At 42.8% G+C, this 144,179-nt stretch overlaps 1 protein-coding gene, 1 long non-coding RNA gene and 1 other non-coding gene across 3 annotated transcripts; 1 reads left to right on the forward strand and 2 right to left on the reverse strand.

Annotated features, from left to right (window-relative positions):
• Positions 1-8,441: 8,441 nt before the first annotated feature.
• On the reverse strand, positions 8,442-16,460 carry LOC128780487 (uncharacterized). Its single transcript, XR_008426419.1, has 3 exons — positions 16,336-16,460; positions 10,466-10,613; positions 8,442-9,283 (listed from the first exon to the last, which is right to left on the reverse strand). It is a non-coding gene; the product is annotated as an uncharacterized lncRNA (long non-coding RNA).
• Positions 16,461-28,308: 11,848 nt separating this feature from the next.
• LOC139440760 (maestro heat-like repeat-containing protein family member 1) lies at positions 28,309-114,285 on the reverse strand. Its single transcript, XM_071220789.1, has 38 exons — positions 114,175-114,285; positions 113,731-113,853; positions 112,447-112,609; positions 111,291-111,383; positions 110,697-110,845; positions 110,176-110,331; positions 103,375-103,554; positions 101,534-101,632; positions 100,897-100,975; positions 100,218-100,328; positions 99,212-99,285; positions 93,433-93,549; positions 92,185-92,329; positions 91,436-91,479; positions 90,550-90,691; positions 90,016-90,068; positions 89,365-89,475; positions 86,386-86,502; positions 74,390-74,512; positions 73,879-74,031; positions 73,050-73,175; positions 72,610-72,689; positions 71,890-72,025; positions 70,487-70,576; positions 57,236-57,340; positions 56,159-56,294; positions 55,639-55,730; positions 54,921-55,070; positions 53,594-53,748; positions 53,205-53,337; positions 52,399-52,589; positions 51,410-51,544; positions 51,068-51,185; positions 50,504-50,644; positions 50,013-50,186; positions 36,041-36,199; positions 35,535-35,657; positions 28,309-28,437 (listed from the first exon to the last, which is right to left on the reverse strand). The coding sequence occupies exons 1-38, from the start codon at positions 114,283-114,285 to the stop codon at positions 28,309-28,311; spliced, it is 4,716 nt and encodes a 1,571-aa protein (XP_071076890.1).
• Positions 78,588-78,694, forward strand: LOC112316631 (U6 spliceosomal RNA). The gene has a single exon (XR_002976035.1). It is a non-coding gene; the product is annotated as a U6 spliceosomal RNA (small nuclear RNA).
• Positions 114,286-144,179: the final 29,894 nt, after the last annotated feature.

Genomic DNA, 144,179 nt, shown 5'->3' on the forward strand with positions numbered 1-144,179 from the left:
AAAAAAATGAAACTCAATCACCAACTTACGCCATACACAAAAATAAACTCAAGGTGGATAAAAGACTTAAATATACATCGTAACACCATAAAAGTCCTAGAGGAAAACATTGGCAGGAAAATCTCAAACATTCCATGCAGCAACATCCTCACAGACATGTCCCCTAAAGCAAAGGACATAAAGGAAAGAATAAACAAATGGGACCGCATCAAAATAAAAAGCTTCTGCATGGCTAAAGAAAACAGCACCAAATTACAAAGAGAACCAAAAGTATGGGAAAACATATTTGCTAATGATACCTCAGACAAGGGCCTGATCTCCAAAATATATAAAGAACTCACACGACTGCACTCCAGGAAGACAAACAATCCAATGAAAAAATGGGCAAAGAACTTGAACAGACACTAGCACAAGGAAGACACACAGAGGGCCTACAGACAGATGAAAAGATGCTCAGCATCACTAGCCATCAGAGAGATGCACATTAAAAAGACAACGAGGTACCATCTCACACCAGTTAAGAGTGGCCAACATAAACAAATCCACAAACAAATGTTGAAGAGGATGCGGAGAAAAGGGAACCCTAGTATATTGCTGGTGGGAATGCAGACTGGTGCGTCCACTGTGAAAACAGTATGGAATTTCCTCTGAAAACTAGAAATGGAACTGCCTTTTAACCCAGCAATTCCACTGCTGGGATTATATCCTAAGAACCCTGAAACACCAATCCAAAAGAACCTGTGCACCCCAATGTTCATAGCAGCACAATTTATAATAACCAAGTACTGGAAGCAACCTAAGTGCCTATCAGCAAATGAGTGGGTCAAAAAATTATGGTACATTTACACAATGGAATTCTATGCAGCAGAGAGAAGGAAGGAGTTTATACCCTTTGCAGCAGCATGGATGGAACTGGAGAGCATTATGCTAAGTGAAATATGCCAGGCGGTGAGGGATAAATACCATATGATCTCACCTTTAACTGGAAGATAATCAACAAAAGAAAAAAAGAAACAAAACCTAATCAGAGTCACTGAAGTTAAGAGCAATCTAACAATAGCCAGAGGGGAGTGGAGAGGTGATAATGGGGAGAGGGGTTTTCAGGAACTACTGTGGAGGACACATGGACAAAACCAAGGGAGAGGGTGGAGGTGGGGGAGGGAGGGGGGTTCAGTTGGTGTGGGGTGGAGGGATGGGGAGAAAAGGCACACAACTGTAATTAAATAACAATAACAAATTAAAATAAAAAAAAAACAAAGCAACAAACAACAAGTGTTGGAGAGGTTGTGGAGAAAAGGGAACCCTAGTGCACTGTTGGTGGGATTGCAGACTGGTGCAGCCATTGAGGAAAACAATATGGAATTTCCTAAGAAAGCTAAAAATGGAACTGCCTTTTGACCCAGCAATTCCACTGCTGGGATTATATCCTAACAACCTGGAAACACCAATCCAAAAGAACCTATGCACCCCAATGTTCATAGCAGCACAATTTACAATAGCCAAGTGCCAGAAGCAACCTAAGTGTGCATCAGTAAATGAATGGTCAAAAAACTATGGTACATTTACACAATAGAATACTATGCAGCAGAAAGAAGGACCCTTCCCGAAAGCATGGATGGAACTGGACAGCATTATGCTAAGTGAAATAAGCCCGGTGGTGAGGGACAAAAACCATATGATCTCACCTTTAAGTTGAACCTAATCAACAAAACAAACAGCAAGCAAAATATAACCACAGTGATTGAAGTTAAGAACAATCTGACAGTAACCAGAGGGGAGGTGGGAGGACATAAAGGTGGGAATGGGGAAGAGTTTTCAGGAACAACTGTAAAGGACACATGGACAAAACAAGGGAAGTTGGAATTAGGGGAGGGGGTGGGGATGGCTGGGGTGGGTGGGGAGTGGTGGGGTGTAAATGCAGACAATTGTACTTGAAAAACAATAATATAATTTTTTAAAAGTGGAAATTAAGCTTGTTTAAATAAAAAAATCTTAAGAACAATCTAACAATAGCCGGGGGGGGGGGGGGACAGTGGGAAGAGGGGATTACAGGAACTACTATAAAGGACACATGGACAAAACCAAGGGGGAGGGTGGAGGTGGGGGAGGGAGGGGGGTTCAGCTGGGGTGGGGTGGAGGGATGGGGAGAAAAGGCATACAACTGTAATTGAATAACAATAAAGATTTTTTTAAAATCTTACAATTTCTGACAACAAATTTGCACATTTAGGTAAGTTAGACAAATTCCTAGAGAAAAGAATGATCTATTCAAATGGACATAAGTGGAAAAATCTGAATAGTCCTAATACTACAAAACATACTGAATGAATGATTAATACCCTTCCTACAAAGAAGCTCCAGTCCTGAACAGCTTCATTAATAAATTCTACTAAAATTTAAAGAAAAATGAATGCCAATTATACAGAAACACTTCCAGAAAATAGAAAAAGAAGGAAGGATATGTGCCTCAACCAATTTTCTGAACCTAGCTGTTGGGAACCATCCTGCCTGGTTTCAGGAGCTGTAACTCCACTGACAGGTGAAAAGGCCCCATGGCTAGAGGACCTTGGGAACATAAGCCACTAAAGAGACAAAACTGATTCTCCCGGCAGGGGTGCAACCTCTGCCCCCTTTACTTTACCCTGCTTGGCCCCTGAAGATGGCTGGATAGTCAATGACAAGTAAGATTCCTTAAGAAAGGAACAACTTCAGACAGACACAGTCACAAAGGGGCCATCAGGGAAGGACTTAGGGGAGTATGGAGAAGGGACAAAAAACCCTCACCCCTTGTCTTTATCATAGCTTCAGTCCTCATTCTATCTGTAAAAAGTCTCCTAATCTCTTTGTTGCCTTGCTTCCCCCGCCTGATTCAGGCCTGAAACAATGCCCAAGTGGGGTGCAGCCCTGTGATGGAACTGGGGGTTCCTGGAAGGGGGCAATCAGGCCTGAGAAAGAATGCATAAAGTCCTGTGAAACCTGCTTTGCTAATAATGTCCTCAATTTAAATGTTAAGGGTCCAGGCACAAAATAGGTTTCTTTCTCAAGGTTTTGCAGCCAATTGCCATCACCCTGTCTACCAGACCCTGATGAAAAGGACCCCTGTGATCCCAGAAATGTTATCTGTAAACCATACCTCCTTTCTTTGCTATGCATCCCTATGCAAGCGAAACTCAATAAAAGCCCATTGAGGGGGCTAAACACCTTTCTCCTCTGATAGACTGGTCAGCTTTCCTTCCCAAGCACATCATGTCTTGGTAGAATTATTCTCATCCACAGCAGCTGGGGGAAGTTCTGCTGGCTGAGCCCCTTAGCATAATCTTTACATTAAAACTTTAGAAAGACAGTTCAAGAAAGGAAAGTTAAGGCCATACTTTCTGACTACGGATGTGAACATCTTTTTTCAAAATAAAAAAACTAAAGCCCTGACTGGTGTGGCTCAGTTGGTTGGGCTTCATCCCATGAAGTGAAAGGTGACTGCTTCAATTCCCAGTCATGGCACATGCCTGATTGCAAATTGGGTCCCTAGTCCAGTCATGTTCAAGAGGTCACAGATCAATATTTCTCTCCCACATCATTGTTTCTCCCTCTGTGTTTTCTTCCCTTCCCCTCTAAAAAACAAACAAATAAACCTAAATCCAACAACAAAAAATGATAATTCACAATCCCCAGTGGGGTAATAGGCAGCTAAAGTATAGGAAACATCCCTATGAAAAGACGTGGAATTATGCTACTTTTCAGTAATAAATGAAATGAAAATAAGTGTACATTTGGGTGTACACATATATTCTATTGAGATGTATAGTTTCATTTAATTTTGGAGAAAAAAAGAACCATAGAAAGGATAACCCAGAAACTAATGAAGATGATTAATATTGTGTGGGGGAAGAAAAAAGAAGGGATAATGATAGGTTTAAGACTCCTATGGCTTTACGTCATAATAAAGTTTTGACTTTTCAACCACAAATATGCTTCACATATTCAAATATAAATGGAATCCAAGGTTATCAAAAAGAGTAAACCCTAAAGCTACATACAACCCATATAAATGAATCTTAATGCAAACAAACCTGATTGTATAGCTAGGTAGAAAAAATTAATTCAAGTAATTTAAAACACCACATTCTAACTATCTACCATTAGTGTGGTGTATTCTTTAAGAAATTTTAATTGTATTTGATTGAGTATTCTATTACAGTTGTTCCAATATCTCCCCCTTGGCACCCTCCACCCAGTACCCCCCACTCCCTCGGGCAATCAGCACACCATCATTCCTGTCCATGGGTCATGTGTAAAACTTCTTTGGCTACTCCATTTCCTATACCATACTTTATGTTCCCATGGCAATTCTGTTACTGCCTACTTGTACTTCTTAATCCCCTCCCATTTTCACCCATTCCCTTATACCCCTCTCTCATCTGGCATCAAAACACTCTCCATATCCATGGTTCTGTCTCTGTTCTGCTAGTTTGCTTAGTTTGTTTTTTAGATTCAATTGTTGATAGATATGCATTTTTGCCATTTTATTGCTCATAGTTTTGATAATCTTCCTTTTCTTAAAAGAGTGCCTTTAACATTCCAGGTAGTAATGGTTCAGTCATGATGAATTCCTTTCATTTTTTTCTTGTCTGAGAAGCTCATTACCTGCCCTTCTTTTCTAAATCATAGCTTAGCCAGGTAAAGCAATCTTGGTGGAAGGCCCCGCTTTTCATGACTTTGTATGCTTTTTGTTTATCCCTTCTAGCCTGTAAAGTTTCTTTTCATAAATCAGCTGACAGTCCTATGGGACCTCCCTGTAGGTAACTCACTACTTTTCTCCTGCTTCTTTTAAGATTCTCTCTTTATCTTTAACCTTTGGTATTTTAATTATGATGTGTCTTGGTGTAGGCCTCTTTGCATCTGTCTTATTTGGGAATCTCTGTGCTTCTTGGAATTGCATGAATATTCCTTTCACCAAAACAGGAAAGTTTTCTTTCATTTTTTCAAGGAGATTTCCAATTTCTTGCTCTTTCTCTTGTCCTTCTGACACCCCTATGATGCAAATGTTGGACCTCTTCAAGTTGTCAAAGAGGCTGCTTGCATTACCCTTCTTTTTTGGATTCTTCTATTTCTTGTACTGATCTGGTTGATTTTTGTTCCCTTATGTTCCAAATCATCAGCTTGATCCCCAGTTTCATCTGCTCTACTGACATTTCCCTGTAAGTTGTCCTTTATTTCCACTAGTGTATCCTTCATTTCTTACTGGATCTTTTTTATGCTGCTGAGGTCCTCACTAAGTTCTATGAACATCCTTATAACCTGCATCTGATAGATTGCTTATCTGCACTTTGTTTAGCTTTTTCTGGAGTTTTGATCTGTTCTATCATTTTGGCCGTGTTTCCTTGTCTGCTCATTTTGGCAGCCTCCCTGTCTTTGTTTCTACATATGAGGTAGGGCTTCAATGGCTCCCTGTCTTTGTAGTGTGCCCTAATGTAGTAGGTATCGTGTAGGGCCCAGTGGCTCAGCCTCTGCTATCACCCAAGCTGAGTACTTGGGGTGCTCCTTTTGTGTGGGCTGGGTACACTCTCCTCTTGCAGTTGAGCCTTGACTGCTGTTGGCAGGTCAATGGGAGGGATTCACTCAGGCCAGTGTGCATCAACGACTGGCTGCAACCACTGACCACCAACCTCAGCCTGCCGTGGAGCATGAGCTGTGCGGAGCATGGTTATGGTGCTCTGACATGGTCTGTTGCTGTCCACTGGGTGCATGGGCACTGTGGTTTCCTGGGTGGTGCAGGCCAAGGTCAGCACCAACCTGTGTTCTGTCCAGAGTCACCCTGCCTGAGATATAAAGCAATCTGAGATGGCTGCTACTTGTGCTGGTCTTGGAGATGCCTAGGTGAAGCCAACCTGTGAATCTAGGCTGGCTGCCACTAGTGCGAGGCCTGAGGCCACTGAGCAAGTGGTACAGGGGCTGGAAGCTTACTGAGGCCAGCTGTTGCTTGTTTGATAGGATTTAGGAAGTTATGAAATAGGAGCCAAGACCAGCCATTCATATGGAAAAGTCACAGTTAACAGTATGTTTGGCCCATAAGTTGGGTGAGACACAGTGATCTCAGGGTCTGCCAATTGTGTGAGCCAGGTTGATGGAGTCTCAGATATAGGACCTGCCTGCTGCCTCTGTGGCTCTGTTGGGGGAGGGATCAGAAAAGGAACAATGGCCTCTGCCTGCCTCTCTCCTGGGAGAAAGCTGTCCCCTAGTGCTTGCCTTAATGCCAGACCCTTCAGTTTCTCCCTGTATGCCATTCATGCCTTTCAAGCTGCTACCCTGGTGCTGGAGCTCAGAGGGAGTGAGTCTCAGGAAGTCTGTATGTGGGTTCTTTAAGGTGAACTGCTTAAGACTCCAGAAGTTTCTTCCACCGAATCACTGCCCACTGTCTTTTGCAGCTGGAAGTTATGGAGACTTATCTTTCTGGCACTGGAACCCTGGCCTGGGTGGCCTGGTGTGGGCCTGGGACTCTACAGTTCCCAGATATTCCTCCCAAGTTTTCACCACCACATGTGGGTGTGGGACCAGCCCCTTTTGTGTCTCTGTCCTTCCTACCAGTCTGGATGGAATAGGTCTCTTGATTTCCGTAGTTGACAGAGTTCCAGTCAACTCAATTTCTGAAGGTTCTGAATGATGGTTGTTCCATATTTTAGTTGAAATTTTGATGTGGTTGTGCATGGCCAAGAGTTGTGTTTACCTATGCTGCCATCTTGACTGGCAGTCAGTGTGATGTTTCTAATGGTAAAAATACCTGCCAACAAGCCCTGGACTTTACTTAATGAGTTTGTTATTGGCAGTGTTATTGGAGTAGGAATACTGCAACTACTGTGTATATTGTCCTGAACATAGCAATGCTTTTCAGGAAAGAGGATTCTTACTTTGGAAGATGGAGAATGCAAATATGTGATGGGAGCCCTATGATGTTCCAATTTTAATTGGAAGTATAAATAAGAATTCATCTTTTAATGTATCTCTGTTCCATGAAAAGGCCTGGAAGCAATGACACTCCAGTAGCAAGGAGCACACTTACTCCCCAAATCCTACTTTCTCTAGTGTATCATTCATGCCACACTATTTAAAAAGGCTCCTTGGAGTAATAGCTGATTACTGGTTGGGAGTAGGAAAAATTCAATAGGAGCATCTTTTTATGCCAGAACAGGAAGTGCTCATAAACTAATGGGTATGCATTAAAGGAACAGAGGGTCCAGCTCAAAACGTTCTCTCACTGGTCAAGTGGGGAACAATTTGAACATCAAAAACAATAATGAGGGTAATGGATGAAGGACCATTGAATTAAAAACTCATCCATGAGTCCATACTATATTAAAAAAATGCATGATGGTTGAGGTGGGGGGTTCCACTTCAAAAAACGTCAGTTAATAAATGTAGAAGAAATGACGGAATTACAACTACAAATGAAATAACTGATGCTGGCAAGAAGCATCAATGAAACGAGATTCGCATGGCCTCACCATACCTATCACTATACATATGACTTATTAACTACAAAAGGAAAACAAAGGTACTTTTGCATGGAAAGAGCTGATGGACACCACCTTCATGAAGTGATCAAAATGAGCAAGATGATGCTCTCCTCCATCCTGCAAAATTCCCACAAGGAGCTGCAGGAGAGGAAGGTGAAGCAGAGTTCACTGGCAAAGGGGGAGCATTTTCAGTTTGAGAGGCAGGCTGGCAAGGTGGCTAGATGTCCAAACCTGGGAAACCAGACAACCTGGCTTGGAATCCCAGCTCTTTCACCTATTAGCTGTGTGCCCTTGAGCATGTTACTGAACCTCTCTGTGCCTCACTTTCCTCCTCTGTAAGATGAGGCTATGGTACTTACAGCATATTTCCTAAACTGGGTTTTTTTTTTACTTTTGAAATGATTTCATACCTAAAGAAAAGTTGTAAACAAAAAATACCAAGGACTTCTGTGTATTCTTCTCCCAAGAAATTCTCTCTGAAAAATCTTCATGTTTTTCCATATTTGCTTCATCATCTCCCATGTGAAGTATATAATTTATTTATTTATTAAGTTATTATTATTGTGTTTTCTGAACCTGAAATGGATGCTGCAGTCATGATTCTCATTTACCCCTAAATACTTCAGTGTATATTATCTAAAAATAAAGATATTCTCTTACATAAGCATGGTACTATTACTAATATCAGGAAAGTAATGTTGCTGCAGCACTGTTATCAAATCTACAGACAGTTTGAAAATCATCAACTGTCCCAACAAAGTGTTTCAGAGCAAAAGAAAAACATTATTTTCTCTGGTCCACAGTCTAATTCAGAATCAAATGGTGCATTCAGTTGTTATTTCTCTTTATTCTTCTTTAATGTGGAACAAGTTCCTCATGTTTATCTTTCAAGACCTTGACATTTTAAAGATTTTAATCATTTATTTTCAGGGATAGAGAGGGGAAGGGAGGGAGAAAGAAAGGGAGAGAAACATCGACATGTGAGAGAAATATTGATTGGTTGCCTCATGCATGAGTCCCGACAGGGGAGTGAATCCGCCACCCAGCCAAGTGCCCTGATTGGAATAGAACCTGGGATACTTCCCTTTGTGGGATACACCCAACCTATGGAGCCACACCAGTCATGGCCATGATCTTGACATTTTAAAAGTGTACAGACCATTCATTTTGCAGAATGTGCCTAGGTTTTGGTTTGTTTCTTATTTCCTCATGATTAGATTCAGGTTGTGCATTTTTGGTGGAATCCCATAGAAGTGATGTGTGTTATAGGATGGTTCTGAGGATAAAATGTAACAGCATTGGGAAGAACTCCTGGCACCCAAGCACTCTCCACGTGTTGATGAGTTGCGTGTTGGTGTCCATGCTCTGAGGCCTCCCCTTTCCAAGGCCCTTCCCCTTCCAGATTCTCAGAGCATCCATCAACATCAGGTTTAGCAGCAGTGATTCACCAAGCCCAAGGTGCAAACAGGATCAATGGGGAAATGACACGTACAGGAAGGAGATAGCTAACTACACAGAATGGCCTACTAAAGGCTACATGAACTGTCGCTGAGGCATACTGGCTGTGTGGGCTGCCTGGGACTTGGACTGCTTGAGGCCAATTTAAAAGAAGGAGGGAGGCAGTCATTCCCACTTGACATAACACTGTGAGTCAAGACTCTGGATCAGGAGCTTTTGGGGGTCCATCCAGGGAACAGTCAGTGGTCTAGCAGTCCTGGAATGCAGAGTTCTTTGACAAGGAAGCAAAATGAACTCTGCTAGCACCTGGGGACAGACTGGATACAGAAGAGAAAGACATGAAACACCAATCCAAGAGAACCTGTGCACCCCAATGTTCATAGCAGCACAATTTACAATAGCCAAGTACTGGAAGCAACCTAAGTGCCCATCAGCAAATGAGTGGATCCAAAAACTATGGTATATTTACACAATGGAATTCTACACAGCAGAGAGAAAGAAGGAGCTTATACACTTTGCAACAACATGGATGGAACTGGAGAGCATTATGCTAAGTGAAATAAGCCAGGCGGTAAGGGACAAATACCATATGATCTCACCCTTAACTGGAACATAATCAATAGAAGAAAAAAGCAAACAAATTATAACCAGAGACATTGAAGTTAAGAACAATCTAACAATAGCCAGGGGGGAGTGGGGTGGGGACAGTGGGAAGAGGGGATTACAGGAACTACTATAAAGGACACATGGACAAAATCAAGGGGGAGGGTGGAGGTGAGGGAGGGAGGTGGGTTCAGCTGGTGTGGGGTGGAGGGATGGGGAGAAAAGGCATACAACTGTAATTGAATAACAATAAAATTTTTAAATAAATAAATAAATAAAATCTTTTTAAACAAAAAAAAAAAAGAAGAAGAGAAAGACAAGAGGAAGAGGACACTCAGGATGGTTCCAGGGTTTCTGCATCTTGGAGGGAAAAGAAGAGTATCCTTCACTAAGACTGGGAACCCAGGACAAATGAGGGAGGAAGACGATGCATTCAGTTTTTGACCAGGAGGGGTTGGGGGTGCCAGGTGGAGATGTCCAGTAGCCATGTAGATTTGGAACTCCAATCTGGGCTGGATGTCTAGATTTTGGAAACATGTTTTCCCTCTCTGCAAAACAGTGTCCCTCAAAGTGTTAGTGTGAGGATCAATGAAATGACATGTATAAACATCAACAACATCAAAGCAGTTATATGCTCAGAAAAATCAGGAAAGGTTCAGTGCTATGCTTCTGTAGCCATTCAAATTCTCATTCACCTTCAGTCTAATTCTCCTTGGACCCTGGGGTGTGTTTAACAATTTGATAGAGGGGACAGAGCATTCCTCAGAAAAATAAACTGAGAGAAGTACTTTGCCCAACTTCAAACCTTGAAAATCTCTGCTTAGGTAAATAAGCCTCTGACTACTTATAATCGAGGTCTCTCAAGAGCCCTTTTGGGCCCCAATATTCATACTTACAGTGCCGGTTGGACTCTCAAATATCCCAGTCTTACCAGCTTCCAACACCTGGTAGAGCTCTGCCACGAAGTCTTTCTGGATGGAATAGGATATGAAGGGAAAAGGGAAATGGATGCCACCAATCTCCTCAGTTATATCAGCCATGATCCTAAGGAGAAAAAGTAACACCTCTTTGTTCTCTGATGAGCCAGAAAGAACTGGCTTGAAATCTAGAACGGTTCCTAAGAACAGTCTCAGTACCAGTTATGGAACGTCTCCTTAGGTTGGACATTTTTTTCTGCAAACACATACCATGCTCTCTCCATCATGTGCATGTCCCCACGAAGCCATACCAAATCATGGAACCCATCTGGCGACATTTATCACAAGCAGCTCTAGAAGAAGGAAGCCTAGGAAAGCCCCTATACAGGAACTCCCTGCCATTTCACCTGGGATGCTTTTGCTGCTTGGATAGCCTTGTAGTGCCCCTAGGAAAGGCTTGGAGATTTCCTCTGGGATCAAAGGTGTTGCCTGTAATCACATCTGCAGTATTCTTCTCTCCCTTCTCCTCAGGTAACATTTGCCTGACAAATTTCCTTCACTTTATCCTGTTGTGAAGACCTCTAAGTACAATCATGGCACACAGGCAGAAAATTACAAGTACGATTACAGCTTTTCTTACATGGCACAGATTAACATACATGTCCCTGTTTTACAGGTTATCTTTAGTTTGCTTCTTAGTTCACCCTACCCTCCATTTCCAGTACCCACCAGAGCTGCCTCCACAAAATGGTTGGGCCTCAAGAATCAGAGCTTTCTGTCTGGCTCCAGACTGGCAGAGTGTTCTTCACAAGGACTACACCCGGCTGGAAGGGCTCCACATACAGACACCACAGCATCTCTTTCCCTTGCCAGCCCAAGGTCTAAGGCAAACTCTTCCTCTCCGTGTCTATGTCATCTTTTTGTCCTCTTCTGAACCTGATTTCACTGAGATAGCATTTGCATCTGAGGGACTTCCTTCCCTTAGTCACCATTTGGAGGACTGACTCTTTCATCCTAGTCCCACACTCTCTCTTTGGAAGTCACTGCTCCAAGCTCTTTAGCAGGCCCATCTTTCACAAGTACAAACATTAATAACCCTAAAACCATTTACATCTTTCTTACCTAACTAGCCTCAATAAAACCAACAGCAGGGTCTGTTCAACCTGAGGGGAAAGGCAGCTGCTGTACTGTTCTTCCAGTTACAGTTCAGGGGCAGTTCAAAGGACTGCAGAGGTGGAAGGATGAACTACAAGAAAAGTGACTTCAAAAAACGTGGACAATTCAATAACGAGAGGGAGGCATGTAATCAAATAACCATTACAAGGTGAAGGGGCAGAGAAAGGCATGTAACAAATTTTGAGCACCTATGTGCTAAGCACTCCACAGGCCCTTTGGCTTTTCTTATCTCGTTTAATCTGAAAACCACTGAAGGATACAGGTGTTGCATGTGGATACTTATAGAGATGAAATAATTGTTCAAAGTCTCAGCTTATTAGAGGAAAACCAGGGATCCAAACTGAGATCCATATGACTGTTTTAGTCTAATTTACTGGCTGCAGGAGATAACCAACAGACAGAAAAGAGAGATTTATTGAAAAGATACCTATTGAGAATTGAGACCATCTGGAAAAACCAAGAATAGAAGCCACAGACAGGGTGAGAGTTCTAGCACACCAGAACTACTGACACGTTCAAATCTCAAAACAGCTCCCAGAACCTCACCAACCAGTAAATAAATACCCTTGGATTTTCATTCTCTGGCTCACTCACATGCCAGATGGAGCCACTAACTGACTTCCTGCTTACTCACAGCTTCTGCTCATTCAGAACTTCAGCCTGCACATGGTCGCTTTGGCCCTCTGTACATTTTAGCTCCAGCTCCCACTACCACAGGAAAATGCTTTTCATATTTCTCAGTTCTAAACCCCAAGAGAAATATCTGATCAGCACATCCTGCCCTATTAAGCAGATCCCGGGTCACCCCACAGAAGGGTAAAGCACCAGCCTGATCTGATCATCCCGGGCCTTGCACTTGCTGCCCTCCCAACACCCACCCCAGCCCCTGCCCCAGAGAAGGATGAATCCTCAACAGTTAGGGCTGCTCAGCTCCTCAGAGAAGCCTCTCCCTCTATTTCGCCATCCTAGTGGTCAAATACCCTCCCTCCAAATACACACGTGAGCACACACACACACACACAGCTCTACTTTAAGTCACTCTTTCATTTCAATACCCTATATTTAATTTCTTCATAGCTCTTAGCACTCGCAACTAACTGGGTTGGCCAAACAGTCCATGTAGTTTTTTCCCCATAAAAGAGACACAATTTTCATTTTCACCAATAACTTTATTGATTTGGATATTTTGAGTATGGCAGCTCTCTCCCACATGGTATATCGTTAGTTGTCCTCAATTAATGCCTCGTTTGACTGCTATCAACTTCAACTGGTCTATCCAATTGTGGAACATTGTTCTGGAGAAATCTCCAGCACCAAACTTCTCAAACCACTCGTGACACGTTTGATCAGTCACAGCACCTTTTCCATACACTGCACCAATCTTTTTTTGTGCTTCAGTCGGGTTTTTATCTTTCTTAAAATAATGAAGCATAATATGCTGAAAATGTTGCTTATTTTCTCCCATCTTCAATATTAAAATGGTGACACAAAAATTCACCAATTTTGATAACCATTTTTTTAATGCATGCCAATGTGAAAGCTGTCACAAAACAATCTAACAAAATTGTTTTGAATGTAGTTGAAGACAACTAAGCGCCACTGGAGCCATCTTACAGAAAAAAACAAATGAACTTCTTGGCCAGTCCATTATTTTATTTAGACCTTCCCACTGGAATATACAAGGTCTGTCTGAAAAAAGTCCAGCCACTGTTAACATTATGGGAATGGTTTGCAGGAAATCGATGTAACCTGGCAGCCAAGGCGAGTGGACTGGAATGCACATGTGTGAACACTGGTGACTTTACTATACTAGTTAAGGGGTTGGTAGATGCCACTGAGTGACCGTGTATACTGTGTGGCTGTTGCATTCAAAATGACAGAGCAAGTAGAACAATGGATCTGCATCACATTCTGTGTTAAGCTTGAACATTCCTCAGCGGAAACCATCTGGATGATTCAGAAGGCCACAGCTATGGGCAACTGATGATTGGCAGCCTCATCAGGACAACACTCCTTCTGATGCATCATGTCTCATGCAGTTTTTCTGGAAAACACATCACATCACCCAGCTGATTCAGCTCCCCTATAGCCCACATTTGGTGTCCTGCAACTTCTGGCTCTTCCCAAAAATAAAATCACCTTGGAGATGGAAGAGATTTCAGACCATTGATGAGATACAGGAAAATATATTGGGGCTGCTGATGGCAATTGGGAGAACTGTGTGAGGTCCCAAGGTGCCTCCTCTGAAGGCGACTGAGGCGCCATTGTCCTATGTACAATCTTTCTTGTATCTTCTTCAATAAATGTCTCTAGTTTTCATAGTACATGACTGGGTACCTTCTGGACAGACCTTGTAAGTGGCATACAAGAAGGGACCTTGTCTGTCTTGCTTTTCCCTGTCCTTAGCACTCAAGAGAGCCAGTACTTTGGCAACTAGAAGGCATTCAATAAAAATCTGATGCATAAATAAGAAGCCAGTTTGACATGGGGGCTGTAGGTGGTTTCTGTTCAGAGGGGAGGGTGGAGGATGCCCCGTGACTTAAATATCTAGTCCGCAGGGCAGATCTTTCAGTTTCATACTGTCTTCTTATAACCTCACAACGGTCCTGTGCGGCCAGTATTTTTATTAGCTCCATTTCACAGATGAAAAAACTGACACTCAGAAATGGTCAGTGATTTGCCCACAGTCAATGAGCCACTGCCTGAACCCGAGCTTTGAACGCACATCTGCCAGACCCTTGAGCCCCTGACCTTGTATTACCTCTCTCTCCCTTCTCACCAGGATAGGTAGGGGGAAGAGACTTGGTTACCAAATGTTAGAGTGACAACAGGAAACAATACAGAAACAGAGTCGTTATTATTCCACTCACTGTCGGTGGTAATTATGGATCTCATTATTCCAGAAGCGGCACAAAGCGAAGTGAAAAGTTAAAGAAGAGTTTAGCCCCCACCAGGTGGCACAGCTGGTGGAAACTTTGTCCCATATACCAAAAGGTTGCGGTTCGATTCCTGGTCAGGGTACATACCTAAGTTGTGGGTTTGATGCCTGGTCTGGTCGCCTGTGGGAGGCAACCAGTCAATGTTTCTCTCTCACATTGATGTTTCTCTCTCCCTTCTTCCCTCTCTACAATCAACAAACATGCCCTAAGGTGAGGATTTAAAAATAAGGGTTAAGATAAATCCATGAATAGTGGATACACTAAGCACACCTTCTAAGGATGCTTGGTGTTACTTTTTCTGACCTCTTCAGGTTGGTTGCAGGGAGGACCATCATGACCTCCCACACAAGGTCTTCCTAGAATTCCTCACCAGTGCTAATAAGGCACATACCAGCACAGAAAACCTTATGCTCATTAACTGTGAAAGAACCTCAGGTACATACTGTCCTAAAAGTGTTCATGCTCTTCAGTCTTCAATTATCACTCGTTATTTACTTGGGTGTAAACTATTGTTACAGACTGAACTGTGTCCCAATCCTCCCACAGAGTCATGTGTTAAAGCCCCAACCCCCAACAAGAGACTCTATTTGGAGACAAGACTTTTAGGTGGTAACTAACATTAAATGGAAAAGCTAATTGAGATTAAATTAAGTCATTAACAGTGAGGTCCTAATCCTCATAGGAGGAAGAGAAAGAGCTCTCTCTTCACCAGCCCCACACAGACAAGAAGGGGGCCTTCTGCAAGAGAGGAAGAGGGTTCTCACTGGGGACTGAATAGGCTGGGACCTTGGTCTTGGACTTCCCAGCCTCTAAAACTGTAAGAAAAAAATTCTGTTCTTTAAGCTACCCAGTGTGTGGTATGATGTTATGGAAACCACAGAAGGCAGAAACAACTATGTTCCGCGCACTATCCGGCTTTTAAGCTTCTAAAATGCTTTAACTTCACACACCCGGGGAGACAACACCGCCTCAAAACAAAACGTCTCCAGCACCTACTCTGAACCGAGAGCCACAGTATGCAGCAGAGCGGCAACGCTCCCGCAGCTGGGCACGCGGCCCGGCCCCCACAGCCTTGCTCTGGTTTCTGTCTCCCTCCCAGACACATCCTCAGAGCTCTCACACTGTGTAGGAAAAACCTGCCACGTTTTAGCATTTACTTCCACTTTTCATGCCACATCCTCCAACAACCTGGGCAGTTCCAATCATCCGAATCTTCTCGACTTGGGCCTCACTCCACCTTGATTTTCTGAAGGGCAGACACTAGGGCAGAGCCCTTAACAGTGTGGGCTCTGGGGTCACACTGCCAAATTTGGGATTCCAGCTGTATTCGAGCCTCAGTTAATACCCCTAACCCTCAGTTTCCTCATGTGTAAAAGAGAGGTCAAAGCGCATACTCACCAGGTGGCAGTGGCCACTAAACAAGATGTTTCATGAAAAGCGCTTAGCTTACTTGGACTACTGAACCCCCTGCTGCAGGTTAGCTACTGTGGCTCAAAGCACGGCCCCAGTTTAACTGCAGATCCCGCCCTCACTGGCCTCCCAGTCCCCTTTGCGTTGGTTTCTCACCTGTCCATCACACCTTAGCCCCGCCCCTACAGATCCGGATGGTTTTTCCCGCCCTGGGCTCCCCCCACCCCTTTGCAAGCCTCTGGTTTCTGCTTACCCCGGAGTTTGCCCTTTCTCAGTTCGTTTCTCCTGGTCCTAAGCTTTGTTACCACGCCACACCGTACTCACCCTGTTTGCGGGAAAAGCAGCTTTGCTTCAGGGAAGGTTGGTGAGGCACCAGAGCGAACGTGGCTGAATTCCCAATCGCGGATCCTACGGGATGCCGCATCGCCGCCACACCCGCGCGCCACCGCGCATGCTCCCCCGGGGCCTGGAGCCTGTTCTCTCTCTTGGCCCCCCTGCGTTCGCGCGGCTGGTTTACTATGGGGCTGCTTTTTTTCCCCGGCAGTGGGATCGCTGGGCGCTGGACGTAGTGGACTCTCAGAACCTCTTTTTCGGAGCGCAGCCTTTTTCGCTGGAGGCTGGACCTCCGCTGCCCTCCCGCCCATTGCAGACTGTCTGACCCTCTGCTAATTAGCGCTGAGGGTACCAAGCGCTCTGCCGTTGCTTGACTTGGTCGGAGTGGCGGATACTTACTCAACACCGCAGGGCCGAAGAGCTGTACCGAGACCTGAGAATCCTGTATACCGGCCCCGCCATTGTCCGGCCTTAATATGCACGAACCTGTTAGTTTACCGTGGAATGGACGGTACACACCTCTACCGGGTTGTGCGTGGGTTGTGCGGGAACTAGGACGTCCTTTTTATTTTTTCCAGTTACAGTTGACATCAAATGTTAGTTTCAGGAGTACAACATATTGATTACACATTCATGTAACTTATCAAGTGATCACCCTGAAAAGTCTCCTACACACCTGATAACCATATACAGTTATTAGAATATTATTGGCTCTTTCTGTACACTGTATTTAACCCCCCTACCCCCGTTACAATTATAACTGGCAATTTCTACTTCTCAGTCCCTTCACCCTTTTCGCCCGTCGCCCAAATCCCCTCCCATCCGGCCACCCTGGCAACCATTAAATTGTTCTCTGCATCTGAGTTAGTTTCTGTTTTGTTTGTTCGTTTATTTTGTTCTGTAGATCCTACATGAGTGAAATTATGGGGTATTTGTCTTTGTCTCATTTCACTGAAAATAATACCCGCTAGGTCCCTCCATATTGTTGCAAGTGGCAAGATTTCATTCCTTTTTATGGCTGAGTAGTATCCCATTATATATGTACCACATCTTTATCCATTCGTCTATGGATGGACACTTATGTTGCTTCCATTTCGTGGCTACGTGAATAATGATAGAGAGGACATAAGGCTGCATATATCTTTTCAAATTAGTTTGTTGGATACCTTTGGATAAATACCCAGAAATGGAATTGCTGGGTCATAAGGTAGTTCTATTTTAGTTTTTTGTTTTTTTTTTTTTTTAGTAACCTCCGTACCATTTTCCACAGTGGCTGCACCAATTTACAATCCCAGCAACAGTGCACGAGGATTCTCTTTTCTCCACACCCTCACCAACAATTGTTTGTGGATTAACCGATGATAGCCATTCTACAGGTATGAAGCGATATGTCATTGTGCTTAATTTGCATTTCTCTGATGATTAGTGATGTTCAGCATCTTCTCATGTCTATTGGCCATCTGTGTGTCGTTTTGGAGAAATGTATATTCAGCTCCTTTGCCCACTTTTTAACTGGAGTTTTTGGTGTTGACTTCTATGACTTCTTTATAAATTTTGGATATTAACTACTTATCAAGTGTATCATTGATGAGTATGTTCTCTCATTCAGTGGGTTTCTTTTCATTTTGTTGATGGTTTCCTTTGCTGTGTAAATACTTTTTTTCCCCACACCATTTATTTTTTTAAGTATATGTATATTTTAAGGCACATTTTAGGATGGGAGGTCTTTTCTTTTTAGATTTTATTTATTTAATTTTACCAAGAGGGAGAGAAATGTCAATGTGTGGTTTCCTCTCATGCACCCCCCACCAGGCACCCTGCCCACAAACCCGGAACGTGCCCTGACTGGGAATCAAACTGTTGCCCCTGGTACTCAATGCACTGAGCCACACCAGCTGGGGCTTCAGGTATATTTTCTTGATCATGTTACAACAGTTGCTCATTTTTTTTCTCCCTTTTCTCCCGCTATGCACAGTACACACAGTACACATTCCCTCCAGCATTCCACTCCCCCACTTTAGTTCATATCCATGGGTCATACATAAAAGTTCTTTGGCTTCTACACTTCCTGTACTATTATTAACATCCCCTGTCTATTTTGTACCTACCAATAATGCTTCTATTCCCTGTACCTTTTCCCCCTTTCTGCCCTTCCCACTCGCCGCTGATAACCCTCCATGTGATCTCCATTTCTGTGATTCTGTTCCTGTTCTAGTTGTTTGATTAGTTCATTTTTTTTTTTTAAGTTCGGTTGTTGATAGCTGTGAGTTTGTTGTCATTTTACTGTTCATAGTTTTTATCTTCTTTTTCTTAGATAAGTCCCTTTAACATTTCATATAATAATGGCTTGGTGATGATGAACTCCTTTAACTTGACCTTATCTGAGAAGCACTTTATCTTCCCTTTCATTCTAAATGATAGCCTTGCTGGATACAGTAATCTGGATGTAGGTCCTTGCCTTTCATGACTTGGAATACTTCTTGCCAGCCCCTCCTTGCCTGTAAGTTCTCTTTTGATAAATCAGCTGACAGCCTTATGGTTACTCCTTTATAGGTAACTCTCTTCTTTTCTATTGCTGCTTTTAAGATACTCTCTTTATCTATAATCTTTGGCATTGTAATTATGATGTGTCTTGGTGTGGCCCTCTTTGGGTCCATCTTGTTTGGAACTCTGTGAGCTTCCTGGACTTGTATGTCTATTTCCTTCACCAGATTGGGGAAGTTTTCTGTCATTATTTTTTCCAGTAAGTTTTCAATTTATTGCTCTTCCTCTTCTCTTCCTGGCACCCCTATGATTTGGATGTTGGAACTTTTAAAATTGTCCCAGATATTCCTAAGCCTCTCATGTTTTTTGAATTCTTCTTTCTTCCTTCTGTTCTGGTTGACTGTTTATTTCTTCTTTCTGCTCCAAATCATCGATTTCAGTCCCAGCCTCCTTCCCTTCACTGTTGGTTCCCCATATATTTTTCTTTATTTCACTTTGTATACTCTTCAGTTCTTTCTTTATTTTGCAGTGGTACTCAATCATTTCTCTGAGCATTTTCATTACCAGTGTTTCAAAGTGGACCGATGTGGTGGGCCAAAGCAGCTTCCAACATGACCTCCCACCTGGTAGCACCACAATGGACACAGTTGCAAAGCTGTATCCGTGAAAGGAAAAGCATATAAATGAATGACGCATAGGGTCCTCAAACCATGGCCTCCTGTGGTGCCACCTATTCCCTTTGGGGAAGGTCAGAGATGGTGCAGGGAGGTATGTGTGGCATAAAAATGAAGAATTGTTTTGAGGGCAGCATAACAGAGTGACATGGTATTGTGGGTGAACAGAGCCTGCAGGCTAGCAGACCTCCCCCTCTTGCTTTTAATCAGATGGGGGTGTAAATGATAAATCTGGAGCTATAAGCACATTGTCTCATGTGATCTCTCTGTCATCACTGCTAAAACAAAACAGGCATTGAAAGAGGAAAATGCTCACCCTCCTGGAGCGGTGGGAAGGGGTCCTGTGTGGGACAATTGAGACAGCCTCCTGCAAGTCAGGGTGAGGCCTGCTCAGAGTAGGGAGCAGTACGGAGTCGATGCTGTAACTTTTTTTATCATTAAGTTCACTTTGTTGACTGAAGTTCTAACTTAAGTATCCTATCAACTCCTGCCAGTGAAAGGAGTTAGTGTTTGTGAAATGCTTAGGATAGTGTCTGGCATTGTTGGCTATTGTTTTCCATAATACTTGTTTTCATTATTGAAGCTACAGTGTTTCAGCTACTGAATTCTGATAGCTTGTATATAGAAACACTTTTCAGGATTACTGGAGAGTGATCAGGGCAATGCTGATTGTTCAGTGTGCTTGCCTGATGGGTTTAATAGGCTTAGAGGAGGAAAGGTGGAGTAGCAGCTGGTGCACACCATTGTTTGTTCTGGCCAAACATCTTATGTTGTCATCTTCTCTAAATGAAATGCTCTCCAGCCCAGTACCTCCCTTTGGTGATGTCCCCAATACACGTGCATGCCCTCTAGGAAGTGTGGAAGCTGCATGCCTGTCAGTGAAGCAGGAACCAACTGGTTTGCAAAGGTGGGGTAACACTAACATGGTTTCACTGGGGCCTGTCACTCCACTTAGGAGAGCCATCTCTGAGACATCCCAGGGACTCACATGATCCTTCTGGGATTTAGAGACTCGACTGATAGGCGTTTGCTCCAGGCCTGCACCTTGGCCCAAGAAGGAGGCAAGGCCAAGGCCTTCTGGTTCATCCTGACCCACTGCCTGCCCTGGGCCTTGGCCTGCAGATGTTCATGATGTCCAGGAGTGACTCTCTGCCACTGGACTACTGGCAAGAGAGGTGTAAGCCAGGGTCTCCGAGGGTGAGATCCTTTTAGTTAGGTTGCCTGCTCCTGAGCCATGTAGCTGTGAAGGACTGACCTGCTCACTTGCACACTCCCAGTATCCACAGTCCTTTGCTGTTTGCCCCAATCTGCCCAGACATTCTAACCTCAACCTGCCTCTGGGCTTCCCACCCCTTCTCCTGTTTGTAGAATCACCTCCAGCCTCAGCTAACCAAACCAAGCCAGCCCTGCCCTCAGCCCAGCCCTGTCTTGCTCCCTATCCTGACTACCAGGCACCATCTCACTCTGGCCGCACTTCCTGGGAAAATGTTGCCCATCCTTGCTGGGAAAATGGCCATCCTGGTTGGACCTCCATGGGCCGCCCTTATACCAGTTTGCACAGGCCCTCTGAGGGGGTACTGGGAGCTAAAGCCCGAGGCTGGGGCCTTGGCTAGCCCACTTCAATGCCAGCGGGATCAATCTGTCTCCTTTTGGAAGCAGAATACCAGGCTACTTTTGGAAAGGGCAGGCTTTCCCCTGGCACCCTGGACAAATGCCAGGGTGTCCTTTGGGTCAACCTTTGATGATGGCTGTGGGGGGAATAGTCAGGCAGCGATTACTGGTAGAAAACATTCCTTTCCTCTTCCCTCTCCTCTCTTATGTTACATAACTAGCAGGGCCCCCTCTCACCCCTTTTTCCAGAGTGGTGTTGATATACTGCTTCTGAAATAAACATTCAACTGCCTTGACCAACTTCTTTGGTAGGGAAAAACAACTTCATATGTCTTTGCATGAACTAACCATATAAATCCTTCCCGGAAAATGTGGAGTGAAATCCTTGGTTCGGAGAGATGTCCATGCTAATCCCACCCTTTCCCAGCAGAATCTGTTGACCCGCCGTGAACACACTGGGAAGCCCTGTGAGCCAGTGATAGAGACAGTGTAAGACAGAGAAGAACACCAAGGGGAGGAGTGGCTGCAGCATTTCACGTTTTATCAGGATAAGCGAGCAAAATTTTATTTTTGTTTCCCAAATAGATTCTTTGTATCAATATGACTAAATTAGGAACCAGCCTTCTAAAAATAGAGATGTTTTAGATTTGATGTTATCCAAGCCGTTATTTCTTAATTTTAATACATCTTAATTTTACTGGGGGCATTGCATTAACTTTGCCGGTGTGCATATCTAGTATATTTTTCATTATCTCTACACCCTTTCATATCTTCTCCAAATCTCCTGTGCTGATTCATAACTCTGTGCCTTTGCTTATGCTGTTCCCACCACCTGGAACACCACCTTCTCCTCTAGTATCCCTCCCACTCTCATGGACCAAATTCCTGCTTATTCTTCAACACTCTACTCAGATGTCCCTTTCTCCAGGGAACCCTGCCTGTCTCCACCTCCGTCACCCCACTTCAATAACTTAAGGCTCATCCCCACTGACATCACACTCCCCATACATAGATTTCCCTTCTTCCTACCCATGTTTCAACTAAAATTTCAGGTACTGTGTCTCTCTTCCATTCTAGACAGTAAGCTGTTTGGGAATATTGACTGCGTTTTAGTCATGGTGGCATTCCTAACAGTGATCAGAAACCCTGACACACAAGGAGGCTTAAACTGGTATTCCTTACTCTGCGCACTGACCACTTAACTTTGCCTGAGTCTAGGTACCTCCATTTCTTGGGAAGAAACTACATGCCCTTGGGCACACCTGCCATGAGATGTTCTCTTCTTTAGAGTGGCTGCTGTGTAGTGCTGCTCAACAAATTTAGTTTTGTCATCTACACGCTCTATTGTCTATATCAGGAGTTCTGAAACTTTTTAGTCTCAGAAACCCTTTCTAATCTTACCAGTCATTGAGGACACCAGAAATCTTTTGTTTATGTGGGTTACATCTATTAGTAGTTACTAAATTATAAATTAAAACTATGAAATTAGAAAACTATAAAGTCCCTTAAAAATAACAAGCCCATAACATGCTGATGCCAATGTTTTTGAAACAAAAAACTTAGTAAGAGTGGCATTATTTTGTATCAGGGTTTCTCAGCCCTGGCACTATCGAAAGCTTAGACCAGATAATTCTTTGCTGTGGGCTGTGCTGTGCATTGCAGGATGTTTGGCAGCATCTCTGGCCTCTACCCACTAGGTGCTGGTAGCACTCCCTCCTCCAGTTAGGACAGCCAAAGAACTCCTCATGTCCCCTGGGGGGGGTGGAGGAGGATGACATCACCCTGGTGAGAACCACTGTTATATTTCTGCAAGTCTTTTTAATGTCTTAATAGAAGATAGCTCAAGTTTTATTTCTGCTTCCACAGTCAGTCTGTTGCAAGGTGTTGTTTTGACTGAAGTATATGAAGAACTAAGCCTTACACAGCTATGTAGTTGGAAAAAGGGGAAATTATTTTATTAGCTTTTAAAAATGCTTGTGCATAGTCTTCTTTGATACTACAGTGAAACTCAACAAAAAAGTGATTTATTAAAGGTTGTAACACGGAATCAGACACCTATTAATGACCTTTTCCTGTTCTGCGACATTAGATATGTTAGTTTATCTTCAACTTTGAAGGGATCTTTTCCCCTTTGGTAGCATCATGTACATTCCTTACTTGGGAAATGTTTATGGATCTCTTTTCAACGTTGACACAATATAGAAGAAAATACATTTATTACTATTAATTTTATTAAAAAATATTAAGTGCTGGAAAGCTATCAAGCTCCCAAAGGTAGATGGAAATATTTGACAAATCAATTAACATGATATTCCACATAAGGAAAACAAAGTATAAAAGTCATATGATCATATCAGTAGATTCAAAAACATTTTGATAAAATCTAGCAACAATTATAAAAAACTGTCAGCTGAGTGGAAATAGGAGGAACATACACTATGACAAACACACAGCTAACATCAAACTCAAAGTGGAAAAAGCTAAAAGATCAGGAACAAGACAGGGATGTCCACTTTCACCACTCTTGGGAAAATGGTACCAGCAACAGCAATCAAACAGGAAAAAGAAAAAAAGGCATTCAAGGAATAGAGAACCAAAATGGAGCATCGGTAGACACACTGCGCCTCCTCACACAACCAGAACTGACAGAAAATCGAATGGCAAGGAAGTCCGACACCAAGGAGATAAAAAATAAACACTCATCCAGACCGGTAGGAGGGGCGGAGACAGGTGGGTGGGGGAGAGGACTCGCGTTGCCTCGGTGGAACCGAGACTGGTGCAGTGTGGGATGAATGGGGCAGGCAGTCTGACCACTAGCAGACCCAGCGGCCCTACATTCACGCACAGATAAACCGAGAGGGCCAGACACAGAGTAGCAGAGAATGTGGCAGGCAGTGTGGCAGGTAGCACCCCGTGGCCCCACATTCATGCATAGATAAACCAGGACAAATGGCGGGGAGCAAAGCAGACCTCGCAACCCAGGCCTCCAGCCCGGGGGAAATAAAGCCTCAAAACTTCTGATTGAAAATACCCATGGGGGTTGGGGCGGCAGCAGGAGAAACTCCCAGCCTCACAGGAGAGGTCGTTGGAAAGACCCACAAGGACCTAGAGTGTGCACAAGGCCACCCACTCGGGAACCAGTACCAGAGGGGCCCAGTTTGATTGTGGATAGCAGAGGGAGTGACTGAAATCCGGTGGAGAGTGGAGCAAGCGCCATTGCTCCCTCTCGGCCCCTCCCCCACGTACCCTGCCCTGGGGAACACCAAAACCTCTGCCCCTTTACGTAACAGACGCGCCAAGACAAAAAAAAAAAAAAAAATGGCCCAAATGACAGAACACTTCAAAACTCCAGAAATAATTCAACTAAGCAGCAAACAGATAGCCAACCTATCAGACACACAGTTCAAAACGCTGGTAATAAGGACGCTCACAGAATTGGTTGAATTTGGTTGAAAACTAGATGAAAAAATGAAGGTTATGCTAAGAGAGACAAAGGAAAATATACAGGGAACCAATAGTGATGGGAAGGAAACTGGGACTCAAATCAACACTGTGGACCAGAAGGAAGAAAGAAACAACCAACCAGAAAAGAATGAAGAAACAAGAATTCAAAAAAAAAATGAGGAGAAGCTTAGGAACCTCCAGGACATCTTGAAACGTTCCAACATCCAAATTATAAGGGTACCAGAAGGAGAAGAGGAAGAACAAGAAATTGAAATTTTATTTGACAAAATAATGAAGGAGAACTTCCCTAATCTGGCAAAAGAAATAGACTTCCAGGAAGTCCAGGAAGCTCAGAGAGTCCCAAAGAAGCTGGACCCAAGGAAGCACACACCAAGGCATATCATAATTACATTACCCAAGATTAAAGATAAGGAGAGAATCTTACAAGCAGCAAGAGAAAAGGAGACAGTTACCTACAAAGGAGTTCCCATAAGACTGTCAGCTGATTTCTCAAAAGAGACCTTACAGGCAAGAAGGGACTGTCAAGAAATATTCCAAGTCATGAAAGGCAGGGACCTACAGCCAAGATTACTGTATCCAGCAAAGCTATCATTTAGAATGGAAGGGAAGATAAAGTGCTTCTCAGATAAGGTCAAGTTAAAGGACTTCATCACCACCAAGCCATTACTATATGAAATGTTAAAGGGACTTATCTAAGAAAAAGAAGATAAAAAATATGAACAGTAAAAATGACAGCAAACTCACAGTTATTAACAACCACACCTAAAACAACAACAAAAGCAAACTCAGCAAACAACTAGAACAGGAACAGAACCACAGAAATGGAGGGTTATCAACAGGGGAGTGGGAGGGGGAGAGAGGGAGAAAAGGTACAGAGAATAAGTAGCATAAATGGTAGGTAGAAAATAGACAGGGGGAGGTTAACAATAGTATAGGAAATGTATAAGCCAAAGAACTTATAAGTATGACCCATGGACATGAACTATAGGGGGGGAATGTGGGATGGAGGGGGTGGGCAGGATGGAGTGGAGTGAAGGGGTGGAAATGGGACAACTGTAATAGCATAATCAATAAATATATTTTTAAAAACGCATTCAAATGGAAAGGAAGAAAAAAACTGTTATTATTTGCAAAAAACATACTGCTCTATATTTACCATAAGGATTAAACCCTAAATCTAAACCTGATCAATGATTTCAGTAAAGTATCAGGATACAAAATAAATATTCAGATATCAGTTGCATTTTATAAACCAGTAACTATCAGAAAGGGAACCTAGGAGAACAATCCATTCACAATTGAATCAAAATAAAATAAAATAATAAAATAAAATAATAAATAAATAAAATGAAATCATATTACATTGAAAAATACCTAGGAATAAATTGAAAAGAATGCATGATGGACAGACAGAGAAGTGCAGGAGAAGCCCTCCCATTAACTTCAAGGAGCCAGAAAGGGAACTCACAGTGCCCCAAGAGAGTGGGGAAATCCCACACTACTTTTTCTTCCTTCATTCCCTCATGCTCCAGCCCCCCTCCCCAACAAGCCCTAATGGGAATCCATGGGAGCAAAACTCTGAGGGAGGGAAACTTTACTCTCCACTTGAAAGAGCTGAGGCCCAAGAGGATGGACAATCTCCCAGTGCTTTGCTTCCTCTTTCTGCCCTCATGCCACTTGGCTCAATTGTAGGCACAGTCACACACGTGGCTGCCATTGCAGGGTAACTAAAGCCCCAGCCAAACAGTGCGCAAAAGGGATCCCAGGAACTGTAAAACCAGGGAGCTCATGAAGGAGGAGGAGCCTGGGAAAGTGAAAACTCAAAGATCAATGTCAATGAATTCAGAACTGACACTGAAATCACAGCGTACCCACAGAAGCTAGTCATAACCTGCACCCAGAAGATAAACCAGTCAATTGCCCTCTAAAGCAAAATATCAGCATGCTCCATAGGATTTAAATGAGACCGAAAGTCACATAATGCAATATTTAAATGATACAATAAAAAATGACTCCATGTGTGAAGAGCCAGGAAAACCTTAACTCACATGGGAAAAGACCATTGATATACCAGTCAAGAGGAAACAGATGCTGGAATCCTCTGATGTAAATCTTAAAGCAGCTTATGTACAAAATACTCCAAAAAGCAACAGTGAACACCCTTGAAATGAATACAGAAATAAAAGCCTCAGCAAAGAAATAGAAGATATAAAGTAAAACCATGGGAAATTGTGTTTGTATTCAACTGAGAAACACAAATTTAGTAGACTAAGTAGCAAAACAGAGATGGCAGAGGAGTCAGTGAACTTGAATGAAGATCACTAAAAATCATCCAATCTGATACACAAAGAGAAAAATGATGGAAGATGAAAATGAACTGAAACAGAATCTTGGGACCTACTGGACAAGAACAAAAGGTCCAACATTACTGTCATCAAACTCCTAAAAGGAGAGGAGGAAGAACGTGGTGCTGAAAAAAATAAAGCTTGAAGAAATAAATAATGGCTACAAACTTTCAAAGTTTGATAAAAGACATAAATATAGATATTTCAAAAAATTCAGTGAACCCCAAACAGGCTGAAATGGAAGAAATTCATGCCAACACATCCTAAACTGATGATAACAAAAGACAAATGTGAGACAAAAAAAGACATTTTCAGACAAAGACTGAACACATTGACTATTAACAGTCCCTCACTGAAGAAGCCATAAAGAAAGAAAAGGTAATGTAGAAGGGAGGCAAAAGCTATGAGAAGGAAAAGTAAACCAAGGCATATGTAAACATAGAGGCAAAATGTATAAGTATTGACTGTATAAAACAACAACAACAATGATGATGCCATAAAAGACTAAATTTGGGGATTTTAAAAGAGTGTGAAATTAAAATACTAAACAACAATATATAAAATTGGAGGGTGTAATCAGAGTTAAAGAACTCTGAGGTCCTTTCATTGCTTGCATGAAGGGAAAAGATTGTCTTTGAGCTTTGGTAAGTCAAATATAGGTGTTGGACTTCAGAAGTAACTGAGATATAGATGAATCAGATGCTGACCCTGCCAGCATGGAGTGAGTGTCCAAGCTCTAGAGATAAGGAGAGTGACACAAAAATAATTTAAATCCAAGGTTCAAAACCTAAAAAGATATAGATGCCAGAACAGGAGCACTGTGAGCATGCATCTCTGATGTCAAGTCCCATCACCTCCAAAGTTCCATGTCCTGTAGGGAGGATAAGATGTGGAGAGAACAGGTACTGTTCTGGGAAATTCAGGTTTCTGAGCCTTTGAGTTCTTGTAACCAGGCTCCTAGCATTCTAGGGTCCCTGTGTTGTTTGGAAGGAGGCTAGAAGTCATGAGCTCTCTCCACACTCTTCAGGTCTGCAGAAGATCCTGGGAGTTAGAACCAATTTCATACCAGAATTACTTCGTTTCCTTCAGTGGCTCACTCAGCGAACTAGTGCCAAGAGAGGAGTGGGTAAGTGTGTGCTAGGCACATCTGTATGTAGTAGGGGATGAATTTGGGGCCTATCCATTGCACTGCTCCAAGTAACCACATCTCCTTTCTTCTGTCCCTCAGTGATGTCAGCCTTCCACCACAGTCCCATATCCCTGCCCCAGAATCCCTAATTCAGCTTCAACAGTTCATCTGCAGCTCCAGCCCATACTGTTCCCAGCTACTCCCAGGGACTTGGGCCCATATGTCATTGATGAGTGGATGTGGTTGCTCAGCGATGCTACCAAACACCAGCTCTCTTCCCATGGTAGGTGATGTTCTGTAGGGCCTTGACCACCTGTAAACTCACTCGCCACTCGTCCTTCAGGAGTTCTTCCAAGAAGGGAACCAGGCTCTTCACAGACTCTGACTATAAGGAAGGAGGCACAGATCACTTACACCTGGGTATCATGCAACACTTTGGGGACAAGGATTTATGTGAGAAAAGAGATGGTGCCTAAGAGAAACAGGCACAGGGGATCGAGGGGCCTGGATGTGTCAAGGACATGGAAGGATTGTGCTCAGTCTCTGTGGGAGGCGTAATGGCCAAGCTGTGTAAGTCTACATACTGGATGTGGTACTGCCCAGTAATGATGGGGTGGGGGATAACCTAAGCCCTGAGTAACTAAGACACACAAGGGAGGTACATTAAATGGTTCTGAGACTGACACTTGATTCCCATTGGGTCCCCCCATTCATACTTATCCCGGGTGCAGTGCCAAGTTACTGATCCCACAGAGCTTGTTTTCCTTCTTGATGAGGTCGGGCTCCTAAATCTACTTATAGAGATTGCTCACTAAGTTTTGCCCTGGAGATTAAATAGCAGCTTTTTTCTTCCATCTGGGATATGGGCCCAGCATGCTTGTGCTGCGTCACTCTGCTGTGTATTCTTTGTTCTTGGTAATATCATGCAAGGTACTTTGTAGCACAAAGTACTCCGAAAGAGCACTGTGGAGGGACAGAAGTCTCTTGCTTTCACACTATGATCCATAGTGTCCAGAAGGCTGCTGACTGAAGTCTGGATGGATTCCACTGGGACATTCCAGAGGGTCATTTTGGCTCAAGAAAATATCAGTAGATAATCTGTGAGCTTGCTCGTTTGCATTCCACAGCCTTACCCTTCACAGAGGTCTCAGGCCCCTGACACTCCAGGGAATCAGGGTGAATCCCCCAGCAATGCCGACACTCCTGGACATGGTTGTCATTAACTGAGGAATCAGCTGCCCAGATGGAAGACACTGCAGTTACAAGCTCAGAAGTACAGTGCTAGTGAGACACTTACCAAACACACAGACTTGCCTCAGAGTCCTGAAGGTATCCCACCAGAGTCAAAAGAAAACGATACTGGAGAAGTTGGCATTCTTGCTGTCTGTCACTACCAGAACCAATAAGTAGAGACAAAGATTGAGTCTTTATGGGTGCTTTATTTGAATGCCAGCAATCTGAGAAGATGGAAGGTTATGTACCCTCAAAAACCATGTTGTAATCACATCTCAAGCCAGCATTTCTATAAGGAGAAGAAAGGGTAGGTAAGGGGTTTGGAAAAAAGGTTAGTCTGTAAGAGTTGCAGCCCACAGTGATTTCCCTAGTACTTCTTTATCTGTCGATCAACAATTTTTGTATCTGTGTCTCAGGCCTTCCCTCCCTGGAACACAAATGCTCAGTTACCACCTCCATCACTTGCAGAACTGCTGGGGCACAGTGGTTGAATTGTTTGTCAACCTTCTGCATTCAAGTAGGTCAAGCACTCCAGGTCCCAGGATAACAGATTTCCACGTGCATTAATCACTTAAGCCTATCACCTAAAAGGCAAAATTTTAATCCTTGAGTTCCCTATCAGAATTATAGACAATAATCAGCTATACTACTGAAAGTCCACTAATTGAATCTGATCCAAAAACACCATCACAGAAACATCTACAATAATGTTTGAGCACATAACTAGGCACCATGACCAGCCAACTTCACACATAAAATTAATCATCTTACCTAGGTAATAACTACATTTATTAAGCACTTAGTATATACCTTGTATACGGCACAATTTTGTTTAATTCAGTAAAGCCTATAAAGTAAGTTTTACTATTTTCATTTCATATATGAGGGAACCAAGTTTCAGAAAGATGTTATCTAATAGTTCATAAAATTTAGAAGCAATCAAATCACTCTGATCACTGCTAAGTTCAGATAAATAAAATTAGTCAATTTGACCAGAGTGGGAACTAGTTCTCTGGGCTTTCCACACTTTTCAAAGCTTCAGAACCACGTTCCAGTAGCCTAACTGTCTCATGACTTTGGAAAAAGAATTATTGCCTTCTTACTTAATGCCAGACAAACGGCTAAGCACCTTATGTTCATTATTTCCTTTAATCCTTAGAGCAATTTTGAAGGACTGAATAAATCCATCAGAATTGGGTTTGGTGGTGACGGAAAATGAAACATTGGATAAATAGATAAAATTTTAAATCTACCCCAATCCCTCCACCAGATAAACAAAGTCTACAGGGGAAGTTCTTCAAACTGGTAAACAGCTTTATTTTCATAATTGATCTAGTTTCTTTCCATCTTTTGGCTCTGCTGTCTTCAATGTATCACTTCCTTCTGCAGGTCCCAGACAGATGCTTAGTTCCAGACATCATGTCAACATTCCAGTCACCAAGAAGACAGGTGGGACAACCATGGATGTGCCCCTGCCCTTCAAGGACCCGTCTCGGAAGTGGCATGTGCAACTTTCCCTTACGCCCACTTGATCAGAACCTAGTGGTATGGCCACAGCTAGCGGCAAGAGAGTATGGCAAACATTCTTTTTTCTTGACCAATAATTGCACAGTTTAAGGAAAAAAAAGGGAAAAGGGGAGAATGGATATTGGAGGACAATACCACAAGAGATACTATATTTAATACCATTTTGTAGATGAAACCTCAAGCACAAGGAAATGAAGCACAGACCATGAAGTAGTACAATATACAGAACTGTAGAGGGAGCAAGGGTTCAAATCTAAGTTTTAGAATGATTTTTAAAAATAAAATGCATTCAAAGTTAGGTCAACAATAATGACATTTCACGGCAATCTAATGTGCCTTCTTGAGTGACAGAGGGTTAGAGTTGTTGCTGTTTCACTGTATGCAACCTGAAGCCCGCCTTTCAGGCTCTAAACCAAAATCTGAATACACCTATGGAAATGTGTCAGGAGGCGTGGGAATGTCACACAACTCATGTAGAGGAGGGGAGAAAAGATGGGAAACTAGGTACTATGTGACTCAACCACCCTACCCCTCCCTTTTGTCATTTGACACTTTGCCTGAAGATTCAAGGAAATGCATCCAGAGCGGATGTTGTCACTCAGGTTTATTCCTTAGCCCCCCAAACTACGATGGAAACCACCTTGTTTTAAGATAAGAAAAGACATTTTATTTGCAAATGTTACACTGATTGCCAACAATCAATAACCTAGGGGAGAAAAGACAAGGAATGTACTGCATGTTATAAGAGAAAAGCTGCCTATTTGGGCTGCCATCCAGTCAGACAAAAGGTGGGAGAGACTCCAGTAGGGTCAAGTGCTGACATGTGGACAAAGAACTGGGAAAGGCTCTAGTGCCCAGTTCTCAAAGTTCTCAGTGACTCGTGAGCAATTTGTTTTTGGACAGGCCCAGATTCTTCAGGGGGCCTTTTGAACTTTGGTGGTTGTGACTGTGGAGTAATTTTTACCCTCCTTTGCACCAGCTGCACAGTGAATTTAGAAGGCCTGGGAGCCAATGATGTCTTTCGTGTGTGTTGAAGAGCCTCTTTGTTCTTCGGGCTCTCTTGCCAGGTGCATTGCAGTGTGCCAGAATGGTGCTGACAGAATCCTGTATGTCTCTGAGAGGGTGTTTGCTCATACTTTCCAGATCTGAAACCAGAAAGGAGGAGACTCAGATTCTCACTCTGAGGACTGTTTAACCAAACCCCCTTATTCCCACCTCACATGTCAGATTATAATATAACTTCATAGAGGGAAGTTATATTAGAAGTTTTTATGAGGTTTACATGAAGAAACTTCTATTTAGAAGTTTCATCTAAATTATGGGTTAAAAAAAAGAAAACTCAAATATTGGCTAATAAAAGCCTGTTAGTTGGGAAGGGTAGTGACTGGAATTTATGTCAACACAGAAGAGAAGGTTAAAATACTGTTTTTCTTTAAATTTTGTTAAGCTCAATGTGCATGATAAAAGTCTCCTTTTTTGTATCCAGTCTGAGGCAACTCTTAAGCCTGTATGTAAGGGGGCGTAAATAAGAGTGTTCATGGTAGCTTGTCTGAATAGCAAAAAAATCAGAAACAACTTAAATATTAATCTATCAAGGGCTATAGGAATGCAGGAGATCTTTATGTAGCAAGTTACTAAGTGGGGCAAAAAACAAGTTGCAGAAACTGTTTCCCAAACAGGAAAATAATAATGGACTACACAGCAAACAGGCAGGGGGCGGGGGAACAACAAGAGTTGGGAATTAATAGAATTTTATACACATATCGATTTTTTTTTGCAATGAGACTATATTCATGAATTTCTCCTACATTTAAATTACTTTTAAAAATATTTTAATGCGGGTAAAAGAACACAAAACTGCAAGTTTTTTGGAGGGGCAGAGACCTTGTCTGCCTCACACACCACTGCGGTGTCAGCCCCTGGAGCACATGATAAAGGTGCAGTAACCAGAACGTTTTATTAACAGGGATTTTATCCAGTGAGTCTAATGATGGATCACTTGTTTCTTTCCCGTTACTTCTCTCCACTTAAGCCTTCATATATAATATTTACACTGGTAAAAATAAATTTGACATAAAATAATAAAACATAGCCTTAAGGGATTCCCCCTTCCTCCTTCCCATCTTGCCCCACCTCCTGGTGTAACCCGGAACTCCAGAAAAAGGCCCAGACTCACTATTTTGTAAGAGTTGCACATCATCCTCATGTATGTCCTTCAGGTTCAACTTCCCAGTGATTGACGCTAAGGACAGAAGAGATATAAAGTCCTTCCAGAATTCCTGGATCTTTGGGCCATTCCCTTCCCCCAGGCTCAGTAGTGAACAAGGAAGTCTGTAAACCAGTTTTAGCAAGGAATGTATCTCAGAGATGCCTTGCTCCCTACATGTCAGTGTCCTGGGGAAAGAAGAGTTGTGACCCAGGAAAAATATTGTCAGCAGGTGACGAGCATGAGCCAAGGATGTTAAACTTCAGGGAGTTCCCACATCGATAGAAAGATGAGCGCACAGGCAATTAATGTGCAAGAGTAAAATATATTGTCAATATATATATATCATAAAAATATTTAACTTCACTGATGATAAAAAATATCAATCAAAACAACATGCTTCTCATTTTTACCTATCATTGGTAATAATTTTTAAAACATCCTACCCGGGGTGGGCAAATGTCTGGAGAAATGGACACACACATACAGTACTGGTGACAACAACAAATGATCTAACTTTGTAGAATGTGGTTTGGCAATGAGCACCAAAGTCCTTAAAACTGTGCACACCCTTTGGGCCCAGCAACTCTACTTTTAAGAAATTTATGTTAACAAAATAATCATGATGGCATACAGACATTTAACCACTATGTCCCTGCCTATGGAAACGAAAGATGACACAGTCTCAATATTCAAAAATAAAGGTTGGTTTCATAAATCCATCTATTAAATAGAATTAATATTATGCAGTCATGAAAAGTAATGTTGAAAGGTATCTAATGCATGTACTGGTGATACAACTGTGTAGCAATGTTTGTGTTTTTTATAAATCCTCACCCAAATATTTGCTTATTGATCTGAGAAAGAGAGAGAGACAGAGAGGCAGACATCAGTGTAAGAAACACCAGTTGGTTTCCTTGTGTCCAGCACAAACTGGCATCAGAGCTACAACCCAGGTATGCACCCTGAAGGGGAATCAAACCTACAAACTTTTGGTGCACAGGACAATGGTCCAAACAAATTAGTCACCTGGCCAGGGCCCAAAGTTTGTACTTTTTAAAAGTGCTATATGTGTGTGTCTGTGTTGAGTACTTTGTTTTAAAAAATTCTAGGATGTTAGTAGTGGTTAAATCCAAATGATGGAAGTTCTAGTATTATTTATGGTCTTCTTTTAGTCAATCTGAATATTTTATGCTTTCTAACATTAATGCATACTGTTATTGTGGAACCATTTAAAACAAAACTATTTGGGAAAATCCATGGGGTTCCAGTTGAAGCAACAGTCTTTTCCCTGCCAAGTGTATACAGTTCTCTTCTCACAAAGCAGCATGCCTTGTGGGTAGATGCACACAGAGCCAGGGTGAAGGCAGCTAGCTTCCCAGGCCTTTCTGACACACAATTTGAGGTCAACCTCTCTAATCAGGTCACAGCTGGAAAAGGATGTGACCAGCTTCCTAACATTGTTCTGGCTGTACCCTGTAGCAAAATGTTAAGGAGAGTTTTCCTGCTATAAGGGAGGGGGGAGTTGACAGGAGGGACCACCTTACCTATAAAGGTGACTGCAGCTGCCTGTAGGAAGGGCTGAGTGCTCTGTAGGAAATCAAAGCTCTGACACAATAAATCCCCCAAGAACTGCATCTTTCGTGTGCTCACCTGTGGAGTCAAAGAGGAGTGGTGCTGACCAGGGAAGGGACTCGACTAAAGACCTGCTTGCAGCCATGCCTCTCTCACCCTGTCCAGAAGCAGCACTGGTTTCTGTCTTCAGTCAGCTTAAATCATTTGAACCTGCACACTCAGACACTGCCACCCCCGGCCAAAGAGCACACTCAGCAGAAAGTTCATAAAAGAGCTCTGCTCATTGATACCAACATGACAGCAGAGGAAACAACTGATATGGAGTTAGAAGACCCAGGTCTGAATACTGGCCCTGACATTGGCTTAAGTTTTCTCATCTGTAGAGTTGAAATAAAACCTGCCCAACCTCCATTGCATGACTACAAGGCTCCAATGGGAGAATGGATGTGATAGTGCTTTGTAAAGTGTAGAGTGCTCTATCTATATAAGGAACCCAAATTCATAATATTAGAATTACTCATGTTAGTTCCCAACTGACTTGCTTCTCCCTGACATGTTTACTTTTCAACAAGGACTCCTGAAGTCACACAAGCCACAGATCCTCAGCACCCTCACGACTGATCTAAAGCCCTGAGGACTCGCACCTCTATCTCTTCCTGCCACCTCTAAGCAGAAGGCCTCTATCCCACTGCCATCTACTCCCCTTGCATGATGTCCTTAGCCTCTGAAGGCAGAGATTGGGATGCTAGGAGGATCAGATATGAAGGACCAGGGGCTGGCATTCAAATGTGGGTTGCCAGAGTTTGCTGATGATAAAGAATGAGAATTAAGGACAAGAAGATGCCATCTTCTGTCAGCCCTCTCCTCTTTACTCACCTAGTCCGTCACTGAGGCCCTAATGTGACTACTGTGACCTGGCTTCCTCAGAGACTCTTACTCACCAGGTACTTGCATGTTTCTTCCAACATGTGGATGTGATCACTGAGGTCGGTATCCTGGAACTTGTGTGTCAATGATGGCCAGTCCATCAATTTGGTCCATTCAATCAGGGCCCTTCCACAGGCCTGTGGGATGGAAACAAGGAAATCCTCAAAGCCTCACTCCTATAACTCTGCAGAGCTAGGCCAGAGGCTAAGTGCAAGACCATGAAGGTAGGCCCCAAGGGTTTGCTTGGGATTAGTAGCTGGGATCAGGTGAAGCATGGGGACTTGTCCATGTCAAGGGACATAAACAGCTTCAGGGAGCAGAACCATATCAGGATAAGAGTGATGGAACCTGAGAGAGGGTAAAAGTGCTCAGATCCAGTACAGAGGACGGTACCAAAGAGGTAGACAGGGAATGCAGACCCCAGGCTTGGCTCGTGAAAGAGGACTAAAGGGAAGGGGCTATCCTCTAGCAGGAGGGGGTTGAATCAGGCTGAGGTTGTCAGGACAGAGGACACTAATACCTTGACTACATCAGTGTTGTTGTCCTGCAAACTGAGCAACAGCAGGACTAAGAAGCTGTTGACCTCTTTTCGGAGGGGAGATCCAGGTTTGCATTTTTTAAGTCGACAAAGCATGTGGCCAAGGGCAGAGGTGGCTGAGATCTTCACGTCGTCCTTCTCCTGCCATGAAGATTGAAATGGAGGTGAGAAGGCTTTGGCTTCCCTCTGGCCTTGTTGACCTGGCTTCCATACTCCCCACACTTCATTCTTTGTGAGGAAAGGACATTGAGGCCATTGTGTTTGCATACTGGAAAGGCAGCATGACTTGTGTAGCTCAGGAATTCTCGTCAGCCCTCTAGAGCTAATGAGTCAGTTTCTTAAGGCACAGTGCTAGGGAAACCAAGATTAAAATTTCAAAGCAGGAGGGGTCGCAATACCTGATATCAAACTGTATTACAAGGCCACTGTAATGAAAACAGCCTGGTACTAGCATAAAAACAGGTACATAAACCAAAGGAACAGAACAGAGAGCCCAGAAATAAACCCAAGTCTTTACGGTCAATCAATATTTGACAAAGGAGGCAGGAGCATAAAATGGAGCAAAAATAGCCTCTTCAACAAATGGTGTTGGGAGATCCAGACAGCCATGTGCAAAGAAATGAAACTTGATCATCAACTTACCCCATACACGAAAATAAATTCAAGGTCGGTAAAAGACTTAAATATAAGTCGTAACACCATAAAAGTCTTAGAGGAAAACATTGGCAGGAAAATCTCAGACATTCCACACAGCAACATCCTCACAGACACATCCCCTAAAGCAAGGAACATATAGGAAAGAATAAACAAATGGGACCTCATCAAAATAAAAAGCTTCTTCATGGCTAAAGAAAACAGCATTAAAATACAAAGAGAACCAACAGTATGGGAAAACATATTTGCCAATGATACCTCAGACAAAGGCCTGATCTCCAAAATATATAAAGAACTTACACGACTCCACTCCACGAAGGCAAACAACCCAATTAAAAAATGGGCAAAGGACTTGAACAGACACTTCTCCAAGGAAGACATACAGAGGGCCCAGAGACATATGAAAAGATGCTCAGCATTCACTAGCCATCAGAGAGATGCACATTAAAACCACAATGAGGTACCATCTCACACCAGTCAGAGTGGCCAACATAAACAAATTAACAAACAAATGTCGGAGAGGATGAGGAGAAAAGGGAACCCTAGGAGAGAGAGATGGCCGCGAGATAGGTGGGAGTGAGTTAACTTACCCTGCACCTGGGTGAAACACCTACCCATTCTACTGAGAAACAAAGCGAATAGCCAAAAGCAGCCCAGCGTTTATGAACATAGGAGACCAAAAAGTACAGAGGGCACTGAGAAAACAGAAGGTAAGGGGATTGCTTCAAGACAAAAAGGTCCCTGGGACCAACGCTGGGACCACGGTAGCTGCAGCCCAAGGCTCACTCGTGGGGGGCCTGCCACAGGACCCCTGGGAGAGAGCCAGGTTAACGGCCCCCTCCACTGCCAAACAAGACCTGAGCAACACTGTGACAGACTAGGTTGCCTGAAGTCGCAGGGAGGGGAATAAGGAGGAAGTGGAAAACCCAGGGAGACTGCAGGTGCTGGCCGACAAGAGTTGAAAGTTGGGCTGCGTAGGATCCTGACCCGGACAGCCCTGGCAGAGCTGGAGAGGTGGGCTGTGTGAGATGTTAGGCCCTTCCTTGTGCGGAGGGAGCCACAGGATCGAGCAGGAGGATTTTTCCCAAAAAGAAAAAGACCCTCTGGGGCACTTTGGGGAATTCCCCTGCAGCAACAGCTCCAGTCTCCTCTCCACCTGGCCACTCGCCAGTTTGGGAGTGTGCGCATGGACCTGGGAGTGCTCGCACCGGAGGGAGCTGAGACTACAGGCATCACCCAGAGAGGGTGCCCATCCACCAGGGAGTGCGCACACCTCATTTCAGAGGGAGCTGAAACTACAGGAACCACTGGGGCAGGGTGCCCAGCAACCAGGAGTGTGCCTACCCACAAGGGAGTGCTCGCACCTCATCTCAGAGGGAGCTGAGACTACAGGCACCACCTGGGGCAGGGTGCCCAGCAACCGGGAATGTGCCTATCCACCGGGGAGTGCTTACACCTCATCTCAGAGGAAGCTGAGACTACAGGCATTACCTGGGGAGGGTGCCCATACACGGGGGAGTGCGTGCACCTCATTTCAGAGGGAGCTGAGACTACAGGCACCACCCAGGGCAGGGTGCCAAGTGAATGGGAGTGTCTGCACCTTATCTCGGAGGTAACTGTGACCACAGGAACCAGGGAGAGTGTGAATCAAGGAAGGCTCTGCATGCACACCCATAGCCCGAAGAAGGCCTACCATAAAAAAAAGAGTGGGTAGAAGCTGGGAACACCAGGATTCCTCCTGGAAGAGGAAACCCACCAACAAAGAAATTACCAACAGATAACAAAAGAAGAAGGTGAAGGAGGGAGTGGAACTGACACTAACTCAACCCAGGACCTATCTGGAGATAGAACTAAATAGTGAGAACACACAACTGAACAAGAGCAAGAGAAAAGCCTCAAAACCTTATAAACACGGAAGAACCAGCTCCAACACAACCTGCTCACACCTGCACAACAGAAGACAAGAGGTGGGGGACAGACTGACCCTCAGATAACCAGCTGGTGGGAAAGACTCACCAAAGAAAGACCCAACAAGAACCAAAAACCAAAGACATACACAGAGCCAACAGAAACCACAGCGAAAGATCAGTAAGATCAGGAGATCAAGGAGACTGTACACAAAATCTCACAGGTATTCTACCACAGAAGTTTACACCAAAAACTCAGGGGGTCAGAACAGAGCAACTTAAGAAGCAGAGGCTAACAGGAAGAATCTCACAAACAATGTGAAGACAAAGAAACAATCCCCAAATGAAAGGAAAGGAGGAAGTCTCAGAAACAATGCTAAATAAAAAAGAGGCAAGTCAACTATCAGATTCTGAGTTCAAGGAATTGGTTATGAAAAAGCTTAATGAGCTCACACAGAATTTCCAAAAACTACAGGGAAACTACAATGAACTCACCGCAAAGTATATCAACATGAAAAAGGAAATAGAAACTATCAACAAAGGCCAAGAGGAAATGAAGAATACAATTTCTGAATTGAAGAACACAGTAGAAGGAATCAAAAGCAGGCTTGATGAAGCAGAGGAGCAGATCAGTGAACTGGAGGACAAGGTAGAAAAAAATACCCAGAATGAGCAGATAAGGAAAAGAGGCTCAGAAAGAATAAAGAGGGATTAAGGGAAATGCAGGACAAAATGAAATGCAATAATATCCATATAATAGGGACCAGAAGGAGAAGAGGAAGAGCAAGGGATAGAAAACCTGTATGAAAAAGTAGTGATGGAAAATTACCCTAATCTGATCAGAGAAAAAGTCACGCAAATCCAGGAAACACAGAGAGTCCCAAGCAAGAGGAACCCAAAGAGGCCCACTGCAAGACACATCATAATTAAAATGGCAAAATTCCAAGACAAAGAGAGGATCTTAAAGGCAGCAAGGGAGAAACAGGAAGTAACATACAAGGGAGCCCCGATAAGATTAGCACCTGACTTCTCAATGGAAACGCTCCAAGCCATAACAGAATGGCAAAAAATATTCCAAGTAATGAGAACCAGAGGACTGCAAACAAGACTACTTTACACAGCAAGGCTCTCAATCAAGATAGAAGGCCAAATAAAGAGTTTCCCAGACAAAAGAAGTCTAAAAGAATATACCTCGACCAAACCAGCTCTGCAAGAGATGCTAAAGGGGCTGCTGTAAGGAAAGGAAGGAAAAGAGAGAAAGAGGGAAGAACACAGGTACAAACAATTGGTAATGAATAAATACCTATCAATAATAACCTTAAATGTAAATGGATTAAATGCTCCAATCAAAAGACATAAAATAGCTGAATGGATAAGAAAGCATGACCCACACATATGCTACCTACAAGAGACCCACCTCAGGACAAAAGACCTACACAGACTGAAAGTGAAGGACTGGGAACAAATATTCCAAGCAAATGGACAGGAAAAAAAGCAGGGGGAGCAATACTCATATCAGACAAAATAGATGTCAAAAAAAAGGGCCATAAAGAGAGACCCAGGTGGTCACTTCATAATACTCAAAGGAAGAATCCACCAAGAAGACATAAAAATTGTAAATATATATGCACCCAACATAGGAGCACCCAAATACATTTTTAAAAATCTTGGAGGACTTCAAGAAAGATATTGACAGGAACACAATTATAGTAGGGGATTTAATACCCCACTGTCAAAGATAGACAGATCTTCTAAACACAATATCAACAAAGATATTGTGGCATTGAATAAGGCTATGGATGAAATGGACCTAACTGATATATAGAGAGCCATTCATCCCAAAGAAGCAAAATACACATTCTTTTCAAATGCACATGGAACATTTTCAAAGATAGACCACAGGATAGGACACAAAACAAGCCTCAACAAATTCAAGAAAATTGAAATCATATCAACCATTTTCTATGACCATAAGGGACTGAAACTAGAAACAAATCTCAAGGAAAGAAACCCAAAACACACAAAAGCATGGAAATTGAATAGCATGCTATTAAAGAGTGAATGGGTGAAAATTGAGATCAGAGAAGAAATCAAAAAGTTTCTGGAAACAAATGAAAATGAACTCACAACAATCCAAAACCTATGGGACACAGCAAAGGCAGTCCTGAGAGGGAAGTTTATAGCGATACAGGCCTACCTAAAAAGAATAGAAACAGCTCAAATAAACAACCTAACCCTACACCTACAAAAACTCGAGGAACAACAACAAAGACAACCCAGAGCAAGTAGAAGGAAGGAAATAACCAAGATCAGAGACTAAAAGCACAATTGTAAGGATCAACGAATCCAGGAGCTGGTTCTTTGAAAAGATAAACAAAATCGACAAGCCCTTAAGCAGGCTCATCAAGAAAAAAGAGAGGACCCAAATAAACACAATCAGAAATGAAAGAGGAGAGACTACAACGGATACCACCAGGATACAAAGGATTGTTAGAAATTACTATGAACTGTATGCCAGAAAATTTGAAAACCTAGATGAAGTGGACAAATTTCTAGAAAGATATAACCTTCCAAAACTCAATGAGGAAGAAGTACAAAGCCTGAACATAACCAGTAACGCCTGATGAAATTGAAGCAGTCGTCAAAAAACTCCCAACACACAAAAGCCCTGGACCAGATGGTTTCACAGGAGAATTCTACAAAGCCTTTAAGGAAGAGCTAACCCCTATCCTTCACAGACTATTCAAAAAAATCCAAACTGATGGAAGACTCCCAAACTCTTTTTATGAAGCCAGCATCATCCTAATCCCAAAACCAGATAAGGACACAACAAAGAAAGAAAACTTCAGGCCAATATCGCTCATGAACATACATGCTAAAATTCTCCACAAAATATTGGCAAACTGCATCCAGCAATACATTAAAAACATCATACACCATGACCAAGTGGGATTCATCCCAGGGATGCAAGGATGGTACAATATTCACAAATCAATAAACATAATACATCACATCAACAACAGCAAAGACAAAAATCACATGATCATATCAATAGATGCGGAAAAAGCATTTGATAAGACACAGCACCCATTTCTGATAAAAACACTCAGCAAAGTGGGAACAGAGGGAGCATTCCTCAACATAATAAAGGCCATATATGAGACACCTACAGGCAACATCATACTCAACGAGCAAAAACTTAGAGCTTTCCCACTAAAATCAGGAACAAGACAAGGATGCCCTCTCTCACCACTCCTATTCAACATAGTACTGGAAGTCCTAGCCACAGCAATCAGACAAGAAAAAGAAATAAAAGGCATCCAAATTGGAAAGGAGAAAGTGAAACTGTCACTGTTTGCAGATGACATGATAGTGTACATGGAAAATCCTATAGAGTACACAAAAAAAACTACTCGACCTAATAAATGAATTTGGCAAAACAGCTGGATACAAAGTCAATACTCAGAAATCAAAGGCATTCCTGTATACCAACAATGAAACTGCTGAAACAGAAATCAGGAAAAAAATCCCATTTGATATAGCAACAAGAAAAATAAAGTACCTAGGAATAAACCTAACCAAGGAGGTAAAAGATGTGTACTCAGAAAACTACACAACACTGAAGAAAGAAATTAAGGAAAACACAAACAAATGGAAGCATGTACCATGCTCATGGATTGGAAGAATTAACATCATCAAAATGGCTATACTACCCAAAGCGACTTATAGATTCAATGCAATCCCTATTAAAGTACCTATGACATATTTCACTGATATAGAACAAATATTTCAGAAATTTATATGGAACCATAAATGACCCCAAATAGCTGCAGTCATTTTGAGAAAGAAGAACAAAGGAGGAGCGATCACAATACCTGATATCAAACTGTATTACAAGGCCCTCCCAGACTGTAGTCAAAACAGCCTGGTACTGGCATAAAAACAGGCACATAGACCAATGGAGCAGAACACAGAGCCCAGAAATAAAACCAAGTCTGTACAGTCAATTAATATTTGACAAAGGAGGCAGGGGAATAAAATGGAGCAAAAATAGCCTCTTCAACAAATGGTGTTGGGAGATCGGGACAGCTTCATGCAAAATAATGAAACTCGATCATCAACTTACACCATACAGAAAAATAAATTCAAGATGGGTAAAAGACTTAAATATAAGTTGTAACACCATAAAAGTACTAGAGGAAAACATTGGCAGGAAAATCTCAGACATTCCACGCAGCAACATCCTCACAGACATGCCACCAAAGCAAGGGACATAAAGAAAGAATGAACAAATGGGACCTCATGAAAATAAAAAGCTTCTGCATGGCTAAAGAAAAAAGCATTAAAATTAAAAGAGAACCAACAGTATGGGAAAACATATTTGCCAATGACACCTCAGACAATGGCCTGATCTCCAAAATATATAAAGAACTCACATGACTCCACTCCAGGAAGACAAACAACCCAATTAAAAAATGGGCAAAGGACTTGAACAGATACTTCTCCAAGGAAGACATACAGAGGGCCCAGAGACATATGAAAAGATGCTCAGCATCACTAGCCATCTAGAGATGCACATTAAAACCACAATGAGGTACCATCTCACACCACTCAGTGGCCAACATAAGCAAATCAACAAACAAGTGTTGGAGAGGATGCGGAGAAAAGGGAACCCTAGTACACTCTTGGTGGGAACGCAGACTAGTGAGGCCACTGTGGAAAACAGTATGGAATTTCCTCAGAAAACTAAAAATGGAACTGCCCTTTGACCCAGCAATTCCACTGCTGGGATTATACCCTAAGAACCCTGAAACACCAATCCAAAAGAACTTATGCACCCCAAGGTTCATAGCAGCACAATTTACAATAGCCAAGTACTGGAAGCAACCTAAGTGCCCATCAGCAAATGAGTGGATCCAAAAACCAAGGTATATTTACACAATGGATTTCTATGCAGCAGAGAGAAAGAAGGAGCTTATACCCTTTGCAACAGCATGGGTGGAACTGGAGAGCATTATGTTAAGTGAAATAAGCCAAGCGGTGAGGGACAAATACCATATGATCTCACCTTTAACTGGAACATAATCAACAAAAGAAAAAAGCAAAGAAAATATAATTAGAGACATTGAAGTTAAGAACAATAGCCAGTGGGGTGTGGGGAGGGGACAGTGAGGAGAGTGGATTACAGGAACTAGTATAAAGGACACATGGTCAAAATCAAGGGGAAGGACGAGGTGGGGGAGGGAGGGGTATTTGGCTGGGGTGGGGTGTAGGGATGGGGAGAAAAGGCATACAACTGTAATTGAATAACAATAAAAATTTAAAAATAATAATAAATTATTAAAATAAAAATTATAAATCTATGCACATTTTTTGAAAATATCAGGAAAAAATCCCATTTGCTATAGTAACAAGAAAGATAAAGTAGCAATGAATAAACCTAAACAGGGAGGTAAAAGAACTTTACTCAGAAAACTACACAGCACAGAATGCACAAATTAAGGAAAACACAAATAAATGGAAGCATATACCGTGTTCATGGCTTTGAAGAATTAACACCATCAAAATGTTCATACCACCCAAAGCAATCGATAGATTCAATGCTATCCCTATTAAAATACCAATGATATATTTCACAGATATACAACAAATATTTTAGAAATTTATATGGAACCATAAACAACCCTGAATAGCCACAGCAATTTTGAGAAAGAAGAACAAAGTAGGAGGGATCACCATACCTGACATCAAACTGTATTAGAAGCCCACTGTAATCAAAACAGTCTGGTATTGGCATAAGAATAGGCACATAGATCAACGGGACAGAATAGAGAGCCTGGCAATAAACACAAGTCAGTATAGTCAATTAATATTTGATAAAGGGGGCAGAAGAATAAAATAGAGCAAAAACAACCTCCTCAACAAATGGTTTTGGGACATCTGGACAGCTCCTTGTAAAAAAATGAAACTCAATCACCAAATTACACCATATACAAAAATAAACACCAGACAAATATAAGAGTTAAATATAAGTCATGATAACATAAAAGTGCTAGAGGAGGACATAGGCAGGAAAATCTCAGATATTCCATGCAAGAATATTTTCACTGATATGTCCCCTAGAGCATGGGACATAAAGGAAAGAATAAACAAATGGGACTTCATCAAATTAAAAAGCTTCTGCATGGCTAAAGACAACAATAACAAAATGAAAAAGGAACCCACGGTATGGGAAAATATATTTGACGATGATGGCTCAGACAAGGGTTTGAGCTCCAAAATATATAAAGAACTCATATGACTCCACTCCAGGAAGACAAACAGTCTAACTTAAAAAAGGGCAAAGGACCTTAACAGACACTTCTCCAAGCAGCACATAAACAGGGTCCAGAGACATATGAAAGGATGCTCAGCATCACTAGGATCAGAGAGATGCACATTAAAACCACAATGAAATACCACTTCACACCAGTCAGAATGGCCATTATAAAGAAATCAACAAACAAATGCTAGTGAGGTTGGAGAGAAAAGGGAACCCTAGTGTACTGTTTTGGGGGGGGGGTTGTTTTTTAAAATGTATTTATTTATTTTTATTCAGTTACAATTGTCTGCATTTTCTACCCTTCCCTCCACCCCACCCCAGCCAGTCCCACCTCCCTCCGCCACCTCTACCCTCCCCCTTGATTTTGTCCTTGTGTCCTTTATAGTAGCTCCTATAGACCCCTCTCCCCACTATCCCCTCCCCACTCCCCTGTGGCTATTGTTAGCAGCACAATTTACAATAGCCAAGTACTGGAAGCAACCTAAGTGCCCATCAGCAAATGAGTGGATCAAAAAATTATGGTACATTTACACAATGGAATTCTACGCAGCAGAGAGAAAAAAGGAGCTTGTACCCTTTGCAATGGCATGGATGGAACTGGAGAGCATTATGCTAAGTGAAAGAAACCTAGTGCACTGTTGATGGCAATGCACACTGGTGCAGCCACTGTGCAAAACAGTATGAATTGCCTCATAAAACTAAAAATGGGATTTCCTTTTGACCTGGCAATTCCAGTGCTGGGATTATACCCTAAGAGCCTGAAAAACTAATTCAAAAGAACCTATGCATCCCAATGTTCATAGCAGCACGATTTACATTAGCCAAGTGCTGGAAGCAGTCTAAGTGCCCATCAGCAAATCATTGAATCAAAAAACTGTGGTACATTTACACAACAGAATACTATGCAGCAGAAAGAAAGAAGGAGCTCTTACCCTTCACAACAGCATGAATGGAACTGGAGAGCATCATACTAAGGAAGTAAGCCAGGTGGTGAAAGACAAATACCATATGATCTCACCTATCAGTGGAACCTAATTAACAGAACAACCAACCAATAAAAACATAATCAGAGTCACTGAAATAAAGAACAAAGTGATAGTAACCACAGAGTAGTAGTGAGGGAAATAATGGGGGGAAGAAGTAAAAGGGTCATCAAGGAACATGTATAAAGTACTCATGGACAAAGCCAAAGGTGAGTAGGATTGAAGGTGGGAGGGGTGAGTGGATGGTGCAGGGGAAAGTAAAAGTGGGAAAATGGAGACAACTGTATTCAAACATTAATAAAAAAGTGATTAAAAAGAAAAGAATACAAGGGAAAATAAAGAAAACACAGTTCATAATCTAGGTGAAACAAGAAAATTAATGGTAAGAGGAATATTCATAGCAGGAGGGGCCTACCTCTAAAACAAAACAAGAAAAGTTTCTAATAAATGAGCTAACATTACATGTAAAGGAACTAGAAAAAAGAACAACAGAGCACAAAGGGAGTGGACTAAAGGAAATAATAAAGATTAGAGAGAGATAAATGAAATAGTCTAGAAAGGTAACGGAGAAGATTTATGCCTTGAACAGCAGATTCTTTGGAAAGGTGAACAAGATTTATAAACCTTTAACCAACCCCCTCAAAAAGGGAACCCAAAGAAATAAAATGATAAATGAAATAGTAAAAGTCAGAAGTGACACTATGAAATATAAAGAATTATAAGACAATATTATGAGTAACTATATGAGAACAAATTGGACAAACTAGAGAAATGGATAAATTCATAGACACACACAGTCTTGCAAAACTGAATCCAGAAGAAACTGAAACTCTGAACAGACCAGTTTTAACCAACAAAATCAAAGTAGTAATCAAAATACTCGCAACAAAGAAACGCCCTGGATAGGTGGCTTCACAGGTGAATTTTAACAAACATTCAAAGAACACCTATCCTCCTCAAACAATTTCAAAAAATTCAAGAGGAAGGAAGACTCCCAAGCTGATTTAATGAGGCCAGCATAACCCTGACTCTAACATCAGATAAAGACAGTTCAAAGAAAGAAAATTATAAACCAATGTCCCTGGTGAACACTGATGCAAAAATATTCAAAAAATATTAGCAAAATGAATTCAACAATACATTAAAAAGATAATATAACATGATCAAGTGGGATTTATTCCTGGGGTGCAAATATAGTACAATATCCCCAAGTCAACGAACATGATATACCACATAAACAACACAAAGTATAAAAGTCATATGATCATATCAATAGATGCAAAAGCATTTTGTTAAAATTCAGCAACAATTATGAAAAACTCTCAGCAAAGTAGGAATAGAGGGAAAATAACTCCATATAATAAAGGCCAATATGACAAATACACAGCTAACATCAAACTCAGCAGGGGAAAAACTAAAAGATCAGGAGAAGACAGGGATGTGCACTTTCACCACTCTTAGGCAACATGGTACTAGCCACAGCAATCAAACAAGAAATAGAAGTAAAAGGCATTCAAATGGAAAGGAACAAATAAAACTGTCATTGTTTGCAAGCAACATGTTACTCTGTATAGACAACCATAAGGATTCAACCCAAAATCTAAAACTGATCAATGAATTCAGTTAAGTATCATGCTACAAAATAAATGTTCAGAAATCAGTTACAGTTTATATACCAGTAAGTAACTATCAGAAAGATACCCTAAGAGAACAATCCAATTTAGAATTGCACCTAAAATAAAAAAATAAAAAAAATAAATAAAATAAAATAATAAACCAATAAACCAAATAATAAAATAAAATACCTAGCAATAAATTAAGAAGCATACACGATGGCCAGACAGACAACTCCAAGAGAAGCCCTCCAATTAACCTTAAGGAGCCAGAAAGGGAACTCACAGTTCCCCAAGAGAGGGGGGAAATCCCTCACTACTTTTTCTTCCCCTGTTCCCTCATGCTGCACACCCCGCAAAAGCCCCAGTGGGAATCTATAGGAGCCCAACTCTCAGGGAGGGAAATTTTACTCTCCACTTGAAGGAGCTGAGGTGCCAAGACGATGGACAAACCCCCAGTGCTTTAATTCCTCTCTCTGCCCTCATGCCACTTGGTTCAATAGTAGGCACAGTCACACACGTGGCTGCCATTGCAGGGTAACTAAAGCCCAATCTTTCTGACCAAACAATGGGGAAAAAGTATCCCAGGAACTGTAAAACCAGGGAGCTTAAGAAGGAGGAGAAGCCTCGGCAAGTGAAAACTCAAGGAGCAATGGCAATTTCAGCACTGATACTGAAATCACAGCGTACCCACAGAAGCTAGTCACAACCTGCAGCCTGAACATAAACCAGTCAATTGCCTTCTAAAACAAAATACTGGAATGCCCCATAGGATTTAAATGAGACCGAAAGTCAGGTAAGTTAATATTTAAAAGATGCAATAAAAAATGACTCCATGTGTGAAGAGCCAGGAAAACCTTAACTAATATAGGAAAAGACCACTGATATGCCAGTCAAGACCAAACAGATGTTGGAATCATCTGATATAAATCTTAAAGAAGCTTATATACAAAATACTCCAAGACGGAACAGTAAACACCCTTGAAATGAATATAGAAATAAAAGCCTCGGCAAAGAAATAGAAGAAATATAAAGAAAAACCATGGGAAATTGTTAAACTGAGAAATGCAAATTTAGTAGACTAAATAGCAAAACAGACATGGCAGAGCAGTCAGTGAACAAAGATCAATAAAAATTAGCCAATCTGATACGCACAGAGAAAAATGATGGAAAATGACCAGAATCTTGGGACCTACTGGACAAGAACAAAAGGTCCAACATTACTGTCATCAAACTCCTGAAAGGAGAGGAGGAAGAATATGGTGCTGAAAAGCCTTGAAGAAATAATGGGGAAAAACTTTCCAAGTTTGATAAAAGACATAAATATTTCAAGAAATTCAGTTAACCCCAAACAGGCTGAAATGGAAGAAATTCATGCCAACACATCCTAAACTGATGATAACAAAAGACAAATGTGAGACAAAAAAAGACATTTTCAGACAAAGACTGAACACATTGACTATTAACAGTCCCTCACTGAAGAAGCCATAAAGAAAGAAAAGATAATGTAGAAGGGAGGCAAAAGCTATGAGAAGGAAAAGTCAAACCAAGGCATATGTAAACATAGAGGCAAAATGTATAAGTATTGACTGTGTAAAACAACAACAATAATGATGATGCCATAAAAGACTAAATTTGGAGATTTTAAAAGAATGTGAAATTAAAATACTAAACAACAATATATAAAATTGGAGGGTGTAATCAGAGTTAAAGTACTCTGAGGTCCTTTCATTGCTTGCATGAAGGGAAAAGATTGTCTTTGAGTTTGGTAAGTCAAATATAGGTGTTGGACTTTAGAAGTAACTGAGATATAGATGAATCAGATGCTGACCCTGCCAGCATGGAGTGAGTGTCCAAGCTCTAGAGATAAGGAGAGTGACACAAAAATAATTTAAATCCAAGGTTCAAAACCTGAAAAGATATAGATGCCAGAACAGGAGCACTGTGAGAATGCATCTCTGATGTCAAGTCCCATCACCTCCAAAATTCCATGTCCTGTAAGGAGGATAACATGTGGAGAGAATAGGTACTGTTCTGGGAAATTCAGGTTTCTGAGCCTTTGAGTTCTTGTAACCAGGCTCCTAGCATTCTAGGGTCCCTGTGTTGTTTGGAAGGAGGCTAGAAGTCATGAGCTCTCTCCACACTCTTCAGGTCTGCAGAAGATCCTGGGAGTCAGAACCAATTTCATACCAGAATTACTTTTTTTCCTTCAGTGTCTGCCTCAGAGAGCTAGTGCCAAAAGAGGAGTGGATGAGTGTGTGCTAGGCACATCTGTATGTAATAGTGGATGAATTTGGGGCCTGTCCAATGCATTGCTTCAAGTAGTCATGTCTCCTTTTTTCTGCCCCTCAGTGATGTCCGCCTTCCACCACTGTCCCATAGCCCTGCCGCAGAATCCTTAATTCAGCTTGAATGGTCCATCTGTAGCTCCAGCCCATACTATACCCAACTACTCTCAAGGACTTAGGCCCATACATCATTGATGAGTGCACGCAGTGGATCAGCGATACTGCCAAACATAAGCTTGATGTCCTCTCTCTCTGCTTGGCAGGTGATGTTATGTAGGACCTTCACCGCCTGTACCTTCACTCGCCACTCATCTTTCAGGAGGTCTTTTACGATGGGAAGCAGGCTCTTCACAGACTCTGACTATTTGGAAGAAGGCACAGATCACTTACACCAGGGTATCATGCAACACTTAGAGGACAAGGATTTATGTGAGAAAAGAGATGGTGCCTAAGAGAAACAGACATGGGATCTAGGGGCTGGATGCGCTGGGATGTGAAAGGCTGGTGCTCAGGGTGTGTGGGAGGCCTGACAGCCAGGCTGTGTAAGTCTACAGACTGGATGCTGTACTGCCCTAGAATGAGGGGGTAGGGAATGAAGTAAGCCTAGAGTAAGAGACCCAAAGGAGGTACATTAAATCATTGGGAGACTTGATTCCCATTGGGTCACCCCATTCTTACTTTTCCTGGGTGCAGTGCTAGGTTACTGAGCCCACGGAGCCCGATTTCCTTGATGATGAGGTCGGGCTCCGTGATCCAACTGGACAGATTGCCTGCAAAGTCCTGCTCCAGATTCTCAGCTACTGATCCATGCCTGAGGAGCTGTGGGAGCAAGGAGACTATAGCTGTGGATGGAGAAAAGTCATGGGTACCCCTATCTCCCTCAGACCTCCCTCGGGCCCCACACACAGTTAAGGTTGTAACTAGTTGAGAGATGGGGCAGATCTGTACACATGGGGTAGAGACTAAGGCCATGGAAGATGATGCTGATAAGGTCTGAATTACGGGCCAGACACTGGGATCCAAGGATCACTCTGGAGAGACTATAGCTGCTGTTCCCCTCCCCAGGCTTTCCCTCCCTTTTTTAACCAGGCTTCTGGAGCGACAGACAAGGAACCACGACTTTACATGGCTCAATTCTATTCTTTCTACTTTCTGGGGCAAGTTATTTAACATTTATGTTAAATGTTCCTCAGCTGCAGGAAATGAATGGCTATTGCTGGGGTCCTCTCCCCAGGCTTTCACCTCTGCATAGATGCTCCTCGCCACGATCTTCTGACTTTTATCCAGGCTGCAGAGGAGGTTCTCCACATGGTGCAGAATCTGCTGCAGAATGGCTGGCTCACAGTTCTTCACAATGTCACTGGGGTGGAGAGGGGAACTCAAGAGTTGCTGGATGGGGGCTGGGTGGTGGGCAGGGTGGGGATGGGGCAAAGGTACACTGTGTACAGAAAGGGGAAGCGTGGGTGGTGAGGGTCTGGGATGAGGAAGGGAAGGTTAAAGGCTGCTGTGTTTGAGTGCTGGGCCCTGGAAAATTGGGATAGGGGACAAGAGTGGTATGAGGCTTGCTGGGAAAATGGTCCCCACCTTGTCAGTTCTATGACCCCTAAGTAGTATAATTCAGAGTTGCATAGAAGCTCCCAGCACTTCCGCTCTTCTGTGTCAGCCAACACTCCACCACCAGCAGCTGTCAGCAGCAACTTCAGCACCTCCAAGGCACAACTGAAGGCCAGGCATCACGGGGTTTGGGAAAAGAAAGGGACAGATGGATGGTTAAGGTCTTATGCCCTAGTTTTCATCCTTATGCTGGCAAGCCAGGAGACAGCTCCCTAATCTGGTAGCTAGGTGGGTTGTGCTTTCCACCTCTGACAATCCACAGCTCTCTGAAATCCACCTCTAATTGCTCGCCTTCAACTTCGGTGCTCATGAAACCACAGAGTCTTACAGAAGAGGCAACAGAGGTATTCGAGAGGCATGTTGTTTGCATTCTGCTCTCCATGGCATAGAAAGGTTAGGATATGTCTTCACCACCACAGCCATCTAATCCGAATGTCTCTGCTTACTTGCTTTATTTGTTTTTACTTTTTATATAAGATTGCACTTAAATCAAATACCCTCAGGATTTAGAAAGAGGTATGACAACCAATTGTTTAGGAGCCCAACCCCCACATTACTGCAGAAAACTGCAGTAGTGACTTGCACACGATGGCACAACTAGTGACAAAGCTCAGCCAGAGGTTGCCCAGATTCGAATGGCCACAACTGCATGGAGAGAATGACACAGGGGAAGTCTTGCCCTGTCATTCACCATCTAATTGAAACTATTCACATGCAGAGTTATGAACATAGATGTGAACAGATGAGTGAATCAGTTGAACATAGCATGAAAGAAAAGGAGTAATGAGAAAGTAGAAAATATGTGAGGACATTCCAGCGTGTGATGCTGCCACACTGACACCAATAAGTAGATAGAATATCAGTGTGGGTGCCACAGCATCTCTTTCTCAGCATCCAGTTGTCCAGGGCCCTCTGGAGTTTAACAGTCCCATTCCTCCATCACATGGGGTTAGGCTTACCAAACTGGGTTAAAGACCTTGCTCTCCTTCCCTGGGCTCTGATTCTCCATGTAGAAAACCTCCAGGGAAGGATATTTGTCAATCACCCAGTGGAGATGACACAGCACAGCTACCAAGAGCTGTGGGAAGAGTTCATGAATGGAGTCTTGGCACAGGGTCCCAGACAGCATCTCATACAAGGCACAGGCCGCCTGGGGGGAAGACACATGGGAAGGAGGGAAGCAGAACTGACTAGGCCTGATTCAGACAAGATGGTCCTATTATCCCACACACTGAGTCCAGCCCTCCCCACTTCTTACTGCCCAAAGGACACCCAAACACTCACAGCCCACAGCTCATCCCTGGGATAATGAGGAGCCATGCACATGCAATCTGCTCTCTCTTCATTCACCTACATACAAACAAAAGGGAAGCAATTCTAAATTTTCAACAGAAAATGATTTGGGGCATAATTTGTCCAACCCAACTTCAGGTAACCAAACCTCCTTCTCTGCCACCCTCCATCCCCCTGGGCAGGCTCCAGAAAAAAATGAGTGCCTGCCCCAAAACCAAGACATAGAAAAACCTGATTAACTCTAAACATCAGTTTCCCTGTCTATGAAATGGGGCTGATCTCTGCCATTTCTACATCATGCATTTCCTGGACATCCATGTCCACATACATACAGCATTAGCGAGACCAGTGTTAACACACTCTTCTTTTTCCCTCCCTGTCACCTGCCCCCACCCTGCAGGTGCCCTTTGATCTTCAGATCTGCTCCCAAGGCCCAGTGATTCCTCAGTCCCCTCTCCTCTCTCATGCTCACCAACACATGCTGGGGGGTCATCTCTCTCATATCAGTTGTGCAGTGCTGTTCCAGAATGCCTGTGAGAAGCTGCAGGATGTTGATGGTGGTCTCTCGTTGGGTGCCAAACACCTTCCACAGGCCCAAAATGGTTCTGCAGGACACAGAGACAGCTATGTCATGGGTCCTGGGGGCCATGTTCCTAGGACTAGTCTGGTAACAGGCCTATGAAAGGCCAGTTCTCAGGTTCTAGGGGGAGGGGGCCCAAGAGGACTTGGTCAGGGAACACGAAGTTTGACTGGCATCAAGAGAAAGCATGCCAGTGCAGAGATTTTTGTCATAGGCTTGGGGTGGAGAAAAGGAGGGTTTGCAGGGCTGGAGGATGTACTTCTGAGCTGTGGGAGAGGTACCTGTCCCAAGGGAGGGACTTGTTGAGCAGCAGGGGCACCACAGTGTGGGTCTGGTTGCCCGCCAGCAAGCACATGGACTGAAGGGTCTCCTCCTCTGTGCTGGGCTCCAGCTGGGATTTGAGCCGTTCCAGGATGCCCTCCACGATCTCCTCAACCTAAAGGGTAGAGCCAGAAGAACCTCAGTTGTTCCTTCTTGACTTCCTTCCTTCCTTCTCCATGTCTACCATCTCCTCAAGCTCAAGGGACCTAGTTAGAATCCTGTCAGTGACTCATTTCTCAAGGCAGAGTTGTGGGTACCAGAGGCCAGACCAGAAGGGCCACAAAAACAATTCCAGAAGCCCACTATAGCCATTGCCTGCCCGTAGCCCTGAAGTCCAGACAGGAGCTCCCAGGTTTCCAGGGGACACAAGACCCTCCAGAGGGAATGCAAAAAGATGTGATTAATGATATGTGCTAGATATGAGGTACTGATAAAGAATTATGAGAACAAACTGTTTGAGTCTGCCTGATAACAAATTGTGGAAAACAGAGCATCAATATAAGCTGAATATAACTTCTGATGTAAAAAAAAAAAAAAAAAAAAAAAAGCTCTGGAGACACTTCAGGCCTTTCCCTCCCAGCTGAGATCCATGACCAGTCCTGAGACAGCAGGCACAGTGGTATTGGATGTGGAAGGGCCACAGGGCTCTCACCTGGCCCTCTGATCTCTAGTATATGGACCTTTGGGAAGCCCATTGCATTCTAGTTCTCCAAGGACACCCTCATGGTGTACTTCCATTTCTGTTACCTAGGCCAAGCATGTCACATATAAGTGGAATGGTGGCCACTTAAGAGAATTGCCCTATTTGACCCCACTTTGAAGGATATTTTTTTCAGTGAAGTAGAAAATGTACATTTTTAAATGCTAAACCTTCTCATTTTTATGTTACCCCCCCAAAAAATTATGCAAAAGTCATTTATTCCATGAGCTTGCTTTTTTGCAGTCCATGGCCTTACCTTTCACAGAAGTCTAGGCCCCCTGACACCCCAAGGAATCAGGGTGAATCCCCCAACAATGCCTACACTCCTCCACATCTTTGTCATTAACTGAGGAATCGGCCACCCAGATGGGAGATACTGCAGTTACAAGCTCAGAATTACAATGTTACAGCTTCTTGTGACCACAAAGAAAATGTAGCACAATCCTAGATTTTAGGGCTCAATGAATTAAAGCCAGCTGAGGAGAAGCACTTGGCCACAGCTTCCTGGCTGCTTGGTGGAAGAGCCAGGGGTGGAGCCTAGGGCTCTGGACTTTCAGGGTGGAGCTCTTGCCACAGCACCATACTACCTTCTCCACGTCTCTTCCTCGCTCCTGGATGACAGCACTCATCAACTGGGCTGAAGCCAGAGACAACTGGGCCTTGCTGCTGCTCAGTTCCTCCATGGTCGTCAGTACCAGGTTGGTGAGCTGGGGCTGGGTGAAGTACTGTGCAAATGCCTGCAACAGGGTGGGAATGCCAGACAGGCTGGACGCAGGGGTTCCTTGTCTGAGACAGCCTGTGCCATTCCCTCTGGTTAGGGAGGGCTTCTCTTGGGAAGATGATTTGCTTTCGTCCTAGGCTTATGCTGGTCTGCCTAGGTCCAGAAGACTCTTTCACTGGTGAGAGAGTCTTTGGGAATGGAAGGGAGAAAACACCAATCTCAGATGCAGTGTGGAGCTCAGAGTTCAGTGGCTGCAGAGGCAGAGCATGGGGAGAGGAGGGCTGGAGCTCATAGGCTCAGTGACATCTCTTTGAGGCATGGGTGGTGTCTACACATTGCTCACAAAGCATCATTAGTGTGAACCAAAGGCTCAGAGATGGGTCAGGAAGGATTAGGACCCATGATGCTCAAAGGGGAACAAATGGTAGCATGTGGTAGGAAAATTTTCCCAAAAGGACAAGTTCTCATCTAGTAATGGAATGGGAAACAAGATGGGATCAGAGCACCCCACCAAGGAGTCTCTAATATCAGGTCAATGAGAGGCTCAGGCTCTCCTCACTTTGTCTCTGGTTTTGTCCCCTCACCTTGCCAAAATCCATGGCATTTGTAGGAAACAAGTTGCATTCACTCCTTCCCTCTTCTTGCTGCAGCAAATCCTGATTTAGCTTTTCCATCTCTGAAACAAAGACATCCGACCACACCCCTCAAACACTGAGAAAGCTTCATATGCTCCCTACTTCCCTACCTTCTAGGCCAAACTCATACAGCCCTAAGTCAGCTGTGGGGTTCAGAATAGAGGAATGGACCTTGAGAACAGGAATGGTGGGAGCTGGGCTCAAAGAATCCCCAAGCTGCCTGTCTCAGAGCAGAAGTAGAATTGGGTAAAAGTATGGGGCTCTGCAGGAGGAGGAGAAACAAATTCAAAACAACTATTTCCTGTTTGGGTAATTTGGCCCAAGAGATTAACTGTAGATGTAGATTCATAAATGGAAATTAGGTGTTCAATTAACTTCTTGGGTCTCACTCTTCCAGGACAGACTGTGGGGGGATGGCCAGCCCAAGTGGTAGGCTGTAGGGGGTGTGATAAGAGAAGGTTCCCCATACGCCTTTTTCTTGAGAGGATACAGTTGAGGTTGTAGGCAGCCTGGGATGACAGAGAGCAGATGTTGTCCACGGGATCCTGGCAGCACTTGGCCAGCAGCTTTACCCAGTGCCCCAGCTGGGTGATCTCGGTCTGCATCTAGGGAAGGAAGCTGGAAGTCACAAGTTATCCTAGCCCACGGGTGGCAAACACAAGGCCCTTGGATGAATCCAGCCCTGCACCTTGTTTCTACTCGGCAGCAGTGCCGAGCTCCTTGCCCCTAGTTATGGAGCAGTTACATTTATACAGTCCTAAAATTACATTTGGCCCTTTGAAGGGCAACTGAGACCTATGTGGCCCCAAGTGAAAATGAGTTTGACACCCCTGCCTTAGGCTGAGTTCTCACAGGAAAAGAACTAGGAGGAGGGAATGTGTATGCCAGAGACATGAAAGGTGAGAGACTAGGTGTGGTTGGTGGGAATGGGATTAGACAGGTGAATTGTGTCCATAAAGGACATAAGGGATCATGGTTTGGAATGACCTCACTCTGTCTCCCTTCTTTGTCTCTCAGTACCCCTTTCACCTGTCAAACCTCACTCAAATGCCTTGTCCTCTATGAAGCTTTCCCTGCTGCCCTCACTTCTAATGTTTGTTTCAATGTTTCATTCCCACAATATTTGGTTTACACATTCATTATCACCTTCTCTTTAAGTTCGTGCTGTGCCTGCCTCTCCCCACTATGGACTGAAGTCAGGGAGCTATCCTGGTCATCTGTGTGTTTGCTATAGCACCTAGCACAGTGCCTGACACAAGGTGAGTGCTTAGTAACTGCTTGTTCAGATGAATAGCATCAAAACGAAACAAGTGGAATGAAATAAAATTGGTGGATAGAGAAAAAGACCAAGTTGAAGATGTCAGTAAGGAGGAAGGAGAGAACAAGATGGGATGCACAAGAGAAAACATGATGGGGTCAGGGTGAAGGAAGATGAGCATGAGTGACCGAGGCTTGTTAATGCATGAGATGAAGTTTTGATAAACACAGGAATAAGGGAGACCAGGTGGGGTATGAGGCCCAGGTTCCAGGGCAGGCTCCCAATTACCTTGAAGTTATCCATCGCTGCGGCAAATCCAAGAACATGGGCAGCACACTGCATGGCCCGTTCCCGCTCTTTGTCTTTCTGGGAATTAAGCCATGGGTCCAAAAGCTGGAGGGAGAAGAGGATAAAGGAAGAGGCCTACTCAGCTGCATCCCAGAGGACAGACAGGTACTCTTGAACCTGACTGCAGCAAAGTATCAGGGTAAGACTTCTGACAGCAGGGCCTCTTTTGCCAAGAGGCAGGCTATGTGGGTCTGGCACCAGAGGCCTTCACTTCCCAGCCCCAAATTCCCCTTCATCCAGGTGCTAGAAATCTCAATTCCTATCCCTTCTTTCAGGTTAAAGCAGTGGCCCTCAAAATGTATCGACCCTGTTCACTTCCGTGGGTCCACATGCCCTATGGTTCCCCTTACTACCTCTTCCCACTCTTCAGTAGAAGCGAACTAGGTGATAACAAAGAAGAATTACTGTACTCATGGATTGCAGGGCAAAGTGTGTATAAATCTGCTTGAGAGATATAATGATGAATAATTTCCCTGGAAACACAATGTATTAAGGTCTAACCTTTAGTAAATTATGGGCCTAAAATATCACTGATCCAAAGATGCACTGCTACTTAATCTATAATCATTGATCTAACAATGATGCATCGAAGCAGAGAATTTATAATTGAAAAAGAGCAAGAAGAGCAGCAGGTGAAAAATTCATAACCAACTCAAGAGAACACTGAGGCTGCACTGACCAGAAAAAACACTTCTTGAAGAGATGAGGAATTTTAGTGAGAGTTTTACAAGTCTTCCTTTCAGCCAGACTATGATGAAATACCTCAGCGATGAGACTGTGTTCTCTAAATACCATTTTTCATGGGGAGGAATCAGAGCTCCTTGGAGAAACAGTGATTCCAGGACTGAAACAGGAAGTATACAAGATATTACACTGGAGAGGAAGGAAGCTATTGAAGGCTAATGGAGTCATGTTCAAGGGATTCAGGAGCCAACTTGAAGTCTGCTACAGACCAAAGATGGGACAACTTAGACATCAATAAGAATAATAGTTGTTTCTTTTTTGTTTTTAAATTTGTTGTTGTCCTTCCTTTGGTTGTGTGAGGAGGCAAAGTGTATCTGCCTACACCTCCATCTTGGTAGGAAGTCTAGTATCATTTGAATTTTAAATGTTTCATGTGTTTTAATCAATTACAACTATTATTCTTATTAATGTCTAAGTTGTCCCATCTTCAGTCAGTAGCAGACTTCAAGTTGGCTCCTGAATTCCTCAAACATTGGAAGCAACCTAAGTGCCCATCAGCAAATGAGTGAACCCCAAAACTATGGTACATTTACACAATGGAATTCTACGCAGGAGAGAGAAAGAAGCGTATATCCTTTGCAATGGCATGGATGGAACTGGAGAGCATTATGCTAAGTGAAATAAGCCAGGCGGTGAGGGACAAATACCATATGATCTCACCTTTAACTGGAACATAGTCAACAAAAGAAAAAAGCAGACAAAATATAACCAGAGACATTGAAATTAAGAACAATGTAACAATAGCCAGAGGGGAGTGGGGAGGGGGTAGTGGGGAGAGGGGTCTATAAGAGCTACTATAAAGGACACAAGGACACAAGAACAAAATCAAGGGGGAGGGTAGAGGTGGGGGAGGGAGGTGGGACTTCCTGGGGTGGGGTGGAGGGATGGGGAGAAAATGCAGACAATTGTAACTGAATAAAAAAATAAAATAAAAATAAAAAATAAAAACAAAAAACAACCAGAATTGCTAGAAAATCAAACTGTATGGATTCTGACAGCCAAGGAGTTAAAGAAGAAACATTCATTCAGATGGGTAGAAGGGGAGGAGTTGGGCAGAGAAGGGAGGACTCGTGGCAAGGCGGTAGCTGGTGGACCAGGCAAAGCAGTGGCTGGCAGACTGGGTGGTCCCACATTCACATGCGGATAACCCAGGAGAAACAACTGGGGAGCGAGACAGACTGCACAGACCAGGGTTACAGCATGAGGAAATAAAGCCTCAAAACCCCTGGCTATAACAACTTGTGGGGATTGCCTCAGTGGGAGAAACTCCCAGCCTCACAGGCGAGTTCATTGGAGAGACCCAAGGGTCTTAGAACATACACAAACCCACCCACCTTGGAATCAGCACCAGAGGGCCCAATTTGCTTGTGGATAGTGCAGAACATGACTGAAAGGCGACGGAGAGTCCAAAAAGTAGCATTGTTCCCTCTTTGACCCCTCCCTCACATACAGCACCACATTGCAGCAACATAGGTTGCCCTGCCCTGGTGAATACCTAAGGCTCACCACCTTACAACATAACAGGTGCACTAAGACAAAGAAATATGGCTCAAATGAAAGAACAGATCAAAATTCCAGAAAAAGAGCTAAGTGACGAGGAGATAGACAACCTATCTGATGCAAAGTTCACAAAACTGGTAATCAGGATGCTCACAGAACTGATTGAGCTTGGTCACAAAATGAAGGAAGAAATGAAGGCTACCCAAAGTGAAATAAAGCAAAATATACAGGGAATCAACAGTGAAGGGAAAGAAACCAGGACTCAAATCAACAATGTGGAACAAAAGAAAGAAATAAACATCCAACTGGAACAGAATGAAGAAACAAGAATTCAAAAAAATGAAGAGAAGCTTAGGAACCTCTGGGACAACTTTAAGGTCTGTAACATGCAAACCATAGGGGTGCCAGAAGGAGAAGACCAAGAGGAAGAAATTGAAAGCTTACTTTAACAAATAATGAGGAAATACTTCTCCAATATGGTGAAGGATATAGACTTCCAGGAGGTCCAGGAAGCCCAGAGAGTCCCAAAGAAATTGCACTCAAGGAGGAACACACCAAGGTACATCAAAATTACATGACCTAAGATTAAAGGAGAGAACCTTAAAAGCAGGCAGAGGAAAGGAGACAGTTACCTAAAATGCAGTTCCATAAGACTATTAGCTGATTTTTCAATAGAAACCTTACAGGCAAGAAGGGGCTGGAAAGAAGTATTCCAAGCTATTGGTGATACAATTCCAGGACCTACATCCAACCTTACTCTATTGAGCAAAGCTATCATTTAGAATGGAAGGGCAGATAAAGTGCTTCCCAGATAAGGTCAAGTTCATCATTACCAAGCCCTTACTATATGACATGGTAAAGGAACTTATCTAAGAAATAGAAGATGAAAATCTATGAACAGTAAAATGACAACAAACTCAGAACTATCAACAACTGAACTTAAGAAACAAAAACTAAGCAAACAACTAGAACAGGAACAGAACCTGGGGAATGGAGATCACATGGAGGGTTTTCAGTAGGAAGGGGGAGGGGAAGAATGGGGGTGGAGTACAGGGAATAAGCAGCATAATTGGGAGGCATAAAATAGATGGGGAGAGGATAAGAATAGTATAAGAAACTGAGAAGCCAAAGAACTTCTATGCACAAACCATGGACATGAACTACGGGGGTGGAATGCTAGAGGCAGGGTGGTGCAGGGTGGTGTGGGGTAAAGGGGAGAAAAAAATTGGGACAACTATAATAGCATAATCAATAAAATATACTTCAAAATAAAAAGAAAATGAAGTAAAAATTATATTAGAAAAATAACTGTCCCTTGTTGCTTTTTGAGAATACTGGAAAATAATTCATTACTGTGCAAACTGATAAAGAAAAAGGATCCAGCATTTATTTTGCCTTTTTCTATATGAGCTGAACCTCAACAGCAACCAAATAGTCTTTAAAGGTAACTTCTTTTTAGAGAAGAATTCCAGCTAAATACGAATAAAGAATTCTAGAATCACAATGTCGTGATTTTGCAAAAAAAGAAACAGAAGTACATTCATTCCATGGGATACTATGTAGCAATAAAAAGGAATGATCCAGTGCTGCATGAAACAACATAGATGAAGCTCAAAGACATATTGTTGAAGTGAAGTAATACAGACACAAAAATTACATACTATATGATTACATTTATGTGACGTTTCCAGAGCAAGCAAACTAATCCATGATGATGCAAGTCGGAAGAGCAGTTATTGGCATGGGTTATTCACTGGGAGAGGGCACATGGGGAAGCTTTTGGGGTACTGGAAATATTCTATACACTGACCTGACTGGTATTTTACACAGATGCATACATAACTAAAAATGTATCTAAGTACACTTATGATTTATACACTTCATCATAGCAAGTGGTATTTCAATAATAAGGTCTTTTTAAAGAGTATCACCAATTTTCTTTTTTTCATTGTATTTTTTTCCATTACTACTTAACCCTTAAACAACCCTGCCTCCTCCCCGCAATCACCACACCGTTGTCCATGTCCAGGAGTCCTTTTTGCTTTTTGCTTAATCCCCCCAGACCCTCCCCCCGCTTAGTTGTCCTCCTGCTCTCTTATCTATGAGCCTGTCTCTATTTCACATGTTAGTTCAGTGTGTTCATTGGTTTCCACATATGAGTGAAATCATACGGTATTTGTCTTACTCTGACTGGCTTATTTCACTTAGCATAATCTTCTCCAGATCCATCCGTACTGTCACAAGTGGCAAAATTTTCTTCTTTATTACAGCTGAGTAGTATTCCATTGTGTGAATTCCCATAGTTGTTTTATCCACTTGTCTACCAATGGACACTTGGGCTGCTTCCATATCTTGACAATTGTAAATAATATTGCAATGAACATAGGGGTGCTTATGTCCTACTGAAGCACCCTCAGGGGTCCTTAGTGTTTTGGGTTCCTTCAGATATATCCCCAGAAGTGGGATCACTGGGTCAAATGGCAGATCCATTTGTAATTTTTTTTAGGTATCTCCATACTACTTTCCACAGTGGCTGCACCAGTGTGCATTCCCAGCAACAGTGCAAAAGGGTTCCCCTTTCTCCACATCCTCACCAGCACTTGTTTACTGATTTATTGATGATGACCATTCTGACAGGGGTGCGATGATATCTCATTGTGGTTTTAATTTGTACTTCTCTGATGATTAGTGCCCTTGAGCATCTTTTCATATGTCTATTGGCCACCTGTATGTTCTTTTTGGAGAAGTGTCTATTCATGTTCTTAGCCCATTTTTCAATTCGGTTGTAGGTATTTTTGGTGTTGAGTTTTATAAGGTCTTTATAAATTTTGGATATTAACTCCTTGCCAGATGTATTGGAAAATATGTTCTCCCATCTGTGGGTTGTATTTTCATGTTGTTCATGCTTTCCCAAGAAAATTTTACAGTAAATTGCTAAGTAAAATAAGACAATCAGAGAAAGACAAATGCCATATGATTCCACTCTTATGTGGAATCTAATGAACAAGCTGAACTAACAAGCAAAATGGAGACAAACTCATAGATGGAGAGCAGGATGACAGCAAAGGTGGGGAAGTAGGGTGGAGGCATTGAGAAAAAAGGAAAAAGGATTCACGGACAACAGTGGGGTGACTGCAGAGGGGAAGGGGGTATAAGGGGGCTTAATGGTAATGGAAAAAATACAATAGAAATCAATAAATAAATAGAACCACAGGTACCTGTGGGACAGTCCCAAAATGTCCAATATTTATGTCATTGGCACCCCAGAGGGAAATCAGAAAGTGTAATACTGAAAACAATTTGAATAGGTGATGGTTGAAAATTTCCCACATTTGCTAAAAGACATAACTTCAGAGATTCAAGATGCTTTGTGCATTCCAAACAGATAAATCCCAAGAAATCCACATGCAGACACATCATAATGAAATTTCTGAAAACTAAAAACAGAGAACCAAAATCTTGAAAGAAACCAGAAGGAATGAAGTGTTACCTATAGGAAAACAAGGATTTGAATATATGTGTATTTCTTATCAGAAGGAAAGAAGTTGAATGATATTTTTAAAGTGCTAAAATTAAAATATGTCCCAGGATTTGTGTCCAGCGAGGGAAAAAAGCTTTCAGAAATGAAGGTGAGATAAAGGCACTCTCAGGTGAAGGAAAATTAAGAGAATTCCTTGGCAACAAATTTGCTCTAAAAGAACAAAGAGAAGAGAAACAATAACAAAAGTAAAGTTGGAATGTAAGGATTGAAAACAAATGGTAAATATCTCAGTAAATATAAAAGATTATTCTTTTTTTTATCATCAGCCTTGGACATGCTTATTGATTTTAGAGACAGGGGTAAGGAGGGGGAAAGAGAGGGAGAGAAACATCAATCAATTGTCTTTCCTATATGCCCCAGGCCAGAGATCTCTGGTTCACGCCCTGACCAGGGACCGAACCCCTACCTAGGCAGGTGCCCTGACCAGAATCAAACCCACAACCTTTCAGTTTACAGGATGACACTACAACCAAGTGACCCGCACTGGCCAGGGCAACAGACTCTTCTTCTGTTGAGATCTGAAAAAGATGGTGGATGGTTCAAACCAAATACAAAATTGTCTCATGGGGTTTTCAATATATGTAAACATCATGTGAAGACAACTATAACACAAAGAGGGTGGAGAATAAAGAAGTCTATGTGATGATAAAGTGTCTACATTCCACCTGGAGTGGTAAAATGATTCTAAGTATAATGGGTTGTGAACAGTATGTAGATTGTAGTCCCTACAGCAACTGCTATAAAAAGTATGCAAATATTTTCAAACCATGCTACATAAACTGAAACATACTATTAAAATGTGGAAATAAAGCAGACGATGTAAAAAAAAAAAGAGGAAACTGAGAAACAGAAATGAGAGGGAACAAGCAATACACACATAATAAAGTGGTAAACCTTTATTACTTTATTATACCAATAATTTCATTAATTGTCAATGACCTAATGAAAATATGTTAGTGAGCCGCCTCCTAATGTCAGTCACTGGGGTGAGATGAACTGTGAAGTGAAATCCACAAACAAGCATTTGAGAAGAAAAGTAGAAGCATCTAAAAATATAGACGTGTTGCAACTGACTCAGGAAGAGTTCAACTACTGAATGTTTCAGTTTTAAAAGATGGAAGAGGAGAAAGAGGCTGTCATGGATGTGTTCCCCTTTGATTTCTATCCCAAACTGCAAAAGATAATCAAGTGTTCGGCTGCCTACAGGAGCACCCACCCACTGATATCAGTTTCACAATAAGCAGTGTTTACACTCTCCTTTGAACACACTGTGAAAATGATGCCACAGGTGAAGCACTTCCGGTCAGCTAAAAGCTCTCCTCAGTCAGCTAGTGAGTCCTCCCCACACCTGTTTCTTCACCCTGGATTTTCAGAGAATTTCAAACACCCACTGTACACATCCATCCAATCTACTTTTTATAAAGAAGAACAGCAAAACATTATTTTCATTCCATGTCTCTCTGTGCTGTAACTGCAATAATGAGCAAACGGCATGATACAAAGGTTCCTGGCAGCAGCTCCTAAAAATTATTTCAGTTTTTGGATTTTTTTTTCAGCTCATTAAACCTCTGTCCATTTCAGTTTGATTTTCTCAGTTTGCACAATATAAGCATATTCTCTTCCTCCATTTCGTCATCATCCCCTCTTTTGTGTTTTAACATCTTCTAGTTCTGTATGAGAGGAGACTTAGCCTTGGGTACTTTTTGCTGAAGCTTTAATGCTTTGTAAATGAAATTGATGTTCATTGAGAAAATGTACATGATCTAAACACACCAATTAAAAGACAAATCGTCAAAAAACATTCTTAAAACATTGAGCCTACCAATTAGATTTTTTAAATGACCAACTGTCCGCTATCTGCAAGAAATTCACTTCAAATACCACAATATTGGTATGTCAAAAGTAAAAGGATGAATAAAGAAATGTCATGCAAACAATAATTTTTAAAAAGCTATGGTGAGTATTAATAACAGAGAAATAAGACCTCATAGCAAAGAAAATAGAGATGAAAGAGGATATTTCATAAGAACAACAGAACAGTTTACCAAGAAGATCCTAGCATGTATGCACTTAACAAAGGTTAAAAACACATGAAGCGAAAACTGACATAACTGAAAGGAAAAACTGGTAAATCCTCGGTAGACTTGGAGATCTCAACATTCCTCTCTCAATAATCAATATAATCAGTAAATAGAAAATCAGCAAAGAGACCGCAGAACTGAACACACCATATCAGGTGGTATTTTAGCACCATGCATCCAACAAAAGCAAACAGGCCATATCTTGCCCCATTAAATAAAAGTTAACAAATTTAAAAAATTGAAATCATAAAAGGTGAGATAAAAGTACTCTCAGGTGAAGGAAAACTGACCATAATAGAATTGGAATAGAAACCAAAAAATAAAACAGAACTGAAAGAAAATTTTTCAAGCTTCTAGAAATTAAACCACACACTTCTAAATAATTTATTGGCCAAAGAGAAAATTCAAGAGAAATTGAAATATATTTGGAACTGAATAATGAAAAGGCAGCATATCAACATGTATGGGATCAGCTAATGTAGTGCCTAAAGAGAAATTTATGGCACTAAATATTTATATTAGAAAAGAAGAAAGGTTTCAAGTCAATAATCTAAGTTTCCACTTAAGAAAAACTAGAAAAGGTAAAGTAAGTCCAAAGAAAGCAGAAGGAAGAAAATACTATAAGTAATAGCAAAAAATAATAGAAGTTGAAAACAAAAATATAGAGAAAAATATGAAAAGAATAAAAAGAGAAAACAAACAAAAAGTTGGTTCTTTTTAAAGATCAATAAAATTAATACCTCTATGACTCACTTCTACCTCTGTCATTTTCTAAATAAACTTTCTTATAGTTTCAACAAAAAGACAAACTACAGATTGGATGAAAACCTGTGCAAATTTTAGATCTGTAAAAGGACTTGTGACCATTAAGCTTAGTAAAAGAAGTCAATCTCATAAAAGGTAACATACTAGATGATTCCATGAATATAACATCCTCAAAAGGACACATTTATAGAGACAGAGAACAGGTTGGTGGCTGCCAGGGAATAGAGACAAGGTGGGGAAGGACATGTGACTATAAAGCAGTAGCACAAGAGAATTTCTCTTGGTGAGGGAACGTCCAAATCATAATGGTGGTGGTGGGGGGTGTGCACATAATTCTATCAAAAAGATCAAACTGCATAGGACACACACAAATGGGTGCATGTATACATTAGTGGAAACTGAACAAAGCCTGTATTCTTACAATAGTGCGCCAAAGTCAGTGCCCTGGTTTTGAGAGTGTACTATTCAAGGGGCTCTAAGTACTACAGTATTTTTGCTACTCCCTATGAATCTACAATCCTTTCAAATTTAAAAGTTCGGGAGAAAACTAACAGCAAAATGATTGGAAACAATCCAGTGTCCATATATAGGGGACTGATGAAGAAACTAAAAGACATGCACACGATGTGTGAAATCATAAAAAAAAGAGAATATATTAGTGAACTGATATAGACAGATAAAAAAGCAAAGTCAAAGAAAAGAGGGAGATAAGAAAGGAGGGTGGAGAGGGGGGAGGGAGGTGGGTTCACCTGGGGTGGGGTAGAGGGATGGGGAGAAAAGGCATACAACTGTAATTGAATAACAATAAAAAAAAAAAGAATATACCATAAACAGAGATGTGTTTATTTTGACTAAGTAAAATGGGAAGCACAAACGAGGAGTGAATGAAAAGCTTATCTACACAGGGTGAGTGGTAACAAGGTTAAGAAGATCAGTATGGGAGCAAGAATTCGCTGAGTAAAATGTTACATAGTTTTAAGTTTTTATATAAACATTTTTATTGTTTTTCTTTTTTTAATTAATTAATTTATTTTTATTCAGTTACAATTGTCTGCATTTTCTCCCCATCCCTCCACGCCATCCCATAGTTTTAAGTTTTTAATGATGTAAATCTCTACATAATCAAGCTCTTCAATTAAATAAAAGGAAGACGACCCAAAAATTTAACACAAACAAATAAGTCTAAATTATATCATTTTGATAGTATGATCCCACGGAAAAGAATTATTTCAAGTACCTAACTTTTGAACGTAATTCTCTGACTATAGTCCTCAGTGATCTACATTCTAACAGCAACAGGAACTGCAAAGAAATCTTAAGCCTCCCGCAGTAACTGGGGAATAAAATTTTCAGGAGAAGACCAAAGTATTGTAATAACATTAACATAGAGTAAGTTGTCAATAAAAAGGCACACAATTTTTAAATGGGCAAATTATATGAATCTGCACCTCACTTCTTTAAGCCAAGCACTTTATAAACATGTCATTCAATTATCAAAATGACAGTATTAACTAGGTACTGTCATTCCACTTTCCAGAGGAAAACTGAGGCAAAGACAAATGAAATAACTCCCCAGGACCACACAGCAAACAGCAGAGCCAGAATCTGGAACTGTAGAGTGTGCAAGTCCAGAGCCTATGCTTAAAAAAAAAAATTTAATTACTTTATTATTGTTCAATGATAGTTGTCTGCATTCACCCCCCAACACTCTTCCTCACCACAGCCATCCCCACCTCCCTCCCCTGATTCCACCCCTCCTTGGTTTTGTCCATGTGTCCTTTATAGCTTTCCCTGAAAACCCTTCCCCCCTTGCCCCCACTGTCCTCTCCATCTTCCCTCTGGTTACTGTCAGATTGTTCTTAATGTCAATGTCTCTTATATTTTGCTTGCTTGTTTGTTTTGATTAGGTTCCAGTTAAAGGTAAGATCATATGGCATTTGTCCTTCACCGCCTGACTTATTTCACTTAGCATAATGCTCTCCAGTTCCATCCATGCTGTCACAAAGGGTAGGAGCTCCTTATTTCTTTCTGCTGCGTAGAATTCCATTGTGTAAATGTGCCATAGTTTTTTGATCCACTCATTTGCTGATGGGCACTTAGGTTGCTTCCAGCACTTGGCTATTGTAAATTGTGCTGCTATGAACATTGGGGTGCATAGGTTCTTTTGGATTGGTGTTTCAGGGCTCTTCAGATATAATCCTAGTAGGGGAATTGCTGGGTCAAAAGGCAGTTCCATTTTTAGTTTTCTGAGGAAATTCCATAGTGTTTTCCACAGTGGCCTCACCAGTCTGCATTCCCACCAAGAGTGCACTAGGGTTCCCTTTTTTCCACATCCTCTCCAACACTTGTTGTTTGTTGCTTTGTTTATGATGGCCATTCTGACTGGCGTGACATGGTACCTAATTGTGGTTTTAATTTGCATCTCTCTGATGGCTAGTGATGCTGAGCATCTTTCATATGTCTCTGGACACACTGTATATCCTCCTTGGAGAAGTGTCTGTTCAAGTCTTTTGCCCATTTTTTAATTGGATTGTTTGTCTTCCTGGAGTGGAGTCATCACGTGAGTTCTTTAAATATTTTGGAGATCAAACCCTTTTCTGAGGTATCATTGTCAAATATGTTTTCCCAAATGGTTGGTTCTCTTTTCCTTTTAATGCCATTTTCCTTAGCCATCCATGCAGAAGCTTTTTAATTTGATGAGATCCCATTTGTTTATTCTTTCCTTTATGTCCCTTGCTCTAGGGGATATATCAGTGAAAATATTGCTGCGTGGAATGTCTGAGATTTTCCTGCCTATGTTTTTCTCTAGGATTTTTATGGTGTCATGACTTACATTTAAGTCTTTTATCCACCTTGAATTTATTTTTGTGTATGATGTAAGTTGGTGATCGAGTTTCATTGTTTTGCATGTAGCTGTGCAGCTCTCTCAAAACCATCTGTTGAAGAGGCTATTTTTGCTCCATTTCATGCTTCTGCCCACTTTGTCAAATATTAACTGACCATAGAGACTTGGACTTATTTCTGGGCTCTCTGTTCTGTTCCATTGGTCTATGTGTCTGTTCTTATGGCAGTACCAGGCTGTTTGGATTACAGTGGCCTTGTAATACAGTTTGATATCAGGTAATGTGATCCCTCTCAATTTGTTCTTTTTAAAAAAATAAGATTTTATTTATTTATATTTAGAGAGAGGGGAAAGGAGGGAGAAAGAAAAGGAGAGAAACATCAATGTGTGGTTGCTCTCATGAGCCCCCTACTGGGGACCCAATCCACAACCAAGTTATGTGCCCAGACTGGGAATCGAACTGCTGATCCTTTGTTTCACAGTCCAGAGCTCAATCTACTGAGCCACACTAGCCAAGGCTACTTTGTCCTTCTTTCTCAAAACTTCTGTGGCTATAGAGGCTCATTTATTGTTCCATATAAATTTTTGAAATATTTTTTCTATATGTGTCAAATATGTCACTGGTACTTTAATAAGGATTGCATTCAATCTATAGAGTGCTTTGGATACTATGTTAATTCTTTCAATCCATGAACACAGTACATGCTTCCATATATTTGTGTCTTCCTTACTTTCTTTCTTCAACGTTGTGTAGGTTTCTGAGTACAGGTCTTTTACATCCTTGGTTAGGTTTATTCCTAGGTACTTTATTTTTTTTTGTTGCTATATCCAATGGGATTTTTTTCCTGATTTCTGTTTTTGATATTTCATTGTTGGTGTACAAAAATGCCCTTGATTTCTGAATATTAACTTTGTATGCCGTTGCTTTGCCAAATTCGCTTACTAGGTCGAGTAGTTTTCTGGTGGAATCTATAGGATTTTCTGTGGACACTCTCATGTCATCTGCAAACAATGCTATGCTTTTAACTTTTAACTGTTATGAAGCAGCAGAAGGGCGCTGAGAGAGGAGGTGGTCAGTGTGATGGCTGATGGGGAGGAAGCAAGGAAGATGTTTCCTTCTCCAAAGACAAGACCTAAGTTATATGATCCCAGCCCTTAATAATCTTTCCCTAAAAGCTCTGCACCCCACCTTCATCAGCAGTTCTCCTTCTTAGTTTGTCCCTAGACTATTCTCCTCATCTGTTTCCAACTGTACTGAGTTGGTAGCATCCCCCCAAACTTATGTCCACCCAGAACTTCAAACTGTGACCTTGTCTGGATATAGGGTCTTTGTAGCTGACACAAGTTAAGATATCACCGCTATTTATTGACTGCTGTCCTTATTAAGAAAAGAAAACAAACACACGCACACTCACACACACACTCAGAGGGGAGAATGCCCTGTGGAAATAAGCGGAGACAGAGATTGCCATGATATGTGTCCAGACCAAGAGATGTCCCACGGGTTGCTAGGAATCACTGGAGGCTAGGAGAGATTCTTGGAACAGAGTCTCCTCCAGAGACTCCAGTAGGAACCAATCCTGCCGACACCTTGATTTTGGACTTCTATCCTTTACGACTGTGACACCATGTTGTGTGGAACTCCTAAATCGTGGTACTTCAGTACAGCAGCCCTAGGAAACTAATATGTTGACTTCCAGGGGCTTCTTCCCACTGACCTCCAAGCAGTCCTCGATCCGTGTGGGCATTTCAGTAATAACTGTCTCCATGAGCCTTTGGAGGGATCCCATGGTTGCGTTAAATAGATCCTGAGGGGAAAAAAGGGACTTAAACAACTGCCAAGGTCTCAGGCCCAACCCTCCTTCTAGACACCCTGCTCAGTATTCTGGCTGTCTAGGAAGCCTTCCTTGAGAAAGCCTGCTCCAAAATTGTCCCCTACATTCCAACCGCTACTTGCCCGCCACTTACTTCAATAGATTCCTCTGTTGTTTTCACCAGAGCACACATGTCTGCCTGCTAGCCACTGTGTCCTGGTGGACCAGGAGATCCCTGACAACATAGCTACTACCCCCAGCTGCTCCATCCCCACTCTCCACTTTGAGCTCATCTGGGACTCTGTTCCCAGTGTGGAAGGTTTCAGTAAGGGGCCCTGACTCAGAGGCTGGCTGGCTCCAGGGGGAAGAGGACCAACCTGGAAGTTGGCTGGTAACTGATTCACAAAAACTAGGAGAGTGGATTTCTCCCTCTCGCCCTTTAGTCAACTGAGTGGCTTTGCCCAAAATCTTATAAAGAAAGTAGGTAATCTGCCAAGGAGCACTTCTAAAGGTAGGCCTGCTGGGAGAACCAAAGCAATGCTTGTGATAGATCTGGAACGCTAAAACTGAAAAGAAAAGGAAAAGAAAAAGAAAAGCAGCTTTCCCTGCAATAAAAGACTCAAAAGAAATCCACCTCAGGGTAGAGCTGTTCTTACTGGGCAGTTGGAATTCCCAGTTGGGCCCCCACACAGGGAAATCCGGTCAAAATACCCTCCTCACCCTAACCAGATTTACACTGAGGAGATCCCTGTGTGGACACAACCAGAGGAAACTTCCTACCTCAGCCCTTCTGTATATACAAGTCCTTCCTTCATAACATAAATCAATATGAAGTAAAAAGGAAGGATCACAAGACTGCTGATCAAAAGAAGGCCCACAGTGAACAGACCAACTGATCTTGAAGAAAATCAAGCAAATTCAGTTGCTATCTATCAACAATTGAATCTATACAAGAAACTAAGAAAACAAGAACAACAGAGGCACAATCATACATACAGAGACCGTTTGATTGTTGTGGGATGGGTTAGGAGTGTGGGGGAATGGGTGAAGAGGTGAGGGGATTAAGAAGTACAAATAGGTCATCACAGAATAGCCAAAGGGATGCAAAGTACAGTAAAGGGAATGGAGTAGCCAAAGAACTTATACGCATGACCCATGGACATGAACAATGCCTGAGGGAGTGGGTGGTGTTGGGTATAGGGGACAAAGGGGTAAAATCGGGACAAGTATAATAGCCCAATCAATAAAATAAAATTTAAAAAATAGAAAACTAAAGCCAAAGAGACAAACATCAGAGAGATACTTACCACATTGGCCTGGGCCTCCTCAGGACTAGATTTGTCCTTTTGCAAAACATCTGTGGGTGGCAGGCAGAGCACACTGTTGAAGCACATTCGGAGTAGCTCTACTCCTTCTTCTACCTCTAAGAGGGGCCCCAGCATCCTAAGAAACAGGAAGAAAAATTGTAACTAGACCATGATGGTCAGGAATAACTGCTGAGAAAGGTTAAGAAAGAGATAGTAGAGAAAGAGAGGTAGGTGGGACCAAGGAAGAGGAAGATATCAGAAGAAAGAGTAATAAGAGGAAAAGGAGAAACAGTAAGAAAAAGTGAAAGGAGCCAGAAAGGTGGAAAGAAGGGAACTAAAGGAAAGAGGCGAGGCATGACTACCACAGGAAAGTGTACTGCTAAATAGGGAGGATATAATACTCTTTGGTTCCCCACAGGTTTTCAGAGAATGGGCATCAGTGATGGAGATGGAGATGCCTAGCTGAGGCATCCCTGACAGCAAAAGGAAGCCTAGGAAGAAGTGACAGCAAGTCCTATCTCCAGGCCATCTCTGCTAGGTGCTTTGAAAATCCCATCCAAAAAAATCCTGGCAAAAAAGTGGCAGACACTGTCCAGTAAATTGCCACTACTCCCGTATGCTAGAAGCAGAGGCAGAAAATAAGTGGTGGGGATCGACTAGGGAATAAAGAGCTGAAATAGAACCAGGGCAGAGAAGACAGAGTGGGTGGTATGTTGTTACCTGAAGTTAGCGATGATGTTCATTGCCTTCTGTCTAATGGGGCTGGAGATGCAGTCCAATGGCTCCTTCCTGATCAGCTCCTATCACACACACACACACACACACACACACACACACAAGAGGGTGGCAAAGATGTTTTTCCTGTCTGCCTCTGCATCCCCCTGCTCCAGGCTGTGTTCATCAGAAGGTGGAATCTAGAATTTCTAAGGACTTCCAAAGACTCTGAGATCCACACCCCTCTCCTACTCCCAACCACACCTTCCCCCAGCACTCACCCCTGCCTAGAGGATGGGAAAGGGAATACTGAGGCAGGAAAAGGACACTGGAAAACCTGGACTCCTACCTTCAGGTTTAGCCTAGGAGTGCTACCAAGGATTCCCAGGAGACCCGTCCTGTCTCCTCTCTGCATTTCCACCTCCATCCTCCTGAGAGGTACTTACCACCATGAGGTTTATTACTGACAGTTTCTGGGGGAAAATGAATCCACAGGTCAAGTGCTTCTGGCTGATCAGGATGTTTGTCAAGATGGTCAGGGCATCCAGGTAATCCTGCTGCAGGTTTGTGTCCTGAATGAACCAGGAAGCTCATAGACCTCCAAGGTGAGCATGACCCTGGGACCAGGGCACACTACCTATGGCAAGTCTGGGGGATGAGGAGCTAAGCCTTCTGTAGCCTTCCTCAGGCTGACACTCTGTATCTTTCCTATGACGGCCATCCTTGTGGGGCATGGGGCCAGCCCCCTCACCACCCCGCTTCCTGAGTCTGCCTCATAGAACTCCTCAATTAGGATAGATCTAGCTTCCTTGTCTCAAGATATCATCTTTTCCGTGGATAAGTTCCTCCAAAGGATATCTAGTTGGGAACAGAAAAGGCTCCTTCTCCATCCCTGGGGACCCATGCTGTGGTCAAACAGCAAAGGCAGGAGAATAGTATGGGGCTCCTTCTATCTCCCCTGAATGCTTCCTCCTATGACAATCAGGGAATTTTAGCTTTACTCATCCCTTCATCAGAGAAGGCAGTGTAGAGCCCAAAAACATGTTTCGTAGCATGCCAGCAGGGAAAAAGACACTTTTTAACAGACTCAAAATTCCTGTGGTCTCCTCCTAGGTCAGTTAGAATCTAAAGTAGGATTAAGTGAAAGGATTGAAATGTGGGAGAAATAACTGCACTAGCCCCATCCCCTGACTCCCATTCAAGGACAGGCATTTTTCTGGAGGTGAAGAGATGGCAGAGAAGGGATGCTGGAGAAGCAGAGTAAGCAGGAAGTACCTTTTCCACAATGCAGTTGTGGTAGTGCTGCAGGACCAAGGCCAGGATGTCATCTAAGTGCATGAAGATGATTGCCTTGTTTTCTACAATAATGTTGCTGTAGCTTAGATATATGGTATTGCACACTATTGCCCATTTCCTTCGCTGATGTTCCTGTAGGGGGAAGGGGAAAACTTGGCTCCTCCCTGCCTTACCCTCCTTGCCTGATGGGGAGACAGAAGTTCAGCAAGGAAAAGGTGGCCCAGAGGATAAGGGAGGGAAGATGGGCAGTGGAGTGGTGACAGTTGGGGGAAGAGGGCATGCAGCTGCTGATACCAAGGCCTAAAGTGTAGACAGGAAGGAACAAGAGAAAGGGAGGGGTGGGAGAATCTTTCCCACATTTGGTTGGAGGGAAAGAGAGGCCCTTATAGGTAAGTCACAAAGCCTCAGAGAAGCCTGAGGCAGGGGTAATGCGGATGCCTTGGAAGGCTCTGTGTGGGAAGTTAGCAGAGCCCTCTCAGAATGATATCACCTTCATGAGTTTCAGGATGGGCGATGAGTCTTTGTTAGTCAGGACAGCACTATAGAGTCCCACTTCTTCCAGGACTATCTTCAGATGTTTCCTGGATACGACACTGAGCGCCACAGCAATGCCCTGTAACAGTGAGAGCTTCAACCACAGCTCAGGGTGAGACAAGCATCTGCTATGCTCCCCAGAAGTGGGATTTAGAGAGAGGAAGGGAGAGGGAGAGGAAAGGAGGGAAAAGAAATAGAAGGGAAATTTAGTTGCCTAGAGTTGTACTGTTTAAAATCCAGATGGAGAACAAAATATCTTTGCAAGAACTAACTCAAGAAGACAATGAATAAAAAGAAATTAGAGTCACAGGTTTAAAAAATCTTGGTATTATCAAATCCAACTTGGCACCATTGAGGATACTTTTATATGTACTAGAAATTCAGAGAATGGTTGTTCTGATGAGGGAACAGAGGGGGAAGAACAAATCTCAGGCACCTATTCGACAGGACTGGGTAGCTAATCAGAGAGGAGATGGAAGAGAGGGAAGAAACAGACAAGCCCACATGTCTAGTTTAGGAGAACAGAAGACTGGAGTAACTCTGATAGAAGTGGGGAGCCTGTCTAGGTTGGAGAGAGAGGAAGGAGCGAGTCCCTGGATGCGTTGTATGGGAGGTGTGGCACAACAACCACGTGGAAATGTTTTCCATGCCAGTGGATCTGAAAGTTTGAGCTAGAAGTGAATCTGGGAATCAACAACTAGAGACAGCCAAAAGCACTAGGGCTTGGGGACTGTCTGGTTCTCACCAGGAAGACTTTAACTTAAATCCCTCTGTCTCATAATAGACCCCTTTGACTGCAGTGTCAGCCAAGCTTCTCCTGAGAGCTTATTCAATGAGGATGCCTGGGCACAGAGCCAAAGAAATGCTCAACACAGACATGCAGGTGCCAGCTGTTTGCCAACTGGCTCATTCATATTGCAAGGGCCACCATTCAGACCCTGCAGCAGGAGAAGGCAGAGTGGAGGACCTCGGGACACTGACAGGCTCCAGGACACAGATCCACAAGAAGGGTTGAGATTTAGTGGCACTCGTAGACTTTTGGACACCAAGTAGGTGAAGGGAAATTTTTACCTTATTAGAAAGGTAAATTAGAATCCACTAGGGACTAGTGGAGTATCAAAAGGGGATTCTACACATAGGACCCACATGGCAACAGTGATCCTGAGATAGAAGAACAAAGTTGGAGGAATCACGCTACCTAATATCAAACCATAGCATAAGGCCATAGTAATCAAAACAGTGTGGTCCTGGCATAAAAACACACACAAATCAATGGAACAGAATACAAAGCCCAGAAATAATCCCACACCTTTAGAGTCAATTAATATTAAACATAGAAACTAAGCACATACAATGAGCTGAAGATAGTTTATTTAATAAATGGTGTTGGGAAAATTGGACAGACATGTGCACAAAAATGAAACTAGACCACCTTCTGCACCACACACAAGAATAAACTCAAAATGGGTTAAAGACTTAAACATTAGAGACCAAACCATAAAAATCCTAGAAGATAGTATAGGCAGCAAAATCTCAGACATAGCTCATACCAATATTTTATCAGATATATCTCCCCTGGCCATGGAAACAAAAGAAAAAATGAACAAATGGGACTACAGTAAACTCAAAAATTTTTGCACACCAAAGGAAAACATCAATAAAATAAAAAGAAATCCCATAGGACAGGAGAACATGTTTGCCAATACATCTGGCAAGGAGATAATATCCAAAATTTATAAAGAACTTATAAAACTCAACACCAAAAATACCTACAACCCAATTGAAAAATGGGCTAAGAACATGAATAGACACTTCTCCAAAAAGAACATACAGGTGGCCGATAGACATATGAAAAGATGCTCAAGGGCACTAATCATCAGAGAAGTACAAATTAAAACCACAATGAGATATCATCGCACCCCTGTCAGAATGGCCATCATCAATAAATCGACAAACAACAAGTGCTGAGGATGTGAAGAAAGGGGAACCCTCGTGCACTGTTGGTGGGAATGCACACTAGTGTAGCCACTGTGGAAAGCAGTATGGAGATACCTCAAAAAATTAAACATGGATCTGCTGTTTGTCCAGTGGTTCCATTCTGGGAATATATCTGAAGGAACCCAAAATACTAATTTGTTAGAACTTAACCACCTTTATGTTCATCTCAGCATTATTTACAATCACCAAGATATGGAAGCAGCCCAAGTGTCCATCCGTAGATGAGTGGGTAAAACAACTATGGGACATTTACACAATGTAATACAATTCAGCCATAAAAAAGAAGAAAATTTTACCATTTGCAACAGTATAGATGAATCTTGACAAAAGTATGCTAAGTGAAGTAAGCCAGAGAAAGACAAATACTAAATGATTTCACACATATGTGGAATCTAAAGAACAAGCTGAACTAACAGACCACATACATTCAGACTCATAGATAGAAAACAGGCCAACAGCTATGGTGGGCATGGTTAGGTGGTGGAGGAATTGAGCAAAAGGGAAAAAGGACTCATGGGCATGGACAACAGTGTGGTGATTGCGGGTGCAGGGGTATAAGGAGACTAAATGGTAATGGAAAAATACAATAAAAATAAATTAATTTAAAAAAGAAGGGGGTTTTATTCTGTCCCTCTTCCTATGTCACCCTTAGACATGGCTTCCACTCATCCTGGTCATCATTATCATCATTATCATCATCCTAACTGACATCATCAGAATATTAGTGTTTAGGTTGTAGCAGCCTTATACATGTCATTTCATTGACCCTCACACTAACACTTTGACGGACACTGTTTTGCAGAGAGGGAAAACATGTTTCCCAAATCTAAACATCCAGCCCAGATCAGAGTTCCAAATCTACATGGCTACTGGACATCTCCACCTGGCACCCCCAGTGCCTCCTGGTCAAAATTGAGTGCTAGCAGAGAGTTCACTTTTACTTCCTTGTCAAAGAACTCTGCGTTCCAGTCCCACTAGATCCCTGACTGTCCTCTAGATGGGCCCCCTAAAGCTCCTGATCCAGAGTCTTGACTCGCAGTGTTATGTCAGGTGGGAATGACTGCCTCTCTCCTTCTTTTAAATTGTCCTCAACCAGCCCAAGTCCCAGGCAGTTCACACAGCCAGTATGCCTCAGTGACAGTTCACATAGCCTTTAGTAGGCCATTCTGTGTAGTTAGCTATCTCCTTCTTGTACATGTCATCTCCCCATTGATACTGTTTGTACCTTGGGCTTGGTGAGTCACTGCTGCTGCCCACAATGGTCATAGGTGCTCTGAGAATCTGGAAGGGGAAGGGCCTTGGAAAGGGGAGGCCTTAGAATGTGGACAACAACACACAACTCATCAACACGTGGAGAGTGCTTGGGTGCCAGGCATTCTTTCCAGTGCCTTTACATTTTATCCTCAAAACCATCCTACAATACACATCACTTCTATGGGATTCCACCAAAAATGCATAATCTGAATCTAATCATAGTGAAATATGAAACAAACCAAAACCTAGGCACATTCTGCAAAACGAATGGTCTGTATACTTTTAAAATGTCCAGATCATGGCCATGACAGGTGTGGCTCAGTTGGTTGGGTATGTCCCACAAAGGGAAATGTCCCAGGTTCGATTCTTGTCAGGGCACATACCTGGGTGGTGGGTTCGGCCCCCAGTCGGGACTCATGCATGAAGCAACTGATCAGTGTTTCTCACACACATTGATGTTTCTCTCCCTCTCTTTCTACCTCCCTTCCCCTCTCCCCCCCCTGAAAATAAATAAAATCTTTAAAACATCAAGGTCATGAAGGATGAAGATGAGGAACTTGTTCCAGATTAAAGAATAAAGAGAAATGACAACTGAATGCACTCTTTGATTCTGAATTTAGAATCTTACAGTCTGGACTAGAGAAAATAATGTTTTTCCTTTGTTCTAAAACACATCGTTGGGACAATTGATAGTTTTCAATTTGGGTCTATAAACTCATATAACAGTGCTGTAGCAATGTTATTTTCCTGATTTGGGTTACTGGACCGTGCTTATGTAAGAGAATATCTTTATTTTTAGATAATGTACACTGAAGTATTTAGGGGTAAATGAGCATCATGACTGCAGCATCCACATCAGGTTCTGAAAATACAATAATAATAACTTCATAAATAAATAAGTTGTGCTCGCTTCAGCAGCATATATACTAAAATTGGAATGATACAGAGAAGATTATCATGACCTCTGTGCAAGGATGACATGCAAATTCATGAAGTGTTCCGTATTTTTTATCCAAAGAATCTCCTATCTCTTCTCTACCTGTTGTTACTTTAAATCCCATAGAATACTCTCCCATGGTCTTAATCCATCTTGCCTACCCCCTGCCACTGATCACATACAAGAATAGATGGGAACAGTGAACATCAGTACACCTGCTAGAGAAGAGAAACCACCAACAAAGGAACCACCAAAAGGTCAAAACCCAAGTATAAGAAGAGAACCACACAAATAGAAGAAAGGGCAAACCTAGAGCATCCAGACAAGGAGATCAAAGAGACCACACCACTGAATCCCATAGAATTCCTACCATAGAAGTTCACCCTACAAAGACAGCTAGCAAAGAGAAACACCAGGAAGAGCAGAAACAAATAAAAAGAGCCACCTAAAATGGGGAGACAGAAAGAGAACATTCAATCAAAAGAAATGGAAGGCTCCCCACTGAAAGAGCTAAATGAAATGGAGGTAAGCAAACTATCAGATACAGAATTCAAAATAATGGTTATAAAGAGGCTCAAGGAACTCACAGACAACTACAATGAACTGAGTGAGAACTACAACAGTATGAAAAAGGAAATAGAAACTATAAACAAAAACCAGGAAGAGACGAACAATAAAATCAGTGAGCTGGAGGACAAGGTAGAAAAAAATACCCAGAAAATGCAAGAAAAGGAAAAGAGACTCAGAAAGAACAAAGAGGTGTTAAGGGAACTGCCAGACAACGTGAAATGGAATAATATCCATGTAATAGGGATACCAAAAGGAGAAGAGCAAGGGAGAGAAAAAGTAATGATGGAAAACTTCCCTAATTTGATCACAGAAAAATTTACACAAATCAGGAAACACAGAGAGTCCCAATCAAGAGTAATCCAAAGAGGCCCACTTTAAGATGATCATAATTAGACTTCTGGCCAACATGGAGGCATAGGTAGACACACTGTGCCTCCTCGCACAACCAAAAGAAGGACAATAACAATTTAAAAACAAAAAACAACCAGAACTAACAGAAAATTGAACTGTATGGAAGTCTGACAACCAAGGAGTTAAAGAAGACACAATCACCCAGACCAGTAGGAGGGGGAGAGATGGGCAGCTGGGTGGTGAGGACTCGTGGCAAGGCGGTGGCTGGAGGACCCAGCAAGGCGCGGATTGTGGAGCGAGGTGGGCAAATCTTCAGCTGCATGGCAAGGAGCAGCTGGAAGATCCCTCGAGGCTGTGGCTAGTGGATCTGGCAGTCCCACATTTGCGTGCAGATAAACTGGGAGGAACAAAGGGGGAGCAAAACAGACCACGCAACTCCAGGGCTCCAGTGTGAGGAAATAAAGCCTCAAACCACTGATTGAAACCCCTTGGGGGTTGAGGCGACAGCAGAAGAAACTCCCAGCCTCACAGGAGACTTCGTTGGAGAGACCTAGAGGGTCCTAGAACATACACAAACCCACCCACATGGGAATCAGCACCAGAAGGGCCCATGTTGCTTGTGGGTAGCAGGGGAAGTGACTGAAAGCTGGCAGAGAGCAGAGCAAGCACCATTGCTACCTTTTGGACCCCTTCCCCATATACAACATCACAGCGCAGTGATGTGGGTTGCCCCTCCTGGGTGAATACCTAAGGCTCCGCTCCTTTATGTAACAGGTGCACCAAGACAAAAAAAAATTAGCCCAAATGAAAGAACAGATCAAAGCTCCAGGAGAAGTACAACTAAGCAATGAAGAGATAGGAAGCCTCTCAGATGCACAGCTCAAAACACTGGTAATCAGGAGCTCACAGAATTGGTTGAATTTGATCACAAATTACATGAAAAAATGAAGGCTATGCTAAGTGAAATAAAGGAAAATGTACAGGGAACCAATAGTGATGGGAAGGAAACCAGGACTCAAATCAGTGGTATGGACTAGAAGGAAGGAAGAAACATCCAACCAGAAAAGAATGAAACAAGAATTCAAAAAAAAAAAAATGAGGAGAAGCTTAGGAACCTCCAGGATACCTTTAAACATTCAAACATCCAAATTATAAGGGTACCAGAAGGAGAAGAGGAAGAACAAGAAATTGAAATTTTATTTGACAAAATAATGAAGGAGAACTTCCCTAATCTGGCAAAAGAAATAGACTTCCAGGAAGTCCAGGAAGCTCAGAGAGTCCCAAAGAAGCTGGACCCAAGGAAGCACACACCAAAGCATATCATAATTACATTACCCAAAATTAAAGATAAGGAGAGAATCTTACAAGCAGCAAGAGAAAAGAACACAGTTACCTACAAAGGAGTTCCCATAAGACTGTCAGCTGATTTCTCAAAAGAGACCTTACAGGCAAGAAGGGGCTGGCAAGAAGTTTTCCAAGTCATGAAAGGCAAGGACCTACATCCAAGATTGCTCTATCCAGCAAAGCTATCATTTAGAATGGAAGGGCAGATAAAGTGCTTCCCAGATAAGGACATGTTCAAGGAGTTCATCATCACCAAGCCCTTATTATATGAAATGTTAAAGGGATTTATCTAAGAAAAAGAAGATAAAAAAAATATGAACAGTAAAATGACAGCAAACTCACAGTTAATAACAACCACACCAAAAAAAAAAAAAAAAAAAAAAGCAAACTCAGCAAACAACTAGAACAGGAACAGAACCACAGAAATGGAGGTCACATGGAGGGTTATCAACAGGGGAGTGGGAGGGGGAGAGATGGGGGAAAGGTGCAGAGAATAAGTAGCATAAATGGTAGGTAGAAAATAGACAGGGGGAGGGTAAGAATAGTATAGGAAATGGAAAAGCCAAAGAACTTATAAGTATGACCCATGGACATGAACTATCGGGGGGAAATGTGGGAGGGAGGGGGTGGGAAGGATGGAGTTGAGGGAAGGGGCGGAAATGGAACAACTGTAACAGCATAATCAATAAATATATCAAAAAGAAACATACACCTCCTCCAAACCAGCTCTGCAAGAGATGCTAAAGGGTCTGCTTTAAAAAAGGGGGGAGGGGGGAGAGTGAGAGAGAAAGAAGAACACAGGTACAAAAAAATGGCAATGAATAAGTACCTCTCAATATTAACCTTAAATGTAAATGGATTAAATGCTCCTATCAAAAGACATAGAATAGCTGAATGGATAAGAAATCATGACCCACACATATACTGCCTACAAGAGACCCACTTCAGAACCAAAGACCTACACAGACTGAAAGTGAAGGGCTGTAAACAAATATTCCAAACAAATGTACGGGGGGGGGGGGGGGGAAGCCAGGGTAGCAATACTCCTATCACACAAAATACACTTCAAAAACAGGGCCATAAAAAGAGACCCAGAAGGTCACTGCATAATACTCAAGGGAAGAATCCACCAAGAAGACAAACAACGTAGATATATGTGCACCCAACATAAGGGCACCCAAATACATAAAGAAAATCTTGGAGGACTTCAAGAAAGATATAGACAGCAACACAATTATAGTAGGGGACTTTAACACCCCACTGTCAAAGATGGACAGAGCTTCCAAACAGAATATCAACAAAGATATGGTGGCACTGAACAATGTCCTAGATCAAATGGACTTCACTTATATATATAGAACCTTTCATTCAAAAGAAGCAGAGTACATATTCTTTTCAAGTGCACATGGAATATTTTCAAAGATAGACCACATGATAGGACACAAAAAAAGCCTCAAAAAATTAAACAAAATTGAAACCATATCAAGCATCTTCTCAGACCACAAGGAACTGAAACTACATACTAACCTCAAGGAAAAATCTCAAAACACTTGAACTCATGGAGATTAAATAGCATGCTATTAAACAACAAATGGGTAAAGAATGAGATCAAGGAAGAAAATGAAAAGTTTCTGGAAACAAATGAAAAGGAACTCACAACAGTTCAAACTCTATGGGACACAGTGAAGGCAGTCCTGAGAGGGAAGTTCATAGTGATACAGGCCTAACTAAAACAGATAGAAACATTTCAAATAAGCAACCCAACCTTAAACCTACAAGAACTGGAGAAACAACAACAAACAAGTCCAGAGCAAGTAGAAGGAAGGAAATAACCAAGATCAAAGCGGAGTTAAATGACACAGAGACTAAAAGCACAATTCTAAGGATCAATAAATCCAGCAGCTACTTCTTTGAGAAGGTAAAGAAAATCGACAAGCCTTTATGCAGACTCATTGAAAAAAATAGAGAGAAGACCCAAATAAACACAATCAGAAGTGAAAGAGGAGAGATTACAACCGATACCACAGAAATACAAAGGATTGTAAGAAATTACTATGAAGAACTTTATGCCAAGAAATTTGAAAACCTAGGTGAAATGGGCAAATTGCCAGAAAAATATAATCTTCCCAAACTGAATAGAGAAGCAGCAGAAAGCCTGAACAGACAAATAACAGCACATGAAATAGAAGCAGTAATCACAAAACTCCCAACACACAAAAGCCCTGGACAGGATGGATTCACAGGAGAATTCTACAAAGCATTCTAGGAAGAACTAACCCCTATCCTTCACAGACTATTCCAAAAAATCCAAGAACAGAAGTCTCCCAAACTCTTTTTAAAAATCCAGCATTATCCTAATCTCCAAACCAGATAAAGACACAATAAAGAAAGAAAACTTTAGGCCAATATCGCTGATGAACATAGATGCTAAAATCCTCACCAAATATTGGCTAACCCCATCCAGCAATACATTAAAAAGAACCTACATCATGATCAAGTGAGATTCATCCCAGGGATACAAGGATGGTACAGTATTCACAAATCAATATACAATACATCACATAAACAAAAGTAAAAACAAAAAATTACATGATCATATCAATAGATGTGGAAAAAGCATTTGATAAGGTACAGCACCCATTTCTGATAAAAACACTCAGCAAAGTGGGAATAAAAGGAGCATTCCTCAACATAATAAAGGCCATATACGAGAGACCTACAGCCAACATCATACTCAATGGAAAAAAACTTAGAGCTTTCCCACTAAGATCAGGAACAAGACAAGGATGCCCTCTCTCACCACTCCTATTCAACATAGTATTGGAAGTCCTAGCCACAGCAATCAGACAAGAAAAAGCAATAAAAGGCATCCAAATTGGAAAGGAGGAAATGAAACTGTCATTGTTTGCAGATGACATGATAGTGTACATGGAAAATCCTATAGAGTCCACCAAAAAACTACTCGACCTAATAAATGAATTTGGCAAAACAGCTGGATACAAAGTCAATACTCAGAAATCAAAGGCATTCCTGTATACCAACAACGAAACTGCAGAAACAGAAATCAGGAAAAAAATCCCATTTGATATAGCAACAAGAAAAATAAAGTACCTACAAATAAACCTAACCAAGGAGGTAAAAGACCTGTACTCAGAAAATTACACAACACTGAAGAAAGAAATTCAGGAAGACACAAACAAATGGAAGCATGTACCATGCTCATGGACTGGAAGAACTAACGTCATCAAAATGGCCATACTACCCAAAATGATTTATAGGTTCAATGCAATCCCTATTAGAGTACAAATGACATATTTCACAGATATAGAACAAACATTTCAGAAATTTATATGGAACCATAAACAACCCCGAATAGCTGCAGCAATTTTGACAAGGAAGAAAAAAGCAGGAGGGATCACAATACCTGATATCAAACTGTATTACAAGGCCACTGTCATCAAAACAGCCTGGTACTGGCATAAAAACAGGCACATAGACCAATGGAACAGAACTGAGAGCCCAGAAATAAAACCAAGTCTGTACAGTCAATTAATATTTGACAAAGGAGGCAGGAGCATAAAATGGAGCAAAAACAGCCTCTTCAACAGATGGTGTTGGGAGATCTGGACAGCTACATGCAAAAAAATGAAACTTGATTGCCAACCTATGCCATACACAAAAATAAATTCAAGGTGGATAAAAGACTTAAATATAAGTCATAACACCATAAAAGTCCTAGAGGAAAACATTGGCAGGAAGATCTCAGACATTCCATGCAGCAACATCCTCACAGACACATCCCCTAAAGCAAGGGACATAATGGAAAGAACAAACAAATGGGACCTCATCAAAATAAAAAGCTTCTGCATGGCTAAAGAAAACAGCATTAAAATGAAAAGAGAATCAACAGTATGGGAAAACATATTTGCTAATGATACCTCAGACAAGGGCCTGATCTCCAAAATATATAAAGAACTCACATGACTCCACTCCAGGAAGACAGACAACCCAATTAAAAAATGGGCAAAAGACTTGAACAGATACTTCTCCAAGGAAGACGTACAGAGAGCCCAGAGACATATGAAAAGATGCTCAGCATCACTAGCTGTCTGAGAGATGCAAATTAAAACCACAATGAGGTACCATCTCACACCAGTCAGAGTGGCCAACATAAACAAATCCACAAACAACTGTTGCTGAGGATGTGGAGAAAAGGGAACCCTAGTGCACTGTTGGTGGGAATGCAGACTTGTGAGGCCACTGTGGAAAACAGCATGGAATTTCCTCAGAAAACTAAAAATGGAACTGCCCTTTGACTCAGCAATTCCGCTGCTGGGATTATACCCTAAGAACCCTGAAACACCAATCCAAAAGAACCTGTGCACCCCAATGTTCATAGCAGCACAATTTACAATAGCCAAGTACTGGAAGCAACCGAAGTGCCCATCAGCAAACGAGTGGGTCCAAAAACTATGGTATATTTACACAATGGAATTGTATGCAGCAGAGAGAAAGACGGAGCTTATACCCTTTGCAACAGCATGGATGGAACTGGAGAGCATTATGCTAAGTGAAATAAGCCAGGCAATGAGGGACAAATACCATATTATCTCACCTTTAACTGGAACATAATCAATAGAAGATAAAAGCAAACAAAATATAACCAGAGACATTGAAGTTAAGAACAATCTAACAATAGCCAGGGGGGAGTGGGGAGGGGACAGTGGGAAGAGGGGATTACAGGAACTACTATAAAGGACACATGGACAAAATCAAGGGGGAGGGTGGAGGTGAGGAAGGGAGGTGGGTTCAGCTGGTGTGGGGTGGAGGGATGGGGAGAAAAGGCACACAACTGTAATTGAATAACAATAAAAATTAAAAAAAAAAACAAAAAACAAAAACAAATGGATAGTTACCAGAGGGGCGATGGGAGAGGATAATAGGGGGGAAGGGGGAAGGGTTTTCAGGAACCTGTATAAAGGACACATGGACAAAACCAAAGAGGGTGGAGGGAGGGAGGTGGGGATGGTTGGGGTGGGTGGGAGTACTGGGGGAGAAAAGGCAGAACACTATACTGAAACAACAATAAAATTTAAAAATAAATAAACTAACTAACTAACTAACTAAATAATATGGAGATGATAAAGCAAACATGAAAAAAGATTAAGGTTTTGCAGAGAGAATTTCTTGGAAGAGGAATAAACTGGAGTTCTTTGGGGATTTTTGTTTTTTGCAACTTTAAGTATAAAATCATTTCAAAATAAAAAAAAAACTTTTTAGGAAATGTCCTATAAACTGTAGCCCCATCTTATAGAGGAGGACACTGAGGCACAAAGGGGTTCAATAAGTTGCTCAAGGGCACAGGGCTAATAAGTGACAGGGCTGTTATTCCAACCCAGGTGGTCTGCTTTGCCAGGTTCGGGCTTCTAGCCACCTTGCCAGCCTGCCTGCCTCTCAAACTGAAAATGCTCCCCCTTTGTCAGTATACTCTGCCTCACCTCCCTCTCCCGCAGCTCCTCATGGGAAGTTTGGAGCAGGGCAGAGAGCATCATCTTGATCACTTGCTCATTCCTTGAGGTCCGCAGGGAGAAGCCAAAGATTTTATACAGGAAAGCCTAGGAGAGATAGGGAACAGGATCATGCATAGCTTGGAATAAGGATAAGGCAGGCATTTCCAACACTAGCCACCACCTTTGCCCACAGCCCCAACCTCCACCCTGCCCTCTTGCTCTCTGAGGCATCTGGATAAGGCAGCAATCCTATGGAGCAGGGGTGAAAGGGAAAAGAAAGCTGCATTCCTAATTTCTCAGCATCTTAGGGGTCATCCTTCACAAACCTTCCCATTTCCACCTATGAAATAAACCACAGTTCCGTAAATTTGCATAAGTTTAAAATCAAAATTGCATAATTGGAAAGGTACTCTTAGGTAGTCCTTCTCTCTCCCTCCTCTGAATTTCAATGGCCTTTGTCCTTGCTTACTGCACTTTGCCCAGACTACCTTGTAATACCAGTCACTGGACTCACACACTCCGTACATCAGGGTCTCTGCACTTCTTATTTCTCTGTCTAGAACCTTCCTCCCTGGGCTCTTCAAAATGGCTCATTCCCATATGTCAGATCTCACCTCAGTGAGACTTCCCTGACCTCCAGCTCACCATGTCTCAGGTGAGAATCAAGTTCAGGAGCAGCGTCTATCTGGTTCATTGCTCTGCCCCCAGTGCTAACACTGCCAGATGCAGCAGGCAAACAGGACCTGCAGCTGTGCAGTGAGTATCTTGATGCACTCCCAAACAGCCCCTCTATGGGCATCTCTACCCACTCTGGCGGATGCTCATGGTGTGTCCTTCAGACCTTAGGATTCCTTCCCCTCAACTGGCTGCAGGCACTTTTGTGAACAGCTACAACCTGCAGCCTTCAGGGAGAGACCTGCCCTGAGGTGAGTGGGGTAGGAGGGGGGACCTCCTTGCCCTGGGGCCCTGGGAGCTACAGTGCTTCATTGCTTAGTACATTGTTCTGTCTCCTGTCCCTTCCCTGACCAACCAAGCTTGGAAACCTGGAGCCAGTGACAGACTAAAGTGGGGGGCCGGCTACAAAAGCCCCCTCACTTGTCTCCAGGCAGGAGAGACTCTGCAGGGCAGTGTCCATCTAGGGCTCCCAGGGGATCAGGTCACAGCCTTGCTTAGCCTCTCCTCTCCCTTCTCTTTCCTTGCTAAATCACTTGACAAGAATCCACACCTGACCTAAGGCACCTACTTTTCTGTGTAGCTGGCAAGTCACTACTCATCTTCACAGACTTACTCACTCCTCTGCAGGAGACTCACCTTCCTAGTTTGCCTAGGATGAAGGCAGTTCCCCCAGATGCCAAACTCAGTGCTAAAATGGCAACCTTCTTAAGTAAACCTACACAGTGAACCACTCTGAGAAAGCTTCTCTGTCCAGCCCCCACAGGCCTCCTCTGTGCTCCCAAGCACAGTGTATTTTCCCACCCTGACACAACACTTAGCATGACTGCCCATTTCCTTGTCCATTCATTCAAGCAAACAATGGTTTCCTGAAGGCAGGCAGGGTCTGTGTCTTTTATATATGAAGACCCTGCACCCAGTCCAGTGTCTGCTGTGCTACAGGTATTTAGTACACATGTTAATAACTTAGTAAGATCAGAATTCCTGCTTGGTTCATTGTGTATCCCTACCAACCACAAATATGTGCATATACTAGATGCTTCATAAATATTTGTTTTGTGTTTTTCTTGAGTTATCAAAATAAATTTTAACTTAGACTTTGGCACATTCAAATCACATTGACAACATGGGACCCCACAGTCTTTACCCCCCAGTTAAATAAATTACTTCATATGTCTCAGTGTAAACTGAACAGGAGCTTGAAGGATTGAAAACCACTGAATATCTTTTTTTCATTCTGGTTTACTCTATTACAGTTGTCCCAATTATTCTCCCTTTGCCCCCACTCCCACAGTCAGTCCCCACACCATTGTCCATGTCCATGGGTTATTCAAACATGTGCTTTCACTAGTCACTTCCCTTTCTTTCCACCATTTTCCTCCTTTTCCCTCCCCTCTGGCAGTGGTCACAGAAACAAATATTTATTAGTAATTAAAGAGCAAATAGTCTTGGAAATAAGGCCCCTTTACTGAAACCACCCCCCGCCCCGCCCCGCCACATTCCAAAAAAGTGTTGCTCTATGACAGGAAAACAAGGTTTGAAATCAGGAGACCTGGATTCAGGTGCCAGTATTACCCACAATTTGCTTAAGATTCAAACTCTTTCTGGGATTGTGTTTCTTCATCTGCAATGTAGGGGTAATGATGGCTACCAGGTTGTTAGGCTTTCAAGTTAATAAAGCACCTTCAAACAGCTTCCCTTGTTCAATCCTCATTCACTCTCCTGTGATGCAGAAGCTACTTTTGCTGCTTCCCAAGTGAGGCCACTGAAGCCTCACAGATGCTAACCCAGGAGCACATGGAGAAGCCAGGGCAGGACCCCAGGCCTTCACCACCACAGACCTTGTGAGCAAGGGAGCCTCTACTTCTTCCTCAGGTCTGTATCCCCGACACAAAGCACAGTACCTGGTCTATGGTGTGCCCTCGACTATTACTTGGATTAACTTAAATAAATCTGACTATAAAATCAATGATCTTTCCACTGCATCCAAGTACCAGCTCTGTTCTGCTACAGAATACTGGGAGGTGCAATGAAGATATCAGAGGGCTAAGTCCTTCATACAGACTCAGACGGTAAGCAAATGTGAGGCACTTTGATGTTTCTGAAGTGCCAGGGGAACCACCAACTCCTGGGCCTCTCCACCCCTCAATTCCCAAGACTCAGGAACACCGGTTTGCTCTTCATCCAAGGTCTGTACTCCACACACATACAGCCCCCTGTGTGACCACCAGGCTACTCCACCAGCAGCCTCCAACCCAACCTCCCCACGTGCAATCACCACACACCCAGACACACCTCATCTCCATCTCCATCCTCGCTGAAGTACGTTATCATCTTCAAGACCACTCTGATGAGCTGCTGCAGCCAGTTGTCATCATTGATGTCCACTAAAGACTGACTTAAAAACTGAGGAAGAGGAAGGGACAAGGACCACAAAGGACAGTGGCAGGGCCTCTCTGCTCCACAGAAGTGGGGTCAAGAAGTAAGGGTCTGTACATGTGCAAAGAGGGGTGAACTACATGCTGGGGGCCGTCAGGACTGGAGAATGAGAACACGTGACAATGACGGTAATGCCAGTTACATGTGTGAGGCCTTTTGCAATTTACAAGGCCCACTCCGATGTCATCCTATCTAATTCTGGAGGATGAGAGGAACTTGCAATTTACAGATGAAGAACCTGAGGCATGTGAAGGCTAAATAACTTGCCCAAGGACAAACAGCTAGGGCCCTTTCCCTTATTCTCCTTGATATAGGGCCTTGAAGTTGTGGAAGGTGAGACAGGATTAGGATAGAGTCAGAGACTGAGGCAGGGCCAGGAGGCAAGGGACCACAGAAAGATCTTCCCTGAGCTCCAATCTCTAGTGTGACTAGGTTCTCCTCCCTCAGGATCCTGAAGAGGGAAAAGGAGGCAAGCGTGGAGGGAGGGAGTTCTGGGGGACTGCTTACCTGGAGCAGCCTGTCCTCCCATTCATTCTGACTCAGGTTCTCTTCAGAGTGATCTAACAAAGGAAAGAGCATGGGACCCACCCAACCGTAAGGCGCCAGCCAGAGAAGGGAACACTTAAAGACCATGCAGCACTCAGCCTACAGGATAACTGCTCTCCCACTTCACAGGGCTCCAGAAGATGAATGACTTTCCAAAGGTCAAACAGACACAGCTGGCCAGGGTCAGAGTGAGGATACAAAACTGGTCTGTCTGTTTCCAAAACCCACATTCTTCCCTGATCCTCTGCCCATAAGAAGGGGCAGGAGTCATTCTGGGAATTCTGGAGCCACAGAACTCTGGACTGCATATCTGCTCAGTGCCCAGCATCACCCAAATAAGCAGACATGCCCAACAGCATCTCAGAGGGACAGAGAGACTGATCTCAGTTTCCCTAACCCAAAGGAAGGTCCATCCTGTACCTTGAGACTCCACCTCTTCTGGAGTCTGCGCACCATCCCTGCTCCATTCCTCTCTGCTCCTCAGCAATCCCTTACCTTCCAGTATCTTCAACAGCTGCGGGATTGCCTGGTTCCACAGATGGCCCACATTGGAGTGGATAACAGGGTGCAGGGAATGAAGTAGCCTTAGAGAACTTGCACCCAGCTCCTTTACCCTGTAAGGCTTCTGGGAAAACACCTGAGAAGCAAGAAATGCAAGCAGGAGAAAGAATTGAAGGGAAGAGAAGGAAGAAAATTAGAACCAACAGAATGGTAGAGCTGGAGCTTTCTTTTCCACCTGTTGAACCCTACATCTTCCAAGATGATTTTGAAACATCACCTCTTCTGTGATGCCTTTTTGACTTCTGGATCCCATATTAACTCATTGTCCTTTGAAGACCCCATTGTACCCTGTGCATTCGCCTATTAGTACATTGATCACACTGGTTTATAGATGGTTATTTCCAGGCTTGTCTTCCCATTAAGACCGTACAGCTCAATGGTAGGGCAACATTTATCACTCTATGTGCTAGACATTTTGAACACTTGGAGTGATGTCTCCAAGTCAAAATGTCTACACATGAAGTCTGGGCAAATAGAGAAGCTCAAAACAGAGGTCCAGAAAGGCATATGGACTTGTCCAAGGTGAACAGACAGCAGCTCACAATAAGGCCACATACGAGACAGGCTGGACCTTTCTCATTCCCTAGTCTTTCCCCACCTCCAGACCCCAACACTATACTCCCAGTTCCCTGCTCCAAGGACTTTGGCCCTGATGATCCTAGGTGTTACCTATTTAGTCCACGTCCAGTGTAATGCCTGAAAGAGCACAGTACTCAACTCTTTGTGGATGAGTGTATAGATGGATGAATTGATGGGTGGATGGATGGGTAGATGGAAGAATGGATGGATGGAGATGTAGTGTTCATCTGGTATCACTTACCACAAGTTGAGTGAGGAGTCTCTGTGATAAGATGACCTGGGTGGCTAAGTTAAAGAGAAGATAAAAGAAGAGAACAGAGTCAGTGCTCACTCCAGAATGCTCAAACTCCAGACTCCACTGGCAGTTCCCCATCAGTACTCCATCAGTACAGAGGAGGAGGAAGAGCAAAGTGGAGAGGGAAGGTCCATATCAATGCCATGGGAATTTGTGACTTTTGACTCAGTCTAAAAACAAAACATTATATTTTGGCCTATTAAATACATACAAAACATACATACACCAAATAATGTGCTGAGCAGACACCCGAACTCTACCCTTGACTCCCTGTGGGATTAGAGGTCAGGGATGGGGTGAGCCCAGAGTGTGGCTCAGACTTGGGGCAAAGGAAGAACTAAGGGTCAGGAATGTCTGCGTATTCATCATGTTGTGATTAACTGTGCTCACACATCTCAACTCCAGTGTTTTAAAATGAGCAAAAAAGGCAAGAAGGAACTGTGTCTTCCAGAGGTGTCCCCTTTCGTCCATAAGGCCAAATGCCCTTAAACTGTTGTCTTAACCCTTTGCCGTACTCCTCCCATCATGGCCCAGGCTTGGGACCTGCAGCCTCCCCCGGAAATCTGGACCCTCTCCCTGCACCCACCACTCCTGCAGTGTCTCAGCCAGCCTCCCATCCCAGCACTCCATGCTCACAACAGCCTCAGTTTCCACAGTGAGAACCTGTCCCCAAGTGGCCCTGCTCTTGTACTTACGCATGTGGTGAAAGTCACTAAGGTTGGGAACCTCGCCCAGGGAGAGGACCTTCAGAGCTTTTTCAGTGGCTGCCTTGCTCAGGGGCACAATGGCCGAGATGTTGCTGGGGTAACATGCCAAAGTGATCAGTTTGGGCAGGGGTACCTGGCAGGAGATGTGGCAAGAACGTCAATGCCAAGCCTCAAATCAATCCCAGTCCTAAATTCTCCAAGCTCATGACATTGTCTTTTTTTCCTGGAGGGGCATTTGAGCCTGTATACACAGCCTCCGTCACCCATTCACATTCATTTTCTCTCTCTCTTCTTCCTCCATCGCCCTCCATGTCTGCCTCCCTCCTACTCTCCCTCCCTCCTTCCCTCTCCATATTGGTAAAAATAGAGCCAAGGTATAGATTAAAATTACACTATGCAGGACTTGATTAGATAGATGGGGGCTTCTTGAAATTTAGAAAGTATGACTTGTAATCAGCTTCACTGGGGAACCTTCCAGGGACAGAATTGTGCTGAAGGTCAAGAGGCAAAGCTTACTGGGAGGGAGAGTAAATCTTATGTTCTTTTCTTCCCAGGCCCTTCACTCAGCTCTGAAACAAATCAGCTTATGTGAGCCCCCAGGATTCCCAAGAGGTTGCTAATTGCAGTCAGGGAATATGATCACCCCCCTCTTTTACAAAAGAAGACACTGAAGCTAAGACAACAAAATACTCAAGATTTTACAGCTAGAAACTGGCTGAGCAGGACTGAAGCTCAGATTTCCAGATCCACCACCCAGTGGCCCTCTTTTGTTGCACTGACTACTTCTGAGAGGAGCCCAGGCACTTGAGTGGAACCAAAGGGAGGTGGAAAGGGGTGGAAGAGACAGCACAAGGGATTAGAAGTGGGTGGGGGTCATGTAGATTGCGGTCTGAGGGCCAGGATAGTGATCTAGGAGCCAGGGAAGAAGAAAATGGAGAGGCCAGTTTGATCCCAGATGTTTGTACCATTTGCAGAATTTTTGAACACATTATTTGAATGTCCTCTTCATTCTGGAATAAGAAAAGCAAACATTTAAATCTGAAGCTAATGCTAGCTAAGTCTCTGGGTTCAAGGCTTCTCCTGTCTCACTGCACAGGGTTTTAGAGGCCAAAGGCCCTTCCCACATGCTAGGCTACCCTCTTCTTGCCTTTATGCTTCCAACCCTGCCTTTCACTTCTTCCCTCCCCTGAGACCTGCCCCCATCCTCGGTCCCCTCTCTGCCCAGCCCCTGCTCACTGTAGGGTCAGGCTCGCTGAGCTGGACAATGTAGTAGATGATGGAGTTTGCCTCTGGCAGGGAGAGGTAGTTATGATGGCTCAGCAGCTCGATGAATTCTAATAGAACCTTTGGCACCTGTGGGGGTTACAAACCATTACAACAAGACAAGACAGGGAGGCATGTCAGTGACTGCCAGTATGACCCTTCATGTACCAGGGGAGGACACAGAGAGCACAGAGAAGCAAAGCAGGTGAGGGGCTCAGATCTCCTGATTCCAAGCCCAGTGTGAATCTTCAGTGGGCTCCGAGTGATGACAGACTACCAGCCACTGAACCTGACCACTTCTCTACTTTGCACTGAAGTTCTAAACCACTTCCTGCCACCTTCCTGGCAAAGTCTAAGCACTTAGCTTGCCCGCACCTTATTTCCCCAGAGGGATATAGAAATTAACAGGAATGTTGGGGAGGGGGAGAATACGAGTCCAGGAAAGGTCCCATGTTCTGGCCTTCCTAGGAAAACCTAGGCATCAATCCCACAAGTCTGGAGGCCCAGGCCTCAGGATACCAGGATCTGCATTAAACTCCTGAGAAGTTAGACTTTTTTTAGGGATGATGCCATTGTTGTCCATTTGGCACCCAAATCACTGCTCCCCTGCTCCCCTGTCCCCTGTGATCCAGAGCTGGAAGCAGTTTCTGCTGTCTCCAACCCTGCCTGCAGATCGTGTTAAAATATGGTTTCTCACACATTGAGGTTGGGAACAGTCTAGCAGTGGCCAGGGGGGAGTGGGGTGGGGACAGTGGGAAGAGGGGATTGCAGGAACTATATTAAAGGACACATGGACAAAATCGGGGGGGGATGGTGGGGGTGGGGGAGGGAGGTGGGTTCAGCTGGGGTGGGGGGGAGGGAAGGGGAGAAAAGGCATATAACTGTAATTGAATAACAATAAAAAATTTTTTTAAAATATGGTTTCTCACAGGGGCCTGAATCACTGATTTCAAAGATAAGATACACAAAGCAAAAAATACACAATCACAGCAGCAAAAAGAAAACAGAATCCAAAAAAATGAAGGTAGTTTAAGGGGACTCTGGGACAACTTCAAGCATATAGATATTCACATCCTGGGGTGCTGGAAGGAGAAAAGAGCATAAGGAGTTGAAAACCTCTTTGAAAAAATAATTATGGAAAACTTCCCTAAACCAGTAAAGAAAATAGAAATACAAGTCCAGGAAGTGCAGAGTCCCAAACAAGATGAACCCAAAGAGGCCCACACTAAGGCATATCATAATTAAATTGCCAAAGGCTAAAGGCAAAGACAGAATTTTAGGAACAGCAAGATAAAAGCAATTACTTGCCTACAAGGGAGCACCCATAAAACACTCAGCTCATTTCTTAACAAAAATGTTGCAGACCGGATGTGATTGGCAAGAAAGAGTCAAAGTGATGACAAGCAAAGACCTACAACCAAGATTACTCTACCCAGCAAAGGTACCATTTAGAATGAGAGGACAGATAAAGAGCTTCACAGACAAGAAAGAGCTAAAGAAGTTCATCACTGTCAAACCAGTATTACAAGAAGTGCTGCCCTGACTGGTATAGCTCAGTGGTTGGAGTGTCTTCCTGTAGACTGAAAGGTAACTGGTTCATTTCAAGTTAGGGCACCTGCCTAGGTTGTGGGTTTGATCCCCAGTCAGGGCATGTAGGAGAGACAACTGATTGATGTTCCCACATCGATGTTTCTCTCCCTCTTTCTCTCCCCACTTCCCTTCTCTAAAATCAATAAGCATATCCTCAGGAGAGGATTTAAAAAATGTGAAAGAGTTTCCTTTAAGAAGAAGAGGAAGAAAAGAAGATGTAAAATATGAATAATAATAACTTCAGGTCCAGATTGAGGCATAGATAAATATGGCTCACCTCCTGGCAAAACCACATCCAACTAACAACTAAGCATTGATCAGAACCATCTGAAATCAAGTTGAATGGAAGTCTGAAAATTATGGAATTAAAGGACCCACATCCATCCAGACTGGTAGGAGGGGCACAGATGTGGAACAGGCTGGACCCACATCCACGTGTGGTAGATGTTAATTTTGGAAGGTTATCTAAGGTGCAAGGAGTCCAGCCCAATAACCAGGCTCCCCAGCCCAGAGTTCCAATGCCAGAAAGATAAGTCCCCATAACTTCCGGATGAAAAAAGCAGCTGGGATTGCATCACAGGAAGGAACTCTGGGAGTCCCAAGCAGTTGACCTTAAAGAACCCACACACAAACTTCCTCAGACTCACTCCCTCTGAGCTCCAGGAGCAGGGTACCCCTTAAAAGGCACTAGTGGCATACTGGTTGGAATTGTTGTGTCTGGCATCAAGGCAGGAGCTAGGAGTCAGCTTTCTCCCAAACAGAAGAGCAGGCAGGGGACATTCTCCCATTTCTGACCTTCACCAGACAGAGCCACAGAGTACCAGCTGGTGCCATAGTTGAAGACCTGCCCAGAAGATCCCCTGAGATGCTGTCCCACACAAGCTATAGGCCTACCCAAACTATTAACCATGACATTTCCATATGAATGGCTGGTCTTGACCCATGCTTCACAACTTCCTAAATCCTATCAAACAAGCAACAGCTGGCCTCAGTAAGCCTCCAGTCCCTGTACCTCTTGCTCAGTGGACCCAGGCCCAGTACTAGCAGAAGTCAGCCTAGATTCACAGCTTGGCTTTGCCTGGACATCTTCCAGAACAGCAGCCATCTCAGAGTGCTTTATAACTCAGGCAGGGTAACTCCAGGCAGAACACTTGAGTGCTGACCTGGGACTACATCATCCAGGAAACCGCAGAGCCTGTGCACACAGTGAACAGCTACAGACCATGTCAGAACACCACTGCCATGCCCCTGCATAGCTCATCCTCCATGGAGGATGGAAATTGGTGGTCAGTAGTCACAGCCAGTCCTTGCAGCTGACTGGCCTGGGTAAATCCCTCCCATTGACCTGCCAACAGCAATCAAGGATCAACCACAACAGGAAGGTATACTCAGCCCACATGAAGGGCATAGCTGAAGTACTCGGCTTGGATGATAGGGGAGGCTGGGCCACTGGACCCTATAGTACACCTACTACATTAGGCCACACTACCAAGACAGGGAGTCCTGGCAGCTCTACCTAATACATAGAAACAAAGACAGGTAGGCTGCCAAAATGAGCAGACAAGGAAACAAGGTCCAAATGATAGAATAGATCAAAACTCCAGAAAAAGAACTAAACAAAATGCAAAAGCTCTACATCTGATAGATAAGTAATCAGCTCTACATCTGATAGATAAGTAATTACTTATCTGATAGATAAGTAATCTATCAGATGTAGAGTTCAAAACACTGGCTATAAGGATGTGCAGGGAAATTAGCGACGGCCTCAACAGCATAAAAAACGATCCAGTCAGAAATGACGGATACACTAATTGAAATAAGGCATAATTTACAAGGAAAAAAGAGTAAAGTGGATGAAGCCAAGAATCAAATCAATGATTAGGAACATAAGGGAGCAAAAAACAATCAATCAGAACTAGAAGAAAAACGAATCAAAAAAACAAGAATAGTGTAGCAGGCTGTGGACAACTTGAAGAGGTCCAACATTTGTATCATAGGTGTGCCAGAAGGAGAAGAGAAAGAGCAAGAAATTGGAAATCTCTTTGAAAGATAATGGAAGAAAACTTCCCTAATTAAGTGAAGGAAATAGACATGCAAGAACAGGAAGCACAGAGAGTCCCAAAGATGGATGCAAAGAGGCCCACTCCAAAACACATCATAATTAAAATGCCAAAGGTTAAAGGTAAAGAGAGAATCTTCAAAGCAGCAAGAGAAAAGCAGTTAGTTACCTACGGTGGGGTTCCCATAAGACTGTCAGCTGATTACTCAAAAGAAACTTTGTAGGCTAGAATGGATTGGCAAGAAAGATTCAGTCATGAAAAATCAGGGACCTACAGCCAAGATTGCTCTACCCAGCAAAGCTATCATTTAGAATTGAAGAGCAGATATACAGCTTCCCAGACAAGAAAATCTAGGATTTGATCATCACCAATACGTTACTCTATGAAATGTTGAAGGGACTCTTTTAAGAAAAAGAACATGATCAAAACTATGAACAATAAAATAGCAATAATACATATCTATCAACAACTGAATCTAAAATACTAAATGAGCAAACAAGGAGAAAAGAGACAGAATCACAGATACAGACAGAATTTTGACGGTTGCCAGATGGGAGGGGGGTGTGGGAGAATGGGTGAAGAGGTGAAGAGGTGAGGGGATTAATCAGTACAAACAGGTAGTTACACAATAGCCATGTGGAGGTAAAGTGCAGCATGGGAAATGGAGTAGCCAAAGAACTTATACCCCTGACCCATGGACATGAACGATGGTGTGTGGATTACCTGGGGGCATGGGGAATGCTATGTGGAGGGGAGCCAAGGGGGAACAGCTTGAAAAAGTGTAATAGAATCACCAATAAAATATAAAAAAGAAAAATATGAATAATAAAATGGCATAAACTACATATCTACCATCGATGACTTTTAATATAAATGGAGAAATGCTCCAATCAAAAGATACAGGGTGGCTAAATGGCTAAGAAAACAAGGCCTTTTCATATGCTGCCTACAAGAGATTCACTCCAGATCCAAAGACACAACAGAGTCAGGAAAGGATATTTCATGAAAACTGAAACAAAAAAAATAATCTTAACCAGCAATACTTATAGCAGACAAAATAGACTTTAAAACAAAGGCTCTGAGGAGAGACAAAGAAGGACACAGCAATTCCACATCTGGGTATTTACCTTAAGAAACACAAAACACTAAATTGAAAAGATGTGTGCATCCATATGTTCACGGCAGCATTAATTACAATAGTGAAGATATGAAAGCAACTGAAGTGTCTATCAGTAGATGAGTGGATGAAGAGGAAGTGGTGCATACATACAGCGGATTTGGGCTCAGCCACAAAAAAGAATGAAATCTTGCCATCTGCACCAACATGGATGGACTTAGAAAGTGCTGTGTTAAGCGAAATAAGTCAGACAGAAAAAGACAAATGTCATAAGATTTCACTTCTCTGTGGAATCTAAAAAGCAAAATAAATGAACAAGCAGAACTGACAGACTCAGAGACACTGAGAACATTTTGACAGTTGCCAGGTGAGAGAGGAGTAGGGGTGTGGGTCAAAATGGTGAAGGAGTAAGAAGTACAAATTGGTGCTTACAGAATACTCATGGGATGTAAAGGACAGCATAGAGAATATGGTCAATGATATTGTGATGACCATGCACAGTGCTAGGTGGGTACTAGATTTATGGGGGTGATCACTTCATAAGCTATATAAACAAATGTTTAATCACTGGGTTGTGCTCCTCAGACAAATACAATACTGGGTGTCAAGAGTAATTAAAATAAAAAGGTTAAAAATTAAAAAATATGAAAAAAACTAGAATTAAAATATATACATATGGCTTCTCAGACCCCACGCTAAATGAGATGTTTGAAGGTGTTTCTCTCCCCAAACAAACTAAATTCTCAGGGGGCAGAACTAATATCTTTTAGAGCTCCATGTCCCCACTGCGCTCACCACAGTGCTGCCCACAAAAGAGGCTCAAATGCAACGCATGGGCAGCAATCTGAGGCCAGAAGTGGCCTGGCAAGTGTGCCTTACCTCTCTCCTCATCCCTCCCGAACCTTCCCTTCTCTATTTTACCAGACCTCAAGGTCTCAAAACAGCAATTGCCCTCCCATCCCAAACATTCTGCCCTTTTACTCACTGGTTTGAGGTCCTCCAGAATTATTAAAATGGTGGAGTTCATCACCTCACGCTGCAGCTTTGCTGTCTGGGGCACTAGAGAAAAGGTAGACATGAAGAGGGGGGTGAGTTTCCTCCCTCTTCTTTGTTGCTTCAGGGGGCAGGACAAGACAGACAGGTAGGAGGACTTTTAGGGACAGTCCTGAACTTCAAAGGCCAGGTCGAGCCCCAGATGGAATCCCCTGCACCCATCTGCCTCAAACCAGGGTAAGAGTGAACTAAAACAGTATTTTCATCAAGCTGGCACTGGAGCCTCAGCCCTTGCCAGTGTCCCACTACTGCCCTCACAAATCTCTGCACGTCTCAACCTTTAGAACTGCAAACACTGCTCTCCTGTGTGAGCTCCCTCTAACTCACAGTCTCCTTCCTGCCTCCGTGCAGCTCCTGCAGAGTCTACCCCGTCTCCCCTGACTGACATCTTCTCTGCTTGCCTCTGCCATTGCCACACTCACATTTAAGTAACTTATCACACAAATCTTGCATTATTTTGCTGTGTGAACAGCCTCATCTCCCCCACTCGAGAGTGAGCTCATTGAGAGCAGGGACACTTGGGAGCCTGACACTTGTGCATATTTTCTGTCCCTCCACTGTGCTGGGCACACAGCGGAGGTGTGAACAGTTGGTTGCAGTGGAAGTCTGCAGTCCAAGATAATCACACACTGAACCACTGTAAAATGGACTGCACAGTGGGCACTGGACTGAAAGCACCTCACATATGCTTTCTCATTTAATTCTCACTGAAAATGCCTCAAGGTGGGTATTAATGTTACCTCCATTTTCCAAATGAGAACATAGAGGTACAGACTAAATGGAAACTGCCCAAGTTTGCATAGCTCAGAGTCAAAGCCAAGATTTGAACCCACTGAGTTTATAACTGTGCTTTTAACTACTATATGGGGCTGTCTCCCCAGAGAAATGGGATCTCATGAGAAAGAAGATCCCAAGAAACAAGCTCATTCCCCACTCACCTTCTTCGAACACATATGTGAACACTCGAAGGGCTGATGTAATCTTGACTGGATCAAAGGACTCGATGGTCTTTGTAATAAATGATACCAGCTTATCCTGGTACAACTTGGCTATCAGAGGGCATGAATACAAGATGGTCAGAGTAATGTTCAAGTGGCAGGTTTAGGTAAGAAGAAGTAAATCATGCTCATAGCAACCACTGATGCCATGGGCTGGATAAGTTAAGGTCCATTAGGTTAGAGAAAAGAAGGAGAAAGAAAGAGAGTCAGTGGTTGTCCAGCATTTACCATGTGCCACGCATGGCGGCAGATGCTGTTCCTGTGCAAGGCCTGTTCCTCCCCTGCCCCACCATGTGTACCTCCCATTGGTCAGAACCCCTTTTGTGACCATCAGTGCTATAAATCCCATTATCACCTTTGTGAGCTGGGGATCACCAGAGGAGAGAGGGAAGCCCACCGCAGGTGAAGGGAGTGGGAACAAAAAGGGTAGGGGTGGGACGATTTCTATGCCCTATGAGGTTTATTGACTTCTGGACAAAGTTTACATGGATTACTTTGCCTCTTGTCTGCAGGATGGAAGCCCCTTGTAGGATCTAGTCCCCCACTCCAGTTCTGGGAAAGACAAGGTCCTGAGTACCCACACACACACATACCTGGGGCTAAGAAAAGGTTGACTTACTCAGGATTAAGAAAGCCCTCAGGGCGAAGCTGTGGTTCTCTACAGATGTAGGGTCTGATGGCTTGACTTTTTTGTTCAGCTGTGGAGAGACCAAGGCCATCAGACCTGGGAGCACCAAAAAACCAGGGGCCCTGGACATGGATGGAGAAACTGAGGCATACAGCCATGAAAAGTGTGGTACTTGGCCATAAGGAGAACATGAAAATAGAATCCAGGAACCACATACACAGTTCCAAAGGAAGGAAGACAGTGGCCAACAAATTGAATATATGGAAGGCAACATGTTTTTGAAAAATATCCAATTTTCCTCTTTCTTTTCCAGAGAAGGCCTGCCATTTCCCACAAGCACAAGGGAACAGTGTGAACATTCTGCCCTTCACCAGATTAGGGGGAGCAACAGAGGCCTCCGCCCCGAGAAACATACAGAATGTATCCAATTTACCTCATGGAGAATATCACTCTGTGACCAGAATCCAGGCCTTTACATGTTCCAGGGAATCCTGGATGTGTGCAGTTAAGGTCACCGTTGGAAACACCCCTGGGTTGTGTGAGGTTGTGACCTGGGCTGAGGTAACCATCACCTCCAAAAAAGAGAGGAAGAGCAAGGCCAGGACACGTCCAGCCCCCCAGCACTCACCAGGTCAAACAGCATGCCTGAAATGTTTTCCAGCTGCGATTCCAAGTTCACACCTCCGCTGCCGCTGAGAGCCAGAGTATCCACCAGTTGCCAAATGCACTGTGTGTAAGGACAGAGTCGGCACCAGTCAGCCAGCCCTTGCCGCAGCCTCAAGGGAAAGCCTCTGTCCTCACATCTTCTTGTGGAGGACGGCCGGAGCAATCATAGTTTCACTATTCCCTCTTGTACTTTTTCAAGAAAGGCCCAGGGGCTAGTTTTTAAATAGAGCCATGACCTGCTCTTCCCCCTCACCCGGGGGGAGACTCTTACTTTCAAATAACCTCATTACTCCATAGAAACTTTTAGGGCAGGTCAACATTTCAGGAGTTGGCTGACTAAAAGAAATAGGATAAAGTAACCATGGCCAAAGCAAGAACTGGGTCTATGGTCTGACTTTCAAAATTCAGTGGACCAAGTTTAAACACCTAAATATTTACCCTTTACCTAGTAGATTGTGCTATTTTATGGGTTGTTCTTATCACTTGTATGAGAATGCTACAAATACCTCAGTTTTCAAGTGCTTTCGTATTCCATCTTATTTATTAAAAAAACACCTTTATTGATGTCTAATTGATATATAATAAACTGCACATATTAAAATATATAATGAAATAAATTTTGATACACGTAAATAGCCTTGAAACCATCTCCACAATGAAAATAATAAACATATCCATCACTGCCCAAAGTTTTCTTGTCTCTTTGTAACCCCTCTTCCCCTCCCCTACCAATACCTTTCCTTTCCCCAGGCAACCACTGATCTGCTTTCTGTCACTACAGGTCTGTCACTTACTTTTTAAGAAACAGCCAAGCTGCTTTCCAAAAATGGTTGTACCAATTTACATTCTTACAAATGTGTAGTGACATCTCACTGTAATTTTAAATTTCCTAATGTCTAAATGATGTTTAGCAACTTTTCCTGAGCTTACTAGCCATCCTGATACTGTCTCTGATGAAGTATCTATTCAAAATTTTTGCCAATTTCTAAAATTTTCAAATTGAGTTTTGGGAGTTCTTTACATATATACCCAAGTTATATATATATAATTTGCAAATATTTTCTTCCAGTCTGTTAGTTGTCTTTCCATTCTCTTACCAGCTTTCAAGAACAGAAATTATTCACTTTGTGGGGGACAGTGGGTGAAGGGAAAAAGAGTTTAGCTAAAAAGAAAAAGAGTACAAACTCATGGACATGGTCAACAGTGTGGTGGTTGCATGAGGGTGAGGGAGGTGAGGAAGAGCATGGGGGGATAAATGGTGATGGCCGGAGACTTGACTCGGGATGAACCTGGATTACAGGGTACAGATGATGTGTTGTAGAACTGTGCACCTGAAACCTGTACAGTTTTGTTATCCAGTGTCATCCCAATAATTCAATACAAAGGAAAAATAAAATTAAATTTAAAATTAATTTAAACATTTCAAAAAAGAAATTATTCCCTTGATGAACTCAAACTTATTTACCCATTTTTAAAAATTGTTTTTATTTCTCAGTTACAGTTCATGTAACCGTGCAAACTGGCACTCGGCCACTTGGCACCTTGCATCTACATGAGCCAACAGTTAGTGTCCAAGGAAACCGGTTTTTATTAACAGGGTTCCAGTCTGGGGAGGTGAGAGCACTCCTGCTCAGAGCCCTTCTTTCCCATGATACTCAGAACTTCCCTGGCTTCCCAAAAGGCCACATGCCAAAACCACGCCCAGAAGGTCCCCATATCCTTATCCATCAGTCAGTTACACCAACAGGTCTCCATCCTCTCTGGAGTGTGAACTTGTGGGTTTCAGAGTTGCAATCCTCTCACAGCAGGTTTCTTGTTCAGGACCTGGGGTGCACTGTTCTCAGCCTCCACGTAGCAGTTCAGAAAACCATGTGCCTTGTTACACTGTCCCATTGTGGGACCCTGGTTCCAGGAGTGGGCTTTCATTTTCTGCATGGTCTGAGCCACTGGTGAGCTCTGCCTCTCCTGGTCGCATGAATGCTCCTGTCCATGAGGGGAGCAGGGCCATGGGCTCAGAATGTCCAAATGCAAAAAAACCCAGATGGAGAGAGCTTACATCAAGCCCTAAAGTCCTGTACCAAGAGTCCCCATACCAAGAGTGCAACTTCTCCTATGTCCTCCAGAGAAGCAGAAGTCTGCCGCTCAGCATTCCCTGTCACAGTTCAGCTCCAAACACCTCTCACATGTCTGTGCTTGGCCTGGAGGGTCCCATAGCTCCATCAGCGCTGTCACTATTTTCTCCAGGCAGGGCCTCCTGGCAGACCTCATGGCTGACTTCTCTGCAGTCCTCCTCCTCATGTCTCTTACTGACATTCAGCCCACCCTCATTTAAATGCTCACCTATGAACTTCCTGCGTGTCCTCACATCTGGCTCTTCCTACAGTGCATTAAAGTCTGCCATTTTGGTCTGCCACACTGTGTCTTTGACCCTGTTTTGGCTGCCACCTTTAGTCAGGGCAGGAGTTCCCAGTGAGGCACAGGCATCCTGGAAGGGCATCTGCCCCCTTGGTTATGTCACGAGTCACTGCACGTTCTCATAGTCACGTACACAATTTGCCCTGGGCAGCAGCCTTCTTCCCCTCAGGAAGGCAGGGCTACTAATTTGCCTTTGTTGTGCAATGTGTCTTCAACACTGTACCTTCTGCTCTTCCCTGCCCCCAAATCCTGCCTGAAGGCAGGATTGTGAGGGTGTTCCCTTTTATCAGGGGACATGCTGTGCCCCATTACATTCACATACAATATTATATTAGTTTCAGGTGTACAACCTGGTGATTAGACACTTAAGTAACTTACAAAATGATCACCCTGATAAATCTAGTACCCACCTGACAGCGTACATAGTTATGAGATTATTGACTATATTCCCTAGGCTGTACCTTCCATCCCCATGACTTTTCTGTAACTACCAATGTTTACTTCATAATACCTTCACCTTTTTCACCCATCCCCCACCCCATCCCATCTGGCAACCAGCAAAATGTTCTCTGTATCTATGAGTCTGTTTCACTTCTCCTTGTTCATTCATTTTGTTTTTTGGATTCCACAAATAAGTGAAATCATATCATATTTGTCTTTCTGTGAATGACTTATTTCACACAGCACAATACCCTCTAGGTCTATCCCTGTTGTTGCAGATGGCAAGATTTCATTCTTTTTGATGGCCGATAGTAGTGTTCTTTCAGTGTTTCAAAGCTGTTATTCCACTATCTTCTCACTTGCATTGTTTTCATTGAGAAATCTGCCGTTATCTTTATTCCTCCATATGAAACATGATTTTCTTTTTCACTTGCTGCACTTCAGATTTTCTCTTTTGCACTAGTTTTGAGAAGTTCCATTAGGATGTGACTTGGTGACATTTTTTTATATATCTCCTGTTTGGGGTTCATTTAGTATCTTGGATGAATGGCTTTACACTTTTCTTCAGACTTGGTAATTTTTCAACCCGTATTTCTTCAAATACATTTTCTCTCTCTTCCTTTTATGAACTTAAAGTGCCCATATCTCCCCACCCCATGGCAATTACCACAGTATTGTCCACGTCCATGAGTTTGCTCTCTATTGTTTTTGTTTGTTTGTTTTTGTTGTTGTTGTTGTTTTTTGCTCAATCCCTCCACCCCTTCACCCAGCATTCCCCCCACCCCTGGTAAATGAATAATTTCTGTTCTTTTAAAGCTGTTAAGAGCAAGAGAAGGCAAGTATCAGACTGGAATATTTGCAAATTATCTGTATGTATCCAGAATATATAAAGAACTCTCAAAACTCAATCGAAAATTTTTGAAAATTGGCAAAAATTTTGAAGAGATACTTGAAGTTGTCCCAGGCCTCATTGAGACTATCCTCTTCATTTATATTTTTTTCATCTTTTTTGTCTTTCATCTTGTGTAGTTTCTATTGCTCTATCTTCAAGTTAACCGATTTTTTTTTGCAATGTCTCATCTCTCATTAATCATATCCAGTGTTTTTTTTTGTCACAGATATTCTAATTTTTATGTTTAGAAGTTCAATTTGGATCTTTTTAAAAAATATTTTTACCACTTTCTACCAATTTACTTAATCTTTCCACTACCTTTAAACCAATAGGATCCGTTATATTTTCTGTTATATTGTCCTTATCTGCTAATTACAACATCTGTGTGAGTTCCAGGTCAGTTTTCATTGATTTTTCTCCTAACGACAGACCATATTTTCCTGCGTCTTTGCATGCCTGGTGATTTTTTAAATTTATTGCCACTCATTTTGTTACCTTATTTGGTGCTGGATATTTTTGAATTCCTATAAATATTCTCAGGTTTTTCTGGAACAGAGTTAAAGTTACTTGGAAATAATTTCATCTTTTTGGGTCTTGCTTTTATGATTTGTTAGACAGGACTGGAAGAGCATTCAGCCTAATGTTAATTTTTATTCCTACCCCTCCATGTACTCCACCTTAATGCCCTGTAAATTATGAGATTTTAAAGCTGGTTAGTGGGAACAGGTATTACTGTTGGCCCAATGTGAGTTCTGTCTACTGTTCTTTCGAGTCTTGGTCTTTTTCCTTACTTGGGACCATTTCCCCACACACATGCACTGTTTAGTATTCCACCCTGCAAACTCTAGCTACCTTGGTCCCCCTGGACTGGCATCACTATGTCCTCAACTCAGGAAATCCATCAGGCTCTGCCTGGGTTTTCTTTCCCTCTGCCACTGCCTGGAAACTCTGTTAAGAAAGTAAGCCTGGACAATTATAGAGCTTAATGATGTCTCTCCTGCCTCTCAGGGACCACTGTTCTTTGTTGCTGGATGTTCAGTGTCTTGAGAAACATTATCTCATATGGTTTGTCTGGTGTTTTAGTTGTTTCAGAGAAGGGAGTAACTCTGGCCTCAGTTACTCCATCTTTGCCAGAGCAGAAATCTCTCCACTGGACTTTGAATATGAAACGTTTCTTCCACTTTGGTTTGCCTGATGAACTCCCAAATTGGGCCAGCTTCCCTCAGCACAGCTGGTTAGTGCTACAGACTGACAAATATCTTCCTTTTTAATCACTATCCCCTGGAGCAGTAGAGAAGGAGGAGAGAGGAGGAAGTAGCCAAAACATTTCCACTGTCCTCCAAAATGTAGAGTAGAATCTCTACTGAACCAGTCTGCAGACTAGCAGTTAGATTACAAATTTCATCCTCCAACTGGCTTACTGACAACACAAGCAAACCACTGTTCCAGATTCATAGGCCTTACCCCTAGGTGACATGCAGATATGTGACAGCAGGGCAAGTAAAGAAGATACTGGCTGGTCTACTACCAGAGAAAACTCAGAGCACATACGTGAGAAAGGGCAAGTCTTCACATACCAAGGACAGTGCATTTGAGGTGGTAGTGCAATGGTAGACCACAAACTGTGGTCCCCGGAAACTTGATGCTAATGGTGGTGCACTGAATAAAAAATTCCCCTCTTGGAAATTTACAAATACATATTAACTTGTTGAGCAACCATGGACAATGTGCCCCTTAGACGCCTCTTCTTGAGGTAATAATTGACCAATATCCCCAGCTTCTGTACTCTAAAATCCATCACTGTGTCAAAACTGAGGCTATAGGTGGGAGAGAGAAAAGGGGAAAAATGGGACAACTGAAATAGAATAACAATAAAAATTTTTTAAGTAAAATTTTAAAAAAATCTGCAGCTACATTACCACAGGTTTCCCCCGGACAATGACTGAGTATGGCAGGCCTATTCAGGTGAGATGTGGGACTCTTGTCATGGGTGACACTGGCCCAACGACTCCCTGTTGGCATTGCTGAAACTTTCCTTTTTTATTTTTTAAAAAGTTTTTGATATGTTTTATTCATTATGCTATTACAGTTGTCCCATTTCCCCCCTTCATTCCCCTCCAACCTGTGCACCCCCTCCCACCCACATTCCCCTTTACTTCATGTCCATGGGTCATACATGTAAGTTCTTTGGCTGCTACATTTCCCACACTATACTTAACCCCCCCTGTCCATCTTCTACCTACCATTTATGCTACTTATTCTCTATACCTTTTCCCCCTCTCTGCCCCCATTCCCCCTCTCCCACTGACAACCCTTCATGTGATCTCCATTTCTGTTCCTGTTCTAGTTGTTTGCTTAGTTTTTCTTCTTGTTTTGGTTTTAGGTTCAGTTGTTAATAACTGTGTTGTCATTTTATCGTTCATATTTTTTATCTTCTTTATCTTTGATAAGTCCCTCTAACATTTCATATAATAAGGGCTTGGTGATGATGAACTCCTTTAACTTGACCTTATCTGAGAAGCACTTTATCTGCCCGTCCATTCTAAATGATAGCTTTGCTGGATAGAGCAATCTTGGATGTAGGTCCTTGCCTTTCATGACTTGGAATACTTCTTGCCAGCCCCTTCTTGCCTGGAAGGTCTCTTTTGAGAAATCAGCTGACAGTCTTATGGGAACTCCTTTGTAGGTAACTGTCTCCTTTTCTCTTACTGCTTGTAAGATTCTCTCCTTATCTTTAATCTTGGGTAACATAATTATGTTGTGCCTTGGTGTGTGCTTCCTTGGGTCCAACTTCTTTGGGAGTCTCTTAGCTTCCTGGACTTCCTGAAAGTCTATTTCCTTTGCCAGATTGGGGAAGTTCTCCCTCATTATTTGTTCAAATAAGTTTTCAATTTCTTTCTCTTCCTCGTCTCTTTCTGGTACCCCTATGGTTTCCATGTTAGAGAGGTTAAAGTTGTCCCAGAGGTTCCTAAGCCTCTTTTTTTTTTTTTTTTTTTGAATTCTTGTTTCTTCATTCTTTTGTGGTTGGATGTTTCTTTCTTCCTTCTGGTCCACACCATTGATATGAGTCTCAGTTTTTTTCCTGGCACTGTTGGTTTCCTGTACATTTTCCTTTATTTCACTTAGCATAGCCTTCATTTTTTTCATCTAATTTGCGACCATATTCAACTAATTCTGTGAGCATCCTGATTACCAGTGTTTTGAACTCTCCATCTGATAGGTTGTCTATTTCTTCATCACTTAGTTGTACTTTTTCTGGAGCTTTGATCTGTTCTTTCATTTGGGCCATATTTTTTTATTTTGGTGCAGTTGTTACATTGTAAGGGATAGAGCCTTATGTATTCCCAGGGTGGGGCTACCCACTTGGCTGCTTTGTGGTGCTATCTGTGGGGGAGGAGTCTGGAGGGAACAATGCCCCTTGCTCTGCTCTCTGTTGGCTTTCAGTCACTTCCCTGCTACCCACAATCAAATTGGGCTCTTCTGGAGCTGATTCCCTGGTGGGTGGGCTTGTGTATGTTCTGTGACCCATTGAGTATCTCCAATTAGCTCTCCTGTGAGGTTGGGAGTTTCTCCCACTGCTGCCTCAACCACTACTGGTGTTTTCAATCAGAGGTTTGAGGCTGTATATCCCTGAGCTTGAACACTGGGTTGCACAGTCTGTCTTGCTCCCCAGTTGTTCCTCCCGATTTATCTGCACTGTAATGTAGGACCTCCTGGTTTGCCAGCCACTGCCCATGCTGTGAGTCCTCTCCGCCCACTGCCTGTCTCCGCCCCTCCTGCTGGTCTGGATGAATGTTTCTTCTTTAACTCCTTGGTTGTTGAATTTCCATACTGTTCTATTTCCTGTCACTTCTGGTTGTTTTTGTTTTTAAATTTGTTGTTGTCCTTCTTTTGGTTGTGCGAGGAGGCACAGTGTGTCTACCTATGCCTCCATCTTGGCCAGCAGTTTGGTGAAACTTTCTGAGAACTGCACTATCATCTAAGACTTTGCTCTCCTCTTCCCTCCTCACCATTCTTCCTTCCTTCCCTTTCTGCTTATCAGACCTGCTACAAACTCTGATGACTCTCTCAGCCTCTGATGGCTCCTTCCCTGTTTTTACTCATGGGTGTTCCTCCAATAAACCTCTTATACCTCAATTCCCTGTTGGTATCTGTTTCCTGGAACACTAGACTAAACTACATACTGGAGGCTCTGAGGAGTCCCACAGTTAATAATTTGTTTAAATTTAAACTAAGCAATTTTCATCCCCTGAACTAAATAACACACCATCTTTCTGTGGAATACCCATTAGAAGTCGGGGGAACTTGGTTTGAGAAATGCCACTGAATTAGAAGGAGGGCTGAAACAACAATCAGAAATTTTGTGTTCTAGTTCTTGGTCCTCTGCTCATAAAAATATCTAATGTTTGCATAAATATCTAATGTTTGCATAAATGACACCATTTCTATCACAGGCAGAATTTTGATATGGCCCTCAAAATTCCAGGCCCCTGGTGTGCGTCCACCTTTTCCTGGTTTTTCAGTCAGGCACTAGTGTGGGTGTCCAAGGGGAGGGATTTTTGCCGATGTAACTAAGATCTCATACCAGTTGACTTTAAAATAGGGAAATTATCCAGGTGGGTTTGGTCTAATCTCATGAGCCCTTGAAATCTGAGTCTAGAGGTCAGAGACAGGGAAGTCAGAGACTTTCAAAGAATGATGTGAATTCAACAAACGGGCATAGGTGAGTTCCAGTAAGACCATAGTTAAAAGACAAGCTTCAGGCTGGATTTAGCCTGTGGGCCATGCATTGCCAACTCCAGCATTAACTACTCAATAAATAGGAAATGCATGAACGAGTTAAACTTCCTTCTTACCCACACCCCAATCACCTGGGAAATGTAGAAAGGCATCACTTTCGTGGACGTCAAAGTCATTAACCATCGGGTTAGCCGGTTCACTCGGTTCTTGAGCGTGAATGGTGACATGAGAGAGAACATACTGCCAAATATCACCAGAACTTGCTCTGTCACCTGTGCTCAAAGAGACACAACAAATTTGTTTCAGCAAAGGGATGAAGGCAGGACAAGCCCTCAGGGGTTTTGCCTTATTCATTTTTGTATTACCAGGGCCTGGTACAAGGCCTGGCAAGTAAGAGTGATCAGGAGATGTAAACTGCACACTTAATAAGTAAGAAAATAGACATTGAAGTGTATTTTGACCCTACCCTTTCCTGGAGAATGTTGAAGGAGCTTGAGGAGAACCACCCTCTCTCCTGGAAGAGCCTGGTGAGTCAGCCTTCCACTGGCTAGTGGACAAACACTGTCCTGCTCTACCTTTGGCTCAAACCTTACTCCTTCAGCCCATCCACCCAACCCCTGCTATCTCCCACTCCCACCTTGTCCTTGTTCTTCAAAGACCATCGGTTCAAGATAACCCGGATACAGAGATCAGCCCTGAAGCACAACTCATTTTCAAAGATGGCCATCACTCGCTCAAGTGTAGTGCAATGATACTCCTGGGATTCAGAGACCAATCCATAGAGTGCTGTAAGGGGAGCAGGGAGTTAGAGCCTCATCACCTTTCTCTTCCCACAAGGGGAAGCATACATACCTGCAAGTACCATCCTCTCCTTCTCAGCCCTAACAGAGCTTCTCGGATGCTGTGCTGAGAAAGACCAACCCATCCACCTCTTCCCCACCTACCTTTCCTTTCAGACCATACTTAATCCACCCAGCATGGGCAGGAAGAGTGAAAGAGAAAGGTTGTCAACACCAACAGCATCTCTATCAGGCTTGCCCCTGCCCCAAAGCAGGCCAAGAAAGATCAGATGGAGAAGAGCACCCACTCACACCAGGCCTGCTCTCAGCCATCACCTGCCCCTTCCATAGCCTTCTGGGATCCACATGCAGAGGCACCCAGACTCTTCCTGACCTTCTTTCCTCCCTTCCTGATTCTAACAAAGCCTTCCTCGGACCCTCCTTATCCTCACCATGACACATTGCCATCATGTCATCCTCCTCCTGGGCCATCCTCAGAAAGAACACGATCCGTTGCCATAAGCGCCCGATTAAGATAACATAACCTGGGAGGGAGAGTACAAGATAAATGTCCCTATCCCAAGGAGAGGAACTGCCCAGCCTTACTGTAGAAAACCTTATTGATTAGGGGACAGGAGGCTTGGATTCCGATCCTAGCTCTGCCTCAAGAGTCTGGACAACCCAGAGCAAGTTACTGAATTTATCCCCCTTTCAGCTTTCTCAGCTGCTAAATAGGACTACACTTCCTGACGTGACCACCTCACAGAGCTGCTGGGAAAATAAAGGTCAATAATGGATGTTAGCACAGCATACCACTGCAAGGTAGTGACACGCCCTACACAGGCACGCTCCCTTCCAAGGTCCCTTAAGGGAACAAAGAGCTGTGCTGCCTGAAGCTCTGCTCACTGTCCTGAAGTGAGAACATTTGACATGGTTAGGTTGAGAGACACATTTCCACCTTCTGTAACTGGGTCCTCTAAGCTTGCTGTGCAGCCCAAACCATAAGCATTGTCATTTTGAACCTAATGCCCAGAAGGCCAGCTGACTTCACCCACCCCCCCCCCACCATGCATCTGGACACAATTCTAAGTGGGAAAGAAAGGGCAGGTACTGGTGACTTAATTTTTTTTGTGACTGAGGGAGGAGAGTGGAAAGGATAAGAGAGCCAATGTTGTCACCAACAGCCACCAGGATGGAGATTGTATGGTGATTTTCTACCTCATTCTAGTATACTATTACCTCCCAATGTAATCAAATTCAAAACTTCAGGATCCTCCAAGCAAAGAACTCCTCACTTCTCTTTTGCCCCTACCCACTATTCTCGAATGTGGCCTTTCTATTTAGCCTTCTCACTCCATCTTTGTGCCCAAATCTAACCTCCAGCCCCACAGTTTCTCATGCCCTCATATGCTCTCCTGTGCCATTCCTAGTCTCCAGGAACTCCCTCCTGAGTTCCCATCAACCCTACAAGGATTCTAGTCTTCCCCCATCCCCTGTACACACCCATGACTATAGGATAAAGCTATACTCTAAATTCCATACAGCACCCCACTGCCCACTGCTCCTGTTTTCCTCTCAGACTAAGTCTCACACCACAGTGAGCAATACCTTGGGAGAACCTGAGCTCCCCAACTGCAACCAGGAGGCTCCTTGGGGGCAAACAGTGATCATATTTTCTCTCCCACAGCTTCCTGAAGATAATCTGTGGGTCCTTGGACCCCAGAGACTTTAAGAAAGTAGTGCACAACGTTTCCACTTCTCCTTCTGGCTTCTGTAAAGAGAAAGACGTAACTGTTCCAAAGTTAATATCTAACATGAGTCTCTCAGCTTCTGAGAATCGGCTTTGGTCAATAAGTGACTCTCCTCTATCTAGAGGGCAGAAACTAAACTACCTAATTCTACCACTTCATTCAATGTACACCTTCCCCATGACGGAGGGCAAGGGCAAAATCTCCGCAAAGTCTCTGGCTTGTGTGTTGGGGTGGGAATGGGAATTGGCATATCCAGAGCACAGAGTTTTCCCTGCAGCAGCAAGTGAACCATCAGAAAGCTGGTTAGATGTTGGAGGCCAATTTGAAAAGTCCCTGATAGGTCAGAGGTCTTGATCAGAAAGCAGGCATGCCAAGGAAGGCAGAGAAACTGGAAGACACCTTTCATGTAGGCAGTTAACCAAGAAAATAAGAAACCGGATTTACCCAGTGCCAGGAATATTAAGTAAAAAAGTATGTGGATAGATGTATGTGGTGGAGGTTATGAATGTTCAGTCCAAAGTTGGGCTAGTAGTCAAGTGGGTGGATTTAAGTAGCTTAGTAAATAGATTGAGATGATTAGTTGAGTTGCAGTAACAAGGGTGACTGCCTACAATATCCCAGCTGGGGAGTCACTTTCACCAGGGGCCACATCAGCCTTGTGGTTGCCTTCAAAGGGCCGAAATAATTTTAGGACTGTATAAATATAACTACTCCTTAACTGTTAAGGAGATGAAATTACATTTGGTCCTTTGAAGGCAACTGCGAGGCTGATGTTGCCTCTGGTGAAAATGAGTTTGACACCCCTGGCCTAAGATACTCCAAGACCAGGTTTAGGACACAGCAGGACAAAAATGTCAGGCTTTGAAGCCAAAAGCCTAAATCCTTCCCTCACCCCTTTGCATCCCATTTCTTGCACCTTACCCATTTACTTCATTACTTTATCTCCTATGTCACAGTTCTTGAGATACATTTGTGACATCAGAAAGAAGCTCTAGTAAATTGTTTAGAAACTTTAAGTACTCATACACCAGATACCACTTAGTTTCCAAACGTCATCATTCACCAGAAAGGAACTCCTGGGTTTAGAACTGGAATCCTTTCTTCCACCACAGCCCCCAACCCAGAGGCATGGGCTCCTCACCATTGTACTAAGGTAGTTGATGATGACATCTACCAACTCCAGACGTAGTTCATATTCTACTGAACCTTCGATAATCTTGACATTCAGTAACTGAAGGATGTAAAATATTTCTTCATCTGGGAACTATAGGAGAGAGGGAACTCAATAAGAAAGGAAGATTGAAGGATGGAGATTTTTTAAAAAGAGAATAATAATCCTCTTTTAGGAGAAAGGAAGAAGAGGAATGAATCTAGAGAGAGGATTAAAGCTGGACACAGGGTTTAGGGGGGTGGAGAAGATATGGGTCAAACTAATGACATGGGAACCTGACCTGGAGATGTAGTGCTCTGCTGACAGGAAATTCTTCCCACTCTCCTGACACAATGGCTATACAACCAACCAGCTACCTCTATAGAGGTGGTTATGCCTTGGCTGGATCCAAGAAGATGACTGAGATGTCCTCACCTGATCAGCACGTCGGACTACTTCCATCAAGTCCCTGATGTTTGTGCTTGCGATATACTTTTTTGACCTCTCCTTGGCAGTCTTTGAGGGAGCCACCTTACGTCTAAACATTTCTGTAAGGAATAAAGAGGGTGAGCAGGAGGAAGCTGTTTCTCTCTTGCTGAAGGTGGGTCTATATTTCTGTAAAAGTGGGTAACATGGAATGACGAAAACATGCACCAAAGAGTGAAAAACCAGAAGAGACAACTTTGGCTCTGAGTATTTCTTTGCCTCTCACTAGCAATATATCCTCTGCCTATTCACTTAACTGCTGGAGATTCTATTTCTTCATATGCAAAATTAGTATAATAAAAATTAATATGAGATTCTTAAAACATGAGGCATGTGCCATCAGGTATCAACTTTTAGGACCTCATCCTGCCTCATCCTGAATCACATCTTTACTATTGAGAGAATAAGTGCTTCCCATGGTTGGATGGATAGTTGGGGGAAGGAGAGGGGGGGGGTCAGCAGGACTATGAAAACTGAATACTTTAAGCTACAAAGTGAAAACAAAGATAATGAAACAAGAATTTATAGATAGATATGAAGAAAAAACAATTAGAAAACTTGTAAATTAAAAATATAGGCATTAAAATTTCAAATTTCAACAAATAGGAGCTAGACAAGACTGAACACACTTAAAAAGAGAGTTAATAAATTAGAAAATAGTTCTGAGGAATTTAGCTAGTATGCAGTGCAGAAACATAAAATAATTTTTAATAAAAGAAAAATTAATAGGCATGTAAGATAGACTGACAAAACTTCTAGAAGAATAGAGAAAAGGTAATAGAGATAATTGAAGATTTCCAGAATTCAAAAAGGACAAGAATCCTCATATGGAAAGTGACCCTGAGTACTCACCAGGATAAAGAGAAAATGATGCTTTACTGAAACTAGAGAATATTAAGGATAAAAGTAAAAATTCTAGAGCCACTACACTAAAATACAAATGACCTACACAGGAATAACAATCTGCCTGACAACTAATTTCTCTACAGCAACAAGGGATGCCAGGAGATAATAAAAAAAAATAGTATGATGTATTCTGTGCTTTCTATAGAGTGTAAAGTAACCACTACAGGAAGCATAAAAGAATGTATAACTACTCAAGTTATAGAAGGAAAAAATAGAAAGATTTGGAAAAAATAGCTCAATCCAAAGAAAAACAACAAAATACAGAATACAGGCATAGAGAAGAGGTGGCACATTCTGAAAGCGCTTTTTAAAACATTGTGTTCAAGTAAAGTTTTCTCTGTTTCCCCCCATTAATCTCCCCCATTGTCACCCACACGCACCTCCCATCCTCAATCCCACCCACCTTTGTCTTTGTGCCTTCCACTTCTTTCTCCTATTATAAACCCCACCACCCTGGCCATCTGGTTACTGTCAGATTATTCTTTTTTCTTTTTTTAATTTCTATTGTTATTCAATTACACTTGTCTGCATTTTCCCCCCATCCCTCCACCCCACACCAGCTGAACCCACCTCCCTCCTCTACCCCCACCATCCCCCCCGATTTTGTCCATGTGTCTTTTATAGTAGAGTTCCTGAAAACCCATCTCCCCATCATCCCCTCCCCACTCCCCTCTGGCTACTGTTAGATTGTTCTTAACTTCAATGTCTCTGGTTATATTGTTTTGCTTTTCTCTTTTGTTGAATAGGTTCCAGTTAAAGGTGAGATCATATGGTATTTGTCCCTCATTGCCTGGCTTATTTCACTTAGCATAATGCTCTCCAGTTCCATCCATGCTGTTGCAAAGGGTATGAGCTCCTTCTTTCTCTCTGCTGCATAGAATTCCATTGTGTCAATGTACCATAGTTTTTGGATCCACTCGTTTGCTGATGGGCACTTAGGTTGTTTCCAGTACTTGGCTATTGTAAATTGTGCTGCTATGAACATTGGGGTGCACAGGCTCTTTTGGATTGGTGTTTCAGGGCTCTTAGGGTATAATCCCAGCAGCGGAATTGCTGGGTCAAAGGGCAGTTCCATTTTTAGTTTTCTGAGGAAATCCCATATTGTTTTCCACAGTGGCCTCACAAGTCTGCATTCCCACCAACAGTGCACTAGGGTTCCCTTTTCTTCACATCCTCTCCAACATTTGTTTGTTGATTTGTTTATGTTGGCCACTCTGACTGGTGTGAGATGGTACATCATTGTGGTTTTAATGTGCATCTCTCTGATGGCTAGTGATGCTGAGCATCTTTTCATATGTCTCTGGGCGCTCTGTATGATTTCCTTGGAGAAGTGTCTGTTCAAGTCCTTTGCCCATTTTTTAATTCTGTTGTTTGTCTTCCTGGGGTGTAGTCATGTGAGTTCATTATCTATTTTGGAGATCACGCCCTTGTCTGAGATATCATTGGCAAACATGTTTTACCATACTGTTAGTCCTCTTTTCATTTTAATGCTGTTTTCTTTAGCCATGCAGAAGCTTTTTATTTTAATGAAGTCCCACTTGTTTATTCTTTCCTTATGTCCCTTGCTTTAGGGGACATGTCTGTCAGGATGCTGCTGTGTGGAATGTCAGAGATCTTCCGGCCAAAGTTTCCCTCTAAGACTTTTATGGTGTTATGACTTATATTTAAGTCTTTTATCCACCTTGAATTTATTTTTGTGTATGGCATAGGTTGGCGATCAAGTTTCATTTTTTTGCACGTAGCTGTCCAGATCTCCCAACACCATCTGTTGAAGAGGCTGTCTTTGCTCCATTTTATGCTCCTGCCTCCTTTGTCAAATATTAATTGACCATAGAGACTTGGGTTTCTTTCTGGGCTCTGTGTTCTGTTCCATTGGTCTATGTGCCTGTTTTTATGCCAGTACCAGGCTGTTTTGATGACAGTGGCCTTGTAATACAGTTTGATATCAGGTATTGTGATCCCTCCTGCTTTGTTCTTCTTTCTCAAAATTGCTGCAGCTATTCGGGGTTGTTTATATGGTGTAAATTTAAGTTATGGAATCATACACATTTATATTGTTCCATATAAATTTCTTAAGTGTTTGTTCTATATCTGTGAATTATGTCATGGGTACTTTAATAGGGATTGCATTGAATCTATAAATTGCTTTGGGTAGTATGGCCATTTTGATGATGTTAATTCTTCCAATCCATGAGCATGGTACATGCTTCCATTTGTTTGTGTTTTCCTTAATTTCTTTCTTCAATGTTGTGTAGTTTTGTGAGTACACGTCTTTTACTTCCTTGGTTAGGTTTATTCCTAGGTACTTTATTTTTCTTGTTGCTATATCATGGGATTTTTTTCCTGATTTCTGTTTCTGCAGTTTCGTTGTTGGTATACAGGAATGCCTTTGATTTCTGAGTATTAACTTTGTATCCAGCTGTTTTGCCAAATTGATTTATTAGGTCGAGTAGTTTTTTTTGTGGACTCTATAGGATTTTCCATGTACACTATCATGTCATCTGCAAACAATGACAGTTTCATTTTCTCCTTTCCAATTTGGATGCCTTTTATTGCTTTTTCTTGTCTGATTGCTGTGGCTAGGACTTCCAGTACTATGTTGAATAGGAGTGGTGAGAGAGGGCATCCTTGTCTTGTTCCTGATCTTAGTGGGAAAGCTCTAAGTTTTCGTCCATTGAGTATGCTGTTGGCTGTAGGTCTCTCATATATGGCCTTTATTATGTTGAGGAATGCTCCCTTTATTCCCACTTTGCTGAGTGTTTTTATCAGAAATGGGTGCTGTACCTTATCAAATGCTTTTTCCACATCTATTGATATGATCATGTGGTTTTTGTCCTTGCTGTTGTTTATTGATTTGCAAATATTGTACCATCCTTGCATCCCTGGGATGAATCCCACTTGATCATGGTGTATGATCTTTTTAATGTATTGCTTGATGTGGTTAGCCAATATTTTGTTGAGGATTTTAGCATCTATGTTTATCAGTGATATTGGCCTGAAGTTTTCTTTCTTTGTTTTGTCTTTATCTGGTTTTGGGATTAGGATGGTGTTGGCTTCATAAAACGAGTTTGGGAGTCTTCCACCTTCATGAATTTTTTGAAATAATCTGTGGAGGATGGGGGTTAGCTCTCCCTTAAATTCTCTGTAGAATTCTCCTGTGAAACCATCTGGTCCAGGGCTTTTGTGTGTTGGGAGGTTTTTGACGACTGCTTCAATTTCATCAGGTGTTATTGGTCTTTTCAGGGTTTCTGCTGCTTCTTCATTGAGTTTTGGAGGGTTATATTTTTCTAGAAATTTCTCCATTTCATCTAGGTTTTCACATTTCTTGGCATATAGTTCTTCATCGAAATTTCTTAGAATCCTTTGTATTTTGGTGGTATCACTTGTAGTCTCACCTCTTTCATTTCTAATTGTGTTTATTTGGGTCCTGTCTCTTGTTTTCTTGATGAGCCTACTTAAGGATGTGTCAATTTTGTTTATCTTTTCAAAGAAGCAGCTTCTGGATTCGTTGATCCTTACAATTGTGCTTTTAGTCTCTATGTCATTTAACTCTGCTCTGATCTTGATTATTTCCTTCCTTGTACTTGCTGTGGGTTGTCTTTGTTGTTGTTCCTCGATTTCTTGTAGGTGTAGGGTTACGTTGTTTATTTGAGGTGTTTCTATTCTTTTTAGGTAGGCCTGTATCGCTATGAACTTCTCTCTCAGGTCTGCCTTTTCTATGTCCCACAGGTTTTGGGGTTTTTTCTTTGTTTTTTTGATATATTTATTGATTATGCTATTACAGTTGTCCCATTTCCACCCCCTTCACTCAACCTCATCCTGCCCATCTCCTCCCACCCACATTCCTCCCCCCCACATTCCTCCCCTATAGTTCATATCCATGGGTCATACTTATAAGTTGTTTGGCTTCTACATTTCCTACACTGTTCTTAACCTCCCCCTGTCTATTTTCCAACTATCATTTATGCCATATATTCTCTGTACCTTTCCCCCCTCTCTCCCCCTCCCAATCCCCTGTTGATAACCCTCCATGTGATCTCCATTTCTGTGGTTCTGTTTCTGTTCTAGTTGTTTGCTTAGTTTTCTTTTGTTTTGGTTTTCGGTGTGGTTGTTAATAACTGTGAGTTTGCTGTCATTTTTACTGTTCATAGTTTTTATCTTCTTTTTCTTAGATAAGTCCCTTTAACATTTCATATAATAATGGCTTGGTGATGATGAACTCCTTGAACTTGACCTTATCTGAGAAGCACTTTATCTTCCCTTTCATTCTAAATGATAGCTTTGCTGGATACAGTAATCTTGGATGTAGGCCCTTGCCTTTCATGACTTGGAATACTTCTTGCCAGTCCCTTCTTGCCTGTAAGGTCTCTTTTGAGAAATCAGCTGACAGTCTTATGGGAACCCCTTTGTAGGTAACTGTGTCCTTTTCTCTTGCTGCTTCTAAGATTCTCTTCTTCTGTGTGATATTGGGTAATGTAATGATGATGTGCCTTGGTGTGTTCCTCCTTGGGTCCAGCTTCTTTGGGACTCTCTGAGCTTCCTGGATTTCCTGGAAGTCTATTTCCTTTGCCAGATTAGGGAAGTTCTCCTTCATAATTTGTTCAAATAAGTTTTCAATTTTTTGTTTTTCCTCTTCTCCTTCTGGCACCCCTATAATTCGGATATTGGAACGTTTCAAGATGTCCTGGATGTTCCTAAGCCTCTCCTCATTTTTCCGAATTCTTGTTTTTTCATTCTTTTCTGGTTGGATGTTTCTTTCTTCCTTCTGGTCCACACCATTGATCTGAGTCCCAGTTTCCTTCCCATCACTATTGGTTCCCTGTACATTTTCCTTTGTTTCTCTTAGCATAGCCTTCATTTTTTCATCTAGTTTTCGACCAAATTCAACCAATTCTGTGAGCTTCTTGATAACCAGTGTTTTGAACTGTGCATCCGATAGGTTGGCTATCTCTTCGTCACTTAGTTGTATTTTTTCTGGAGCTTTGAAGTGTTCTGTCATTTGGGTTTTGTTTTTGTTTTTTGGTTTTTTTTTTTGTCTTGGCGCCCCTGTTACTTTAAGGGGCGGAGCCTTAGGTGTTCCTGGGGTGGGGTGGGGTAACACTGGTAGCTGTGCTGTGAGGCTGTACGTGGGGGAGGGTCTGAGAGGGAGCCATGGCACCCGCTCCACTCTCCACCGGATTTCAGCCACTCCCTCCGCTACCCACAATCACATTGGGCCCCTCTGGGGCTGGTTCCGGAGTGGGTGGGCTTGTGCACACTCTAGGCCCCTGTGGGTCTCTCCAACGACCCCTCCTGTGAGGCTGGGAGTCTCTCCTGCTTCCGCCCCAAACCCCATGGGTGTTTTCAATCAGAGGTTTGAGGCTTTATTTCCCCGAGCTGGAGCCCTGGGTTACGTGGTCTGCTTCGCTCCCCGCCATTCGTCCTGGTTCATCTGTGCACGAGTGTGGGGCCCCCGGGTGCTACCTGCCACTCTGCCTGCCCCGTTCTCCGCCATTCTGAGTCCGGACCTCTCGGTTTATCTGTGCGCAAATGTGGGGCCACAGGGTCTGCTAGTGGTCAGACTGCCTGACCCTTTCATCCCACACTCCGCCAGACTTGGTCCCGCCATGGCCACTGGAGTCCTCTCCGCCCCGGTGCCCATCTCCGCCCCTCCTACCAGTCTGGATGTATGTTTCTTTTTTATCTACTTGGTGTTGGACTTCCTTGCCGTCCAATCTTCTGTCAGTTCTGGTTGTGCGAGGAGGCACAGTGTGTCCACCTACACCGCCATCTTGGTTCTGTCTCATAGGTTTTTGGATTGTTGTGAGTTCATTTTCATTTTTTTCCAGAAACTTTTTATTTTTTCCCTAATCTCATTTTTCACCCATTCATTGTTTAATAGCATGCTATTCAATCTCCATGTTTTTGAGTGTTTTGGGTTTTTCCTCTTTTGATTTATTTCTAGTTTCAGTCCCTTATGATCAGAGAAAATGCTTGGTATTATTTTAAGTTTCTTAAACTTGTTGAGGCTTGTTTTGTGTCCTGTCATGTGATCTATGTTTGAAAATGTTCCATGTGCATTTGAAAAGAATGTGTATTTTGCTTCTTTGGGATGAAAGACTCTCTATATATCAGTTAAGTCCATTTCATCTAGGGCGTTGTTCATTGCTGCAATACCTTTGTTGATATTTTTTTTGGAAGATCTGTCTATCTTTGACAGTGGGGTGTTAAAATCCCCTACAATAACTGTGTTGCTGTCAATATCTTTCTTGAAGTCCTCCAAGATTTTCTCTATGTATTTGGGTGCTCCTATGTTGGGAGCATATATATTTACAATGTTTATGTCTTCCTGGTGGATTCTTCTTTTGAGTATTATGAAGTGACCTTCCGGGTCTCTCTTTATGGCCCTTTTTTTGAAGTCTCTTTTGTCTGATATGAGTATTGCTACCCCGGCTTTTTTTTTTTTCCTGTCCATTTGCTTGGAAAATTTGTTTCTAGCCCTTCACTTTCAGTCTCTGTAGGTCTTTAGTCCTGAGGTGGGTCTCTTGTAGGCAGCATATGTGTGGGTCATGCTTTCTTATCTATTCAGCTATTCTATGTCTTTTGATTGGAGCATTTAATCCATTTACATTTAAGGTTATTATTGATAGGTACTCATTTGTTGCTGATTGTTTGTACCTGTGTTCTCTCTCTCTTTTCCTTCTTTCCTTACAGCAGCCCCTTTAGCATCTCTTGCAGAGCTGGTTTGGTCGAGGTATATTCTTTTAGACTTCTTTTGTCTGGGAAACTCCTTATTTGGCCTTCTATCTTGATTGAGAGCCATGCTGGGTAAAGTAGTCTTGGTTGTAGGCCTCTAGTTCTCATTACTTGGAATATTTTTTGCCATTCTCTTCTGGCTTGGAGTGTTTCCATTGAGAAGTCAGTTGCTAACTTTATTGGGGCTCCCTTGTATGTTATTTCCCTTTTCTCCCTTGCTGCCTTTAAGATTCTTTCTTTGCCTTGGATTTTGCCATTTTAATTATGATGTGTCTTGCAGTGGGCCTCTTTGGGCTCCTCTTGCTTGGGACTCTCTGTGTTTCCTGGATTTGGGTGACTTTCTCTCACCAAATTAGGGAAATTTTGCATCATTACTCCTTCAAACAGGTTTTCTATCCCTTGCTCTTCCTCTTCTCCTTCTGGTATCCCTATTATATGGATATTATTATGTTTCATGTTGTCCTGCATTTCCCTTAATCCCTCTTCATTCTTTCTGAGCCTCTTTTCCTTTTCTTGCTCTTTCTGGGTGTTTTTTCTACATTGTCCTCCCGTTCACTGATCCGATCCTCTGCTTCATGGAGACTGCTTTTGATTCCTTCTACTGTGTTCTTCAGTTCCGAAATTGTACTCTTCATTTCCTCTTGGCCCTTGTTGATAGTTTCTATTTCCTTTTTCATGTTGATATAGTTCACAGTGATTTCATTGTAGTTTCCCTACCGTTTTTTGTAATTCTGTGTGAGCTCATAAAGCTTCCTTATAACCAATACTTTGAACTCAATATCTGATAGTTGACTTGCCTCTTTTTCATTTAGCATTGTTTCTGAGACTTCCCCTTTCCTTTCATTTGAGGATTGTTTCTTTGTCTTCCCATTGTTTGTTAGACTCTTCTTGTTAGCCACTGTTTCTTAAGTTACTCTGTTCTGACCACCCAGGTTTTCGGTGTAAACTTTTGTGATAGAATACCTGTGAGATTCAGTGGTATAGTCTCCTTGATCTCCCAATCTTCCTGATCTAAGGCTGTGGTTTATGTTGGCTCTGTGTATATCTTTGCTTTTTGGTTCTTTTTGGGTCTTTCTTTGGTGGGTCTTTCCCACCATTTGGTTATCTGAAGGTCAGTCTGTCCCCCACCTCGTTTTCTGTTGTGCAGGTGTGGGCAGGTTGTGTTGGAGCTGGTCCTTCATGTGTACAAGGTTTTGAGGCTTTTCTCTTGCTCTTGTTCAGTTGTTTGTTCTTAGTAATATCTTCACTATTTAGTTGTATTTTCAGATAGGTCCTGGGTTGACTTAGTGTGACTTCCACTCCCTCCTTCACCTTCTTCTGTTCTTATCTGTTAGTGTTTCCTTTGTTGGTGGGTTTCCTCTTCCAGGAGGTATCCTGGTGTTCCCAGCTTCTACCAATTATTTTTTATGATAGGCCTCCTCCAGGCTATGGGTGTGCGCACGGATCCTTCCTTGATTTGCACTTTCCCTGGTGCCTTTGGTCTCAGTTCCCTCCTAGATTAGGTGTGGACACTCCCTGGTGTGTGTGCACAGTCTCTGATGGGTGTGTACACTCCCTGGTCTATGCGCACACTTCCCTGTCGCTGCACCCTCTCCCTGGTTGATGCCTGTGGTCTCAGTTTCTTCCGAAATGAGGTGCAGACACTCCCCGGTCAATAGTCAATGCGCACTGTCCCCAGTGGGTGCGGCCACTCCCTGGTCAACACGCACACTCCCTGTACCAGCGGGTGGCCAGGTGGAGAGGAGACTGGAGCTGTTGCTACAGGGGAATTCCCCAAAGTGCCCTAAAGGTCTTTTTCTTTTGGGGAAAATCCTGCTGCTCCCTCCATACAAGGAAAGGCCTGTCCTCTCACACAGCCCACCTCTCCAGCTAGACCAGGGACTGTCCAGGTCAGGGTCCCACGCGGCCCAACTGTCAACTCTCCCCAGCTGCCCGCCCCCCGGCTTCCATGGGTTTACCACTTCATCCTTATTCCCCTCCCTGCGATTTCAAGCAACCAGGTCTGTCTTGGTGCTGCTCAAGCCTTGTTTTGCAAGGGAGGGATCCGTTAGCTCGGCTCTCTCCCAGGAGTCTTGCGGCAGGCCCAGCAGGTGCAGGCCTGCACTGGTCCCAGGGACATTTTTGTCCTGAAGCAATACCCTTACCATCTGTTTTTTCAGTTTCGTCTATACTTTTTGGTCTCCTATCTTCATAAATGCTGCGGTACTGTTGGCTGTTCGCTTTGTCCTCAGTAGTTTAGGTAGGTGTTTCACTCAGGTGCAGAGGGAAGTGGACTCCACTCCCACCTATCTCGCTGCCATCTTTTTTCCAGATTATTCTTTATTTCCATGTCTCTGGTTCTATTTCCCTTGATTGTTTGTTTTGTTGATTAGGTTCCACTTACAGGTGAGATCATGTGGTATTTGCCTTTGACCCCCTGGCTTACTTCACTTAGTATAATGCTCTCCAGTTCCATCCATGCTGTCATGAAGGGTAGGAACTCCTTCTTTCTTTCTGCTGTGTAGTATTCCATTGTATAAATGTACTGTAGTCTTTTGATCCACTCATTTACTGATGGACACCTAGGATGCTTCTAGCACTTGGCTATTGTAAATTGTGTTGCTATGAAGATCGGTGTGCATAGGTTCATTTGAATTGGTGTTTCAGGATTTTTATGGTATAATCCCAGCAGTGGAATTTCTAGGTCAAAAGGCAGTTCCATTTTAAATTTTTGAGGAAATTCCATACTGTTTTCCACAGTGGTAGCACCTAGTGCACCCACCAACAGTGCACTAGGGTTTTCTTTTTGCCACAACCTTGCCAACACTTGTATTTTGTTGATTTGTTCATGATGGCCATTCCGACTGGTGTGAAGTTGTATCTCATGTGGTTTTAATGTGCATCTCTCTGATGGCTAGTCATGCTGAGCATCCTTTCATATGTCTGTGGTCCCTCAGTATGTCCTCCTTGGAGAAGTGTCTGTTTAGGTCCCTTGCCCATTTTTAATTGGATTGTTTGTCTTCTTGGAGTGGAGTCGTGAGTTCTTTAAATATTTTGGAGCTCAAACCCTTGTCCAAGGTATCATTGGTAAAATGTTTTCCCAGAAGGTTGTTTCCCTTTTTATTCTGCTGATGTTTTCTTTAGCTATGAAGAAGATTTGTAATTTGATGTAGTCCCATTTGTTTCTCTTTTCCTTTATGGCCCTTTCTCGAGGGGAAAAAATGGTGAAAATATTCCTGTGTGGCATATCTGAAATTTTCCTGCCTATGTTTTCCTCCAGGACTTTTATGGTGTCAGGACTTATATTTGAGTCTATATTTGAGTATACCAGGGAGATATACTAGTTCTTAAATTGTGTGAATCTAATAACAACCTCAAAATACTTAAAGCAAAAATTGATAGAACAAAAGGCATAAATTGATAAATCTATTCACCTCTCTCAGAACTGACAGAACAAAAAGAAAATAAGTAGGGATACAGATCTGAAAAATATAGTGAGCAAAACTGATATAATGGACTTGCATAGCACACTGTGGCCAGTGACTGTGGAATATGTATTCTGTTCAAGCACACACAGAACATGTAAGAGCCATTCTCGTGCTGGGCAATAGGTCTCACCAGATTTCAAACACATGAATTCATAGAGAATGCCTTCCCTGTCCACATCTAATTAAGCTAGAAATAATGAAAATATACCTTTTTAAATCTTCATATGTTTTAAAATTAAGAAATGTATTTATGAATAATAATGGAACAAAGAAGAATTCTTAATGGAAATTAGAAACTATTTCAACTGGATGATAACAATGCTATATATCAACATTGCTGAGATACATCTAAAGCTGAACTTATAGCATTAAATACACATACCGATTTGGAATTAAGTAAATATTTTCTGTAAGTAAAAATACAAGTCAAAGGGAAAAGAACTGAAAATAAACTGAAACGAATAAGCCTCACTGCATTTTGTTAGTAAAATCAGAGAGAAAAGGTCAGGAGAGAAATTATTTCAAGTGACTTAAAATACAGTATTTCATTTGCACAATCCTAACAGTATATAAGCAAAATAGACAACAAAAAAACCCTCAAGAATGTCTTAAGTTGCATTCAGTAGTCTCAAAGTTAGTAATAACATTGGTATATTATACTAAAAGTGCCATATGTATTTTGAATATTTTTAGCTTAAGGAAAATAAGAGACATAAGTGGGTTTTTTTCATTCAAAGAAGTAAAACCTGGTGTTCTAATGATCCATTATAGTCTCTCAGTTCCAAATGCACTCTTTAGTGCTTCATTTTGTAATCCTGAAACTGTGCCCTGAATCATTCCTTCTTTGCCAGTTGACACATTGTTAAGCTCTATCAGCAGAGGGAGCTGGAGAAAAGCTGAAGGATGTGCTTCAGTTCTTTGTGGTAGACACACACTGGTACTCACCCATCCAGCAAGTTTTCTTGCCAGTCCCAGCCCTGTGGCTCTTTGATGCCATCCTTGGCCTGCCAACTACCCAGCAAAACCAATGTTCGTAGAAGCTTTATTTGTAACAGCCAGAAGCTGAGACAACCAAATGCCCTTCAAGAGGAGAATGGCTAAAGAAATCATAGTACAGTAGTCCCACCTTCCCTACAGTTTCCCTTTCTACCATTTCAGTTACTCACAGTGAAATGAGGTCTGGAAATATTAAATGGAAAATTCCAGAAAGAAGCAATTCGTAAGTTTTAAATTGGGGCACCTTTCTGAGTAGGATAATGAAATGTCAAGCCATCCGTCTCTGTCCTGCCTGGAATGTGAATCATCCCTTTGTCTAGTGCATGCACGCTGGACTGCTCCCACCTGTGAGTCACTTGGTAGCTCTTCAGGTTATCGGGTCGACTGTCATAGTACCCTCGTGCTTGAGCTCAAGTCACCCTTCGTTGGTCCCAAAGTGCAAAAGTAGTGATGCTGGCAATTCAGACATGCTAAAGAAAAGCCATGAAGTGCTTCCTTTAAGTGAAGAGGTGAGTACAGCACAGTAAGGTATTTTGAAAGAGAGACCTCATTCACATAACCTTTATTCCAGTATATTGTTATAAGTGTTCTACTTTATATTAGTTCCTGTTTTTAACCTCTTACTGTGCCTAACATAAATTAATCTTTATCATAGATATATCTGTATAAAAAAACATAGTATATATAGGGTCCAATTCTTTCCAAAGTTTCAGGCATCCACTGTGGGTCTTGAAACATAGCCCCTACAGGTAAGGCGGGACTACTGTATCCCCACACCACGGACTACTACTCAGCAATGAAAAAGAAGCAAACTATTGATATGTGCAGTGACCTGGATGGATCTTGAGGAAATTATGCTGACTGAAAAAGTCTTTCTCAAAAGGTTACAACTTTATGACAATAAATTTGCAGACTTTAGATAAGTTAGACAAATTCCTAGTAAAAAAGAGAACCTATTAAAATGGACATAAGTGGAGAAATCTGAATACTCCTACAAAATACTACAAAACACAGTGAATCAATGATTAATATCCTTCCTACAGAGAAGCTACAGTCCTGAACAGCTTCATAAATGATTTCTACCAAACATTCAAAGAAAAAATAATGCCAATTATACACAAATGCTTCCAAAAAAATAGAAAAAGAGGGAAGAGTATGTGCCTCAACCCATTTTATGAGCTTAGCATAATCTTTATCCAAAAACTTTAAAAATGCAGTTCAAGAAAGGAAAGTTAAGGACAATCTTTCTCATGATTATAGATGTGAACATCTTTTTTCAAACAAAAAACTAAAGCCCTGACTGGTGGTGTTAGTTGGTTGGGCTTCATCCCATAAAACGAAAGGTGGGTGATTCAGTTCTGGATCGGGGCACATGCCGGGTTGCAAATTGGGTCCCTGGTGGGGGCTCCGTCAAGAGGCCATGGATCAATGCTTCTCTCTCACATCATTGTTTCTCCCTCTCTTTTTTCCTCCCTTCCCCTCTGAAACACAAACAAACCTAAATCCAGCACAAAAAAAAGAATTCATTACAAATTCTATAAAAAACAAACTATTTAACCACATCAAGATTCCAGTTCTCCTTTCCTGATTGACTAAATTTTAAAAAGCATGAAAGCCTGTGCTACACACGACTTGTAGGAGTGCAACAAGGCATGACCCCCTGGAGTGAAGTATCCTAACATCTAACAACATCATATGTGCATTCACACTTTCTTTAGCAAACATTCACTTACACAATTTACACTGAAAATTCTCCTCCATAAACATGAAACGATTTGGGGACAAAGTTAGTCGTTATACTACTACTTGTAACAACAAAATATTGCAAACAACCTAAATGCTCATGAATTGGAGACTGGATGAAGAGCTATGGCACAAACCCAAGGGGGTATTATGCAGCTAATATATGGGAAAGATTCCCTATGAAACAATGTGGAATTATGCTACCTTTTGAGTGATAAATAAAACAAGAAGTGTATATTTGGGTGTGCACATATATTCCTAAAGAGTTGTATAGTTTGGTTTCATTGTGCAGAAAGAAAAAACACAGAAAAGATAACCAAGAAATAAATGAAAATGATTAACGTTGCGGTCTGTGAGAGGAAAAAAAAAGGGGATAACAATACAATTAGAACTCCTCTAAAGGCCTCCTGGTGGTAATAGCCCATCCTGGTTGGGAGTAGCAAAGGTTCAATGTGAGCACCTTTTTCTGCTGGAAACGGGAAGTGCTCATAAACTAATGGGAGTACAATAAAAGAACAGACGGTCCAGCTTAAAAGGTTCTCCCACTGGCAAAGTGGGGGACAATTTGAGGCTCGAAAACAATAATGAGAGTAATGGATAAAGGCCCATTGAGTGAAAAAGACACCCGTAAGTCCAAATTATAACCAAAAAAACCACGATGGTTGGGATGGGCGATTCTACTTCAAAAAACGTCACCTAAGAAATGTAGAACAAATGGCAGAGTTACAAGTACAAATGAAGTCATTGATGCAGGCAAGAAGCATCAATTATACAAGGGATTCGCATGGCCTCACTACACCTAGCACTATACATATGGCTAGTTGATTGCAAAAGGAAAAGAAGGGAAGGAGCTGACGGGCACCACCTTCCTGAAGAGATCAAACTAGGCATCACTGATAAAGGAACTAGCTGATATCACGTGCCCTTGGAAAACACAAAGGAAAATATACAACATCACCCATTGGTATTTCTGTTCCGTAACTTTACCTGGTTCTATGACGAGGAAACAGTCAGATCCAAACTGTGGGACAGTCTACGAGACAAGTAAAGAGAAAAGCAATTGGTGCGCTCTCTTAGATACAGGGGGAATGCAATTCATGATGGCCGATTGGAACTTAGAGGGGTGGGGAAAGACAGCTATAAACATGTTGAGGCTACTTGGCAAATGTGACCATAGTCTATGTTGGAATGACAATGTTACTGTATCCATGTCCAGTTCCTGGAGAATGATAATGTTATTAGCATTGACTTCTTTCAAAGAGGATACCTGCTGCAATACTTATAGTACCACAATATAGAGCTCACCTTACTCTGAGACGATTTTGATCTGTTTCTGTGTGGAGAGAGAGACAGACAGACAGAGAGACAGAGAGACTGACCAAAAGAGACACAGCACAACTCTGGCAAAACATTTCAGCAAATGGGGGAATACGAGTTGCAGAATAATAGGTGCTCATGGCATTGTTCTTTCCACTTTTCTACAGGTTGGGTATTTTTTCAAATAAACAGTTAGGAGAGCAATGGAAATCCTCGAGTCATCAAAAAGATACCGATGGGCGAGTAGAAGTGGCAAACTACAGCAGGAAAGGAGGTAAATGTCACCCATAGAATCCACAAGGGTTCATGTGCACAACATGTAGAGCAATTTCCTGCAAATCCAAAGAAAGGCCAAAGAGAAAAACCGGTAAGGGACTTGCGAGGAACCCACAAAGGAGAATATCCAAATGGTCCACAACACATTAAAAAGTTTGGGTCGACCTCACTAGACATTAGGGAAATGAAAATTAAAGCAACAAAAGTACACACCCACCGGAATGCCTTCATTTAACAGGTTTGCCGTGACATGTGTGACAAGACACGGAACAAGGAAATTTTCTTATTCCACTGGAGTGGGCGTAAAATAATGCAGCCGCTATGGAAAACATTTTGCTGTTATCTACTTCATGATCCTTTCCTAGGGACACCCCCAGCAGAAATGCACGCTTACTTACAGCCACACACACACGGGACTGTTCAGAGTGCCATTGTTCACAACAGCCCAAACTGCAGCTCAAATTTCTAAGCTCTTCATAAGACACAAAGCAGTTTTTAGACATGTGTATATCACTCACCTGGGGGAATACTATACAGCGGTGAAAATGAACAAACTACCATCTGATGCCACACTATGTATCAATCTAACAAATATACAATGTCCAAAAAAAGCCAGACACCAAATAACACATACTTCAATACCGTGTCTCCAAAAACCTGGAAGCAGTCAAATATAAACTACTGGGTTTAGGAATGCCAACATAGGTAGAAAAACTTTAGGGAAAAGCAAGGGACTGGTTTTCATAAAGGTTTCATGGCCTAGCCAGGGAGGGAGTAGCGGCCAGCTAGGATCACACTAGGCAGTTCTAGGGTGCTGGTGATGTCACTTTTTTACCTCCACGCTGGTGACACGAACCACTGAGGTCTGCATACTTAGTCCGTGCACACTTCTCAGTGTTTACTTAACAAGAAAATTTTTAAAGGAAAATTAAGGCAAATACAGGATTTGACATTACCTGATAAGTAGCTAGGTATTTATAAGAAAGATAGATGCAGCAAAGAAAAACAACTGAGTAAACAACTCGGTAGAAAGGTTTCAGAGTAGCCTAGCTAAGGAGTGAAAAAGTGAATTGGAAGACAGAATGAAGCGACTCAGAATACAGCACAGACATGGAGGAAAATGGGGACAACAGCAGTTGAATAAAAATAAAAACAATTCTGAACTAAACGAAAAAGAAAAATACCACCCCAGTGCCGGAGGCCTTGGTCTGCCTTGAAGGTCGTTACAACTGCTTGAGGCGGAAATACTGTAAACGTCAACGTGCACAAATCCAAATATACACGGAAATCACACGAAAGGATGCACAAGAAAGGAGAAAGCCATGAGGAAAATTCGTGTCTAAAGAGATGGGGGGCAGCATGAAAACCTCCCACATACACTTGATGGGACTTCCAAGAGAATAGAATAAACTAGAGTCTGGGCAGGAGGTAACGGTGATCAGGGCTGAGAATGTTTCAGAATTCAAGAAAGATGGGAATCCTCAGAATGAAAGAGCACGCCAAGTCTTTCACGGGATAAAAGTCCACTGATATCCAGATACACCGCAAGAAAGTGAAATATCAAGGACAGTGAGAGAATCATAACACGTTCGGAGGAAAAAAGGGAACTTCAAAGGGGACTACCAGACCAACAGCAGACTTCTCATCAGTAACAGTAGGTGAGACAGTGGAAAAATAGCTTCCAAGTGTTGAAGGAAAAGATCTATCAATCTTGAAATTCCTACTCAGCTATATCATTCAGGAGTGAGAGCCAAATGGAGACATTTTCAGACATAGAAAGACATGTATTATTCAGAAGCCCTCATCGCAGGAAGTGCGAATATACTTCCTTCGGCAAGGAATAAAACAACCCTGGAAAGGAGGATCAGGAGGCAAGGAATGAGGTACTAAAGCCTTAGCCGAACACTTGGTACCCTGAACGTCTTCAGTTGGCTCTCCAGATCGGCCCTACACCCTTCTTCACTCTGCCACGTGTCTTGGCGGCTGGCCAGGGTGGCCTACACCAAACAAGCAAGCTCCCTTGTTCTCTGGGTCCCGAGCGGGTTTTGCCAATGCAGAGCCCTACTGGGACGCTGCACTGAGGGAGGATGGTCAGGTCAGAGGACAGAGTCTCCTGTTCTCCCGGCATGGTGATCCTTGGCGTGGGCGTCTACCTCTGAGGTCGCTGCTTCTCTCTGGATAACCCCACATGCACATCTCTCCTTTCAGGCTTCCATGACAGCTCCCTTCCTCAATCCCTGCAGGCCTCGCGGGGCTGACACTCTGCTGGGTCCTAGCTCTGGCACATCACGCTGCCTCTTGTGGCTTTCTTAATCCATACCCTTTCTTAATCTACCCTTTAGAAAGAGTTCTTTTAAGCAATTCATTAATTTCTTAATTTATTTCTTCAACTCTCCCGGACGTGTCCTTATTTGAGTGTCTAATCTTCGGGGAGCAGCCTAACAATGAAATTGGCAAGTCTAAATAAGTCTTAACTCGTAAAAGACAGTAATAATCACCCCTCATTTGAGGGACTTCAAGTCATCACGGAGGTGCAACAGTAGCCAACACAACAGAAAAGACGTGAAGGTGCGATCCCAGGGCAATCAAGGGGTTGAGACGCTTAGCGTGTGCAGAGCGAACAGAGAGAATTGATGAAAGTTAAACTTTGTTAGAGAAACACACAGTCAGAATGAACGTTGAATATTGTTTAGAGGAACGAAACCTGTATCTCCGGTCTTGTCTGAGTTGCACACCCTCATCCCTATATTTCAGACTTCCTCATGTCTCACAGAACCTCCAATTCAATACGTCCCTCATTGCACGGATTCCTGCACTGTGTCCAGGCAGTGCTTGAGCCTTCGGTCATCTTTAACTCCCCGCTTCTGGCACCACCCACAGCCCTCCCAGGACACAGAATTCTACTTATGGCATGCCCCTTGAATCCATCCCTTTCCTATCCTTACACAGCCACTATCCAAGTTCCTTTCCCATGTTCACACTGACCTCCACTCTAGGCCTGACCCTATTTCTCTTCTTCTCACCAACACCAGATGGGCAAACAGCACTATGAGGAAGAAGTCAGACGACACAGAGTGTCTCCTGAGAATGCTTCCCAGCGCTTGAGAAATATCCCCATCTTAGCAACCGAGCCTAGAATGTTCAACCTGGAACTGACCAACCAGCTCCTATTCTAAAGAACTTAATGTGGAATGCAGAGCCCCTCCTTCCATTATGACTCCTGAAGAGAAATGCTTTCTGATAACTTCTTTCAAGTACCTACACAGCCCTGGCCAGGTGGCTCAGCTCCTCGAAGCATCCTCCCATACACCAAAAGGTTGTGGGTTCTATTCCGCATCCAGGCACATACCTAGGTCCGGGGTTCGCTTCCCCATCAGGGCGTGGACGGGAGGCAACCGAATGCCTCTGCTCTCTCACACTGATAATTCTCTCCTGCTCTCTCTCACTCTCTCTTTCCCCTTCTATCTAAAGTCAATACATACAACCTCAGGTGAGAGTAAAAAAAGAGAGAGAAAAATTAATAAATATGAAATACCTGCCACATAGCAGTTACTCAATAAATATTGGTGGAGTGGGAAAAACGGAGCGTCTTTTAACTCATTCTGTTGAATTTTTTAATTTTTCATTTATTTTAGTCTCAGGAAGTCTTTATTTCTTCATCCCTTCTTTTTTTTTTTTTTAAGACTTTATGTATTTATTGAATTCCACAGTTGTCAGAGTTCCCGTCAACTCCATTTCTGATGGTTCTGAGTGATGGCTGTTCTCCATTTCACTTGTAATTTTGATGAGGCTGGGCAAGACCGCGAACTCTCTTTACCGAGGCTGCCATCTTGGGCAGCGGTCAGCGTGCCTCTCAGGGTAAAAATACCTGCCCAGGAGCCCTGGACTTCATACCGAGTTTGTTATTGGCAGTGTTACTGGAGTAGCAATACTGCAACTATTGTGCGTGTTATACTAAATATAGCGATGCTTTTCGGGAAAGAGGACTCTCACCTTGGAAGGTGGGAAATGCAAATATGTAATGGGAGCCCTAGGAGGTTCCACTTTTAATCGGAAGCATAAATAAGAATTCATCTTTTAAAGAATGTCTGTTCCATGAAAAGGCCTGGAAGATATGACACTCCCGTAGCAAAGAGCACACCTGTTACCCAAATCCTACTTTCTTTGGTAGGTCGTCCACACCACACTCGTTAAAAAGAAAAGAAAGGGCTCCTTGCAGTAATAGCCCATTACTGGTTGGGAGTAGCAAAGTTTCAATGGGAGCACCTTTTTCTGCTGGAAACGGGAAGTGCTCATAAACTAATGGGAGTACAATAAAAGAACAGACGGTCCACCTTAAAAGGTTCTCCCACTGGCCAAGTGGGGGACAATTTGAGCCTCGAAAACAATAATGAGGGTAATGGATAAAGGCCCATTGAGTGAAAAAGACACCCGTAAGTCCAAATTCTAACCAAAAAACCGCGATGGTTGGGATGGGCGATTCTACTTCAAAAAACGTCACCTAAGAAATGTGGAACAAATGGCAGAGTTACAAGTACAAATGAAGTCACTGATGCAGGCAAGAAGCATCAATGATACAAGGGATTCGCATGGCCTCACTACACCTAGCACTATACATATGGCTAGTTGATTGCAAAAGGAAAAGAAGGGAAGGAGCTGACGGGCACCACCTTCCTGAAGAGATCAAACTAGGCATCACTGATAAAGGAACTAGCTGATATCACGTGCCCTTGGAAAACACAAAGGAAAATATACAACATCGCCCATTGGTATTTCTGTTCCGTAACTTTACCTGGTTCTATGACGAGGAAACAGTCAGATCCAAACTGTGGGACAGTCTACAAGACAAGTAAAGAGAAAAGCAATTGGTGCGCTCTCTTAGATACAGGGGGAATGCAATTCATGATGGCCGATTGGAACTTAGAGGGGTGGGGAAAGACAGCTATAAACATGTTGAGGCTACTTGGCAAATGTGACCATAGTCTATGTTGGAATGACAATGTTACTGTATCCATGTCCAGTTCCTGGAGAATGATAATGTTATTAGCATTGACTTCTTTCAAAGAGGATACCTGCTGCAATACTTATAGTACCACAATATAGAGCTCACCTTACTCTGAGACGATTTTGATCTGTTTCTGTGTGGAGAGAGAGACAGACAGACAGAGAGACAGAGAGACTGACCAAAAGAGACACAGCACAACTCTGGCAAAACATTTCAGCAAATGGGGGAATACGAGTTGCAGAATAATAGGTGCTCATGGCGTTGTTCTTTCCACTTTTCTACAGGTTGGGTATTTTTTCAAATAAACAGTTAGGAGAGCAATGGAAATCCTCGAGTCATCAAAAAGATACCGATGGGCGAGTAGAAGTGGCAAACTACAGCAGGAAAGGAGGTAAATGTCACCCATAGAATCCACAAGGGTTCATGTGCACAACATGTAGAGCAATTTCCTGCAAATCCAAAGAAAGGCCAAAGAGAAAAACCGGTAAGGGACTTGCGAGGAACCCACAAAGGAGAATATCCAAATGGTCCACAACACATTAAAAAGTTTGGGTCGACCTCACTAGACATTAGGGAAATGAAAATTAAAGCAACAAAAGTACACACCCACCGGAATGCCTTCATTTAACAGGTTTGCCGTGACATGTGTGACAAGACACGGAACAAGGAAATTTTCTTATTCCACTGGAGTGGGCGTAAAATAATGCAGCCGCTATGGAAAACATTTTGCTGTTATCTACTTCATGATCCTTTCCTAGGGACACCCCCAGCAGAAATGCACGCTTACTTACAGCCACACACACACGGGACTGTTCAGAGTGCCATTGTTCACAACAGCCCAAACTGCAGCTCAAATTTCTAAGCTCTTCATAAGACACAAAGCAGTTTTTAGACATGTGTATATCACTCACCTGGGGGAATACTATACAGCGGTGAAAATGAACAAACTACCATCTGATGCCACACTATGTATCAATCTAACAAATATACAATGTCCAAAAAAAGCCAGACACCAAATAACACATACTTCAATACCGTGTCTCCAAAAACCTGGAAGCAGTCAAATATAAACTAATGGGTTTAGGAATGCCAACATAGGTAGAAAAACTTTAGGGAAAAGCAAGGGACTGGTTTTCATAAAGGTTTCATGGCCTAGCCAGGGAGGGAGTAGCGGCCAGCTAGGATCACACTAGGCAGTTCTAGGGTGCTGGTGATGTCACTTTTTTACCTCCACGCTGGTGACACGAACCACTGAGGTCTGCATACTTAGTCCGTGCACACTTCTCAGTGTTTACTTAACAAGAAAATTTTTAAAGGAAAATTAAGGCAAATACAGGATTTGACATTACCTGATAAGTAGCTAGGTATTTATAAGAAAGATAGATGCAGCAAAGAAAAACAACTGAGTAAACAACTCGGTAGAAAGGTTTCAGAGTAGCCTAGCTAAGGAGTGAAAAAGTGAATTGGAAGACAGAATGAAGCGACTCAGAATACAGCACAGACATGGAGGAAAATGGGGACAACAGCAGTTGAATAAAAATAAAAACAATTCTGAACTAAACGAAAAAGAAAAATACCACCCCAGTGCCGGAGGCCTTGGTCTGCCTTGAAGGTCGTTACAACTGCTTGAGGCGGAAATACTGTAAACGTCAACGTGCACAAATCCAAATATACACGGAAATCACACGAAAGGATGCACAAGAAAGGAGAAAGCCATGAGGCAAATTCGTGTCTAAAGAGATGGGGGGCAGCATGAAAACCTCCCACATACACTTGATGGGACTTCCAAGAGAATAGAATAAACTAGAGTCTGGGCAGGAGGTAACGGTGATCAGGGCTGAGAATGTTTCAGAATTCAAGAAAGATGGGAATCCTCAGAATGAAAGAGCACGCCAAGTCTTTCACGGGATAAAAGTCCACTGATATCCAGATACACCGCAAGAAAGTGAAATATCAAAGACAGTGAGAGAATCATAACACGTTCGGAGGAAAAAAGGGAACTTCAAAGGGGACTACCAGACCAACAGCAGACTTCTCATCAGTAACAGTAGGTGAGACAGTGGAAAAATAGCTTCCAAGTGTTGAAGGAAAAGATCTATCAATCTTGAAATTCCTACTCAGCTATATCATTCAGGAGTGAGAGCCAAATGGAGACATTTTCAGACATAGAAAGACATGTATTATTCAGAAGCCCTCATCGCAGGAAGTGCGAATATACTTCCTTCGGCAAGGAATAAAACAACCCTGGAAAGGAGGATCAGGAGGCAAGGAATGAGGTACTAAAGCCTTAGCCGAACACTTGGTACCCTGAACGTCTTCAGTTGGCTCTCCAGATCGGCCCTACACCCTTCTTCACTCTGCCACGTGTCTTGGCGGCTGGCCAGGGTGGCCTACACCAAACAAGCAAGCTCCCTTGTTCTCTGGGTCCCGAGCGGGTTTTGCCAATGCAGAGCCCTACTGGGACGCTGCACTGAGGGAGGATGGTCAGGTCAGAGGACAGAGTCTCCTGTTCTCCCGGCATGGTGATCCTTGGCGTGGGCGTCTACCTCTGAGGTCGCTGCTTCTCTCTGGATAACCCCACATGCACATCTCTCCTTTCAGGCTTCCATGACAGCTCCCTTCCTCAATCCCTGCAGGCCTCGCGGGGCTGACACTCTGCTGGGTCCTAGCTCTGGCACATCACGCTGCCTCTTGTGGCTTTCTTAATCCATACCCTTTCTTAATCTACCCTTTAGAAAGAGTTCTTTTAAGCAATTCATTAATTTCTTAATTTATTTCTTCAACTCTCCCGGACGTGTCCTTATTTGAGTGTCTAATCTTCGGGGAGCAGCCTAACAATGAAATTGGCAAGTCTAAATAAGTCTTAACTCGTAAAAGACAGTAATAATCACCCCTCATTTGAGGGACTTCAAGTCATCACGGAGGTGCAACAGTAGCCAACACAACAGAAAAGACGTGAAGGTGCGATCCCAGGGCAATCAAGGGGTTGAGACGCTTAGCGTGTGCAGAGCGAACAGAGAGAATTGATGAAAGTTAAACTTTGTTAGAGAAACACACAGTCAGAATGAACGTTGAATATTGTTTAGAGGAACGAAACCTGTATCTCCGGTCTTGTCTGAGTTGCACACCCTCATCCCTATATTTCAGACTTCCTCATGTCTCACAGAACCTCCAATTCAATACGTCCCTCATTGCACGGATTCCTGCACTGTGTCCAGGCAGTGCTTGAGCCTTCGGTCATCTTTAACTCCCCGCTTCTGGCACCACCCACAGCCCTCCCAGGACACAGAATTCTACTTATGGCATGCCCCTTGAATCCATCCCTTTCCTATCCTTACACAGCCACTATCCAAGTTCCTTTCCCATGTTCACACTGACCTCCACTCTAGGCCTGACCCTATTTCTCTTCTTCTCACCAACACCAGATGGGCAAACAGCACTATGAGGAAGAAGTCAGACGACACAGAGTGTCTCCTGAGAATGCTTCCCAGCGCTTGAGAAATATCCCCATCTTAGCAACCGAGCCTAGAATGTTCAACCTGGAACTGACCAACCAGCTCCTATTCTAAAGAACTTAATGTGGAATGCAGAGCCCCTCCTTCCATTATGACTCCTGAAGAGAAATGCTTTCTGATAACTTCTTTCAAGTACCTACACAGCCCTGGCCAGGTGGCTCAGCTCCTCGAAGCATCCTCCCATACACCAAAAGGTTGTGGGTTCTATTCCGCATCCAGGCACATACCTAGGTCCTGGGTTCGCTTCCCCATCAGGGCGTGGACGGGAGGCAACCGAATGCCTCTGCTCTCTCACACTGATAATTCTCTCCTACTCTCTCTCATTCTCTCTTTCCCCTTCTATCTAAAGTCAATACATACAACCTCAGGTGAGAGTAAAAAAAGAGAGAGAAAAATTAATAAATATGAAATACCTGCCACATAGCAGTTACTCAATAAATATTGGTGGAGTGGGAAAAACGGAGCGTCTTTTAACTCATTCTGTTGAATTTTTTAATTTTTCATTTATTTTAGTCTCAGGAAGTCTTTATTTCTTCATCCCTTCTTTTTTTTTTTTTTAAGACTTTATGTATTTATTGAATTCCACAGTTGTCAGAGTTCCCGTCAACTCCATTTCTGATGGTTCTGAGTGATGGCTGTTCTCCATTTCACTTGTAATGTTGATGAGGCTGGGCAAGACCGCGAACTCTCTTTACCGAGGCTGCCATCTTGGGCAGCGGTCAGCGTGCCTCTCAGGGTAAAAATACCTGCCCAGGAGCCCTGGACTTCATACCGAGTTTGTTATTGGCAGTGTTACTGGAGTAGCAATACTGCAACTATTGTGCGTGTTATACTAAATATAGCGATGCTTTTCGGGAAAGAGGACTCTCACCTTGGAAGGTGGGAAATGCAAATATGTAATGGGAGCCCTAGGAGGTTCCACTTTTAATCGGAAGCATAAATAAGAATTCATCTTTTAAAGAATGTCTGTTCCATGAAAAGGCCTGGAAGATATGACACTCCCGTAGCAAAGAGCACACCTGTTACCCAAATCCTACTTTCTTTGGTAGGTCGTCCACACCACACTCGTTAAAAAGAAAAGAAAGGGCTCCTTGCAGTAATAGCCCATTACTGGTTGGGAGTAGCAAAGGTTCAATGGGAGCACCTTTTTCTGCTGGAAACGGGAAGTGCTCATAAACTAATGGGAGTACAATAAAAGAACAGACGGTCCACCTTAAAAGGTTCTCCCACTGGCCAAGTGGGGGACAATTTGAGCCTCGAAAACAATAATGAGGGTAATGGATAAAGGCCCATTGAGTGAAAAAGACACCCGTAAGTCCAAATTCTAACCAAAAAACCGCGATGGTTGGGATGGGCGATTCTACTTCAAAAAACGTCACCTAAGAAATGTGGAACAAATGGCAGAGTTACAAGTACAAATGAAGTCACTGATGCAGGCAAGAAGCATCAATGATACAAGGGATTCGCATGGCCTCACTACACCTAGCACTATACATATGGCTAGTTGATTGCAAAAGGAAAAGAAGGGAAGGAGCTGACGGGCACCACCTTCCTGAAGAGATCAAACTAGGCATCACTGATAAAGGAACTAGCTGATATCACGTGCCCTTGGAAAACACAAAGGAAAATATACAACATCGCCCATTGGTATTTCTGTTCCGTAACTTTACCTGGTTCTATGACGAGGAAACAGTCAGATCCAAACTGTGGGACAGTCTACAAGACAAGTAAAGAGAAAAGCAATTGGTGCGCTCTCTTAGATACAGGGGGAATGCAATTCATGATGGCCGATTGGAACTTAGAGGGGTGGGGAAAGACAGCTATAAACATGTTGAGGCTACTTGGCAAATGTGACCATAGTCTATGTTGGAATGACAATGTTACTGTATCCATGTCCAGTTCCTGGAGAATGATAATGTTATTAGCATTGACTTCTTTCAAAGAGGATACCTGCTGCAATACTTATAGTACCACAATATAGAGCTCACCTTACTCTGAGACGATTTTGATCTGTTTCTGTGTGGAGAGAGAGACAGACAGACAGAGAGACAGAGAGACTGACCAAAAGAGACACAGCACAACTCTGGCAAAACATTTCAGCAAATGGGGGAATACGAGTTGCAGAATAATAGGTGCTCATGGCATTGTTCTTTCCACTTTTCTACAGGTTGGGTATTTTTTCAAATAAACAGTTAGGAGAGCAATGGAAATCCTCGAGTCATCAAAAAGATACCGATGGGCGAGTAGAAGTGGCAAACTACAGCAGGAAAGGAGGTAAATGTCACCCATAGAATCCACAAGGGTTCATGTGCACAACATGTAGAGCAATTTCCTGCAAATCCAAAGAAAGGCCAAAGAGAAAAACCGGTAAGGGACTTGCGAGGAACCCACAAAGGAGAATATCCAAATGGTCCACAACACATTAAAAAGTTTGGGTCGACCTCACTAGACATTAGGGAAATGAAAATTAAAGCAACAAAAGTACACACCCACCGGAATGCCTTCATTTAACAGGTTTGCCGTGACATGTGTGACAAGACACGGAACAAGGAAATTTTCTTATTCCACTGGAGTGGGCGTAAAATAATGCAGCCGCTATGGAAAACATTTTGCTGTTATCTACTTCATGATCCTTTCCTAGGGACACCCCCAGCAGAAATGCACGCTTACTTACAGCCACACACACACGGGACTGTTCAGAGTGCCATTGTTCACAACAGCCCAAACTGCAGCTCAAATTTCTAAGCTCTTCATAAGACACAAAGCAGTTTTTAGACATGTGTATATCACTCACCTGGGGGAATACTATACAGCGGTGAAAATGAACAAACTACCATCTGATGCCGCACTATGTATCAATCTAACAAATATACAATGTCCAAAAAAAGCCAGACACCAAATAACACATACTTCAATACCGTGTCTCCAAAAACCTGGAAGCAGTCAAATATAAACTACTGGGTTTAGGAATGCCAACATAGGTAGAAAAACTTTAGGGAAAAGCAAGGGACTGGTTTTCATAAAGGTTTCATGGCCTAGCCAGGGAGGGAGTAGCGGCCAGCTAGGATCACACTAGGCAGTTCTAGGGTGCTGGTGATGTCACTTTTTTACCTCCACGCTGGTGACACGAACCACTGAGGTCTGCATACTTAGTCCGTGCACACTTCTCAGTGTTTACTTAACAAGAAAATTTTTAAAGGAAAATTAAGGCAAATACAGGATTTGACATTACCTGATAAGTAGCTAGGTATTTATAAGAAAGATAGATGCAGCAAAGAAAAACAACTGAGTAAACAACTCGGTAGAAAGGTTTCAGAGTAGCCTAGCTAAGGAGTGAAAAAGTGAATTGGAAGACAGAATGAAGCGACTCAGAATACAGCACAGACATGGAGGAAAATGGGGACAACAGCAGTTGAATAAAAATAAAAACAATTCTGAACTAAACGAAAAAGAAAAATACCACCCCAGTGCCGGAGGCCTTGGTCTGCCTTGAAGGTCGTTACAACTGCTTGAGGCGGAAATACTGTAAACGTCAACGTGCACAAATCCAAATATACACGGAAATCACACGAAAGGATGCACAAGAAAGGAGAAAGCCATGAGGAAAATTCGTGTCTAAAGAGATGGGGGGCAGCATGAAAACCTCCCACATACACTTGATGGGACTTCCAAGAGAATAGAATAAACTAGAGTCTGGGCAGGAGGTAACGGTGATCAGGGCTGAGAATGTTTCAGAATTCAAGAAAGATGGGAATCCTCAGAATGAAAGAGCACGCCAAGTCTTTCACGGGATAAAAGTCCACTGATATCCAGATACACCGCAAGAAAGTGAAATATCAAGGACAGTGAGAGAATCATAACACGTTCGGAGGAAAAAAGGGAACTTCAAAGGGGACTACCAGACCAACAGCAGACTTCTCATCAGTAACAGTAGGTGAGACAGTGGAAAAATAGCTTCCAAGTGTTGAAGGAAAAGATCTATCAATCTTGAAATTCCTACTCAGCTATATCATTCAGGAGTGAGAGCCAAATGGAGACATTTTCAGACATAGAAAGACATGTATTATTCAGAAGCCCTCATCGCAGGAAGTGCGAATATACTTCCTTCGGCAAGGAATAAAACAACCCTGGAAAGGAGGATCAGGAGGCAAGGAATGAGGCACTAAAGCCTTAGCCGAACACTTGGTACCCTGAACGTCTTCAGTTGGCTCTCCAGATCGGCCCTACACCCTTCTTCACTCTGCCACGTGTCTTGGCGGCTGGCCAGGGTGGCCTACACCAAACAAGCAAGCTCCCTTGTTCTCTGGGTCCCGAGCGGGTTTTGCCAATGCAGAGCCCTACTGGGACGCTGCACTGAGGGAGGATGGTCAGGTCAGAGGACAGAGTCTCCTGTTCCACCGGCATGGTGATCCTTGGCGTGGGCGTCTACCTCTGAGGTCGCTGCTTCTCTCTGGATAACCCCACATGCACATCTCTCCTTTCAGGCTTCCATGACAGCTCCCTTCCTCAATCCCTGCAGGCCTCGCGGGGCTGACACTCTGCTGGGTCCTAGCTCTGGCACATCACGCTGCCTCTTGTGGCTTTCTTAATCCATACCCTTTCTTAATCTACCCTTTAGAAAGAGTTCTTTTAAGCAATTCATTAATTTCTTAATTTATTTCTTCAACTCTCCCGGACGTGTCCTTATTTGAGTGTCTAATCTTCGGGGAGCAGCCTAACAATGAAATTGGCAAGTCTAAATAAGTCTTAACTCGTAAAAGACAGTAATAATCACCCCTCATTTGAGGGACTTCAAGTCATCACGGAGGTGCAACAGTAGCCAACACAACAGAAAAGACGTGAAGGTGCGATCCCAGGGCAATCAAGGGGTTGAGACGCTTAGCGTGTGCAGAGCGAACAGAGAGAATTGATGAAAGTTAAACTTTGTTAGAGAAACACACAGTCAGAATGAACGTTGAATATTGTTTAGAGGAACGAAACCTGTATCTCCGGTCTTGTCTGAGTTGCACACCCTCATCCCTATATTTCAGACTTCCTCATGTCTCACAGAACCTCCAATTCAATACGTCCCTCATTGCACGGATTCCTGCACTGTGTCCAGGCAGTGCTTGAGCCTTCGGTCATCTTTAACTCCCCGCTTCTGGCACCACCCACAGCCCTCCCAGGACACAGAATTCTACTTATGGCATGCCCCTTGAATCCATCCCTTTCCTATCCTTACACAGCCACTATCCAAGTTCCTTTCCCATGTTCACACTGACCTCCACTCTAGGCCTGACCCTATTTCTCTTCTTCTCACCAACACCAGATGGGCAAACAGCACTATGAGGAAGAAGTCAGACGACACAGAGTGTCTCCTGAGAATGCTTCCCAGCGCTTGAGAAATATCCCCATCTTAGCAACCGAGCCTAGAATGTTCAACCTGGAACTGACCAACCAGCTCCTATTCTAAAGAACTTAATGTGGAATGCAGAGCCCCTCCTTCCATTATGACTCCTGAAGAGAAATGCTTTCTGATAACTTCTTTCAAGTACCTACACAGCCCTGGCCAGGTGGCTCAGCTCCTCGAAGCATCCTCCCATACACCAAAAGGTTGTGGGTTCTATTCCGCATCCAGGCACATACCTAGGTCCGGGGTTCGCTTCCCCATCAGGGCGTGGACGGGAGGCAACCGAATGCCTCTGCTCTCTCACACTGATAATTCTCTCCTGCTCTCTCTCACTCTCTCTTTCCCCTTCTATCTAAAGTCAATACATACAACCTCAGGTGAGAGTAAAAAAAGAGAGAGAAAAATTAATAAATATGAAATACCTGCCACATAGCAGTTACTCAATAAATATTGGTGGAGTGGGAAAAACGGAGCGTCTTTTAACTCATTCTGTTGAATTTTTTAATTTTTCATTTATTTTAGTCTCAGGAAGTCTTTATTTCTTCATCCCTTCTTTTTTTTTTTTTTAAGACTTTATGTATTTATTGAATTCCACAGTTGTCAGA

Source organism: Desmodus rotundus, chromosome 3 (assembly GCF_022682495.2).
Source record: "Desmodus rotundus isolate HL8 chromosome 3, HLdesRot8A.1, whole genome shotgun sequence".
NCBI classification, from domain to species: Eukaryota; Metazoa; Chordata; class Mammalia; order Chiroptera; family Phyllostomidae; genus Desmodus; species Desmodus rotundus.

Excerpts from the sequence above, each read along its gene's own strand:
- LOC139440760 (XM_071220789.1), bottom strand. The coding sequence starts at position 114,285 with ATGTTTAGACGTAAGGTGGCTCCCTCAAAGACTGCCAAGGAGAGGTCA. Across the intron at positions 113,854-114,174 it reads TAGTCCGACGTGCTGATCAG|TTCCCAGATGAAGAAATATT; the intron begins GTGAGGACATCT and ends TCTCTCCTATAG. Across the intron at positions 100,329-100,896 it reads GAGGGCTTTCTTAATCCTGA|CCAAGTTGTACCAGGATAAG; the intron begins GTAAGTCAACCT and ends GCCCTCTGATAG.